The sequence below is a fragment of the Anser anser genome (genome assembly GCF_964211835.1).
Source record: "Anser anser genome assembly, chromosome: 3".
Lineage (NCBI taxonomy): Eukaryota > Metazoa > Chordata > Aves > Anseriformes > Anatidae > Anser > Anser anser.
In genome coordinates, this window is record NC_139722.1 from 25,714,495 (window position 1) to 25,858,673 (window position 144,179).

Below are 144,179 nucleotides of genomic sequence, written 5' to 3' on the forward strand. Positions count from 1 at the left end.
CGGAACAATTAATAAAGGCTGTTATGCATGTCTTTTGATATCTACTGTTTATCTTCATGGTTTTATTATTCCAGCCATTTACTTTTAAAATTGGAATGAGGACTCACTAGTTAGTATTTATTACCCTATTTACATAGATTTCCAAGTTCATTTTGAATCAAGAAATGTGAACTTAAAAAGAATATCTTTTGGGTAATATTTTATGTTGAATATCACCTGACTTTTAAAATGTGCCCACAGTAAAACAGTGCAAAATTAAGCATATAAAGGAAACCTAGATCACTGGAAACAAGATAGAAAAGGGGGGATGCAGGATATGTTTACTGCAGTGAAAGTCAATGATATATAGCCCTGCATATCAGATAGGAAAATGAAGGTGAAATGTAATCTAAGTATAATTTCCAGTCATCTGGAGAACGTATTAGTTACAGGTAAATGAAGCCAGGAGGAAAGGGACCCTCCTTTAACACCATGTGCTCATTCTTCACGTTTTGATTTTAGAAGCTTAAAGTATAGAACTAAGATATTGGACCGTGTATATTCTGCATAAGAAACCTTTACTACAAACTTTCTTACTCACAAAAGAATTTACCCAACATTTCATAATGATGGATACATAGCTGTGGCTTTATTTCCAGTATCTTTTTTTTTTTTTTTTTTATCTTGGGCAAATAAAACAGTTTATAACATGTCTGACTAATGATTAACAAATACAGAGCCTTCATAAAATATTGTAGTCTGCAGTTTTCTGTTCAGATTTGTTTCTGAATAGTAAGTGGAGGTATTGCATCTGCAGTAGATGGATATTTGCTGATAAAAGTCAAGCACAGAGAGACTTAAAAAAGGTGTCTAGAGGTGGAAGAATGTGGCTCAAAAGTCAGATCTTGCTCTTATATTGCATTGCAAGTGAAGTCTGGATGGCAAAGCAGCTTGACTCTAGAAGAAATTTGCCCCGGGGACTTTACTCTGTTGAAGATGGTGGTTCTTCAGGGTGGGACAGGCTGAAAAGGAGTCTGTATCAAGGAAAGTCCTGCAGGATACGAGGCTGCTGCACAGGAAGAAACGATGACTGCAGCTTTACCATTGCCTCCAGAGCAGCTATATGTTACTGTGACCAGTTCTGTGCCACAGGTCCTCCTGGCCCTGTGGACTGTTGTGCTGACTACTGGGATGTCTGTGACAATACTGTTGAGCCCACCAGGTCAGATGAGCCTTGGCCACCTCCAACATCAGGTAGGTATAGAGAAAAGACCCAGTTGGTATTACTGTACCACAAGAAAAATATAGTTGGAAGTAAAATTGCTGATTAATCTTTAAAGTGTGTACATCCTGAAAACGTTCCTACAGACATAGTGGACAAAGACATTGTTTATAAAGCTGAAATAAGAATTATGCTTCCTGTTATTTCTTTGCCTCTAGGGATACATTTCTAGAGTTGGCTCGATCGTATCTCTGTTGGCCAGAACCTCTGTTTCACCTGTAACTTTTCTAGAGATAACCTCATCAGTTTGAAATTAATGTGATCTCATCAATCTCAGCTTCACAGATTAACACAAGATGAACAGAAAGATCTAAATTTTGTACCCATCAGTACAAACAGATCATTCTGAAAACTGATGATTATCCTAAATGGTACTGCTCTGAGGTATTCTGTAATGGCTTAGATCTACCAGAGCTCTCCTCTGGGACACCACTTTTCTTGCAGCATCTCAGTGCAGGATTAGCTGAAGAGATGTAATTAGAACAAGGATTTCTGACTGGCATATTGTCCTTTTATAGTTTCTTGCTGCTTAGCTTGTAGTGGAAGTTCCTCCAAAACTAATCTTAGTCTATTGTCTTTAGAACTAAAGATTGCAAAAAAAAAAAAAAACACAAAAACAAACAAACAAAACCCACAAATATGTACAAGCAGCATTTACACATGGTTTCTGTGGAGGGCAAATCTCTGCTGGTGATACAGTTTTAGAATTGTAATTTTAAGACTATAGCTTCTTGCTAGGACAAATTTATCTGAAAACGTAAAGACTACCAAACTTGCAAAAGCCTAAAATCAACAAGAATACTACCATGGCTTTTAAAAATTAACTGCTCCTATGAGGTATCTCTGCTGTTTGTACTCTAGCACTCAGACCACAAGCTCTTCATGAGCCTGTGCTCTTAAGCCAGGCACACAGCCAAAATCTGATAGGTGGGAGTAACAAAAATGCCAAACGCTGCAAAACAAGCTTGATTCTCCAAAGTGTTTCTAATCCTCTGAAAGAATGTTTTATGATTTATGTAAATAAAGACATTTGTTCCATACTTATTTAGGATGCACTGTTGCATATTATTTCCAACAGATTGGGGGGTTGCTGTCATAAGCTCTGTGTAAGCCCTGAGCACTGTTTCTGCTCCAGAGCTGACAGCCTTGGGATAAGGTTTTGCAGACTGCTTAATGGAGGGGAATCACTACAAAACCTGCAGCATTTTGCCATATGGGTCCTGTGACAGGCCTACCTCTGAAAGGTAAAAATGTAACAGAAGTTTTAGGTAACGGAATAAGTGACGGGTAATATTTGTACTGTTTTTCTCAATCCAACTTTTGCATGTGTGTTCACTGTTTTGTAACTCCTGGGTTATACAAGCCTGACATAGGTGGCAATGCTATTTAATCTATTCAAGCACATTTATTCGTTCTGTATGTGAGCTGCTATCTTATTTAATTTATATCTCACATCAAAAGAAGCTGATGTTTTTCTGGTACAGAAAGTGTTTCATTGATGGAAAGTATGTATTTTTCTAAAAATCTGTTTATTGGATATTTGTTATAGAAGTAGTTTAAAGGGTTAAAGGAGAATAACAAAGCAGGCAAAATACAGCAGGTAAAAATATCAGTCAAGAAGGAACTTTCTAGAACTGAAATGACTGTGGGACAGGGAGCAAAGAATGAAATTGGAAGGAAAAAATGAAGAAACAAAAAAGACTGAGTGTCAGAAGATTAAGCAAACTATGAAGCATTTTTAGAAATGCCATAAGTATATTGGCTAACTTTTAATAACTGAGACTGCTTCTGCCTTTGGCTAAGAATTATTTAAGAACTACCAGACCACATACACCAAAGTACATTTCAGCTTGAAGATTTTGATCTTTTGGCTGCCTGTGGTTTTGCTTTCAGTGCTTTCTGAGTCATATTGCTTTAAATAAACCAATAAACTTCAGTACTTTACAAGGGATAGAACGAAATGCAATAAAACTGCACAGTGCTGTGTTCCTGCATCCCAGCGCAGTGACTTGGTGCACAACAGTAGTGAGCTATTTTGTACACCCTAAGTGTCTGTCTGCACCATGCTGAGGACTCCAGATGTAAATGTGTGGAACTGCTTTGACTTTGTCTTTATGAACCCAGCATTCAGTATGTTTCAATGGCTTTCTTGTGCCATTTCACAAGAAGCTGTATATACTCATTCCTCTTTCACCTGTCCTAGACACTGAATAGAAGTTCTGGATTTGTTGTTATTGTTCTTATGAGAATTTTTAGAGTTTTATTTATAGAATACATTTATTATTTATTCTTTTTGTTTCAATTACTCTGATGGTACAAAAAGCGTTATCTAACTCAGTACACTAAATCTCACACTGGTAGTGGTATAAAAGGGATGCCTACAGAGTTTGCTAATTGATTTTACACTACACAGTCAGGATCTGGCCTACAAGTGTGTACATCTGGACACATTTCACTTAGAAGACTACTTACAACAGAGGTGGGGCAAATGAGGTGAGAATTATAGGAACTGAGGAACATTGAACCAGGAAGGAAGTCCTGGTTTATCAAGTCCACTTCATTCCTACCATGATCTTCACACCATACAGTCCCATGAAGTCATCAGGCTGCATCTTAAAATGAATTAATTTCCCACATATTTCTCACTATATTTCCCACTATATATTTCCCACTATATTAATATTCCAGCCTAATATACTCATGGCCAGATAAACTACCTCTGTTCTTATGCAACCAGTGTCTTTTAGCTTAGACATCTCTACTCTGACACTGATATCTTAGACAAATTTACAGACAGCACTCCTGGCCTTTCAAGTCTTAATTTGGATAGGCTAATGAAACTGTTCTTAATCTTCTATTCCTTAAGCATGTATTTTTTGAAAGCTTCTTCTATACTTGTTCAGGCTTGCATTTTTTTCTCAGGCATGGGTTGTGAAGGCTGCTAGCAGAGCTCATATGAAGCTTCATCCTGTCTCTGAGACCACTGCTTTAATACTTCCTTCCCTTGCTATATTTTAAATAACTTGCTCTATGCCTCCTTCCAGCTACTGTCTGATGTTGGCACTGGGGCACACTATGATAAACTGTGACACTTAAGTAATTTGCCTTGGATATTCTCTGAAAAATGTCTCAATTCCTAGCAGAAATTGAATTAGAGCAGACACTTTGGGCCTCAGACTGCTTGGGCGAAATCACCTATGTCTGCACTAGTTAATGTAGTCTGCTGTATGGCTAACAGGGCAAAATAGGCATTTATAATTAACTAATTGGTTCTAGTCCACTTCTGCACTTTGGTATGAAGTTCTCTCCTGTCAGTAAAGGAGGTCTACGTTGCTGAGGAGTGAATGTGTATGGACACTACTCCTCGTTGTGAGATGGAGAATAACTTTCCTTATGCTTGAAAAGAAAAAAGCATGGTATAATGCTAATGCAAGTCAACACTTTATTCATATAAAATATGAATAAAGAGGCTAAAGGTTCTTGAAAATGGAGGAGAAAAAAAAAAAAAAGTTTGGAGTTCCTTGCTCCAATTCCTTCACTGGGGGAAGAAACATAATCCCTTTAGGATTATGACCTTTAGGATCACCAGTGTCTGTAGAGAAAGTATGACAAAAGGCTGGAAAACAGAGCCCCATATGATAACTATTCTATATTTATTATAGATTTGATTCAAAGCCCACTGCAGGCATTCTGGATCTTTCTTTTAGTCTTGGAAGTTAAGTACACTGAATAATATGTTTATGTGGAAGATCTTATAACACATGCAAGGTCTTTTCTCAGTGAATTATTATCAAAAAAAGATATATACATAGGAGGAGTGTTGTATTTAAAAATAATCGCTCTCTTTTTTTTTTTTTCAAAAATGAATTAAACTCTGCCAAGAAAAAATAACATAATACAATACCTGTTTTGAAACAGGTATTATTTTTAAAAAAATCGGTAACTCGAAAAACTGAATTCTATTTTAATTACTTATTCAAAATGATCTTTATTAAAATGTATTGTTTTATTACTAGAAAATAATTTGATTTGTGTTGTTGTTTATATGTAAGATAATCACTTTTCAGTGAGTGTTTTGAATCTGTTGTTGATTTTGTTTGGTATGAATAATAATGTAAATGGGAAAAAAATAAAATTCACCAAACTACCTTCATTACTGGGAAAAAAATGGAAATAGTTGTTTTCTTTCACCTAAATAAAGTATACTGCATACAACCTATTAATTCAATAGTAGCAAAATTTTTGAATTAATTCAGTTCAAGAAAATTATTTTTTTCACACATCTATATGTTATGTTGGCAGGTTGTTATAAAGATGGCCGATATTATGGAGAAGGAACAATAATTAAAGACAACTGCAATTCATGGTAATGTTTCAGAGAACAGCAAATTGAATTTAATTTAGTATATGTCATGAAACAGGAATTACGTTAGTGAGCATCCCTAAATTCATATTAAATGTAATCAAATCACAATGGTTGGAAGAGTAATTCTGTATTAAGATGTTATAGAATTAAACTACAGCCAACATAGAAGAATAGCAAGAGGTCAATGGGTTTTCTAATCAAGACATAAAACCAAGAGTATTAAAGTCTCCTCCCCACTGGCCTAGTTCTGTCCCTGTTCAATCTGCTGGCTCTGACATGAGTGGAAATGGTTTTGGCATAGACCTGGACATTGACATGAATACAGAGAAAACCAATATCATTAAAATTTTGGGGAATATTTTTATAACGTTTTGCTCTGGCACAAGAGATGAACACTTTTGTAAGGGGGAGGATATATAATTTATGTAGGAAATGGAAGAACTGTTTGAACATCCCATTCCCCACCTTGGGACATCTGCATGGAGCAGGCAGGATGCTCTGCTGCTGGCCCTGGCAGTCAGCTGCCCCAGCCCTACCTGCTTTTCCTCTCCAAAAGCTGGCTCCATACCTCCAAACCCAGGGCAGCCCAGTGGGCTCCGGTGGCACCCACCTGCCTTGAACTTGTCCCAGGGTCTTTGGAGCAAAGTATCTGCAGCCATGTAGCTCCTTTCTGGTTCTCCAGAGTTAAAGATAAACTCTTTCTCTCTCTCTCTCTCTCTTTTTCTTTTTTTTTTTTCTTTTTTCTTTTTTTCTAGTGAGGCTTGGCCTTACAAAGATGGAAGCAAATTTTTTCAAAGATGATGTTTTCCACAAGCTGTAAACCTTCCCACCTCATTCCAATTAGGATTCTTTAGGTACTGAAGTGACACTAAGTAAAATTGTGTTTTTGTAATTACTGTGACATTTATAGTTTAGGTTCCCCCCCTCCCTTCTGCTGTAAAAGTGCATATATTTCTTTTGACAATTTATTTTCTGCTCAATGATATTCTTGCCCTTTCAGCAAATGCTTCCAAAGTAACTGGAAATGTTCAAATGAAGTATGTCTTGTTCGCCCAGACTTGATTCAGAACATCAATTCTGGAAATTATGGGTGAGAATACTTTTATTTTAAGGTTTTGTTGTCATCTACTTTATTGCTTATAGTATGTAAGTGCAAATTACAAGTTATATGCTTCTCTCTGTCTTTTCCTTCCCCAGTTACATCCCATGAATATGAGAGTAAAAGTGCATCTGTAAAACTTTTCTAAATCTCTGGCAGATTATAGAATTTTAAGTGGAAAGATACTGGAAGTCTCATGCTAGTAAGAGCTAATATTGTACACACCTATCTAAGACACTCTCCAAAATTCATATGATTTTATTTATTTTTTTCCTCACAAAATGGTTTTTAGATCATCTTCCCTGATTCTTCACTTCAATGCTTAGGATAGATTTTTTTTTAATTATTTTTTTTTTTGGTGCCTACCCTCAAGAATATCATTCTACATACCAGGACTCTAAGTAGTGTTGGAAGAGGAGAGAATGGGCCAGATAAGGACCAAGACATCAGAACTTTGTGAGGTCCAATGTTTTTCTTGTTACCAGTTCTTGTTCCCTGTAGTGCAGAAGGACACCCTGGTATCAGAGCAGTGCCTTGGGAGCCTGCTGGTAATTTACAGACAGAGATATAGTGATTGCCTCCTTAGCAGCTGAGGTGCTAAATTCACCAATGAAACCTACACAGGTGCACAGATTTCAAGCTGTCACTCTGTACTAGAACATGTTGTACTTCATGGGAGAGATTCAAACCAATTGAGTTAGGACAGACAATTAAGTCAGGCATCTGGAGCCTGATAACCACAGAGTGCCTTAGTCCACCTGAGATATGACCCAGCTTCTTCAGGTGTCCATATTCTCCACTGATTACAGGCAGACCAAGAGTGATGAGGCTTCTCATTTAGGCAGCATGAATCTCACCTGTTTTCCTCATATACAAGCAAGAAAGAAATTAATGAAGAGAATGCTCTCTCCTGTGGCTCAGTCCTTCTCCGGTAATACATACAATTTCAGTTTGTTCAAAAAGTGTGTAAACGTAAGGTTTTTTTATGTTGTGCATATGGTTTTCAGGGTTAGTGCTAGATTCTGAGGCTAATCTACCTTCCTCAGGTAGAGTAGGGAGGGAATAATTAAAAAATGTTTCTTTTTCTGAATATTAATGTAAAACTGAGGCAGAACAGCTGGGCTTTCTGTGTGGTTCAGCAGTGTCTCACAAACACTGCTGGTGCGCCAGAGCTTGAAGTCAAAATAACCCACTATGTGAAGCTATTAGTTCTCTGTTGGCATCTGGTCTGAAGCATAATGTGAGCACAACTTCAAGACAACTGTAATTGCTTTTATTGAGCACCTTATTTTCTAGTGCTTCTCTGAAGCATTGCATGCTCATCTGCTGCAGGCTGACACAATGCTGACCTCAGATCATCACTTTTCATATCCTGCTGTGTTGCTCTAGTCTAAATTTATCTGTAGTGAAAACCCTGTACTAAAGATTGTCTCATGCACATCTAATAGAATGTCTCAAAACATAATTTGAAACATTTATTTCTGGATGTTATTTTTAGTCGTGCTCTTATAAAGAAGGAGCAAGGTATTACTATGAGCAATATCTCAAATGTGGCTTTGTTTGCTTGTTTTCTGTCTGTGAGGAAGATGGAAAGCTGACAACTATAGTCAATTCTGGGGAATGACACTGGAAGAAGGCTTCAAAAAGCGGCTGGGCACATTACCTCCATCTCATTCTTTGCTGAATATGCAAGAAACTCCAGTAAGTATCAGGTGATTTATTTATTTTTTTAATATATTCATTATTGGAATAAATATAAGATTATGATTGAGGTATTTAACGCTAAATGCTTCCATGTTGTATATGAAACTCCCAGAAACTTCCAGAAACTCTCCTAGCCACAGAGATAGTCTGCTAGCCATAGTCATACCTATTGACATTCAGCAAGGAGGAGCAAAATAAAATGGTATCAATTGGGAAGCTGTGCACCATTATTCACATATCAGTGTTAGAGTTATAGAATGGCTTGGGTTGGAAGGGACCTTAAAGACCACCTACTTCTAATGTCCCTGCCATGGGCAGGGACACCTCCCACCAGACCAGGTTGCCCAAAGGCCCATCCAGCCTGGCCTTGAGCACTTCCAGGGATGGGGCATCCACAGCTTCTCTGGGCAACCTGTGCCAGAGTCTCACCACCCTCTGAGTGAAGAACTTCCTCCTTATATCTCATCTAAACCTACCCTCTCTCAGTTTAAAGCTGTTACCCTTTGTCCTATCACTACACTCCCTAATAAAGTGTCCCTCTCCAGCTTCTGTGTACCTTTTTGGTACTGGAAGGCTGCTATAAGGTCTCCCTGGAGCCCTCTCTTCTCTTGGCTAAATAAGCCCAGCTTCTCAGCCCTTCTTCATAGGGAAGGTTCTTGAGCCCTTTGATCATCCTTGTGGCCCTCTTCTGGACTCAGTCCAACTGCTCCATGCCCTTGTGCTGGGGGCTCCAGAGCTGAATGCCGCACTCCAGGAGGGGTCTCACAAGAGCAGAGCGTAAGGGGAACAATCACCTCCCTCGATCTGGTAGCTATGCTTCTTTCAATGCAGCCCAGAATACAGTAGGCTTTCTTTTATGTCCAGCCTATTGCATCTTTGTTATTAAGCTTCCTGTAGCTTCTTTGACAGCTGCACTACTTATGGCCTTTGTTCTGCCTGAAACATTTCTCAGGCACGTGTTGTCTAACTGCTCTCTTTTTACAAAATCTGTGAGCCACAACCCAAATATCTTTGGCCATGCCAGAAACCCTAGGAGCCTGAATGCATTCTTCTCCAGAAATCCAGCTCCATGAATTTTTCCATGTAACCCTCAGAAAGTCATAGATGTTGCTAGAAGCACATGCTTTGCACAGGAGTCTAAGAAATCTTTCTATTTACTTACAAAAGCTAAAAACATAAAATAATAATCTCTGTATGTCTTTCCCAACTTCTGGAGAATTCTCTTTTTACAAAAAAATTATTCTGAATTGTACAGGAGCCCATCGTCTACCTATGGTTTCTCTTCAGAAGTATTAAAACTTCCTTGTTCCTACCCTAGTGGTTTCTGTCTTGGATTGTTTTGATTTAAAAATGTTTTTCTCTGAAACTTCCTGTGAAGCTCCAAAGCTCCCTGATCCTGTCCTCTTCTACAGTTTTCAAGAAGAACATCAGCTCTTAAGTGTCATTATTCTGCCTCAGGAAATTTTCAATCTGCCACATTTTAATACTTCCCAGAAATGTAAGAAAACATGCTTTTATTCCCTTAAGCCAAACTTTAATCACTGTATTAGGTGATTCCATGTGAATCAGCAGTTATCAGGACCTAAATGCCCACTGTGTAAAGATGTGATAAATCATCTCTTCATAGCTGGCCCAATATCTACTGTTATTGAATGATCCAGAAAGCTCGTAGCATGGATCAGGCTCACCAGAGGTAGAGACAAATTCTTCCAATTGGCAGACCAACAGTAGTCATGGAGATAACTCCCAGGCACTTTTTAAGATATGTGTCTTCCTAGATTTTCAGATAAACTTGCTTTGGCTTTCCCTTCCATGAATAATTTTCTGTAACTGATATTTTGTGAAGCATACAAACGCATTTACAAACACGTAAGTGATAAAAAAAAAAGTGAGTTTTTATTAAAGTGTTTCCATTAAGCTTCTGCATCCAGGTGACAGCTCAGAAATGTGTAAAAATCTATAAATGATGAGAAATTCAGAAATGATGATTTTTAAATATATTTTTTTTTTTCAGAGGTTTTCTTCAAACTTTAATGGCTTGGCCTTCAAGTGACTTTGTTGAGTACTAATTTACCTGCAGGCCAAGGTACTACTTACTGTGGATAAAATAGGCACTATGATTATTACTGTCTTTCCCATTTTGCTAGTGTGAAAACTGTGAGTCACTTGCCCAAAGTCACATAGTTAGTTGATAAAAATGGTACAATTAGTGTTTGGGAGCTTTTGGCTCTATCTAGTGTTGATCTGATTAAAAGCTGCTGGCTTTGCTAATGGAGAAAGAAAACCATAGTTACCTATTCATTAAATACAACATTTTCTGACTTGAAATGAAAGCCATTTCTTCAGCATGCTAATGGTCTACTATCTTGAATATAAATTACAGCATTTGGTAACTAAGGGGCTGCTGTTTCCTTTTGTGTTTTAGGGATTCTTGAGAAAACCATTTTCGCGTAGAAGGAGCTCTTTACTCAATTTTGTACGAGGAAAAAAAAAGATTCAAGAATGCAAAGCCCTTCTGTGTTAATCACTTTATCTACATCAGATTCTTAGTTCTTAGCAGTGTTTTGTCGTGGAGTAAAGGTTTTTTAGTTGTTTCATTGACTTGACATGTTCAGCTACAAATTTGGTTTCATAATATTACTCTGTGATAGAGCTACTTTCAATCTTAGGGAAAACACAGAATTCTTGAAGTTACTTACAAAGCTTTTAAAAATTCTGTTATTGTCTTTACAAAGCCCTGTGATGTCCACACCCCCTTCTTATTTTTTATATTAAAAATAATTAACATTAAAAAAAAATCCCTCAGGAAAACAAACAAAAAACCATTTTTACATTTGTAAATTCAGTAATCTTTTTTTGTCTGATGGGCCATCTAACATTTCTGAAGTCATAGATGAAATCTGAGTATTCTTCTATATCTCCTTACCTTTCCATTTTGGCCAGACTGCTAGCTTCACTGCATAGAATACATATGAAGGTTTAAAAATGGTTTGCCAGTCATTTTTCTGATTGCTTTGTACTGTCTAATGGTGGTTTATGGAGCATACTTTGAGAAACAATTGTCTAGACTTACCATTTATCACAGAACAGCAGTACTTCTCAATATCAGGGTAGCAATTTCTCAGACAAAAAGCTAATGTTTCTGGCTACAGGACAATCTTGCATTTTGAAATGACAAGGCTGAGGGTTAATAAGGGATTTGCTCTGGGATTTACAATTTGAGGCTATTAAATACTTTGGCAGTAGTTTAGGAATATATAAATTAACACATTGGCTTGGACCAAAGGTCTATTTATTTATTTATTTTTTTCAACTACCTCATTTGGACTGTAAATGGTCATTGCTCAGGCAGGCATGCTAAGCAACATTTGCCAACTTTTATTTGTCTACTTGTTGATAGTGAGCAGGTTTATCAAATAAATGAAACGCTCTTTATCTGCAATTTTGCCAGTACGATTCATCTTCAAAGTAAATCTTGTGCTTGTGCTTGTTCATTAATAATTAACTTAATGAAAATTTAGCAAGATCTTTAACTTAGCAGTTATTTTGTGCATGACGTTTGTGGTTGCAAGTCTCATATTTCCAACAAGCTTTTGAAGGAAGCAGGCTTTCGAAAGCAATTAATGAAAATATTGAGATTAAAATCTTAGCAAGATTAAGATTACTGGTTTGTTATGTGTGAAGGTAAAACTTTCGGAAGAACATAAGTGACATATGAGATTGCAATATACTTTTAAAATGACTAATGGTATTTAGGACTCACAGCCTACATCTAAAGTGGTAAACCTCAGGCACTTCAGAGTTACTGGATCTGGGTGTAGGTACAGACTGTATCATTCTGTCTGCAAGTGCTGTATACCAGTCTAATATCAGATAAAGACCTGATGTACAAGCTTCCTTTTTTTTTTTCTCACACATTTCTTCTCAACTATTGGTTTTATGTGGGAAGGAAATCCAGGTGTACAAGCTGGATGGAGATGTTGCTGTTTCCCAATACAAGCCACAAAATTATCTGTACGCAGCCAAAGTGGTAAAGTTCAGTTGCCAAAGAGTCCTGAGATAGCTTGAAAGAACTGGGCACAAATATGCAAATCATCTTAGAAAAAGGTACTTAGTCTTGTAAGTCACATAAGCAATTTAGAATAATAGTGCAGCAAGGACACACCGAATTAGAAGACTAAGGATAAGTAAACCAAAATAAAATAAAAGATTTTGATCAGGATAGAAGATTTTGTACTTCTGGGTGTGAGCCTGCAAAGAAACAACGGTAAATGTTATGTTTGGGAACAGATTATCATATTTCGTATGCTGTATATTCCTCTGGAACAGATGTTACAACCAATTGTTTGAGACAAACTGCTACTGGATGGACCAATCCTGTAGTTTTGTATAGCCATTCCTATTTCCCTGTGCAGCAGAAGCAATCAGTCCATAAAGTTAAACAATTTAAAAAAATAGGTCAGTGATTTTGATATGTCAAACATAGAGCAGATTATTAGCAGTTGTACCAGATGGTTCTTGCGTATGTGGATATTTGTTCAAAGCGTGGAGGACATAAATTAAAGCTGAGGGATGAAGATGCCAAAAATGGCTGTCCAAATGGCTTTACTGAGCAGGCCATGAATTCTCATCAGCTCAACATCAGATTGCAAACCAGAACGGAAATCACGGCTTTTCATTCTGGAATGAAAGTAAGTGCTGGAAATCGAAAAAGCTCTGTGTAAAAAGTGAATTAATGATACACTCTACTGATTCCCTACTAGTAACTGGAATTTTCTATTGCCAGCCATGTGGAAATATGTAAAGCATGTCAAGGAGAATAGGGTAGCAGGTACCTGACTTCACTACTGTTTGCAGCAGGCGGCTTTTTCTTCCAAAAATGCCAGCTGGGCCATAATTGACATGTTTCATAGGGAAGTGTTGCTTGAAATAAAAATCAGAGGAAAACTGGACAGGTTATTCAGGTTGGCAGCTGTGCAGCTCAGCTTTCCAGCTCAGACAGGGCAGTGCCAGAAGCCTCTGGCTCTCAAGGCAGCTTCAGCACACAGACAGGGTGGTTGCCACGTGGATGCTTGGCGAGCCACAGCTGCCGATGTTTTAGGTTTCCTCAAATCAAACATTAAGAATTTTTAAAACAAAATGAGGGAGATATTGAAGGCAAAAGTAGGAAATGAAGCATATACAGATCTCCTACATTTTGTTTTAGGGAAGTTCACCTCCGGAAGGAAAATTTCCTGAGTTTTTTGCAGCCACTTATGCATGGCCTGAGTGGATTCATGATCCTTTGGATCAACGAAATTGTGGAGCATCCTGGGCTTTTTCAACTGCAAGTAATATTCATGTTTTTACCTCCATATTAAAATATAATTCTAGGTTACATGTGTAATGAAAATGTACAGTGATTAGTAATGATGTAATTTCATTTAGCAATGAAAATTTCCACTTTCTGTTAACTTTTTATCAGCAAATAGTAATGTTTAAAATTGCTACGCCTCTCCCTCTAATATGTCCCAAAGACAAAGAAACCAATACAAGCGGTAGGGATTTTTCTTTGCTTTTCATAAGTTTCTGTATCGTATGAAAATTTTTGATGACAGAAAGTTGCAAATGAATTGACTAGTAAAGTTTATCATAAATGGTGGAGTAACTTTAAACAAATCTGCATTCTTTGCTTGCACAACTGCATGCTTGACTTGAATGCTTAAAACAGGAAGGCATCATTATATATATATTTTTTCATATCTGTGCATTTGCCATTGCCTAACCCTTGCTATTCAAGTACATTAGGTGCAATCTTTTTGATGATTTTATGAGAAGAAAACCCTGAAATTGGTCAGATATTTGTGGAAGAAATTATTTTCAAGGTTTATATATAAAAATATGTCAGTAATAAAATCATGTGTTACAACCTCTGGTTTTATGATAAATGGACATGAGTATTTGTGTCATTTTTCCCAAATAAAATATACTGATCAGTTACGTTCATTTATCTCATGCTGCAATAAATCTCAGTACCTATTAAGATATCTAAAGATGGAGAAAAAAATATTAAAATAAATCCGTATTACTTGATCTGGCCAGTGGGTCCTCATGGGTGAAGATTTCTTATTTAAATCACAACATTACAAAGAAGTCATTTGATTTCACTTATAATTTAGTTAATTAATCTGCCTTTAAACCTCTGAATAAATATGTAAATACTTAGAATCATGAATGCCTGATCTAGTTCAGACATCTAAGGTGACTATCTCAGAAGTAGTTTTGTGTGAATCCCATATTTATACATGAATATGAGCAATTCCAAATATTCTTTCCAAAAAAAACCAATACATATTTTCAGTCTTGAATAGTCCTAAAGGAAGAAAAGGTAAAAAAGAAAGAAAAGGGACTTGGAAATTCAGCTTAAGAGATGTGGGGAGTATTTGTATCTTCTGCTGAAGATAGATGAATATGAATGTAGATGAATGTTCATGTACAGACATAGAGATTATCAGACTATATTATCTAAAGGTCTCATCTGATGTTTATATTTAAGTTTTGATGATATTTGGTAAATCTATGGATTTATAAAATTACAGTGAAGTTGCTCACAGTGCTTTGCAGTTTCACAACTCTCTTAAGATTCTGACAGATAATATCCAAATTCTTTTGCAAAAATGTCTACAGACAGAAAATACTGATGTTATAATTTCAGTCACTCTTTCACAATAACTAGTAAAAAGCAGTGAGTAATTATTTGTTTCTAATAACACAAAATTTCTTTCAAAACAGGTGTTGCAGCAGATAGAATAGCAATTCATTCTGATGGTCAGATCACAGACAACCTTTCTGTTCAGAACTTGATTTCTTGTGATACCAAGAATCAGCATGGATGTAATGGTGGAAGTATTGATGGTGCTTGGAGATATCTGAAAACACATGGGTAAATATTTTATCTGTTTAGTTTATCTGAACTTGACCCAGTCACTTAATTTACATGTGTGATAATGATGATTTCTGACCTTTCAAGATAGAAACATTTAGCTCTGTCTTAGGTCAGATTACCTGTGTCACCTCATCAGGACAATCACTTTCTCTGGTTTACACCTTCTTTAAAACACCTTATTGAAGCCCAGGAGCTATGAATCATTCCCAAAGAGATAAATGAAGACTATTTTGAATCAGAAAGATAGGAGCTCTTGCTGAGAAAACTCTTAAACTACCCATCTCCTCTTCAAGGCTTATTATATCTGGATGTTGTCATTAGTTATAATACTATGGAGAAAAAAGGTAACTTCTCTAACAGCAAAAAAGCAAGAAAAGATTTTTTATGTCTAGGAAAATACCATAAATGCACTCAAAACTTCTATAGTTATAGAGATACAGGCTTTTCATGTTAAACGACCTTGAGAAAGCAACCAGTTGCAAAAGACAATATTTTGAATATTTAAAAGGTTCAGACGTTGTCTTTATATAAAACAAATTGTAATCATACTGTATCAAGATTGTTTCAGAATGTAACACCGTAGCAAGGACTGTACCTGAATTTTTCTATCTTCGAGTTGGACTCAGCAAAATTAATAACCCTCAAACTCTACATGAACAGTTAGAAGCTTTTTGAAGTGACATGTAACAATTTATAGAATTACAGAATGACTTAGGTTGAAATGAACTTTTGGAGGTCACCTAGTCCACTGTCCTGCTCATGACTAACTCTGAAATTAGATTAGGTTGCTCAGGGCCATGTCCCCTGTCATGTCGTGAGTATCTCCAAGGATGGGGGTTCCACAGCCTTTCCTGCAATGTGTCTCTGTGTTTGATCATTCTTGCAGTAAAGAACTTTCTTCTTTTATCTAATCTGCATCTTTTTAGTAAAACTTGTGATCGATGCCTTTCATCTTTTCACTGTACCTCTTGAGTCTTGTTCTGTCTCTTCTGTGGCCTCTCCTTACGTAGCTGAAGACAATACTTAGAATACCTTTTAACATTCTCTTCTCCAGGCTGAACAAATTCATCTCCCTCAGCCTCTCCTTGTATAACACACGCTTCAGCCCCTTAAGCACCTTTGTGGTCCTCCACTGGACTTGACCAGCTTGTTGATGTCTTTACTGGGGATGCCATAAAAGAGCACAGTACTCTAGATGTAACCTTGCAAGTAACAGTTTGAGGGGGATAACCACTTTTCACTATGTCTTGGCAATGCCCTTGCTTAGCAAGATCAAAATCAGTATTGTGGGACCACCTTTATCAGGAGTGCCCACTGCTAACCTAGGTTCAACTTACTGCCCATCAAGACCCCAGGTACTTTCCTGTAAAACTGCTTTCTCTAGAGGTGGTTCCCTGCCTGTACTGCTGCATGGACGGTTCTGGCTCAGTGGTAGGATGTGGCTTCAGTTTTTGCTGAACCTTATGAGGTTTCTGTCAGCTCATTTCTCCAAACTGTCAATGTCCCTGTGAATGGCAGCCCTGCCCTACTTTCCAGCATACCGACCACTCACCACTAATTTGGCATCCTCCACAAGCTTACTGAGCATTCACTATGTCCCACTGTTAAGGCTTTTAATATAGATGACACAATGTTGACTCCTGAGGAATGTCACTAGTAAAGAGCTACCAGTCACTTTAACAGTCAACCTTCTATCACGGCAGCCCAGTTCACTTATGGAAATTGTAAGCAACTCATCCAGTCCCTCTCCAGTTCAGCTAGAAAACACTGAAAAGGTTGCTAAAGTCAAGGTAAATTACATCATCTGTTTTTCTTATTCTCCGTGGAGCTAGCAATTTCATCTCACCATCTCATCATGATGAGGCATGATTTGCTCTGGTAAGTCTGTGCCGTCTGTTCCCAGTCAAATCCTTGACCTTCATGTGCCTGGAAATGGCTTCTAGGAGGATATGCAATAACCAGATGTTATATACTCTATAATTAAATTCAGCTGTTTCTCACATTGTAAAAGTTATTTTTTTGTGCTTCCTGTTCCATACCATAATCTACTTCCCCTTGCTTTCATACACTCTCACCTTTTATTCTGTCTTTGATGTAGCTCATACCTGTAGATAGAGAGATCTCAGGCCTGCTGTCTGTCAACTTTTAATTTTAGTTTAAAAACAAACAAACAAACCATGAAAAGATCAGGAAAATGTCAGATGTGCTGCATCAGACGTCATAGTTGTCATGGCAGCATGGGGATCTAGGTGAAGACCAAAGCGCTGTCATTCACACAGTCACTAAGAATACAAAGTGATCATTCTGCTTGTCTTCAAATGCATTAAACAGGTGAACTATTTTTGATCTGACAAAGATCTCAGGGCTTCAACATTAAACTAGTTTTGACTAGTTTTGAGTGGCAGGCCCTTTAGGTAAGTGATTACAGTGGGAAGTAATGGATTCCACCCTGGTAAAGGCCTCTCAGCACCTCATTTAGGCAAAGGTTTCATTCATGAAGAAATGAAAGTTATAGCTTTATATTTTAAGTAACTCTTTTCTATATCTAGAAGAGCAGGCTCCTTTTAATCTGTAGCTCATGCTCTTTACAGAGTAAATATAACTCTTTCTCAATGAACTGTTTGCTTACTTACCATGTTAAGGATGGGAGCAGAAGATTTGGTAGTGTAGATAAGATAAAAGATTCATTTTAATCAGTATTATCTCCACAACAGTTGGAGACAGCTATTTTTAGAGGGAAAGCCCTAAAGAATGAAGGAATCCTGCAGCCTCCTGGGTTTCTGCTCCCCCTGACTGTCATCCCTGTATGGGCATAACCACCATGAACCCGTAATAATAAGATTCTTCCTATACCAAGAAACTCTATCTTTTTTCACCTGAAGCAGTGTGATTAGTGACACAAAGCACTCTTCAGAGATAGTTTAGGCATACCAGAGTTAATATATTTCTATAAAGAAAGCAAGGCATGCTGAAGCTGTATGAGGCATTTTGCTATCTACCCAGCCATGTCTATACTCCAGATTTCAAAGTATGTGCACTATTGCTCATTCACTTGAGACATGACTTGCAGCTCATTCATCTGATTCACCAGTCTTGCAGCTGACTGAGCAAACAATTTGACAATTTGCAGAGCAGTTGTGGTGAGAACCATCAAGAACTTTTGAAGGCTATCTAGATCTCTAAGAAATTTCTGCAGTCCAAGATCATCTTCTTAGCCGACCTTAGCTTTCTCATCCCTGTGGAGCCAGCTCCTACACATACAGCTTTGTTGCTCTTACAGAAGTTTGCCTGCCTTCCATGCTTACCCCCAGATTTTGCTTCACCATCAAAGTACCAAACATGAAAATATCTCTACTTACCCATTTTTATACACAATATTTCTAAATCCTGATTTTTATTCCTCAAGTTCAGATGATATTTCAAATCCTCCTCCAACTATTCTAGCCACAAATAAACACCTTAGATAGAAAGATAGAAAGAGTGAGGACAGATGCTGGAAGAGCAATAGAATGGTTATGCTGGGTCTAAGCAAGGGTCCTTCTAGTCCAATCTTCTCTCTCTGACAGTGGCCAAGAGCAAATGTTATCACATTTACCTGGAAAAAAAAAGTAAAAAATTTAATCCACTAATGCTGATGATTGAATCATTTTTATAGCTAAAACCCTACAACACTTTACTTTTGACTATGAAAAATTGGAATTTTATGGGATAAATTCCAAAGTGTTTTTTGAATGAGCCCAGTTAAGTGGTGCTTGCTTCCTCACACTTTCAGGTAACTTTTATTTTATGAGCCAGTGTATTGCAATCTTTTTTTTTTTTTTTTTTTTTTCATTATCTCCATAGCTTGCAATAGGCAGAAAGCACATTGATTTTCTGTGTGGGCTTGTAAATTTTCACAGCAGGTGTTCAATGCTGTTTTAAAGCTTCTGGCTTTCTGATTTCTGAAGTGTGCTTATCTCAAGTTTTTGATAGATTTTCAGGAAAATATAGTGCTGGCCTAAACTATTGCCAGTGAAGTCAAAGGAAGACTTCCATAAAGTTCAGTGAGGAGAGCTTTCAGAAAGGCTGAGCACCCAGTTAACAGTGAAATCTGCTGTAAGAGGGGCTGAATCACTGTCTAACTCTCTCCCTCTCTCTCTGTCTTCCCCCATTAATTAAAGAATAAATCTAATTATTAATAATTTTAGGCATCTCAATTACAAGCCATATTTTCATAGGAATCAATTAGGTTTGGAAGCTTTTTTTTTTTTTTTAATCTGGTAATGGAAATTAAAGCTTACAGTCTTTATGAATGAGAAAGAAATATTTTACTTTCAGGAAGTAAATGGTTACACACTTGAATACAAATACTGCTTGTAATCAGGACCTGATCTGTTTCATAGCTTGGGCTCCTAGCGGTTGCAGGGTTTGATAGGGATGTTATTGTAATTAGGTTTGGCCAACTTGCTATTAACATAATCTAATATTTTAAACTATGTCCTCATTTCTCAATTCAGATATATATGCAATAAAAAAGGAAATATTTTGATAAAGCTAAACACATAAACATGACTAGATGAATTCACCAAGAATGTATGAGAACACCACAGGCTTATGATGCTTCTCCATGGATGTTGCTTGGTCCTAGTCCTAGTATTTATTTATATGCTTATATATATGTACACTTAAACCCATTAACATTTGTTTCTGTTTTTCTTCTATGACTCATGGCAAGGACTTCTCTGATCCACTTCCCTTAAAGGTTTTTAGTGTTTAATGTTGTACTGATGTTTCAGGATGTACAAACAGATGTTCTGGCAAGGAGTTAAAGGCAATCTTCATGTTAAATTATGTCAATCATGATGGCAAAAACTGTAGTTAGTGAAAGAATTCAAAAGTAACTGCTATTTCAGAATGAGTTGTCAAGTCTGTAATACTACACAGATCCAGAATGCCAGTTAATCATTTGCTTCACTTCTGTTACCATAAATGTAAGAGCCATCCATGCAGAATCTGTGACAACTCCAATGGGGTAATCAGACTGAAAGAAGGGGGAAAAAGATCCCCATCTCATGAATGCACTTGTCCTCTGTTCTTTTCCATGGTGTTTCTAAGCACACTTACACTGGGTTGCAGTCACTTACTTCTGCTCTGCTTATGAGGGATTGTGTTCTAAGGGCTGTATTTACCCACCTTACCTGCTTTGCAGGCCTGACTGCACTCATCAGCAATGCTGTATTTCTCTTGGAATGCTATGATCAGTGGTGACTAGAGTAATTACATATATAGATACATTATATAAACATTATAAAAATATATATATGAAAACATACACATATATATAAAACAAAGTATTATTTCTACCCAGTGGAAGAAATAAAGTATAATACATTTTAAAACAAACAACAACATCCTATGTACATGTAGCCTAAATACTTATCATTCCCCAGTTAAAATCTGGCGAATCAGACTATCTTCAGCCATTTCAGAAGGAATTAAAAGGACTTACCAGTAAGTAGGTTGAAGACCTAAGCAATAACAGCCTGATTGCCCTTAGATGGGCAGTCTTTTTTTTTTTTTTTGTAGGCAGAGTTACTGTTTTCTGCAACTCCTGAGTGTGTTGGTCTAGTTTGGGCAGAAACAATTTGCTAAGCAAAAAGACACTCCTCAGGGTCAATTGCTCTATAACCGAAGACTTAATGGGAAAATGCCAGAGTAGCTGAAGCATGAGTGTGCTCATCTTTTAAAATTCCTAATGACTAAGTAAACACAGGCAAATCTAATTATGCCTCAAACTGCATGGAAATGCAGTTTATTCTTTTTCAGATTCAGTAAGTTCAGTATAATTGTTGAGCTACTAAAATACATATCCTTTTCATAGGACTACACATTTCAAAATATTCTGTTTCAGTGAGCTACTTTATTCCATTCCTTAGAAGAGCCCTTCTGATATGCTTCCATGGCAACATCATAGAAGCGTGTATATTTTTTTAGAAACATATAGTGCTACAATGTAGAAAACCAAAAGGTCCCAAAATCTCATAAAAATATATAAAATAATGGTAGATTCTGGGTGCTTTTACTTAAATGTTTCATATTGTTAGTAAGTGTATTTTAAATATATGCTTTACTTGAATAAAGTGAAGCAAATAAAAAGGATGTTCAGTTAGTCAGACAGTCAAAATGGCTGAATATATCAGGATAAGCTACTGTATGAAGAAGCAGTTCATTATAATTAAGGTTTTGATGTATTGCCAAGGTAAAGAATTAAAACCTCTCCTTTCCTCTCCATGAAACTACCCCTTATTTTCATTACCAGTCTCCATTCTTGGATGCAATGGGGGTTCTTAACCCGTTCTTCAAAGCTCCTTTGATTTAGCACTTTGGAGATTTTCACATCCAAAATTAGCATGGGTTTAGACCTCAGGTGATTTATTGTAGCTCTTCCACAATCATTACTTTGACAGCATCAGCGTTAAATACCTTTGAGTCTTTGAAGCCTACAGCTAGAGGAGTGTCATCCAGAGGAATTTTTTCAGTTCAAAGATTTGTCTTTGATTGAGTTAGATCTATAAATTCATTTCACAGATTTTTCTATTGAACATTTCCTCCAAGATTCTTGCAGTAAATGGATATTTGTGATTTTGAAATCTTCATAACAATAGAAAGTGTCCAATCATTACTGGACTTAATATTTAAAAAACATAATCTTTCTAGAATATACAAGTTTATTTAAAACTGTTAAAAATGAGTCATTTTCTATAACTAAACTCTAAAACCTTGAAATCAAAACCATTAATGCAGATTTATAGTGAGCAATATGAAAAAAATTAACTGTTGTATGTGTGAGCAAAAACTCAGCATTTGGAAAATGTTTTGATATAGATACTTTTCTAAGAAGTAGATAGGATGTGTTCAAGAGCTGCAGAGAGCAGACACATACTGCTGTTATATCACGGCACGGTCTGTCATTTCAGTTTCCTCAAAAGGGTCCAGCTGTCAATAACCAGAAACCTACAGAAGAAGCCCTGTGGCCTGATCATCCCAGGATAGTCACTGACCTTTTCTGAACACCAGATGCCACATGCTTACCAGCCATTTAAGTTTACCTCAGCAACCTGATCTAGTGGGTAGCCTCCCGGCCCATGGAGAGGGGTCGAAGTTAGATGATCTTTAAAGTCCCTTCCATGCCAAGCCATTCTCTGATTCTACGGTTTATGATTCTATACTTCTGCTTGTCCTTTTGGTTCGTGTTCACTTCCAGGCACAAGCCTATACTTTTCTGCTTCCTTGAATTTCTCTATCTTGAATTATACTTTCTGACTTCATCCTGAGTTTAACCCCGTCAAGAACAATGTGATGGGAAAATGAAGATTACAGATAAAGCAACCTTATTTAATCATACTCACGTTGGCTTTATAAGCATAAAACATTATTGCAAAATAGTACAATTATAAAATCGCAATAAGTCCCACCACTTTAATCCCTACTGAGTTTCACACTTTCTCTGTCATTTTTCAGTGCTTCAAACTAGGCGAAGTCCCTTCTGTCAGCATCACTCCAGAGAATTTTATTTTTCCCATGAATCAAGATAAGGCAACCCAGTTACCAACCCATAATCAAATGCTTTTCCTAATACTTCTCTACTGTCAGATAGTTCGTTAACTTACTTAAGTTCAGTACTTAACACCTTCTCAGGTCGTGTTCTCACTTGTACTTATCTCTCATGTATTTCAGGTAGTAAAGTTCCCTTTTAAGGAGGTGCATTCACTCCAGAGGTTTGTTGGTTCTATTAATTAAGCATTACTTAGGTATTAACCACTAAGCATTGGACCTTTCTTTGGAAGAACCAAAAAATTTACTCATTTGCCAACAGACCAATTATTTTTACCCAAACCTTTAAAAAATTTAATATAGGATTTTTTACGTCAACAAAAGTTCACAAGAAAATATGAGCAAATATTCTCTTTATTTTGTGAGAAAAATGTAAGTTCTAAGACTTTTTAGCTGAAAGAAACAAAAGGACCTGTAGCTTCTCAGCAAAATTCCTGTAGAAAATGTAGATAAAACTAGAAAATGATTCATTTCTTTTAAAAGTTTTCTGCTGCAAATATGCACATTTCACAAGCCACTTTTGACAAATTGATACTGTTGAAAAAGTTGGTAATTTATTGATCTTATTCAGTGTGAGCATTCATGCATTCTTAATGAGGTGAATGTGCTAGGTGACAAAGGGCAGTGCTGACACATTTTCTACCCTACCTCTATTTAGAGAAGGGCGGGGAGAGAACTACTGCAACTGAAACTTGATCATAAGCATCATACATACAAAATGAAGCAAACACCTTCCTGTTGAAGCTGTCAGACACATTCATATGTTTGAAGAATGATTCTTTCTGTGAACTTACAGTAGCAAAATAATTAAAAACTTGAAATAAAACAAGTTTAAAAATACTCTTATCAACTTTTTTATTTTATATTATTTTTTAAACTGAACAGGGTTGTATCTTACGCTTGTTATCCATCATTTTGGAAGCATCACTTGGATCCACCAGGTGAAAATCACTGTTATGTGTCAAGTGAATATGGACAAAACTATACAAGTGGGCCATGCCCCAATGATTTAGAAGAATCCAATCGGCTATACCGCTGTGGCTCTCACTACAGGGTCTCTTCAAAAGTAAGTTCATGCTGTGCACTCATCCTGTCATTATGTTTTTTCCTTTGGGAAAAAATATCTGGCATGTGGAAATATGTCTGTTTTACTTGAAGAGTGATAGAGCGAGTCTTCATTTTTATTGCCTTTGTCTTTTCAGAATTGGTTTAAATTTCCTACTTTTTTTTTTTGTTTTATGTTATCTCTTCAAAGAGACGTTGCTTTGTGGTCCTATAGGAAATAGATAAGAAATTATGCAGCTGGAACCGTGTATTAGTGATTCTTAAACATGTTTCTGAAGGTTTTGCTCATTTGGTAAACCAAATATTCTGTAGCAGAAATACAAGTACAATGACATATTTTTTATGCATCTATATACATATGTATACAATGATAAATTAGTATGCGTTTTTTAAGTAATTTAACAGAATGTATTTTCTTCCCTTGCTGTCTCTGCTGCTGCTTCCCTCCCATCAGGAAACCGATATAATGGAAGAAATCATGGACAAAGGACCAGTGCAAGGTATGGTAAGTTTGAAAGATGTTAATATTGTTATTGAAATAATCAATGTACAATGATCTTGTATCAAAGTATTAGAAATCATAAGTTACATTCCACAGTGAATAAAAGAGGCATATGCACAGACTCCAGCATTTATGTAACTTTTGTTGTGTAAGGAGCCCTCCTGCAACAAAGGACTCAAGTCCTAGTGCAATAAAGAGACTTCAGCAGGGAGTGAGGGGAGGGAGAAGAGTTAGTTGTTTAGCTTAATTGGTTGCAGCCATGAATGATGCTGACATCATCTGGGGATTTGGAAAGGGCATTGTGCAAGATGTCCACCTCATGGATGGATGACCAGTGCAAAACCAGGGGACCTCTACATTTCTACTGACCTCAAGTATATAATGAATTATCACAGCCTCCAATTCATTATTAAAATCTTCATTATTAGATATAATTCATTTCAGTGCATCATGGTGTTGAAGTTACTTCTTACAGCTTGTTAGGTGGGCAGCTGCAATCTGAAGCTGAGCCTTAACAAAATCAATAATATTAGTCTATGTTCTGCCCAACTTTGTTTGCTAAAGGGAAATGTTCTTTCCCATGCTGCATTTGGTGAACATAGTATTTCCACTGATTTCAAGAACATGCTAAAAGTGGGATCCTGAAGATAAAATTTCAGATCACTCTCTAATATTGCATTCCTAAAATATGTACACACAGTTTGCTAAATTAATCTGCCCATACTAAATATTCCATATAAAGTAATCTAGATTCAGCCATTTGATACATTAAACCACTCAATAATTCATATGATTTTGGTATGTCAATGATTTTTCAGAGAAAGTGTCTGTATGAGGTAAAGCTAATGTTGTATGTGGAAAATTAGATCTAAAGGAGAGCATATATCTGAGAGTGTCTATTGCTGAGTGAAATTGCTTTCCATACTTTCCTTTTGCTGTAATGAGAATCTTAACTGAGTCACAGTTATGATCCAGGAATTTGTCACTTTTTTTCCTCAAAGCACCCTGCAAGTGTTCTTCAGCTTCTGAAAATTATTTTCCGTTTTTCCTTCACCTGTCATTCTTCAAGAACTTACAAAGTGCTAATGGCTAATCTTATCTAATGTAATAAGTAATAGTTAATAGCTTGAAAACATTTGAGAATCTTTCAAGATAATGACATAGAAAGTGATCTTTTTTGAAGATGAATATACTTGGATTTTTGTGCATATTTAGCATTAAGAATAATATGTATATTTTCAGCAATTATGAAACAGTAGACATAGAAAGGTAATTAAAAACTTTCTAATGCAGCTTTCAAGTTTGAATGACAATTTATCTCATCAAACATAATTGTTTTATTTGATGATGTGATCCAGGAACTGAGTGATTAGCAGTTTCAGGTACAAATGATGAAAAAGTTTTTTAAAAAAATCAGTATTCAAATAAACACAGTGAAGATTATTAATTCTTTGAAAACTTTCAAATGGGCATTTAAATACTACCCACAACATTCTTTAATGGAAATGCTCTGAATAGTTACTGTGCTGACATAGGATAACATTCTCTTCTGTCACATTAGTCAGTCTCAACCAAAAGAAAAGTGAACACATCGCTGGTAATACATAAAGTTTTCAACCCTAACAAGTATTGAAAACTTGTAATTTCAGCTATCGTGATTTTGGAAATAAAGGAGTATCTGATTTGCTGCCACAATAAAAAGATCTGGAGAAAGCACTAAGCTACGTTAATGTGCAGTGTTACCCCCTTTTTTTTCTTCTGGTAGCAACCAAATTTTTGGGTTTGTATCTTCACGTGTCTAAGACACATGGATTCTAATTTAAGAATTTTGTGCAGAGGTATCAATAGTAGAACAAATCTTATAATCTGTTGTATTTATACATGGACCTGACAGCTCAGCATGACAGGTAGTTCATGCATGACAGGTAGTTCATGCATAAGCTACAGTAAGATATTAAAAATTGCTGCCTCTTCTGATTCATTAATAATTAATCCATTCGTTTTGGAAAATGAAAAAGTATCTGTGATGTGGGATAGTACACTGCTGGTTGGTGTAGTGTGATCATCTCATCCCACCCAAGTCACAGTCCAGATCAGAACATTGTCACTGAGTAAATAAAAACATCTCAGTGTTTGATTTTGAGTTATCATCTCTGTTTACTCTACACTTCATGTACCTAGTTCCTGATTAATTTGCAGGGTATGTATATATGTACAGATAAGTATATATACGTATACACAAAAATGTATACAACTATACACATATCTGCACACACACACCATATGTGTAGATTTAATACACAATCAGCTGAAATTCTTTCATGTAGACTAAATCATTCTGGAAACACACTTCAGAAATTTCTATTTCATTTCAGTGAAAGTAATTTAGGTATGATGTTTCTTCAAAGAGCCAAGAACATGCTTTTGATTTAGAGGTACTCTACAGAGTAAGTTGTTTCCTGAAATTGAACATATAGATCTTGATATAGTGGTACAGGAACATCCAGAGGAGTTAAACTCCTAGGTCTATACACTAGTGAGCCTGGGGGCAGAGGGAAGGGGTAAACCTTTACAGAAAACTCTAGTGGAGTCCTGACCTTGCAACTAGAAAGCAAGAGTAAAGCTTGTGCTATTTTCCCCTTGGTCAGTTGCTGTCAGTATCTGTGAGCTCTGGTTCTGCAGACAGCTCTGGCAGAAGCTGTAGCATTAAGTCAATTTAATTTATTTATTTATTCTTACTTAACTGATATAATTCTCCCCAAGACTTGCCACTTAGCATCATGGTTTCTAATTCACTGTGTTGCTATCTGCATACATTTTGGATGTGAATTAACTAGCAATGAATATTTTCAGCCAAGTTTCATGGGTAGGTGGGTTTGTCGTGTTTTGAGCTGTTCTTTGCCTTCCCATCTTCTTCCCCCCTAAAATTTGTGGAAGTATTTTGTTTTCAGCCAACTTGATAGAGGCCAAGAGGTCATAACGACAGTTAATTTCCTTCAAGTTTATGACAATATGCAGGTAGGGGAAAGTAATTTGAAAACATTCCAGATGAAAAAACTGCAGCATGAGCTCGACTTACTGGGTGATTCAGATCTATACCAGACACATATGTTATAAATGCTCCAACCACATTAAAATTGTCAATGAAACTAGTACTTTATTGAAATCCCAAGGCGCAAGACTTTAGGATGGGGTTTCTTTAATTCTCATGTTCAAAGCTGTGTGGCAGTCTGTGTGTTAAAATCATAAGCTAAATGTAGGCTGAAGTTAAGCTTGTATTTATGCTTCTGATTAGGTAATGTAAGTCTGGAAAATATTTTCTTGTCTCTGGATCTTGTAACCCACCAAGTAACAAAGCAAATGGTACTATGGTGGCAGAACAAACTGGAAAAGAAGCCAAAATAATTTCCTTAAAAATCAAATAACTGATATTCCTCTGAAATAATGAATAGTTATAAATTCAAATTGTAATATTCATTCTCTTGCACAAAATTTCCATCAGCTCTTTGGCCTTATGTTGTTATTGACACACAGTTTTTTGCTCCACTTTTCTACAATACTTTCTACTGAAAGTCGGCATGAATATAGGTATAGAAAATCCATTTTTCCATAAGGATATTCCAGTGTACTTGATGAACTCTATATGAGGTTCAGAAAAAGCCATACAAATCAGCACTCTGCCATATTTCACAGGATGTTATATACATGGATAAACATCGACTGTTAAATAATTTTCTTGACTATGCAGATGCTTGTCAGAACTGAGGATTTTATGCATGAACCTTGAGGAGATTTGTCTTATTGGACTGGATTCGATTGGAATTGACAAAACTTGTGTAAGCCTTCAAGAGGAGATATCTCTTCTTACTATATTGGAATAAGTCCATGATAGGGAGTTCCCATGACAGGGAAAGCCAAGTAATTTGACAAGAGACCTTTGAGAGACAGGTGCTGCAATATTTTGCCTAATTTACTCGCAGTAGGGAACTTCTGAGCAATTAGTAATTACTCTAATTACAAAGTACATTTATACAGTACAACACACACACAAAAAAAATCTCATTGATAAAATCCAAGGAGCAAACTACAGTACAAGCAATATTTACTGACTGTGCTATTTTTCCTATTGTTTTTCTTTTAGCTATAATGAAAGTGTATGAAGATTTTTTCCTTTACAAAGAAGGGATCTACAGACACTCCTACAAAGCAGGTTCCAAATGGAAAACACATTCAGTCAAACTCCTTGGGTGAGTAAAACATATTCTTTTACCCTTTTCTCTGCTAGTTATGAACTTAGTAAAACGTTATTTCCCAGTTTGGAACCCAATGGCTTCATTGTCAGAGGTGTAACGCTGTTACCTTCCAATGTAAGATTATTGTTGCTTCATTTTTCAATATCTGAGAATTTAAGAAATCACTGGAAAGAGCTATAGACCTATGACTTTTTAATCCACTCCAACATTTACTCTAAGACTTCAAATACAGTGGTTTATAGAATAACATGTTTTGGTGCGTGCTCACATATCTTCCATGTACACAGCAAGTTAAGAACAAAACAGAAATGATTAAATTGAAGCACGTCACCAAGCAGAATGCAAAGTGAAATATAAAAATTGCCAGTGGCTTTCTAAGTAACAAGCACAGGTGTGCTTACACAGCAGTCTGGGCTCTCCATACCCATACAGAAATAAGCTGCTGCTAGGGTGCTGGTTATTTTATCTGGGATGCACAAGAAATACACACCTAGGTCTGAAACTGCTGCAGAAGAATATGAATAATACACCAGTGGATCTTCCCTCAAATGTAGAACAGTGCCACTATATTGAGATGACAAGTATCTAACAATGTGCATGCACTTGAATTACAGAATACACCTCAGGCCTCTTTTCTCTGGCATGGAGGGAATATACAAGGATGCACTTATTAAATCACTGAGTGAATAGTTACATAGACAAATGACTAGAGATAAGCCTCAAACAAATATTTTGTAGGCGATCTAGAATATCAAATAAATAATTATTCAGGCCTGTGCTAGGAAGATTGCTGAGACTATCTTCAACATGTAGTTCAAGAAAATAATGTAGTGAAATAAATTGCATTTTGTACCTGTGATCTTAGTGAAGATACCTTTGCAAAGGACAAGGAAATGCTTACGGTTGTGCAAAATGCTGGCTAGGAATTATGAATGTGCCTGCTAGTGACACAGCAGCAGAGAGAAGCAGCAGGCTTATACAGGATCAGCCTTGAGCCTATACAGTTGCAAAAAGTATTGACTCAGACTAATAGAGGAAAAGCTCCTGAAGTAAATGTTATGAAGCAAGGAAAGTGAGAAATTGGCATGGACTATGGAACAGAGGACTGCATTAGGAAAAGATGTTTAAAAATGAGAGCCTGTATATGTTGGTTTATGTATATATATTTAAGGTATATCTGAAAGATAAATTAATAAAATTAAACTATAAAATTTACACTACAGTTTGAATACCTCAGTTCAAGGATGAGCTGCTATGGAACTGTGGGTGCAGATTCTGGGAGACCTATGCTTGGTGAAAATGTAGGGTGGTAATAACTTTTCCCTCAGAGGAATATATGCTGAGCAATTTACAGAGGGGAGTGATTAGACAACACTGGCACAGGGGGGAAATGTGATGGCTGAGAAGGGAGAAAGAGGGCTGTTAATGTGTTGAAGTGGCTGTTGATTTAAATGGGAACTGATAGACTGTGCATGGGAAAGTTAACCCTTAGGTAAGGAGCCATTTATGAGCAAAACAATGAAAGCCTTGACTTAGACCAGCAGCTTCCTAGAGGTGATCATGTTGACTGGTTGGTGCAAAACACTGAGTAGGAGGAAAGGCAAGTGGTCTAATATGCCAAAGGACACAAGCAAGAAAGTGAAGGAAAAAGAAGAAAAGTGAAGGTAAAGAAACCTCAGGCTGTTAGGAGGTCAATATGGTGGAAATGCATTTACTTACTTATTTTCACTGAAAATTGCTGAAGTATCCAATGGATCCAACAATATAAAGAATTACTCATCCTTCCGTTTTCTAACGTATAAGTGTTCTGACTGCTGAGATTATGCCACATAAATATCTGCAGAAGTGTTTAACTGTAAAATTGGATCCAGGTTTGACAAGTTGGAGGGTGTTAGATCCCAAGACCAGGTGTGCTTAAATTTCTAGCAATGATAAATCCAGTGATAAAATGTGACTCTGCACTATGAAGTCTAAAACAGTTTTGAAAAGACTTACATGTCTTCAGGATAAAACTGTCATTTTTTCATATCATTCAATAGTTTGAACTAATTTGAATGTAAAATATATGGCCCGGATATAAGCTATTTGCCATTCTTTGCTTGGTTTTTGTTGTTGTTTTGTTGTCGATTTTTTTTTCAAAGGACAATGCAAACTCCTTGACCTAAATAAAAACTCATGAGAATCTAATTAAAGTTGAACATGAAACAAAAATATTGATGATGGTTTTCATTCTGATTCACAGAAATGGTTTCTAGAGAGAGAAAAAGGGGTAGACATGATGATGTATGGTAAAAAAAAAAATGCAGCTTTGTACAGGCTGATATTTATTGTAATCTGATTTTTCATTTATGACTCCTTCTGTACAAAAGAGTCAATATTTGTAAAAGGCAGCTATAATAATGATTGACCATATTGAACTGATATTTGCAAAATCTAAAACATTTTTGAAAGTGCCATAAGCTGCTCATGCATTCAACTACATATAAGGTAAAGGAGTGTTATAAAATGGAAAGAAATTTTAGTGAAGTTTTCCAGAGCTATTTTTAACAAAAACAGATTTGCACATAGAAACTGTCTAACTGATCACTGAATCATAAGAATTGTGAATTAATTGACTGAATTCCATTGACTGAATTCCATTGTTGTGCAATTTAAAATTGTTAGCTATTTTCTATCATTTTAAGGCTTCTATTTCATAAAACCAGCTCTGATAGAACGATGAATCTTTCTCCAGTGAGGCAGTGTGTAACCTCAGGCTCAAGGAGAGAATGGGAAAACAACTGCATGGAAGCATGAAAGCAAAATATGGAGCAGCCAGGTGGAGGCAGTTGAAGGTAGCAGATGGTTTGGGTTAGAACGTGGTCTCTGTGGACAGTAAAACAGGGCTTTCAGGAGGCAGGACTGGCCTGCTGACATTTCGAGAGAGTAGGATCTCTCAAGCAGTTTCTGTGTCTTGTCTGCAGAGGCAGGGAGGTAAGCAGAAAAAGTGAATAATGGAGACTGGGATTCATAAGAGCTAAGTTTTGATGTGTAAAATTTAGATGTCATATCTCTGCTAGGCAGTCATGATTCTCTTTATCATCCATGGCTGTTGATCTGCTCTTTCCTACCTATCTGTCTTTAAGTGAATCGAATTGCTTTGTTGGATCCTATTTCTTTTTGTTGACTATAAAAGAACCCCTGAGGATAATGTCAGACTTGCAGAGCTAACATTAAAATGTCTACGCTAGATTAGATGAATCCCACTTGTAAAGGCATTATAAAGTAACTTAAACAACAAACTGACTGGTGCATTATATTTATAGTAAGATAGTATCTTCAAGATGTCTTGCATATATATGTTTGTATATATGTACACACACACAAGGATTTACGTGTATATACACATATATTTACAACTCAAATCACACCATAATGAGAACAAGCTAAAGAAGCACAAAAAACCTACGGAGAACAAAAGAGAAAAAGGAAGACAAAATTGGCTGAATTTAGCAATTTTCACATTTTCAGCTGCACTCATTTTAAGAATACTAATGACTGAAAAATGATGTGAAACTGTACTCTTTATCCCAAGTATCATAAAAACAGACTAAATTCCTATCAAAGAGGAACTTGGTTGCTGACTTACCTACCAGATCTAGACTTTTAAGTTGGAGTTGCCAAACGAACATGTCAAGTCTATTCTATAGCAGATTCTTTAGAAAACTAGTCTACCTTTTCTTCCACTTTTTTTTTTTTTTCCTAGTTTTCTACTCCTCTGACCTTCTTAATTCCACTCAGGAAAATATGACAGAAGAGAAAAAGAATGTTTATAGGGATAAAAAAGAGTGAGAGTGAGGCAGGTTTGGATATTGTGTAAAGATGTCAAAGTCTATAACTATAGAGGAAGTACGTTGGTTTAAGTAGCTACGCCTCTAGATCAAATATTTCTTTTTTTTTTTTTAAAAAGATAGGCATAACATAGTAAAGAATCTATCACTAATTTCTGAAACCTGCTCAGACAAATTCTCCCTCAGCCTTATTCCTCTGCATCAGTTTAGCATCAGGGCCAGGCTATAATATCTGATCTGTCCACACAAAGAACTGCATCTGCTGCTCCCCTGACACTGAAAAATTCAGAAAGGCCTTAAAAAAGGCCAAGTCTTTGGCTACAATCAAATCTATGAACTGTCACCTTAAAGATCGGAGCAAGAATAATTGTATTAAAAGCCTTAGATACTGATTCATGAACAAGATAGATTTTCAGATATGTAGAAGATGCTCAGAATGACAAAGGACTTTCATAAGAGGACACCAAGAGATGTACATTAATAGGAAACAAATTTCCCTTCTATTTTTATCAGTGATTCACTGTAAGCTTTAAATTCAATAATGCACCAGACTAAATGGCATTGGAACAACTATGCCCTGAAAAAGCATGGGCTGAATTCATTGCTTCTTTACACAAAGAGGCACACTAATGGAGATAAAATTGACACGTGAGGCAAAAACCTGTATTTTAGCATTGAGGGGCTAGTCAGACAGAGCAACAGCACTTTAACATTTAATACAAAATTAAATGACTCATCTGTGTGAAGTCCAAAGGCTTAAAAAAGATGCCCATGACTACTGTTATTGACGCTCCAATTTTTGGCTTTACAGATATTGTTTTACTCTTAATTTTCCTATTCATTCGTCCTTATTCCACCTCAGACTCTTAATAACCAAGAGGCATCATCTTAAACCACCAAAAGTCATAACCCAAATTATTTTCTTCCCAGCTAAAGAAACTTTGGGATGAGTACCCTTTTTCTTTCATGAGAAATAAGTTCATTTTCTCTAATTTCTTTCTCTTTATTTCAGGCAATCAATATCAGATACTACAGTTTAAAAAACTGAACAGCAACACAAAAATATTTTACAGCAAAGATAAATACAAGATCACAGGGAAAAGATACACAATGTTTAGCAATTCTTGCTGTTAAATTCATGAGACTGTTTCCTATACAATTTGTTATGACAGATTTGTGGGAATGATTTAACTACTGACTCACTGATGATTTCACTCATCTCTCATGCTAAAATGTCCAGGCAAAACCATAGGTTCAAATTCCAGTAGCCGTTTTCTGAAAAATTTTGTCTGGCAGAGAACACTAGTCAGTGACTCTGACCTTAAAAATCAAAGATTAAGAACACAATTGTTCTCTAATTTAGTAGATTAAAATCCTAGTCTTTAAGAAGGTACTGTGTTTTTGTGTACCTGCAGGTATTCAAGAATAGGACATGCCCTACCATAGTTATGTTTGTTTGTTTGTTTGTTTGTTTGTTTGTTTTGGCCTGGTATTATCATGACAGTTATACAACCAGGTCCAGGGAAGAAGTGAGATGAAAAGTTTCAGAATGCAAGTGCTTGTGGCCTGCTCTCTTTTTATTTGTAGAAGAAGGTACTGTGACCCTCATATGAAAGCAGAACTTTTCTATTAAAATAAACCAGGTCAAGATGAGAGGACTGAGTAATCTTTGTATCGTCTTCCTCAGTATATGTAGTCTGTGGGAAGACAGTCATTTTGCAAAGAAATTTCTTTCTTTTTTTTTCTTTTGGCTAGTGTGGTGACACTAAAATAACATTGCCTACATAGAAAACACAGTATTAGGTGGACAAATGAGTCCATTTTATTAGCATTGGCTGGGGTCAGCACTTAGGAGAGATGTGTCTTCAGGAGTTATTCTTCTCGATTGCAGAATGGTTCTTTTCCTAATTCAAAGTCTCAGTTAACATAAATTGAATGGGATGAATTTGGACTACACCAAGTCATATTTGATCACCAGCTACTTTGGGGGGATGGAAAGAGTCAGAAATATCTCATTAAACATATAACCATATAAATAATGTGATTTATATTGTATTGGAAATTATAAAAGGTTTTTTAGTTTACCATTTGACCTGAAGATCTCTGTGAATGTAGAAATAACTATTTGAATTAAAAAAAAAAAAGAGAATTAAGAAAAAGTAACAATATGAGTCTTATATTTTGTATGTAACTTTAAAAACAGAATGCATGCAATGTTTCCTTCATAATTCTTTTGAGTATGCTGTTTTTAAAGACTTATATCTGTGCTTCATCTTATTCAAAGAAATGTGACATGATCTTCAATGTGCACACTCTTAGGAAAGCCAGGGAGAAGCCATGGCAAAAAAGTGAAACAAACAAACAGCAACAGAGATAAATCTTGACATTATTCCTGCAAACTGGGAGTTTTGTCATTGACTTCAGTGAATCCAGAATTCAACCTAACTTGGAAACTGCAACTGTGAATTAAAGCTGATAGAAAAAGAACTACATAGTGATATAAAATAGCATTTTACTGTTTGTGTATTTTTGATCGTAAGATGGGGATGGTAAGTATGTAAGAAGAATCTGTTCTAGATATAAGTTGTTGGATGGAAGAAATTATAAAGATGATGCAGAATGCTGATTCCTAGAGCATCTGTGTTCAGTAAACAGTTTAACTCCTAAGTTAATGCAAAACATTGACCTCCAAATCCACTGCATGAATCTTGAGCTTGAGATTTTAGCTCACATTTGTCTCATTTTCCTTCACTCTTATGGCCTTATTTCTTTTTAGTTGACATCTTCACTCTTAAGGAGTCAGTTAGTATATATTTCAGAATGCTCTCCAGATCTCTTCCCTCTATTTGCTGTTAACAGCATTTTACTTGCCAAGCTGAATGTAAGCACATTAGGATCTAGTCTCTGTCCTCCTACAAAACTGACTACACCTCCATTTTAAAGCAAATGCTGATAGCTCTTCTTGTTTTTTAGGTTATACTTCTAGTTTTGTTCTGTATTCAATGATATTTAACTATGAGCTGCTTCATTTTCCCTGAAACTTGTTTTATTCCTCCTGTGCCTCATGAGGTCCATCTACATTGTACTAATGCAGACTCTTGAAAAAGAAACTAAAGAATGTTCAAACAAAACCAATTTCCGTGCTTTGAAAAACTCTACATATTCTAGTTTTTTTTGTTTTTTTTTTTTTTAATGTCACACATTGTTGTGCATTCAGAGCCTACTTCTACTGTATTAATATCAAGGGAAAATTACTACTGAAAAAGACAACCTCAGAATTGGACAAAAAAATTATGAAAATCCTTTTATGGAAGAATGCACGTGCTTATGCTTTTATCTAAGGAGTGCAAGAATTGTGTTTTCAAAGCAAGTTGGAATTGATTTCCCTTGAGGAGTATTTTGCTTATTTTTTTTCTCCCAAAGGGGACTGAATACAGGTTGGTGAAATTATTTCTTTTTATTCGAGGTTATTTTCAGTTGAAGATCATGAATGTTTTGTTTGGCAAAACTAAGTACTACATTTTTAACAGAATAGATTTGCCACAGAAAATAAAACTCCATTTTTATGTAATTTTCTATAACTAATAAGCAGACCTTCTCCTTAATGATTCCTTAAAATTGTTTCTTGTTCTTAATAAAAATGGAAATTATGTAGAGGGTAATGTTGAAAGCTTTTCCAAAAAATACCAAAGGTTGGGACATCAGCGGTCTAAAGCTTTGTTAAAAATAAGCCTAATAGATTCCTTGTCTCTGTGAGTAATGAGGTCCAGCATTTGTTTGCATTTGAAATGTCATTCATTTAAAGTAAATATCAAGATGGAATAATCACAAGAGCAAGAGACAAAAAGTGCTTTTAGATTATTTTGGTCATTTTCCAGAAAATGTAATATTGTTCTCTGTAGGATGTTGTCCAAGAATCTGTCAAGTCACTTTTAAAAGTCTCTGTCATTTCCCCTTGGGAACAATTCCCCTGGGATTTAAATTACTTCATTATCAGGAGATTTTTCCTTGATGTTTTCTTTCCTTGATTTCTTCCCACTCTTCTATCTACAGACTAATATATGACATTGAATTCTCTCTTTCTCCTTGGGCTTTGAACCCTACACATATCTAGGTTGCTAATTATTGTATATATATTTTTCTCAGTTCCTCATACAAATAGAATCATAGAAACATATAATATCTTGAGTTAGAAGGGACCCACAAACATCATCTAGTCCAACCCTGTCTCCACATAAAGGAATGCCCAAAAATCTGACCATGTGCCTGAGATCATTGTCCAAACACTCCTTGAACTCTGACAGTCTCAGTGCCCTGCCCACTTTCCTGGGGAGTAGTTCCAGTGCCCGACCACCCTCTGGGTGCAAAACCTTTCCCTAACCCCCAGCCTGACCCTCCCCTGTCCCAGCTCCATGCCGTCCCCTCGGGTCCTGTCGCTGTCCCCAGAGAGCAGAGCTCAGCGCCTGCCCCTCCGCTCCCCTCGTGAGGGAGCTGCAGGCCGCCATGAGGCCTCCCCTCAGCCTGCTCTGGGCTGAACAAACCCAGGGACCTCAGCCGCTCCTCATACATCCTCCACTCTGGACCCTTCACCATCTTTGTTGCCCTCCTTTGGACACTCTAATAATTTTAGGTCCTTCTTACGCTGTGATGCCCAAAACTGCATGCAGTACTCAAGTTGAGGCTGAACTAGTGCAGAGTAGTGGGGGATACCTGTTACATTTACTCTTAATTATTTCCAGTTGTGTCTTCTCAGATTTAGTGTAGTGCTCCAGTCATACACTGTACAGTTCTTCACTGAAAACATGCATGATCTTGCTTACATTTAATCCCAGCTTCTTACATTTCCTTTCTAATGTTATTAACATACCTAAAGCAGATTCCGTGTCTAATTTGCTGCTCTCTATCACATCATTAGCATTTTCCCTCCAGCTTCCAAGGCCTTGGCTTTCCTGGAGATATTGGAAATCTCTGATTATTCAGCTAGGTCAGAATGTCATTAGCAAGGAACATGTAGTTTGGATAGGTGTACTTTAGGAAAAATTGGTAGTGAATATATTGGCAGATCTACAGGATCTCAGGAATAAGCTGTCAGAAAAAAGAACTGTAGAAGGAGATATAATACTGACTGTATTAGACAAATTATATCAACTAACAACTCTGACAAATGTCAATTTTTTTATAAAGTAATGACAATCATTCATTAATTCCAACTGATTTTAACTTCTTGTCAAATATCAATATCCCTCAGACTCATGAATAGATTACTGTCTTTTTCTTTCTATAAAGATTACTTTCTGAAAGCAGATAATAGCAACAGGATTTACTCTTGTACTGAATCATTTTCAAATACAATGCCCATCACAAAGGGATTCTCTTCCATGATTAAGACTGCAATGCACAGATGTTATACAGTAAAAATTAAATAGTGTAATTTTCCCTCCCAATCTGTTGTTGATCCCTCAACCAGCTCTTGTTCTGAGCTATAAAGGAACATAAAATGCAGTCCAAATTAGTTTAACAACGTTTTTAGCACAATAAATTCCTGGTGTAATTTTGTTCAACCAAACTGTATCATCTATGATTTTGTGCTGTGTTGTGAGAAACTGATAAAATATTTTACGCCTTGTTGTTTATTATGATAACTTCACCCCCTCTCTAAATTCTTTGATTTTATCCCTAGTGATTTAAGAGCTACAGAATCCAAGTCCTTCAGTGTGTAGTGTCTTAATTCTCATAATTTATTCTGAAATTATGCACTACAGCTGTGTATATTTGGAAGCTGATATAGTCAATTTCTCCAACAAGTGGATGAAAATCTTTATTTAAAAAGCAAATCAGCTTTGATGACTTTTGGAATTCCAGGGTGAAATCCGACTGTAGAGTTTAAAAAATTAATTTTGCACGAGACTGAGAATGACTATTATTGTCTGTAGTTGTTTACAATTCATGTAAAATAGCACTCTACTTCCCTTTCATTTTTTTAGTACATGATTTATAATCCTTTACAATTTCATATTTAATTTATTGTGTTTGCAGTCTTCTATACCTACACCCCAACAGTCTTCTGAAGGCAATATTTTTTCTTCCTCATAACTGCTGTTTTTGTTTGTTGTTGTTGTTGTTCTTTTAGATGATATTTAATTCATACGAAGATTTTAAATTATTACTACTTTTATTAAAATATCACAGCACATTAGTAGCCTTGCTGATTCCCATTCCAATGCTTTATTCAGCATATATTTCCAAATAATTTCCAGTCTTCTCCTTCACTCTACTCACACTTCACTAGGCACTTATCTCAGGACTCAGTTTAAGATTCAGTTGCCTACTTGTATGGTTCAGCAGGTAAGTGTGATGTGCTACATATCCAAATTTTCATCTCAGAGATGGCGATCTAGACAACATAAGCAATGGAGTCTGGAGAGCAACTCAGTGACACCTGCTTGTGAATCCATCTGTTCCCTTTCCCCCAGGTAGTCAGTGCTGCCAGAAGTGGGAAGTTCCCACCTGGCTGTGTCTCCAAAAAGACATGGTTCTCTCATAGGTCCTGTGTCATGTCTGACAGAAACATGTAGATATTTCAGGCATCCTGAGGCATCTCAACACCCGGCCCTAGACACCTGCACTTAGTCAAGTGATTGGATCCCAATGTTTGCTACTGTGGGACACATACAGTTTCATTTCTTAATCTTGAGATGTATCTCACAGTGTTCCTGTCAGGAAAAAGACAAATTCCATTTCCAGTTCTGACATTAACATTTACACTAAAGATATTAACACCAATGTACTGCTTAAATCTCAGAAAACCCCAGTGCAACTCTAGTACAAAATACATTTTACATTGTAAAGCAACTTTTATCTATTCTATTTTTCCTCAGTATACCCATAACAACAATTTGCATTTTGTAATAATATCATTGTACTACTAGTGCCTTTCCAAGCTATATAGATTTTTCACTTTTCTGGGATAGAAGTGAGACGTTTGAGTGAGATTCACTTTTAGACCCCAGTGGTTTACTTGTCTCCGTCAGCATAATACTTAGCATAATTTTACTTAATAATAATAAGTAAGATTACATGTATAATAAGTAATTATTATTAACTTAATAATTATGTAATTATTACTATGTATTATTATTATGTAATTGTTATTACGCAATAATACTTCTAGATGCTCTTTATTTTTTTTTATTTTACATTTTGATTTCAAAGATTTTGCAGGACCACTGAATGTTTTCTCTGAGCTAGTACTCTCCAGTGAAAATGATTGGGAATGTTATCATTTTTCACTACTGCTATCAATAACATAACAGGTCATTTTTTACATGTAGTATATCTTCCATGAGGACTTTTTAGTTTATTAGTAGATAGATCTTTGCAACTAATGTCTGTTTTAAAATGTAAAAGAGATAAAGAAGTCAAATCTCAAAGATGACCCAGATTCAGTAAAAGATATTTACACAGACTCCTATCTTATTATGAAAACATATATGATGTAAACACCATTGAAACAAGACTGATTTCTGAATTTTTGAAATAACACGCTATCCAGTTCCTATTAAACCTAGTGGATGGCTAAGAGTTTTAGAATGTTCACATTTCCCCTGACTTTTTTTTTTTTTTTTTTAGGTTACTGAATATTTTCTGCTCATTTTAACAAATTTTTCTCAGTCAGTCTTCGTACTTCAGGTAGCAGTACTTACAGCAGCAAGTAAAACAGCAGCTAAAATTCAAGCTGACTTTATTATTATTCATTGCTATAATATATTTCTTTTTGACTCAGAAAATTCACCCTCAGATGCCTGACTTAGCAGCAGAAAGGATATTTAGGGATTTTTTTTTCCCTGAGGAATCTGAACTTAAATTAAGCTTTAAGTGGAAGCTGTGCCTGGGTACTGTAACGTGTTATAGGTACAACCAAGGGATACAATGTGGAATTAATTCATTTCATCAGTAAGACTGAAATCATGAAAGCTACTGAAGTACAACTTTATAGGCAAGAAAAGGAAAAAAAAAAACAACAAATTGCAAAGATTAAATGAAATATTTCTCCTGAGAAGTCTCATTTGGAAAATTGAGAAATCTATTTTAGAAAGTACTTTCTCCTTTTCTAAAGGTACTACTGCAGAAACACTCTTCACTTAGGAGTTTTTTGCAAGAACTGCTTCCAATATTCTTTTGGGAATATTGCTTTAGAAGCTATATATTGCTTTAGAAGCTATGTTAGGATGAACAAGCCAAGAAGTCTCCAGAAATGCTCTTAGCTGGAGCTGACATTCATTCCCAGAGGCAGGATGTCAAATCAAACTGGCAGGGGGCCAAAACCACTGTATCATTGAACAATATATATCTTTTTGTTTCACAAAACAACAGCTGTTTTCATTACAGCTGATTGCTTTTCAGACAGAGAGAAGCACTATAGCCTGGGAGAAACGAGAACAAATGAATCTCAGCCAGCCTATAGAACAAGCCTGAACCAACCATGCCAAGTTTTAGGAAAGGCTTTGGCAAATGGGCCTGGCAATTCATGTCACATTTACTGCCAGTAAAGGTCAGCATCTATGGAAATGTCAGTCTGTTCCACCTTTCCTGCTAAAATCCTGCTCCTGATTCACCCAATAACCTCAAGACTGGCTTTGACCAGTAAACAATAAACCAACTTTATTATCTGCTCTTTAGACTACAGCCATTAAAAAACTGGCAAAATCCTTTGCCTCATCAAAATGTATAATCTATTACTTAGTTATACAACTGTTACACAAAATCTATATGTTGAATACAAAATAAGTTAATAATTCATGGAACCACAGATTAGTAGGGGCAGCATAGATCAAGTTGCTTAGATCATTAAGTAGCTTATGCTAGAAAGGATTTCTGAGGTCATCTAGTTCAATCCCCCAACTGAGAGAGACAGCTTCAAACTAAGTTCAGGTTCCTGGGGCTTCTAAGGTTGCCGTTTGGGTATATCTGAGGACAGATATTGCACGACCTCTTACTTTGAATCACACATTTACAACATTCATGTTGTAAAATACTTTTTCTTCTTTATGTTCAATCGCAACTTCCCTTGCTGAAAACCGTGACTGTCATCTTCTGTCTATTGGCTGTGCATATACCTCAGGAGAGTCTGGTTGTCTTCAATATACCATCGTTTTATAAAAATAAAAATAAAAAAAAAAAGAAAAGAAAAGAAAAAGAGAGAGAGAGAGAGACAGCTAATGATTCTAATTATCAATCCTAATCAATCTAGCAATTCTATGATTATAATAGATCTCCACTGAACCACCTCTCCTGAGCCAGCTGCCTTGTACGTCGTGAGCTACAGACACAAACATGTCAGTGGATTCCTTCTGGTTTTGTTCCAGCCTGTATTTTGTATACAGGGGAGCCCAACACAGTGCTCCAAGTACAGAATGGCAGGTCATGAATAAAGGAGAATAGTTGTTTTTCTTGACCTGCTGACTGTGCTCTTGTATACTTTAATGTAATGTATTTTAGTTTAGAATATTTGAATTAATGACCTTAGGGATGGATTACTGAGTAAGCAGCTCTTCTTTCTAAACTGTAAGATAAAATGCATATATCAAGTCTTTCTGTTTGTATATGACTAGAATGGAACAAAACCTGGGAAATTAAATTCATGGCTATATATAGTCAAAGGTAAAAAAAAAAAAAAAAAGGATTCTCTTCCATTTTGTTCTGCAGGTTTTTTTCCATTTAGAAACATTTCTGAGAATCAATATACTCCTATCAATGAACGAAACTAAAAGTTGAGATTTTTTTTTTTTTAAATAACAAGCATTAGAAAACAGTTTAATGGTAGAAATGTGAGTCTGAAGAACTGCTCATCATCCTGTTCAGACAAATGGGAGAGAGAATGTATAGCACTGAATGCAGGAATACAAGAACATAAATTTGATGTAATTTTCATCTATCCTTAACACTGATGTAAGTATTGGATTTTCATACTGCAGCTGATGTAATTTTTTAACAAAATGGCCACCAGAAAAGAAGTAGATCTCAACTTGATATGAAATGAGATAGCCTATGTATATAATGTATATCTATTTTTAAATTTATGATCATGACTAACTGTATCTGAAACACATTTGGCAAAGAAATGACAAAGATTATTAATAATCCCTAAACATTCACATGGTAGTGCAAACAAAATGTACAATGAGGCATTTTTTTAAAAGACAACAATTAGATTAAATGCTCATTATCACCAACATAGTTTTTATGATTTCTTGCATTGAGTGAGCAGTAGCTACAATATGCTCTTGCATCTGTAATCTAAACTTCACCTCTATGCTTGTCGCAAAGCTTTTACTTCCAACGTGGACATTTCTATCTATTGTTCTGCACTTCTTCTTCTCAGACAGTATTAAGCCCATGATTGACAGTGTCTGGAAAACAAGCAGCAGCACAATGGGCCAGGTAGGGATTTTACCTCTAACCTGCAGTCATACTATCCAATTGAATTTGTAGGAAATTGAAACAGGAAATCATCATCAGGCAGAACTTGTGGCTAGATGAAGAGTTAGATACACATTGCAGTACTCTGTTTGTTTTCTATATGGTCTTTGTTAAAAAGAGGAACAGTGTGGTCCCAGAGCCTGCAGTGAGATGCCTATTAATCTGAAAGGCTGGAAAGATCTTTAATTTCTCAGTTTAGATGCAGCCATGGTACTACAGCAAAAAACTGTGAGCTTATTCTGCTCAGTGTGCCTTCATATCAAAATTATACGGAAAGATTTGGTACCTGGGGTTTTAAATATGTCTTTTTTTGCCTTTTTTTTTTTTTTTTCCCCCTTTGGCTATTAATGCAGGTGTTCTACACAGATCATAGTTTACTGTTAATCTAGGATAATTTATTTCACTGCAGCTGTTTTTTTACAAAGATGACACGAAACTCCAGATTTCCCCATCCACACCATAGGATTTCTCATTGTATTTTTCCTGCTTGCCTTTCAAAGTGAATGAAGCACCACAAATACAGCCAAATCATGTGGCACTGGTGGGATACTGGTGCGATAAACATCCTGTCAATTTTATACATTCTAGGATTAGTTTACACTGTAGCAAAACTGCAATAAACGTTCACATCTTTTCACATCTTTACTTTTCTCTTTATCTGTCCCCCTTGGTAGGTACCCAGCATCGTGGTCAATGAACAGTAACTAGACAAGTATTCACCGTATAAATGCAAAACAAGATGGGGCTCTTTAAGCAATTGGTAGACATACAAACATACCCATCTACCTAAGGTATGCAGTACAGCATCACCCAGGCTACATCAGACTACACCCAGCTGATGGCCTTGGACCTTCTGCTGCAGTGTATATACACACAAAACAAGGTTTAACAACTCGTAGTACTGAGCAATTCAGCTACAACTACACAATTATGAAAGGCTTATTACTCAGAGGAGGGGACAAGATTCTGCATGGCTTCATGGATATTGCCACAACACTTAGCATGTCCTGAAAGACATCAAAGAAAACCTCAGGTTTACAGGTCATTCACTTCGCTGTGCAGTAAATCAAATTAAGATATCAGCAATTCAATTTTTGCTGAGAGCAGCTGGGAACACTTTTAGTCCCAGCTCACAAGTGATATTCATAAAGGTATTGGATGAAATCTTTAACAAAAATGTTCCTAGGGATCTTCAGCTGAACTGAAGAATTGTGTTCACATTAGTTTAAATACTCCTACACAGTTCAGTTAGTTCAGCTGGCAAGCTCTCCAGAGGAGGGATTCTGTCAGTGAAAACATTAGGTAGTTGCAATGAGAAACTAAAGATACACTTGTACTCAGAAGTTTTTCTAGTCCCTGATGGCAATTTGGCTTGTGGCTAGCAGGACAATTTTCATCATCATCAGAGTTTGTTGTTTAAACACGGAGACATCTATTAGTCATGCTGTTTTCTGTTCCTGGTATTAGGACAACTAACTAACATAAGCATTACCCTTGTGTTTGATTGTTTGAAGTCACAAAATGTGAACAAATGCATTAAAGGTTTCAATTGGATATCTCTTGTAACAGGTGGGGTTCATTACCTGACAAAAATGGACAGAAACAGAAATTCTGGGTAAGTGACTCCTTAGCACTCTGTTTTGAGGGAGAAGACAAAATTTCTACAGTATAGATTATCAAAAAACAACTTTTCTTTCATTCCCTCTCTCAGTATCTGCTTTTCCCTTCACCTGTAAGTCTCCTGTATAATTCTGTTGCTCTTCTGGCAAACTTTTATCCTGCTGGCCCTTGAACTATAGCATCACTTGTCTCAGTTTCAAAGCCTGTTTTATCTGATTTCCCTACACCTACATCTGTGGTTTTTCCCACACCATCTTTTCTGTCTCAAATCTTATTCAGGTTTCCCATGAAGACTTTCTTCATTTTTATTCCTGAAAATGAGAGTCAATAATATATATATCAGCATTAATCATTAAACCATTTTGAAAAGAAAAGCTATCTATTTAAACAGCACTGACAATGCCTTCCAGCTATGAGTAAAAAATTAAACATTGGCTTTCAATGATTTAGAGTAAGTCAGATTTTATCACTTTGGTTATGATTAATAGCTCATTCCTGTGTTGAGAAGGTAATTTGGAGTTTACTTAGCTGATGGCAGGGTTTATGGTAGTTGGTTTTACTGACATCTAGGGCAAAGCTCCTACTGACTTCATTAGAAACTAAATTTCTCAAAATGTCAATAGCTACCTGAATGAAACTTAATTTATTAAAAGTCAGCTTTTTCATATCTAGGTTCTCTCTTTAACATATTATTTGCAATTGGAATTTTGACCACTGTTGTTTAAATGACCGTTTCCTTCAGGCAGTGGTTGGATTATCTAATGATATCTGCTTCAATATATCAAACTGCCTAGTAGAAATAATAGTCCATTATTATTAACCTTGACTTTGGAGCTAAAACTTTTATCAAGATAAACAATTAAAAATCAGGAAAAATGCATTCTGATTCTCGCTGAATCAGAGAAATTGTTTCTTTAAAGAAAACTACCACAAAAGATTAATTTTACATTTTACACCTTGCATTCTTAAATACCACTTTATAATAATGAAAAATGTATATTTTTCCTCTTTCTTTTTCTTTAGATTGCTGCAAATTCCTGGGGAAAATCTTGGGGAGAAAATGGCTATTTTAGGATTCTACGTGGACAAAATGAGTGTGATATTGAGAAGCTGATTTTAACTACTTTGGGATAGCCATAGTCTTCTACCCTAAGGCGTTATACTATATGCTGCTCTATGTATCTATTCTTTTCATTGTTGCATATAGAGTCTTTCTAGAGAAATAAAAAATTCTTCTCTGTAAATTATCTTTCTTTCTATTATGGGTTGTTAGGGTTTCCTGACTTGAACACACTGCAGCTATCATAACACTGTTACAATCTCACCTTGCACAAAGACTCCTCTATACAAATAACAAACTGTTTCCAAGACTACTGAAAACCTTGGTGTCTCACAGAGCAGGAAGTTCCCTCGCCTGTTATTTACATCTCACCACTATATTGTTATATTAATAATGACTGATTCAACAGTGCTTGAAAAATGGGGCTACATTGTTAGTATTAATCTCTTTATGTTGCATACTGTGGTCACAAATCCTTTTAGAAATATGATATGCTCTTCCACACAGAGTTGCCTCAGATAGCTCATGGTCATGGTAGATTAAATAAAATAAAATAAAATAAATATGTAAATAAATATCACTAGAATTCTCACCCTGTTAGAGGACAAATGTTTCTTATCCTAGATTACATTAATTGCATGTATGTATTATTTTCTCTTCCTGGAAAGTAATGTTTTACTAGCAGATTCCATAAAGTTGATGTATTTAGAGTAATATAAAAATAGCTTGTGATGAAACAATATATTCCCATTACCACAAACACAATTAAAGATGTACATTGTAGTAGTTTAATTGAATGAAAAAGAAGAAGAAGAAGAAGAAAACATAATTTTCCCTCAACAAAATCTAGTCAAGTTTCATTCCTGAGCTGCTTGCTTTCCAACCTGGGAACATGCATGTGACTGGTTTCTTATCATTCCCCAAAACCTATTTCTGTTGTCCAACAGAGAGTGTCAGAAAAGACATTCTGTTGTTTGTCTGTCATCTCTGTAGTCTAGACACAGCTCCCAGTGTTGGCCAACAGGATGTCTACCAGTAGTTCCTTAGAGCTGATGAGAGACCCAGGGGCCCTTTCATTCCTAATGCTCCCTTAGCTGCTTCTGTCTGAAGAAGCAGCCTACTGGAATGCATCCCCTCCCATCAGCATTGCTATAGTTCTTCACAGGCTTGAGGACCATTTGGCTTATTTATTTATTAAAATATAGATATTACCACTACCAGTATAAGAAGAAGTGAGCTACTCTCCCTTTTAGTTTCAGTTAATCCAAAGGCCAATTGCCAATTCTAATCATTGGTTATAAAATTATCTGCAAAAGAATCAATGTTGGCATGTTAAATATAAGGGAGAAAAAGCTGCCATGAAATTACAGTAAACGAATTTTCAGTGACACTTTCAGTGTCTTTAGTAGACTATTCCTTCCTCATTCTTTCACTTCTAGAAAATGAAGAACTTGACTTCCAGTATCATCAGCAAAGGAGTAATAGTTTTTCCTTCAAGAACAGTTCATATTCAAGAGATGTCCTTGCCACTAAAATAATGTTTCTTAAGCTAAACTCAGGCACAATTTATATTGGATCATTACTGGAAGACCTATTATTAAAATGTATCATATTGCTGCAGATCAAGCTCCTCTGTGGCCTCTAGTGTCATACAATGAATTTAGACACAAAAACCTTCATCACTTGAAATTTATAGTAAAATATAACAAAAGCAATTTTAAAAGAGCTAAGCACTCTGAGAGAAGAAGTAACCTTTCTAGGTTTGGTGAGCTAATCAAGTACTTCTGAGGAAAATGCTCTGAGCCATCTACAAGGCCACTTCCTACACACTTAATGCATATTGATTCTATAAGCTTCAAGATTTCAAAAGAGTAGGACTTAGCTGTGAAGTGAACAATATTACAAAAACACAGACAGTCCTTTGCAGGTTTTATTTTATTCAAGTCCGAGCTGTTTTGTACTCCTATAGCTCTTACAGTGACTGTTGCTACTCTTGATTTGCTTGCAAGACCTGTCCAGGATCTGAGCAGTCATGTTAAGCATCTTCAGTGGTAAGAAGGCTCAGAATTAGTCTTCTAGACCTTTATCTGCTCAAATGGTCATATTAACTTGAACAAAACACTATAAGCAAGTGAAAAGAATCTCACCATGTCAAAGCAATTTAATTTTTAGCAGTGATATCATTTTACCCATCTTCTGTGGTTTACCTTTGGTACTCTGAGGAGTTTGTGCAGCACCTTCTTCATGCTTTCTCAGTATCATAAATCTGTTTTCAGTTTGCTACAGTATCTGGAATTTAACAGGCATCCACAAGTTTCTGTGGAAAAACCACTTTACACTTTGAAAACTACCTTGATGTTGCAGCAACTCCTCTGCTGTTGTTCAAAGTATGAGCAAAGGGTCTCCTGTCTGTGCAGGTCTTCTCACTCACACTGATCAAGAGACACTGGGACCAGAGCCTCTCATGAAAACTATCTGGAGACATATTTTAAATGTCAGACAGGCTTTGAGCTCTAGTTCACTATCTGGTGGGAGTATGAAGAAACTTGCTCTTCATTAAGATGCCACCTTTCTGATTTCTCTCCTTTTTTTTTACCTCTCCCTCACTAATGTTCTGCTGTGCTTGCTGTCTTGGACTAAAAGTGCCACCTAGTTTGGAGCTTTTTTCTATATGAATAGAAAGAGACAATATGTGGTTCAGGTTAACTCAACAAAGAACGCGTTGGCTTTAAATCACTAGCATTATTAATGCTTTGCAGGAATCACAGAAAAGGGTGGTAGCAGGAAGGGAAGGCAATGCAGGAATAGCCTTTTGTGACATGGTGTTAACTTTCCTTTTCCATAAATACTGGAAGATAACATTGTTATGGCAAGATAAAAAAAATCCCCACTCAGACATCTAGATTATGCATTACAGAATTTCTTGTTAACAAAATGTTATATGAAGTTTTGATTTGCTGTTAGTCTGTGTAAGTTTTAAAACTGAGTATATATCTGAGAATATATATATATATATATATATATATATATAACTGAGAAATATCTAGAAAAGCGTATGTCTTGGGACCTGGGACCTGACAGTATGCATAACTAATGTAAAGTTCCTTGTCTAAATTCCTGTATATTTAGAAAATATTTCAAATAAAACTCTGAACAGAAATACCTGTAGGCTTCATGAGAGTTTGAATCTTTCCAGTACTAACTGAGCAGAACAGGCTTCTTTTTCAGTTTATATTAGTATTCCTTTTGGTCTTTCCAGCAATCAGATCCTAAATGTTACTGACAGTATCTAATAGTTGAACAAGGCTATTACCCTTTCAAATGGTTTTAAATGAAAATTTACTTAAAAATTAAAATGGCTAACAAGTCAACAAAGGAACCCTGTTATTCTTATGTTACTGTTACCCTTTTTTCTATCCTACTGTGATGGAAAAAATGACCATCTGATAAATGATAACAAATCACACCCTGAAGATTGGCTTACTGTGCTATGGAAGCACTATCAAGCCTGGCTATATTCTGTGGGTTTGTATCCTTTTGTTTGCATATGGGTGCCCTGTGTGTCTTCTGTATCATTTTGTTTGCATATACGAGTGCCTGGCAAGCACTGAATTCCTGAAGGCAATTGCTCTGTTGAGGAATCTGAGTCACACACAGGCACCTGAGTCTCAGGGAGCTACTTCTACATGTGGCTCCAGGCGGAGATTTTGGTGGGCCTGTGAGACATAAAAACATCCTTTCCTACCTCACTAACAATCACTGCACACAACTTGGCAAGACCGGGTTTCCCGAGCTCTGGAGTTTGCTCATTATCATTAGGAAATCTACAAATTGATGGCACCTGCCACAATATTCAATACAATTTTGTGTAACTGTTTCAGAATCCTGAGTGTGATGAAAATGCTTTTACTAAGCCATACAATATCATTAAACTAGACAATGTACATACTCCTGATGAAATTAAGAAAGTTGAAGCACTTGAACATCACACCTAATGAGCACCCTTGCTTGAGAACAAATAGTAAAGGCAGCAAGGCTGCAAAATGTGGTTGGAGCAGAGGGAAAGGTTTTGCCAGTGTGGCATTTAAACACTTCAAATTATCATGGGAGAAGGAGAGGACATGGACAACCTCCTGAATTCCTCCTGAACGCCTGTGCCAGTGCACCTGTAGTTGCTACCCTGCCTCTAGCTGGGGGATGCAATTCATAGTTTGGGTTTTACTAACGGCTTCTCTATCTGCTGTTTAGTGTGTGTTATTGCCTGTAATTTTCCCTTAGGAGGCTGTGGTTAGGTAGCAAAGAAGGGTTTTAAAGTGGTTGCTTTGTTCTGGATGTCTGGGATGACGGCCCTCTAGCAGAGCTTTCCTTGAGTATCTGGGCTTCAGTCTGGCAGCCAGCACTGAGACTCAAACCTGCACAGCTTTATGTATAGCTTAGTACAACAAAGACTTTGTTATTTGGGAATGCAACCTAAAGCAAGCAGACAGGCAAAGCTATGAGACATAAGGCACTTGCAGCTGGAGCAGTTATTAGACAAGCCCTAAAAGAAATGAAAAGGGAACCATTTCCCCATAGTTGCAGGATCAAGACAAGTTGCTAGATGGAGAGAAACACTGAAGAGAATGAGCTACCCTCCCAGGATCCAGAGGTAGAAGGAGATTTGCTTGCAATTGTCTTTAGCTTAATGTTTGACTAGTGGTGTGACAGGACTTCAAGGCAAAAAGGATGGAAGGAATGGAAAGGGGAGGAGGGGTTTAATATTTCTTTCTGCTTTTAGCCAGGACTGGAAGAAAAAACTAAACATATTTTTGCCTCAGAAACAAAACTAGTTTTGCTGGGTTTCAGCTCTCTGAAACAAATATTTTGGTTATGTTTGCAGACTTTTCAGCAAGTCTGGGCCAAGCTTTGAGAAAGTCCAAACCAAGAGTACGTCTCTATGAGAAGCTGGGTTTTTCTCCACCCAACCTGTTTTGGAACTCACTCCCATTTCACTTTGACTTCTTCATTGATTGTAGTCCAAAAACAAAGTGGACCCTGACATGAGATTAACACAGTCACAGTGAAGCCAGGCAGCAGTTTTTTTTTGTTTTTTTTTTTTTTTAAATCCACTTTTGATGTCCAGTCAGTGGATCCTGCCAAGATGCATACAACAGTGTTACATACAGAAATGTTAATGTTAGAGCACCAAGGGAGAGGCTGCCCTCATGGCATTCTCAAGTAAATAATTGTGTAATGATTCACACAGAAAAAAAAATAAAAAAATTATAACAAATCACTCATTTGTCTAAACTCTGAAGAATTAACTGTTCCATTACACTGGAAAACTTCCTCGTTTTGAGTGAAGTTTGGATGAACAGATGGCAATTCACTAATTGGCTATTTTTAATGTGGATTTTTCATTCACTCTTCTGATGCTTCTCTGCTTCCTCATGGGGTGTTGCCTCTTAATATGTTTGCATTTGTGTATTACCCTTGTTATTACTGATATGCTTATGTTTTTGACAGTAAAGGTGATATTTAAGTATGGTTGAAGGCAAGCCATCTGTGTATGCTTGGAATATTGTGCTCCTAAACGTTTCCACAGTATTTCTGAGAGGCTACAAGAATTTACTTTAGCAGAGCAGGAGAACAAGAAAACTAACCTAGTTCCTGCATACTGAATTTTCTCAATGGGCGGACCACCCAAGTGACAATTGCAGAGAGGGGAAGAATATAAATGGGCATAACAGAAGTTTTGATATCACCTATAATTTCTGATGCTATTGTGCTCTCCTTTCAGCCGGCTTCCTTCTGTGCATGGTAGTTCATGAGCGCTCCTTGCTGGGGTAATCTGCTGACTCCATATAACTTTAAAAAACAGGGGGGGAATTATTTATTTATTTATTTATTTATTTATTTATTTATTTATTTATTCCCAGCAGGGACTTACCCTAAGGGAGTGGTTAATGATTAGTCATCAGAAGATAAAATCCTGAGAAACTGGTTATACTTCATTAAAGATGCTAAGCAACCCTGTGGTTCAAGTCTGAAAGTCCTGGCCCATTGTCGTGCTGATTTTGGGTGAATAAGATGCTGGGATAGTTCAGACTGATACCCCAAGATAGGCTACTGTATGTGCAGTTCTTAAGGCTACTGAGAACTCACTCTGCATGAGATACCCTGAATCTTCACATACCTACACACACCTCCCGGGAGAGCTAAAGGCTATTGGGATGTGTGTGCTGCAGAGGACAAACAGGGATCATGCTCAACAGCATAACAGGAGCTGCAGTACCTGTTTGCATCTGTGGATACATGGATCGATGTGTCGGGGTAAATACAGAGAGAACATTTTGTCCAAAGCACTGACATGGGGCTAGAATTGTCCTAAAGCGGAGCTAAATCCAATTGGCAGGAAATTCAGGTAGCAAGGATGTTCAGAGCTGGATAAATCTTAGGAAAGAGACCATTTTACAGCATTGGTGGATAGAGGAAGAGCAACTGACATGACCTACCTGGACTTGTGCAAAGCATTTGACACTGTCTCCCATAATATCCTTGCCTCTAAATTGAAGAGACAGATTTGACAGATGGACCACTTGGTGGGTAAGGAATTGGCTGGATGGCTGCAATCAAAGAGTCAGTATCTCAACGTCCAGGTGGAAATCAGTAACAAGTGGTGTTCCTCAGGGGTCAGTATTGGGACCAGCCCTGTTTAACATCTTTGTCAGTGACATGAACAGTGAAATTGAGTGCACCCTGAGCAAGTTTGCCGATGACACTAAGCTGTGTGGTGCAGTTGACACACTAGAGGGAAGGGATGCCATCCTGAGGGACCTGGACAGGCTGGAGACATGGGGCTCCGTGAACTTCAAGAGGTTCAACAAGGCCAAGTGCAAGGTCCTGCATCTGGGTGGGAGCAATCCCAAGCACAAATACAGGCTGGGTGAAGAATGGATTGAGAGCAGCCCTGAGGAGCAGGACCAGTGGGTGCTGGTGGATGAGAAGCTCAACATGAGCTGGCAAGGTGTGCTTACAGCCCAGAAAGCCAACCGTACCCTGGACTGCATCAAAACAAGTGTGACCAGCAGGGCGAGGGAGGCAGTTCTCTCTATTCTGCTCTTGTGAGACCCCACCTGGAATACTGCATTCAGCTCTGGGGCTGGAGCACCTCTACTATGAAGATAGGCTGAGGGAGTTGGGGTTGTTCAGCCTGGAGAAGAGAAGGCTCCAGGGAGACCTTATAGCAGCCTTCCAGTCACAGTCACAGGGGGTCACAGGAAAGCTGGAACAGGACTTTTTGTCAGGGAGTAGAGTGATAGCACTGGGTGCAATGGCTTTAAACTAAAACATAGTAGATTTAGATTAGACATTAGGAAGAAATTCTTTACTCAGAGGGTGGTGAGGCACTGGAACAGGTTGCCCAGAGCAGCTGTGGATGCTCCATCCCTGCAAATGCTCAAGGCCAGGCTGAATGGGGCTTTGGGCAACCTGGTCTAGTGGGAGGTGTCCCTGCCCATTGCAGGGGGTTGAAATTAGATGACCAGTAATGTCCCTTTCAAAACAAATCATTCTGTGATACTAAAGGCAGGTTGTAAAGGTATCAATAGAAAGGAGATGAATTTGCTTTGCTGAGAACACTGACTAAACAAGCTAGGACTGTATGATTATTTTCTTCCTGAAATAATTTCAAAAAATAAAAAATAAATATCATTATACGTGAACTAATGGGTAACCAGAGGCCAAGGACTTACCATCGGTACAACACAGCAAAAATATCACATCCTTCAATTTCAGTGGTGATGCACTCTCATACAGGAGGAGAATAGGCAGGAAAGGGGAAAGAAAGAAAATGTATACACTTTCATAATGTATATTCTAGAAAATAAAGATTTGAACTTCTGTAGCATCTTCATGAGAGAGATTTACACTGGTTTGTTTTATTCACCAGCTTCCTTTCAACAAGAAAAACCCAGAAGAACAGTTTAGCATGCTGAGTGTACACAAAGGTTAATCTCTGCCCAGGTTTCAGTGAGACTGATGTCCTGCTTGTAGACCTAGTTGAACTGGGGAAAAAGAGAAATCACTGTTTTTTCCTTTTATTTATTTTGAAAGTATCCCTCTTTCTTCAAACCCTTGAAAAAAAACAAAACAAGGCAACATACTTGCTCAGTGCTCATATCAGTCTGAAGGGATTCAGTTACATTGCATGTAAAAGCACTCAGGATGCTGTCAAGACATGGCCTCAGTGCAGTGCCGGTCTGGGCAATGGTAGTTGTCTTTATTGGGGTCAAACCCAGGACCCAGTGTAACAATCTGTGGGATTGCCTGCATCTACATACATGAAAACTAACTCCAGAAGAATTCTGTTAATATGTGCTTCAGTGTTTGTAGAGACAGAAATTTTTATGCCTTTGTTATGACTTTATTTGGAGGGGTGGCATGGTGTGGGTGAAAATTTCTTTGACTTCATATTTTCTTTTCAGAAGAGCAGAATATAGCAGAGTTCCACATGCATTTAGTAATTTTTGACTATGATGGATCTCCTAAGGAAACATAGTACCACTATAACTGTATGGCATGCATAATGCCAAATTGTAACTACTGAAAAATAAGACTGTTCCTGACTCTTCACTGAAGAAATCTTCTTTTGTGGCTGCTTAACCTTTCAGTTTTGCTTATCAGTGGTTATTTGTATGCAGGAAATCTATGATCTTTGCATATGGCCGTTATCAAACCTATTTGTCACTGGCAGTAGGAAAAAAAGTATTGTAAAAGAGTACTTTTGCCCATGGAAAAAGCCTGAAAACTGGGATAGATTGGATGTTAAATTATTTTACAACAAATCCTCCCATTCCAAATAAATTCTGTCCCACTGCAGCCCGTGTGTGTTTTTATCCTTCTTTAAGCAGACGGGCTTCAATTATTATTTTTAATAACAGTTTAGCTGTCAAATACATATAGAGTGTTACTTACCTGGCTTTGGGTATCAGTATGCCTCCCTTGGCCTGAACTGCCTACTTTCCCCTCCCAGGATTGGGCAATTGGAGAGAATAGCCAGAGCTGTAGGAAACCTTTGGACCATACGAAGAGAAAGGTAGCAAGGAATCAGCAGTTTCTTTCCATTAATTTGTTTTCCAGGGCTGACGTTCACCCAAACAAAATAGGATGAAGCACTTGGTGTGCTCAGGACCGAGGACAGCATGACATGGCCCTTGATGACATGCCCCTTCAAGATATACGTGCTGGCTCCCCACTTTTTTCTTGCACCAATCTAAGTTTAAGGTCTGTTGTGTTAAAACACCTTTTGGAGTTTGAGGGTGCATCCGTAGACAGAGCTAGCACATCCAGAGGCAAGGCATCCCAAACCATTTGTCACGTTGTCCAGAAGTTTTGTTTATTCAAACCAACTACTTGCAATGCACACAGAAAGCATCTGTGAGGTATTGATTGCCTTTTTTTTTTTTCCTCCCACAAAGTTATTTCTATTGTTGCCGTATTCAGAAACAAACTGGTTGTCTCTAGTATAACTTTTTCCTCACTGATACATTCAATAGCAGGCATGCAGGTAAGGTCTTCTGAAAGTGCTTAAGAAAGCAGCTAGTCACGCTCTATCGATGCACAGGGAAGCTGGGTGAATTATTTCTGGGTGCTTATGAAAAGCCCACTTATGGCCATTAGAAAACTAGTTTATGTTCATAAAACTCCACTCTATGCAGACACAATGTGACTTAAGAGAACATCTTAATGGAGTCTAGCTAGAACCTAAAATCAATATTTCATTTCTCTTAAAGAGACTCTTTGCTTTCTAAAAGGCACACAGTAGTCCCTGGAATAAAGATGTGAGAGATTCTGACTGATAAGGTCATACAATCCCTCATCTACCAGCACTACCACGATCCGTACTCTTTGTTCACTTTGTACTTTACACGACAATTTGTCTTTTGGTATGAACCATTTTATATATGATTTCCAGTGATTTTTACATTTATAATTAAGAGCCTGCTTTAAAGGTACAGGTACACAATTTTGTGCATGAATTTACATACAGTTTCTTGTACCAATGCCAGAAGCTTTTATAGATGAGTTCTCCTCTCGGATCTCCTGTGATCCACCAGAACAGAGGTCTGGTTACAACGGTAACAGTACATGGGGTTTAACCTTCTCTTCTCACAAAGATAAAGCTCCTTATCACATAGGGCCGTCCTTATCACACAGGGAGTCCTTCAACATTGCTAGTATTTGCTTACTGAATATCAGCAAATATTGTAATGCAGGGAAGCCTTTCAAAAATTACTTATAGCTACATTTCCATTCTCTTCAGACTCTAGAGAGGCACAGGCTCTTTTTCTATCTGGGATTTCTATTTTTAGAAGAGCAGTAAATTTCATTAGTAGTTTCTCCAGGCTGGCTGTAACTCTCTGAGCTGAATGGAACTGAAAGAATGAAGTAATCCCATTCATTAGTTTCTTTAGATGTGCATCATTTGAAATGGCACTATTTTGCTGGGCCTTATTTAGCTTGACTGTAGGTTGCACTTGATCTAGCTTTAATGAAGACAATCAATTTCATGTTTCAAAGTAAAAGCAGCCCATTGCATTCTTTAATAGAAAAATCTTGCTAAATCCTACAGTTAAATAATTGTAAGTCAGACTTCAAGGAATCAAGAGTTTAAGTAAATCACAAATATATATCGTTCTGTATCTAATAGTGATGTGCGCATTTTTATAAGTATTTATTCCTTAGCCAGATGCAGTAAAGACTCTGAATGTTAGAGAATTTGGCATGTTTGTTAGGAAATACCGTAGTGTGCTGTGTCAATTTGAAGCTAGCTGCTAACAATAGTTATTGACATTTCCTCTTGTTCTAGTGCTATAAAACTGATTTTTATTATTATTATTATTTTTTAAATGTGCTTCCCAGTGTTAAGTGGTGTCACATCACCCCTTCCCCAAGACCAATTACAGGTGACATATGCATATTAGAAGACCTTGTAAGTACTTAGTAGAAGACTTCTTACTGGAATAGAAAAGGTCTTTTTTAATCACCATGATCATATCTAGTTCACACATTCCTATAAAAAAAATGTAACAGTCACTTAGAGCTGGAAATTTCATTCCATTTTCACTGTAATAAAATTATCCTTGACTGGTGGCTTTAGATGGCAAGCTGAGTTACACTTCAGCTTAAAAGCTAAATATATAGTCTTGTTATCAACCTGAAAAGCTCAGAGTTAACCTCTGTCTGTGCCACCCAGAAGTTTCTGCATTTTTCTGTGCTTTGGTTTCTCATGTATAGAAGTAAATAGTCATTTTCCTACCTCATAGTGCACAAATACACCCCAGGTTCTAACTGTTGCTCACAACAGCACTTCTGGTTTATCTGATGAGTACAACATAAGTCTGAATGATTTTGATGCCAGACAAGGAACATGATGTCTCATTATTCTTACTTTGAACAGAGTAGAAAAAATATGGTAGCCTGTATAAGTCCAAGAGCTCTGACATTTAGTAAAGAGAAGCTTTCCTTGTTTAATAAGTATTTCAATATTAGACATTTGAACCTTGATTTTTATCCTACACCAAGCTCTAACAACTCATACTTTTGAAACATTCAACGTAGTGAAGTGAGGGATTGCCAAGAGCCACCAAGTGACTAATTAAGATATCTATCCTTTAACTTCCAAAATGTTTGGTTAGGAACATAAATTGGAAGTCCAGAAACATGAGAACATAAGGACAGCAGCTAGGCTGGGTCAGACAAAAGCTCTATTGTATTTTGTCTCTGATAACAGCAATGTTATGTGTCTAGGAGATATGTATAGCAATAATTATTTTTTGAGGAATATACACTTTTGAGAATTCCACGTCTGGTATTTTTGGATGTAAAGTTGACTAAGTATTCAATAATTCCTAGTGGATTTCCTCATTCTGACTAATAAGGTAAACCAAACAACCAAATATTAATTATTTAACTTTCAGAATGTCTTGAAATTATTTAAAATTCTTAATAAATTAATCTTCATGAGGTATGGAAACATATCTGTTATTTTAAAAATTGAGGAAAGAATAAAGCACTCACGTCCCATCACACAGAATTTCAGTAAAAAAAAGATTATTCTGTTGCATTGATAAAGGAGAGCACCCTGTCAGTATAAAATCCCCTAAAGTGATCTAGTAATTAGGAGAGAAATATTTAGGTCTCATAATGAATTTTTGAGCTTTATTGTTATTAGTCTTTTTTTTTTAATAGCTTTTACTTCTTTAAAATGCTGTTCTCCCATTGTTGGCTTTTACTCTAGTTTCCTAATGTGAGCTCCTCTCTTCCCTTAATAACCTATTGCCAGCTAGAGCCTAACTCAAGGGTAGAAGACTCCTAAGATAACCCATACATCCTTGGCTGCTGTGGAGAGTACTCCTATGCAATGGGACATCCTTCTACTTTTAATTGGATCAAAATCATTGTCCTGTAAACCAGTTTACAGGAAGTGCAGCAAAAAGGACATAGCTGCAAGAATTAAATACTAGCAATTATAATATTCATAGAAAAACTAAGCAGGAAGGAAAACTTTCTTATGTCTACCTGGCAGTTAGCCCTGGTGACCGCTCTGACTTGTGCAGACTCCTGCTCCAGTGGGATCCAGTATCTTTAAGCCTTGTCTTGGTACTTTAGGACTTTCAGCTTCCTTTTATAACAGAACTCACACCTGGGATTAATCCTGCTGAAATCATCCAATCTTCTCTGCCTGCCCTTTTCCCTGCCCACTTTGACTTGATAAAAGTGAAGCCAAATTGTCTTAATCTCAACATTTCATATTTCCAGGCAGTATGACTGTGGAAATACAATTTCTGTGACCTTTTGTCAGGTGCCTGCAGTGCTTCCAATATAAATTCCCTGCTCTGAGGAAGGTAAGTATGTGCATGATGGGGAAAAATCTATCAGAGTGGGCATGTCTGTTGGGGCACCACAGAAAGTCTGTGCCACCTGCTGGCTGCGAGCATCCAGGAGATGTCAGTATTTCTGTCCTCTGCCCAGGGAGCCGCTCCTGTTCCTGGGGCAGGGTGAAGGTGGGCTGCTGCATGCTGTGAAGGCTGCAGTGGGATACAGCTCAAGCTAACAGGAGGAGGAGGGATATGAGAACATAGATGGGGCAAAAGGTCCAGACAGGAGCTAACATGAGTAGGCTTAAGAAGCAGGAATGGTGGAGGCTCACGCCTTTTTCAGAACAGTCCTTTTCTTTGCCTTTGCCTGCACAGACCTTCCTCGCCTGTTCTCCCATCTTTCCAAGGCAGCCCCCCTGGCAGCCCCGCTCCCAGCCCCACAGTAACCCATGCAGGCTGGAACGGTGCTGGGGTGCTGCCCTAGCCCTTCTGAACCTCCTTGCTCTGTCCTCCTCTAGAAAGGGCAGATGGCTGTCCTCTGAGAGGTGCTTAGCTAGCCAGCAGCACGATTAAATACTTTGCTCCTCGGGATTCAGCCAGAGGGCTAGGTTTTGGACACTCCTGCTTCTACTAAAGAACAAAAAGAAACTTTTGCTTCGTCTATTCTCATATTGGAGGGTACGGCTTTGATGTAGGTGGTATTTCTCTCCATTCCAGTAATGAGTAATGTAAAAGATAAGTGTTTTCATGGGGGAAATTTATTTATTTATTTATTCCTGCTCCACATTAACAATTACAGTATTTTCCTTTAAGGGATGTATTTGACAACCAATTTTAAAAATATGCCTTTCTAAATATAACAATAACTCATAAAATTAATAACAGAAGAGAGTACGCTAGGGAGGGATGATTCTGTGTGTACTGTTTCTTATGCGTCTTCCCAATTCACCTGTACTAATTCCTGACGGAGACAAGATGCAGCACTAGGCAATTTGCTAGGGCCATTAAGAACATAAAAATCCTAGTATATAGGATAGTTAAGCAATCTTCCATTATGCACTTCCTGTAGCTAAGAGCAATACAGGCATTTTTATTTTTATTTTTTAAATTTTATTATTATTATTTTTTAAACTACTAAAGCTGCATCGTTCTTTTGAATAAAACGCGAGTAGGAAAACTTCATTGGCTTGGATTATGCCATTTCCTGCAGAATGAAACACAAGTACACAAGTCAAGTTATGTCAGTGAATAATAGTCTAAAGGTTTTGAACAAATGTGGAACATTATTCTTCTTAATTTGAAAGAAAAGCAAAGAAAAAGCACAAAGCTCTTTGTTTCTGTAATGAAATTGCCATCAGAACAAATACATTACAGGTACAAAAAGCAGAATTCAAAAGCAGTAGTTGTCTGTGTGCTATTAAGACAGGGAAACAGTATGTTTCCAGCTGAGTGACCATACTTCTTTATGATCCATTAGGCAAGCAGAACTTAAAGTTCATTCCAGCCTACATGTAATTCCAGTAAATAAAACAAAACATGATGTCAAAGCTGAGGAATCACTGATGGCCTTAGCCCAGCACAGGAACAAACTAGAATGGGACTGACAGGAACAGAGCAATATTGCTTTAGACCTCAAAGATATTTAATTTGAGTAAAAGTCTTTTTTTTTTTTTTTTGAGAACATTTTGAATGGCAGTATGATTCATTGGTTACCCTGTACAAGCACTATGCTGTACTGCAAGAGAAATGCTATCAGGTTTTCAGTACCACAAGCTGGTCTGAGTAGACTCAGAACTGAGCTGCAGGGAACGTGTGCTTGAGATCCAGGAATAAGTGCTGGATTTGAAACTATAAATAGCATACTTGTAAAGTGACCAAATCTTAGTGGAAGAGCAATGTCGGAAATGAGTATCTCCTATAATGACACTAGTTATACAAAGTACCCTACTGGTATTAACCTGTGCACTCTTTTCTTTATAGTTTTGCTCAGAATCACAGAAAATAAGTTAGGGATCAGAAAGTCCACCTCATTTTTTCCTCCCTTGTTTAAAGCTGTAAAACCATTCCTGACAGATCCCCAGTGAGTTCTGAAAAACCTGCAGAGGAAGAAGTTCCACATAATCCCTGAGCAATTTCCTCAGCTACTTAACTGCCCTTCTCATTAGAAGCTCTTCTGGCTGCCTAATGTAAACCCGCATTGCTGCAAGTCTAGCCAATACTACTTGACTCATTCACAGTAGAGATGAGAAAAGTTTATTCCTTTTTTTTTTTTTTTCTTCCCCCACCAGCTTTTTAAGCTTTTCATCATGTTCCCGCATAGGTTTCTTTTCTCTTGACTAATCAAATCACATTTTTATGTTTCCTCATAGACCAAACTTACTGCATCTCTGCTAATTCCTATGGGCTCGTCTTTCTGAAGTGTAATGTTCACCACTGGAAACATACGACCTCCCGGGGAGGCCATAGCAGTGCTGAGTAGAGCAGAATGCTTACTTCCTGTGATTCACTTCAAACAACTCAACTTTTTATCTTTCAGTATGAGGGCTTTTGGTAGAACTATTTAATTATGACTAGTCTGTAAACAACCATTACCCACATTCTGTTTTACATTCATATTACTCGAGGTTGATTGCTGTTTAACTGATTTTGTGCATATGATTGTCTCTGTTTCTTATGGACACAGAGACATAAGACTTCATCATTTGTTTTTCTGATGGTTTCTCCCATTACTCAAGATAATGTTTCATTCTCATCTTCATCCTCCAGTAACCTTACAGCCCCTTCCCAGATGGTATCTCTTGCACATTTAATAAATAATCTTTTGTTCAGGTCCCTAATTAAAATATTTAAGATTATGGAACCCATAAAAATTTCCTATACCATTTAACTCATCCTTTAATTTTTAACCTCTTGAAAATTTTCTCCAATTGTCTATCCATTTTGTGGTGTACTTCTGGAGGAAGTCAAGTGAATGTCCTGTTACACAAGGTCAATAGTCCTATTAAACTGAAGATATATGCTTTCACCAAACCACAAGATTTTTTGTCATGTCATAGAAATTGAATTGGGGTTCAACATGATTTCTTTTTTACAAACCCATACTGACTATTGTTTATCTTTTTGGTATCTTCTAGGTGGTAAATAGAGTTCTTTTTTTTTTTTTTCTTTTCTTTGATATTTCTTTGAGAATTGAAGTTAGGTTGATTTCAGTAGCTTTTAGACTTAATCTATTTGGGATGTTTTTATTTTCCCCTGGGAATGAAACACTTCCTGATGTTATGATTACTGTCTCCCAAACTGCCTTCTTCCTCCATGTTCACAATGAGTTTTTGAAAGGTGTTCAGAATTGAAGTCGCTGTCCTTCAGATGCTGTCTTAAATTCCTGGATGTAAAGCTGTCCAGCCTTGTCCTGCTCTCTCATTCTCTTTCTTCAGTGGGTCTGCAGCCATGTATTTATGGCTCTGACCAGGTGTGGCTGTTGTGCTGGGCTATAGACTGAAGATCATTGTCTCACCCCGTTTCTTGTCTCCCTTTTCCTCAAACCCAGAGCCTGTTTTCACCTCTGCTCAGGTGTCATCTGCAACACAACATTTTTTTTTAATTATTATTTTTTTGGACAGAAAAGTGGAAGACACATTCTGTGGAAACCTAGACCAAGATATAGTCTGAGAATTTTTGCTCCGCAAGATAGAAAACATTTTGATGAAACAGAACTCCCCCGTTTGCTTCTTCCTGTCGGGGTCTTTCAAACTTGAATTTTTGCTTCAAATGTTGTTTCAGGTTCAGGTCATGAAAGAGTTTAAATGCATGTTCTCAAAACTATCTGAAAAGACATTGAAGACAGACTAGATTAGCATTCAGAAGGAAATGTGTAACATCATAAATCAAGTTGTAACGTTTTTTTTTTTCAAAGATTATATAGACCCTATGGGGGGGAATTTATTTATTTATTTATTTATAATCAGGAAACTATAAATTCAGATCCATTAACATGGTTATTTCTTTAGACCTAATAGTGTGGGAAACATGGATCTAGTAGTAAAAAGCCCAAATCCCACCTCTCACCCACAAAAAATAAAATAAAAAAAAAATCTGGAAATATGTCATTTTAAAATGCTGGAAAACAATGAACAAACATGTAATAATAGTAAGAGATAGCCATGACTGACTACTGACTATCAGATAGAAAATTTACCTTCTTTGTCTGTTATAATGTCATAGTATGAGAGAGCATCTCTTTACAGAGAATATCATTATTCTGTTTTGTTTTCAGACTTCAAAAAGCCTTACTAAGTTGATTTGTACTAAAACTCCCCCAAAGAGAATACATATAAACAGATACAATTTATTTTAATTGTGTTTTCTGAAGGGTGGCTTAGTCTATAAACTTATGGGAAATACCTTTAGGAATTCTCTGTAATTTTAAGTATTACAAACAGTAAAATTTCCTATTGGAAGGATGATAAATGCTTCTTTGTTACAACATTATAGATTACTGTGTTAAAGCAAAGAAAGTAAAATATGGTTTTAAGAACAAAACAATGAAAACAAAATTTAACAGAACCTGTGGTCTAGACATATTCAACTCCTCATTGTAAAACATGAGCATAATATACACAGGAGGTCTGATTATTATTTTTATGTAGTAACTGATTTAACTCAGAATATAGCCAAGAAAAATACATTTTCTGTGCAAGGTATCTGCTTTCTGCAGAATATAGGCAAATATATTACAAATAGATTTACATATTATATATACATATAAATATATGTACATACATGCACATACGTATATATTACACACTTATATACAGTTTTCAAATAGCAGAATCTTCCTGACATTAAAAAAATCAGTTTTCAAGTAGTCAGCAAAAACTTTATCAGTTGCAAAAATTGTAGCATTCTATATAATGCTTTAAGAAAGAGAAATAAAAGTGTATCATCTCCCATTTCAGATCCTGCAGCAGTGCTGTGTCCCATGCAAGTTACAACCATTCAACTACTGGTGCACTACTTACATGGGAGAAGAAGGCAGCTGGGACCATGATCTAGAGTGCGTAATAGAAACTTGAGCTATGACTCTTGTGATGACATTGTTGAACACAAATTTTTGTGGTCTCTAGAAAAAAAAAAAACAAAAAACAAAAAACAAATGGTTCTAATGTACAGTAGAATTAACAAGAGCTGGTTGTAACTGATGAAGAATACAATGTAAAATATCCACTGACATTATGGCATGAAGCAAATATACTTCATTACTGAAAAAAAGAGGTCATTGCAGTGGTAATTTAAAACAAGCTAACATGCAGGAAAACCTCTGGGAGCTGTTGAGCCCTCATTGATGCCAAGGTCAAAGATAAGGGCTATACTTAGTAGGTATACATCAAAAGAACAAATTGCTGCAGCCACTTACAGTGGTTTCTGAATAACTATTAACACCACTGGGATATGGGTCAAAACAACTAACATTTTGAGCACTTCAGATATCTATTATGTTACTAAGCATGTCTTAGACTTCTAAGAGCCTAACTCAAAGCATACTTGGGATTTAGAGGAAGATCAAGCAGGAATATGAATCAGTGACCTAGTGGTTAGAGCTCTTTAATAAGTAAGGGTGAGCCTTTGGACACCTAGAGCCTTTAATAAGTAAGGGTGAGCCTTGCACACAGGTCAAGCTTCTGTGGTTGTTACTATTTCTTGTTTTTCATTCACTGCTAATATGAAATGTATCCTAGGGAAAGGACTGAGGCTCCTTTTTTCCTGCTCCATCTCCCTAGTATCATTACCACCTACTTTTGACAGAAAGCTCTCCAGGACAGGATCTGCAGTTAGGAGTGAAGACGTCCAGCTGCCATCCTGAGCAAAGAATGTGGCACTCAGCAACTCCTCAAGGCTCACCATAAACCACCTCTTTTCATCCAAGGACCCCAACAAGAAGCTTAAAGCGTGCATGTCTCCTTCCAAGCCAAACATGCCAACATACTTGCACTCCAGGAGGGTCAGGTAGCTAAAAGTTAGGTGCTGAAAAGTGTTAATGCCTGAATCCTGAGTTTAACAGGGAGGGAAACATATCATTTACAGAATTTGCTCAAGTGCTGTAGGTAGTGGAAAAGCATTGGTTTGTTGCATGCTGTAAAGGCAGCATCTCAATTTTACAAGCAATGTTAATTGGGAAACCTTTAGGGAAAAAGGCTGAATTGTGATTAAAAAAAATCACTGAAGGATAAGTAATTGAATTTATTTTACTGAAATCAATAAAAAGACCTTTAACTAATTGCAGGGCTTTGATACAAGCCCTTACAGTGATTACAAGCTGTGACTAATACTGTGTCTTCCCAAAATGCAGAGGCACAGCAAGGATTTTTCTGAGAAATCATGGAGGTAAATAAAGGGAGAAAGCAGTAATATACACAAGGGACCAAAACAGAATTTCAGTTGGATTGGTTTGGAGTTAGACTCCAAAACTGATGCTGAAAATATTTTTTTTTAAGTTGCTATTGGACACTGAAGGCACCTACAAAAATAAATACTTCTACTTCAATGGTCAAACCAAACTGCTAAACACTAATTAGCCACCTGAAGGTCTGTTTCTGGTCACTTGCAGTATCAGCTTTGCTGGCAGGACTCAGGGGCCAAGTACCTAGATCCTGCATCTCTCCCTGCTCCATACCAGTAGAGAAGGGGCTCTCCACCACAGCCCATCAGGTCATCAATCTCTGAGCTGCCACCAGACCCCCTCCCCCCGGCCATTGCACACATGCATAGACAGAACTGTGATTCATGTCCAAGTGAGGCATTAAGTTGGTCTTGCTTTAAGAGTAAATTATGACTTTCTGTCCAAACAGTTTGGACAGCATATGAGAAACAAGCAATCCCAAAACCCAGTCCTTATTTCTACTATTTTACTATCTTATATGGTGTCTTTTTAAGTCAGTGGCCAGTGAAATAGTTTCAAGAGAAGCAACCAGCATCTGCTAAAGCCTGATGATAAAAGAGATGGGAAATTGTGGTGTTTCATTTTTAGTATGTAAAAGATTATCAGTTTCCAACATCCTTCAAAATTTGTAAGCATGTACAGTCTAAGTAACTGTGTTAGAGCTGATCCCTCTTTTTTACTTCTTTTTTATTATTGTGATTTTTTATTTTTTAAAAAGAATTTGTAGGCATGAGAGGCTTATTTTAGCATGAGCTTACACTTGAATGCAGGAAAATAACTTTGTTATTAGACTTATCTAAAACTTCAGTAATCCTTTCTGGCTAGTGGTTGTTCTTTTTCATTCAGACCATCTTCTGTCTCGAGGTAACTTTCTTTTCCCATTCACTGAATAGAGAGCTTATATCACAGTTTAGGATCCTATACTAAACATTTAAAGAGTAATTCAAAATTTGATTTTTTTTTTTCCTTTAGCTTCTGGCAGCAAATATTTAATTTATAAATTGTTAAGAGAAAACTAGTTAATCAGTTTGATATTCTAGTTGTCCAAAAAAGAACCCTAACAGATCTTTCTGATAAACAGTTTTCTATTTTTATTGCATCCTTAATGGCATTTTACTGTCAAAGAAATCTGGGAGATTACATTGCACTGAAAAATAATCGCTTGATTTTCTGTCCTAAAATATGTCTCTCATATTGGCATCTGAGCAGTTACTAATAGCATGAAAGGATTCATTATCTGACAGCCCATTGCCAAAAGTGGATGAGTGTAGAAACCTGGATGGTATTCATTAGTTTGCTGCGTGACCTTCAAAAGACACTGGAAATCTTGTGTGTATGACTTCTCTTCTGTAAAACAGGATCATTTATATTTTTACATGATTGCAGAAAGCTTGAAGAGGGACATTTTCAGGAGTCATTTTTTCCTTGTTGTCACTTCTTGAAGGCAGAGCAGAAAGTCTTGCTGGTACCAGGTCTGAGCAAGGAGGAGAGACCCTGTTGACTCTTTAAGGCTTTCTGGACTTTCCAAGGCACAATGGGAGGATGATTTGTGAAAAAATTTTTGGGAAGAATTTTTTGTGATGCTTTGTGAAGATATTTTTTAACCTCGTCTTTTTTTTTTTTTTTTTAAATCTGTGAACTTCCATTGCTTTATATAACATAGGGGAAACTTCATATTTCATAGGGATTGTACGAAGACAAGTTTAATAATGTTGGTGAGGTGCTTTTATATACCTATGTCTGTGGTTTAAAATTTGATTATAACTGTCAAAAGTAACATGAGTGGAATGGAGCAGAGCAGGGTGAGAGTGTAGAAAGAATGGCAGAGCTACAGAGAAATGTTATTTAATACAATAGATGAAGGAATATTATCTGACCTGCTCAGCTCAGGGAGATGTGGGCATCTTGCTTACCTCATGCTGAATGCTTCTCATGGCTTAATCTAGTTCAGTCAAGATGTAACACCCCAGACTGTGTTTGGGGAATTGAGGGAAGAAATGCTTTTAGAAATTTCTCTGTACTCATTCTGAGTGTCAGTTCTGATGCCTTTTTTCCTACCACCATATGCATCTTCTGTTTGTCAAATCAACAACAGAGCACTGTTATCCAAGCTAAGGAACATTTCAGGTGTTCCAGGGCAGGCTTACAAAGTGAAGGTGGAAATTGCAAAAGAGAGTGGAAAAAGGTGATCAGTCATAGGACTGGCCAAGCAGCAACTCTTCATCAGCAAAAGGGCAATGCAGTAATGGTCCTCCTGTTAGCATGGTTCAGCAAGACTTTTTAGAATATGGCACCAGAACGTGGTTGCACCGGCAAAGGCTCAGATGCTGAGCATGCAGCTGACACTGCTGACTCCCATTAGACTTGCGCAAAGGATACTGAAAAGGATATTAGAATGATCTCTAACAGCAATCCAGCATCAAAGAGGCTCCCATTCTTTGTGTCCACACTCACTGGAAGGGAAGAAAGTGAGCCATTAGTAATGGGACAAAAAAGAATGGATAGGGAGTGGAAATGTCATTCATTTCAAGCTAAAATTGAATTTCTGGATCATTTTGTTTCATCTCTGTTTCATTTAAAACTTTGATTAACCAGGCCTGGCTTTTGTTTAATAGAGACCAGAATAACATTGGCTTTGTAACTAATTTATGCTTATCACTGGCAAGGCAAATGATTTGATATGGTCTCTTAAGTCCAGGTCTTTACATGCACTGATAAAATAAATGCTTATGCAGATTTCATCCTACATGTTCCCACACTGTCAAATTCTGATTACTTCATCTGGATATCCACTCTGACCCTATTGACTGATACATCTTACAAATGGAAGAGATACATCCAAAGAAAATGTAAACATCATCACCCCATGTCTCTGTATTCTCCACCCCACCACCCAAACAAAACAAAATGAAACAAAACAAACAAACAAAACAACAGCAACAACAACATCAAAAATTCAATTTATTCAAAGGCTGCAAAGATTTTAGGTGAAATTATAGTTCTGTTGAAGGCAATGTCAAATATCCCACCAAGTTCAATCAGGTCAGGATTTCACTGTCTGGTTTTATAAAATTGAATAATAAAAGAATGTGGGATATGGATATATAAAGCGATCAAATCACAGAAGGTGAACTATGCACTGTGTGAGTTGGGCTTTTATAATACAAGAAATAGGGTCTGAGAAACTGAGAGTTGCAAATCTAAAGCTGATGAAAGGGGAGTGTTTTTATCCTGTGCATAGTCACTTCAGGAACAATGCATCACAATCTTCACATCTCTGAATGAAGGGCTGAGAGTCAGCATTAGCGGTTGCATAAAATCAGGCTTGAATTACAAAATGAGAACATGGAGGTATAATCCTCCACAGACAGGGAACAGTCCACAAATAGGAAACCACAGAGAATAATCATTACAAATATCCATCATCAATAAAAAAAGATGAAAAAAAAATAGATGAGCTTTGGAAAATTGCTTTGATGTAATCATACATTTCTGAAATCCAGGGAAGTGAGAGTAATCACAACATATTCTCATAAACCACTCTTGGTTGCCATCTTGCCTCAAGGAACAGAGTTGCACTATACAGAAGAGATTCCATAGTTTTTGTTGAAAATAAATATTAACAAAGAGATGATACTGTGAATATAGGGTGCATATTGTCTGCACCAGCAGTAGATAAAAGGGTATATAACATTGGGTAAGATGGCGTTTCCCAACATGGGCAGAAACTGCACTCTGTGCCCTAAACATAACTAAACCATAACTAATGTGTTTTCTCAAGGCTGGGTTGAGTTGTGGATTCCAGAGGCCTTTGCCTGAAGTCTTATTTGGATTTACTCAAGGCTGCATTAAGCTGTGGATTCCAGGAGCCTTCTCCTGAAGTCTTGGATTTACTCAAGGCTGGATTGAGCTGTGGATTGCAGACACCTTTGCCAGAAGTCTTATTTGAAGAACTGGTAAGCCTTCTACTTTCTGGAAATAGCTGAGATCCCTTGTATAGTACAGCCGCTTAAAGAAAAACAAAACAAAAAAGACAAATGAACAAACAAAACCCCCACAAAATTTGAGGCAAGCAAAAAGTTAAGTCCTTAATTAAAAACTTAGAACAGGATAGGAGTGAGGGAATGGGGGCTGGAGTAGATGACCTGATATCCCTTCCAACATGAAGGGATGATCCTATGAAAACACAAGAGGATAAAAGCTCAGAAAAGCATCAGATCTCAGCCTCCTGTCCTCATTGTAGTATGGGATTTCTCTGATCACTTTCCTGGCTTCAAGGGGCAAGCTCAATAGTACTGCTCCTTATTGAATATCTCCAGAATGTCCTTATTAATCTGCTAACTAGGGGTTATCTGTACTTTTGCCTTGGCTTAGATATCTGACACCTGTGAATATTTTAATGTATCACTCTTGATTTTATCTGAAAATCAGTAAGATTCTCCTCTTCCTAATGCTGATTTCTCTACACATCTGTGCCTAGTAAATCAACTGAGTTACAAACCCAGATTTCCAATATTTTGCTAATTACGTATTGCTAAGGTATGTTTTTTTCTTCACAGCTGTCTGCCAGTTTTTACAGAGACCATTAATGGCATATGAATTCATATCTTCCCTTTTAAAGGGCATCCTGTCACAATATGTTATTGGTCTCCAGATCAGTAATATGTTAATAAATTCACGATATTAAAAGCCAGAGCAGTCTGGGAAAAAATGATTAGAAAAAAAAAAATCAGAACTTTTTCATGAAAAATTCCACATCTTTTTACTAACAGCTTGAAAATAGCATCATTTTTCAAGCATTCTAGTGCAGAAAAGACTGAGGACACATAGTAATGTGTCAGTCACCCTAATCAGTGATCACCACTACTGAATAACAACTCACACACAGTTTTCTCTTTCCATTCTTGCTGGATTTATTTCATTCAGTCAGAAGAATAAAAAAGGTGATGACTTTACCTTTGTTTCACTTGGATTTAGCAACTGAGATATTTGTCCAAATTGAGTACTCTAATGTTTTTTTCCTGCTATATGTCATTCTGCAAACAAGATACGAGTTTATTTAAAGACCATGGACCAGATCCTAGAGCCCACTGAGTCTGTAATAGCAGGTTTATTATGTAGCTGATTCAGCTTTGATTTAAGTTCAGAATGTTTGGCTTTTAATTGCACAGAAATCTATAAGGTGGGAGATGAGGGAAAAGAATCATTGTGATTCACCTAGGGATTTTGTTAGAGAGTCATTTGGGGATCTTTCCTACACAAAATTAACCTTGCAAACATGAATTGATTTAATCTACTGGCTGAAGGAAAAAGAGTAGCACCTGAGCTATATTTGTGCCATAATTGATTTTGCATCTCTTTCTATATCTCCCTTCAACATCTTGCATCACATCTACAGAACTACTTGTTAGCTTTTCATAAAATGTCTGATGCTTATTTTAACAAAATCTACGAAAAATAACTGAATTGAATTACTTTCCTTAGTGAAACTAAGACTTAAAATCTAAATATTATTCTTTTTGCATTTTGAATAAAATTGGTCCTAGGAAGAGAAGTTACTCTTGTGCCGGCAGATTCTAAAGTACTCTTTATCACACCAGAAAATCAAGCTCCTTGAAACTGCACGTTTTTTTTTTTTGTCAGTGACATAAAGAAAAATCAAATTGATGAGCAGTGAGTAGTTCTATGAGAAAAAATAGCTTGGGCAAGTAAGAAAAGGCTGGTCAAATCTTAATAGGTGTATATCTGACAATTCAGGTCTATGGAGCCACTATTTTTAATCTGAGAATCGCCTTATCAAATTACAGAGAACACTGAAGAGAAATTCAGTAATCAAAGTTTCCAACCATGGTCTCTTTGCTGTTTAAAAAAAGAAAATGCTAATGAAGAGCCAAATCAAGAGTAGATGATAAAAGTGGCTTATTTGGCTACAGTCTCATTTGGGTACTTCTGCTTTAAGTGCTTTGATGGGGGATATTCCTTCAGGATGGTTCCCTCCTGAAATAGGATTAAAATTACTTATTTAATAAATTAATGGTGAGTGTTATCTTACTGTATTACAGATAGTAAAATTTGGGCCATATAATTTTATTTAAGGGTTGGAAATATCTGCTTAGAATATTTATGGAAGACTTCAGTGAATTTGTAAAGTGGATAAGTGTACTGATCTTATCTGAATTTATGATATTGAAATAAGTATGAAAAAGCTTACAAAAACTCCATAATTGAGATTGTTAAAGATAGGCTAACCATTTATATAAAGAAATTAAAATCTGGATGAAATTCCTCTCTTTAAGAATAGCATGAATCAGTTCATGCACCCCTTCCTAAAACAAGTAGTAGAAAAAAAAAAAAAAAAAAAGATTTAGTACCTTAAAACCATAACAGATAAGGCTATTTTTAGTCCAGAATATTCTGGAGCTGTACAATAAAGCCAGATGAGACAGACACATATTTTTTTTTTATAAATCTAACTTTGTATGACTTAAGTCGTGACCCAAATGTATCGTTTTGTCTTTTAATACTCTCACAATAAATAAATTAATTTAATTAAAATTGAATAAGTCATTAACATCTCTATAAGAAAAAAATGTAAGTTTCATATCTTGTCAGAGATTCAAAACTTTATCTTATCCCCTTTGCCTGAAATAGATATCTGATGTAGGTCCTGTTTCAGTCAGTTTGGCATTACCCTGGTGGCTCAGGAGATGTCATTGCTGGTTGGTTGACAGCTGACAAAATATTGCTAATTCTTAGAGTAACCATTTGCAATGCATTATAATGTGTAGTGACAAAAAATAAAATTCTTTTGTGCAAGCCATGCTTTTGAATAACCAGTGCTGACATACATCTTTTTGTAAATATAGAATGATGTAAAACAGTAGAGAAAGATTAAGGCAAAACAGTAACTACAAAAGCTACTTTCTGTGTCTTTATAAATATATTTGGGAGTATTTATGGCCAAGAATGTTAACTCTTTTTAGACCTTAATTTTGAGTAAGATAAATCAAAAGGTGGACAAAATACTTGTCCCATGTCATTTCATAACATAAATAAATCAAATACCATTAATATAAGTACCAAGTATTATCTCCCAGAATGTTTAGCATCATGGGTACAAACAGCAATAGAATCACAGAATGATTTGGGTTGGAAGGGGCCTTACAGGTCATCTAATTTCATCCCCTCTGCCATGGGCAGGGACACCTCCCACCAGACCAGGTTGCCCAAAGCCCCATCCAGCCTGGCCTTAAACACTTCCAGGGATGGGGCATCCACAGCTTCTCTGGGCAACCTGTTCCAGTGCCTCACCACCCTCATAGTTAAGAATTTCTTCCTAATATCTAATCTAAATCTCCCCTCTTTTAGCTTAAAACCATTACCCGTTTTCCTATCACTACACCCCCTGACAAAGAGTCCCTCCCCAGCTTTACTGTAGGCACTCATTAAGTATGGGAAGGCTACTATAAGGTCTCCCTGGACCCTTCTCTTCTCCATGCTGAATGATCCCAACTCCCTCAGCCTCTCTTCATAGGAGAGGAAGTCCTCTTTTTAGGACTCTTGTATGGCTGCTGGTAACTGCCTCAGTTCATTAGGCAGTGTCTCTATCCATGACATATATGACAGGCACACAACAGTAGCTTTCCAGAAACTCAATATCAATTGCAGATTGAAGTCCCGTATAAGAGTTCATTTTGAAACTATTTTAATGGAGATATCAAAACTATAACTTCGCTGAAGTGAGAAAACTGTTAAGACAAATAGAACAAAACTAAACTTTCTCTTCACCATTTGCACTAGGCCTTTATCTAGCTTCCCATGCAGAATGTCTTTTGCATTCACAAGTTACATATATGCATTTTAATGGCACAGCCTCTTCCATTTCAGTTTAAGGTACATAAGGCATGTTTCTTTGGAGAGAGAAAAGACACCTTGTAATTTTTTTCTCAATTGAGTGTCTTCTAGATAATTTATCATTATTATCTGAAGATATCTATATTATTATCAAGAAGACAGCAGTTTTTAAAGGAGATATTAAAATGTCTTTGACATTCATGCAGCAGTGGGTTTTGCAACAGTGAGAAGCTGGTCTGTTCCAAATTGTACAGCAATTCTGTAGGGAGCCAGTGTGGCCCCCTCCTTGCTCCAAGTCTCATGCTCAGTGCTTGTTCCTGTGTTGCCTGAAGTTGACAGTGAAAGAAGCTAAGTATATATGAAGACCTGCTAATTTCTCTCAGTTTAAATGCTTTGTTACATATGATATGAAATATAAAACATAGAAAATTAGACTATTAAAATTAAAAAAAAATAATAAAATAAAATAAATAATAAATAACAAATAATAAAATAAACAATATAAAATTAGAAAACAGACTCACATCTTTCAGTCAGTGTTCGTTTTGCCTTTTCTTCCTTATATCGTAACCACCTTTTCTCCACCCATGCTTTCTAATGGTTACCTGAAGACTCCCTGATAAAGCAGTAAGTATGATTCTAAATGGTGGTGGTGGATGTACTCTGTTTTACTCAGTATACACTTTTTGAAGTTTAATGAATTTTCAGTTATATATGCCAAAATTATAGGATTTTACTTACATACAGATATTTTTTAATTGTCTTTCTCTATTGATGTTTTCAAGCTTTTGATAATGATTATTGCATCACTTCTTAAGAGTCAGGTCTTCTGTGTTCTTCTCAAAGTTAATATTCTCTGCTTTCTTGTTTATAATTATAATTTTTTGCTTTTAATCCTTTTTCTGTATATTAGTTCCACTGAAACCTGACCAATTCTGTCCTGCTTTGATGATTTTTATAGCTCTTCATTTCCTTTTAATTTTGCCACACTATATGATGTGAGATACTGTCTTCTAAACTACATAATAAAAGCACAGCTATTTAACAGTTTTCTGATATTAATAATAACTGCATTCATTCAATATATGTTTTGAAGCATATCTATGAAGTTATTAATTATATAACGAAGTATAAAGCTAAAATTTGTTTCAGATGAGATTGCATCATCATGGGGCTTAAAATTAATGGAAACCTGTGTAGATTTCATGGGTCTCAATGAAACAAACCATTAATCTTAATTTAATCTAAGCACTTAATCCTTACTTTTTTTTTTTTCCTTTTAAATGACTATTTTTCTATTCTCTTCTGCAAAGAGTGGAACTTTATTCTCTGAGTTGCTGTCTCCGCTGATCTGACACAAAACCTTTTCCATGTTGTTCTGTTTTTGCTTTTTGTTTGATTGTTTGGTTGGTTTGTTTATTTCTTTAGCCATTTTCACAGGAAAAAAAGGTGAATTTGGGCAAATACAAGGGAGTTAGTTGCTTTTTTGTAGTTTTCTCCACAAAAAAAATGTGGAGACAACTCACTGAGAGGGCACAATTATCCCTGAAGCATGGACAGAGAACTTGTTACTTTTTCTTTTCTTTTTTTTTTTTTTTTACTTCTACTGTAACTGATGTCATGATAAAAGAGCTTCATTTTTTTTTTCTTTGATATAACCATTAGATGACTATTTTCATGTAAGTCACTTTTTACATTTGAGGTGAAAAGTTATTAATATCAAAACCTTTGTAAGCTGTCTGGATGTGTCTAAAATTATAAATACTATCTTCAACTTGTATCCATGTTGAAGAGCAGAACTGAATCAAGAATTGTTTCAGGCTATGGAAATAGCTGGAAGCTTCATTTTCAGACTCATATTCTCCTGTATCTTTCTACCTGTTAGAATCTAGAGCCTCTTAGGGATTTAATCGTTCAACCTTTTGGAGCGAGTTCATGCAAGAGTTGAAGCTAGCTCTCTGTATAATCTACATCAGATATTTGTGAAGTATATCGCATGTGAAATCTGAGCATGATGTTCTGCAGACTTCACAGGCTCACACAAAGTGTTCTAGGTCTGTATAAGTATCCAAACTCTAAATATTTACTTCATCTGATATCTGAATTTTTGGGGTGGGCTACTACTAATTCTACCTCCCTGTTTTCTTTTTTATGTGCCCTTTTTTCAAGACTCTTCCTTATTGTGGCTCTTCTGTTTAATTATATGTGGAAAGAAAGATCAGTCTTACAAAAATCCCTTTCTTACCTGGACTTCCCAGGCTCCACATCCTTCTTAGTCAGTTCATTCAAGTATTTTCTGGTAGCAATTTATACAATGCAGTGAGCATAGGTGAATTACTTGTTTCTAAGGATCTGCCAGTCATTACTGCCTTAAAGTGAATCTGCTCTCTCTTTCCCTTACAGTTGCCCTTTTTCTCATGTACATTGCATTTCAGGTGTTTATACATTTAAAGGCCAAACTGTGCCTTGACACAACAGTTTATACAACCCTGGGCAGTGAGATCATATACTCTGACACATTTACAACTGCTTGCCTGACGCACAAGAGAATGACGGCAAAAACAGTAACTAATTTAAGGAAAATCCTGCATTAAAAAAAAAATAAAAAAAATCATTACAAAGTGCAGACAATTTGCCACTGGTATTTAGCTCACTCACAGGGAGCATTTAGCTGAAAGGCAGCAGTGCTGACTGTTGATTGACACCATGTCTTTGCTACAGACAGCAGGACCCCATGAAGCACAGGTGACCTATCCTGAAAGAAGATTATACCGCAGCATAAAAATTTACCCTTCCACCTGCAGAAGCAGAGGGGATGTCAAAGTAATCTACATTTTTAACTTCTGTTTATGTTCAGTGCTGTGCAGGCTGCAAGATGAGATATTACCTGAAATTCCTGTGGCAGACGGCAAAGCATAATGAAAAATCAAAACACTGAACAAGGGATTGAGCAGAAAAAAAGGCTGTGAGTGCCAGCTTTCCACTTGGAACAAAGCTAAGCACAGCTGGGGAGCTGACGGGAATTATTCACACCTTCCAGACCCATCCAATAGGTGTGCACAGCACACGAAGTGGAGATAGGAGGATGTATGTGACAGCATGAAAATGCTACTGAATAGCACAATGAGCAGTGGTTGCAGCCTGTATTGCCTATCCACACTCAGGAGACCAATACCCATTCTTTGCAAATAAGATGCATTTTCAACTCAGAGAGTTTTAAGGATTGAAATGTCTTTGTGTTCTTATGTATAACACCAAGGGCTATCAAAACAATATAATTGAGAAATTTGTGTGGTTTTCACTTAAATAACTCACTAATTTTTAAAAGCCTTTCTTAATTTCTAGGCGAAGTAAAGCAGTGACCATGTACTGAAAGTCATTCTTACATGTGGTTTGCTGCTTAGCTAAGTGTCGTGTCTCATTAACTGTTAAGATTTTAACATTTTAGTTAATGTGCAACTGAGGGTGCAATGACAACTTTTCTCAATTCTGTTCTCAATACTGTTCTCAATAGTATCCCTTCTATATTTTTACGTAATGTATTTTTTCCTAATCCAACCTTTTTTTTTTTTTTTAATTTTTATTTTTTGATTAAATGGATTAAACAGATTAAAGTTAAAACTGATTAGTCTACATTTTTGTACTCTATGTCTGTAGACACATTTCAGGCATTGCATTGATGAACTTCTAGTCTACCTGATTTCCTCCAAACGTTTCTGCCATCAAGTGTCTTGATATTGGAACCAAAAGCTGTGTACTTTCTTTGGGTAACCCTGGAGAAGTGAAGAGGTCTGTCTCAAAAAAGTAAACTAATAATGAATATATGAGAGATGAAGATATTTCTATCTTTCAAGGAGACTGATGCCATTTTCTAAGTTTCCAAACTTTGAATGCTTTTCTTCAGAATTCTTGAAGAACGCTTTTCTTCAAAAGAGTAATAATAATTTGTGACTTTCTAAGATGTTCTTGGTAAGTACTTGAGCAGGATCAATGAAGAACATGATTCAGAATCTAAATGCGTTACGTTTTACTAATCATTTGGGTGCACATTCTTGGGACTTATATTTGCCTTTGTATATCTATTTTCCTTTATATATCAGCAAAAGACAAGAATGGAAGAGGACAAAAGTAGACAAAGAGAAGAAGAGAAAAATCAATACAGAAAGAAGATGCTATAATGTCCAGAGAAACAGAGCAACTTAGAGTTCATTGTTATAAGGAAAGTGAGAATATTATTATTTTTATGACCTGTTCCACACACCATATTTTCTAAAAATTAAGGAACAATCTGGAAGAAGAAAAAAAAAAAAAAAGAAAAAAAAAAGATGAGTTGAAGATTTGGGGAAAAAAATTAAACAACAAAAAAACCACCACCACAACAACAAAATACAAACAACAGAAGGTTTACAGAATGGTTTCTTACACATTAAGCACTTTCTGTTGCAGATAGATGACAATAATAAATGAGTGAGATTACAAGCAGAAAAAACAGTTTTTGAGATTCATAAATAGCCCAGGACCTAATGAATATTCTTTCATGTTTGGTGGCCTGGTGGCCTACATCAATAACAGCTCCATTGCTTCAGTCACGCTGTACTGAAAAACAGAAATTTGTTTTGTGTGCAACTTCTGTATGTTGCTCTGATTTGTGCTCTTGCATCTCCAAGAAGCCACTGCATTTTAGATCCTTAAGTGCATCTGGTTGTTTTACAGAAAGACATATGTAAAACAAAGGCAGGCCTGTAGGTTGGTTTTTTTCCCAGTTAGTTTATTATCAAACCTGACAAGCATGGAAAGATAAACAGCATTTTTTTAGAGGGTGAAAGGATATGCAAAAACAAATTTGTACAGAATTAACATTCTGACAATCAACAAATGAAAAGAAAAATAAATTGAGAGCAAGCATAAAAAGCTTGATGTTCTTTTAACATCAGGATACTAAGGAAAATAAAATAAAATAAAATAAAATAAAATAAAATAAATAAAATAAAATAAAATAAAATAAAATAAAATAAAATAAAATAAAATAAAATATTGGTCATTCCAAATATTAGTATCCAGGAAAAAAATATTGTATTTCTAAATATAACTGAATTATTTCTCTGAGGTATCAACCTGACTGATGATCCGTACAAAACCTCATGGTGACATTTTCATTAAACCTTTTATCATCAATTCAATCATACTTCAGAAAGTTATATGGATTTCATTTTTCTTTTTCTTTCTTTTTTTTTTTTTTAATGAAATTGTACTTATTTCATTTTTAAGAATGCCTATTTGAAGTGGAATTATCCTTTCAAAACCACACTTTTAATGCTATGTTATTTTATTTGTCTGTTTTCTCATGGCGCTAATAAATGGTACATCAATAAGCAGTAATTCACAATAATATCAAAATCTTGATAGATTTTATTTTAAACTTAAAAGGGAAGATGTTACTAGTGATTGAAAACACTTATTTTCTAGAACTGAATGTCTACTTTATTTACTTTAACAAAACACTATGGCTCTTCAAACAAAAGAACATGAGCTCAAAATATACTGATTATAAGAACAATAAGTTTAGGTACCTTTTTTTTTTTTTTTAATAGTGAAAACAATTCAGCATCTATCTTACCTCCTTCAGCATAAATGGAGTACTCATGCTGTGTAGCACTAAATACCTGTTTTATCAGTCTGGTCTCTCTTTCTGTCAATACAGTTTATGTAAAAAAAATAAAATAAAATCAGTTATTGAGTAAGAGCAGAAGTTTTATATTCTCTAAAATGCTCCTACTCTGCTATTCACTGAAAAGTGATGGATAATCAGGCTGTCAGTTTAGGGATCTAAACTGAAGTGCTTAATGTAGGCACTGCAAATGCTTCCTATCTTCGTCCAGTATTTACCCAAAATCATCAAGAAAATTAGAAATAAAGTTATGTATAATTATATTATGCCATAGTATAGTCTAGGATATAGAATGATGTATTGAGTTAGATTGTTGCTGGTACAACGTGTCACTATTTGATGAAATTTCATGCGGTAGTAGATGTCTCGTACAGCAGCAATGTTTATATGCAATAAAACATTGCAATAGTAATTAATAGACCATAAATACTTTTCAAGGATTCTATACTCTTGTGATGTTGAATTTCTCTTTTCCCCTGAAATGAAATATCTTCAGAAACTCTTTGTGAAAAGCTTTTTTGTTGTGGGCTAGCCAGCTGCCCACCCAGCTGCTCTCTCAATCCCCTTCCTCAATGGGACAGGGGGAGAAAATGGGGTGAGAAATCTTGTGGGTTGAGACAAAGACAAGGAGATTGCTCACCAGTTACTGTCACGAGCAAAACAGAATCAACTTGGGGAAAAATAATTTAACTTACTGCCAATTAAAATGAATTAGAGTACTAAGAAATGAGAAACCAAACATTAAAATGCCTTTCCCCCATCCTTTCCCAGTCTCAACTTCCATCCTTCACACTTGACTCCTCTATCTCCCCTCTCCCCAAGCCGCACAGGAAGATGGCGAATTGGGGTTGTGATCAGTTTGTTGTTTCATCACCGCCACTCCTTCCTCTTCACTCTTTTTCCCTACTCCATCTGGGGTTCTTCACATAGGCTGAAGTCCTTCAGGATAAACCTGCTCCAGCGTGGGCTCCTTCACAGGTACCTGCTCCTGGAACACCTCCTCCCCTTCTCTCACCTTGTTGCTCACAGGGCTGTTTCTCACATTTCCTTTCCTCACTCATTCTGTGCAGTGTTCTACCCTTTCTTTAATACATTCCCCAGAGTTGCCACCATCTTGGCAGCCGGGCCCAGCCATGCCCTGCAGTGGGGCCATTGGAGCCATTTGGAACCAGTCGTCTCCAGCATGGGGCAGCCCCAGCCTTTCCTCAGAGAGGCCATCCCACAGCCACCTGCTGCCAGCACCTGGACACCTGCACCAGATACAATTTTATAGGAATAAAACCAGATTTTGCGTGGTTAATAGTGTCAGAAAAGTGAAAAAAAAAATAGCAGGATTTCAGCAGTTTTTATATCACAGAATATCCTGAGTTGGAAAGGACCCTCAAGGATCATTGAGTCTAACTCCTGCCTCCACAAAAAAACCACCCCAAAATCAGACCATGTTTCTGAGAGCATTGTCCAAATGCTTCTTGAGCTCCGGCAGGCTCAGTGCTGTGATCACTGCCCTGGGGAGCCTGTCCCAGTGCCCGACCACCCTCTGGGTGCAGAACCTTTCCCTAACCCCCAGCCTGACCCTCCCCTGTCCCAGCTCCATGCCGTCCCCTCGGGTCCTGTCGCTGTCCCCAGAGAGCAGAGCTCAGCGCCTGCCCCTCCGCTCCCCTCGTGAGGGAGCTGCAGGCCGCCATGAGGCCTCCCCTCAGCCTGCTCTGCTCTGGGCTGAACAAACCAAGGGACCTCAGCTGCTCCTCATACATCTTGCCCTCTAGACACTTCACCATCTTTGTTGCCCTCCATTGGACACTCTCTTTAATAATTTTATGTCCTTCTTATACTGTGGTGCCCAAACCTGCACACAGTACTTGAGATGAGGCCATAGCGGCGCAGTAACAATATATAGCAAAGATAAGAAGGCCATGATGTTAAGTCATGTCAACCACAGGTAGCCCTAGCACAACAAAGACTGAAGTATTCTTTTCCATAACATCTGAGAGGCGCTAGGGAAAAAAAAAAAAAAAATCTAAAGACAGTGCAGGGAAGTCCTGCAGTAGATTCATTTTGTTGTTTAAAACACAATAAAACCTCTGGTACTGCCAGTCAGAAAATAGATGCTCCCCATTCAAAAAAACTGGTGCAGCTATTTAAAATCCTATTAGCACCACAAATGTCTGATTTATAAACTGTTTTATGGCTTTTGATGCTTTACAGGCATGATAAACTTTCAGATGCATTGCTACACATAGTCAATAGTTAATGATGCTTTACCAGGCAAAGGCTACACATTTTTTTTTAAGAGCAGAAATAGTATCTGATGTATCTGGTTCAATACATATATATATATATATATATATATATTTAATACCTGTGAATGGGTGGTTCTGCTATTCCATATCTTGTTTTAGGCTCCTGATTAGATATGCCAACACAAGTGTTGGTGTGAGGAGCTGGAGAGATGATGTCAAGCCATCTCACACCTTGACTTATTATGCTTTGGTACCATAAATGTAATCTTTACACTGCATTTTCATTTCTGCCTGGATGCAGGACGTTTCTCTGTTAGCTGTTACTCAGTACATGTGCCTGACATCATGGCAGCTTATGTGAAAACATAGAGCATTTCATAAAAGACACGGAACCTTTTTGTTTGTTTGTTTGTTTGTTCCTAATGTGGCACAAGCTTTGGAGACTTTTTGACAGTAGTCTGTTGTTTTGTCAGGAAATAATAAAACCTTTCCAATTTTTTTTGGCATAGCTATCAGTGGCTCAGCAGGTGTGCTCTTTTCATTTTCTGCATAATCAAAGTTAGTCTATTACCTTTGCTACATACTGTTCTTTATACCACAAGGCTGATCTTTATTGACTCATAATTTAGGGAAAAAGAAAATCATTGCTTGTCAAGCATCTCAAATCCATGCTTTGTAACGTGTAATATAAAAGGGTATTGCAGGTATTTCTTTTCAACATGTTTGAAAAATAGAAACCTAACATTAGGGTATTATTAGATTAAATGGCTGTTATTGTTCAAGAAAGCAGTGTTGGCCAATAACTAGCAGGATCTTAGATGTTTCCAGCTGTTTCCTGCCATCATAGCCTCACAGGTTGAACTTGGCCTTGTGTGTTAATGGGTTGTCCACTTGTAAAACTGCTTTTTGTAAGCCTTTATAATCCTGAATGTGATCCCCAGGTAAGTTTTGAGTGCATCTAAGGGTAAACTGGAAAATCCATTGTCATAAATGTTTCTCAGGAGTCATACTCACTAATATTTTCTTGCATATCTAGTGTCATATTAAGGATGCAATGATCTTTAATGATCATTTTCTGCAATGATTGCTGGTTAATATACATTTTAAATCATACTTGTACCTTTCCTGAACAGCAAAAGTGATGGCTAAAGTCAGGCTATCAATATTATTTCTCAATCCCAATTTGAGCAAGTAGCGGCGTTTTGTAGGAGAGGTGTGAAGTCAATTCACAGAATTCATCTCACAAAGCAAATAATTGCTACAAGCATCCAAAACACTGGAAAAATGCTGTAGACATAACTGTCAGATTGCAGAGGAATGGAAATTGTGGATAAGGTGGTTTATCCAAGTTCAGGAATAAACTCAATACTGGACCAATACTTGTTCAATATTTTCATTAATAGCCTAGATGAATGTAAGGGTTGTACTCGTGGCAAGCTTGTGGACAACCCCCAGCTGGAGGAAGCAGTTGATATGTGGGAGGGCCAAGCTGCTCCTGGGCAGCCCTTGGGACCTGGGCAGACTGAAGAAATGGTCCAACAGAAACCTCATGAAGGTCAACAAGGACTAATGACAAGTCCTACAGGTGGAGAAGAACAACTCACCACACCACAACAGGCTGGGAAGCAGCTCTATGGGGAAGGACTGGGGGTCTCAGTAGGCAACAAGAAGAGCCTGAGCTAGCAGTGAACCATGAAAGCAGGGACAGCCAACAGCATCCAGGGCTGCATTGGCAGCCACGCAATGATCTTTTCCTTCTGCTCAGCACTCTCTTCGGAACTAACACCTTATTACGATTCTCATCACAATGTCTCTGTAACCTTTAGTGCTTCAGATCTGTGGTATGGACAACAAAGTCACTTTCTGTAGTAGATTTTCCTCCATTTATCTAAATGTTACTTGTTTTGCTGTCTTCATAAATCGTTTCATGAATTCTAATATATTAGCTGAATTTTTATTTTATTTTTTTTGCCCCTGTATTATTGCAAAAGCAACCTTGTCACTCTACGTTTAGTCCTGAATTGGGTTATCCCACCTTATATTCAATTTCCTCTTTTCTGCAGTCTGACAGCTATGTCAAGAGACTTTTTTTTCCAGTGTTTCAGCTGCTTGTAGCAATTACTTGCTTTGTGTTTTCTAAAATTACCTTACAACTCCTCTCCTATTATCACCACCTATCATCATCACCTATCATCATCCTAAGCATCACCACCTGCTCAGATTGGAGGTGATCTCCCATGAACTACTATGTGTAGGCTCAGTCTGGTTGTGGCTCAAGCAACAGGTTCAGGATGAAGTTTGACATATACATATGTAGATAAACTTCACTAACATGTATTCATTGAAAAAGTAACAGTTAACGCTGGTTAAAATGAAAATAAAAAGCTAGGAATTCAGATGAGGTTTAAATATCCTCAGCTGTCTTTCCTTCTAATTATTAACAACGGCTGTTTAGGTGCACCTCTGTTGTACTTCAGTTCACCCCTTTACAGCACAAAACAAATAGTGCCCCATCCCTGTTGGGAAAAGGGAAGAAGAGGCTGGCAGCAGTCCCAGAGCTTCCAGCCATTGGTGGCTTTCTAGAAATTTAGCTGTTACAAGAGTAGGCCATTTAGATGTCATTCAGGTTAGGTTTGAATGATTTTGAGCAGAAATTACTCCCACCAGAACTTCTCAGGATTAAAGGTACAATATAAATATGCTGGCATCTAACTATATAGCATTGCTATACCTAAAGGGACAATCTAGGCCTAAATACTTTTCTGTTGTTGTTCTGAAAGGCATATGCACTGTAGAAATTAAATTTAACAGCATAGTTAAATTTAACAGCATAGTTGTACAAGTAACTGTACAGCAAAGATGACTACAACTATGGTAATAATTCAAATAAAAAATAAATCTTTTTGAGATTTCTGTTTTCCAGGATACATGACATTTCTTCAGATAGTCACCCAGAGCAATAAAATTTCTCATGTTCAAGTCTTGCTTGATACTGGCTCTACAGTTCAGTGGAAGCTGCACTCTACCTTTATTTTTGTCATGTATCTCATCATTTTTGTCTTGCAGAACAGTGATTCACTCAGCTATAGCTGAGCATGTGAAAAGCTTACTACCTAAAACATGCTTTTTAATATTCTATAATTGACACATATTTCAAAAGCACTAGAGATAGTTTTCAAATATTGGAAACAATTACATATTTAGAACACTACAATATTCATTGTACCTTAGAAAAGGTTGCCCCAGGAAAGAACATTTTGGATGCATCAGCCTGTTTTTGATCAGTCCCAAGACAGGAAAAGGGTGAATTCACCAAAGTGGATAAGTGAGAAGAATATAGATACTGACAATACAGATGCAAAGATGAAGAAACCTAGACTACAAAGCCCATCAATGGAAGATGTTATTTACCACGCACTCAAAACATATTGTCATAATGATTCATACAGATGACAAGTAGTATTGCCTGTTATTTTGCTGACCTTGCTCAGCTGTTCAGCAAGTTTAGAAGCAGTGACCTTGCAGGGAAAAGCTTCAGTTACTCCTGCAACAGGTAGAGCTGTAGAAAGTGCTTCAGAGGCTGCAGGGCCAGAGGGGACCACAGTGATAAGTGAAGCTGAGCACTGGGGAACTCAACACATAGTCCATGAACTCCATCCGCATACCTGAAAACCAGCCCAAAGACTAGTTGACCTCTCCTTGTTCAACAATAAGAGCAGCGGCTTTGGGCTAGATAAGCCCTGATACTGAGTTTAATCTGAGCTTGTTTTGTTGCAGTAGTAAAGAAAGTTAATTTCCTGATCTGGAGACTTTTGAACTGTATCTTCAAGACTGAAGCTGCAGAATAAAATGATGAATAGATAGCCAGAAGTGCAAGTGGATTGTTACAGGGTGGTCAATGTATTGTAAGTATCAGAAAGTTCTCTGCCTGTTGGGAGAGAAGAGGATGGAAGGTGTGTTGTCTGAGGCATGCTAAGGGAGATGCCGAGGCTCACCTAGGGCTGGGCAGCCCTGTGATTCCAAGTTTAGATTCCTGGTGAATGATCTCTGTACAACACGTGATGGTGTTTAGTACCTGGAGGAGATGCTAATGGACGAGGATAAAGGGATTTAAACCAAAAGAGTGTAGATTTAGTTAAGATATAAGGAAGAAATTCTTTATGTGTGCCCCATCCCTGTGTGAGTGTTCATGCTCAGGTTGGATGGGACTTAAGGCAACCTGATCTCATGGGTGGCATCCCTGCCCATGGCAGGGGGTTGGGAACTAGGTGATCTTTAAGGTTGCTTCCCACCCAAACCATTCTATGATCAGGTTTTTTTGTTGTTGTTTTTTGGTTTTGGTTTTTTTTTTTGGTTAGACACTAAGCAGTGATGATATGAATATAATTTTATTCATAAGAAGGAAACCCTGCATACATAAAAAGAACTTCTTTTGAAAGCAGAGTAGACTCCACAAGAGCCAAGACTGATATTGCTAAAGGTCCATATTTCTGAAGAATACAACACAGCTAAATTCATATGTGAAAGAACAGGCATGCTAATGGACATGATCATTGCAGAAATGGATTCTAGGTAGGGAAACGCTTCAGAACTAAACCCAGGACAACCACATTTTGAATACCAAAGGCTACTGCAAAAAGCCTATTTTTTTATTTTTTTATTTTTAAAGCAAATGAGTGGTGTGGATGCAAGCTTAACATTTTGGTATTTATCATCACATTTTCCAAGCTATCTACTGTTACTGCTTGCATCGTATTGTCTTCCTCTCAGCTCTGCCACACTACCTTTCCTCATCTCAGCTGTCTGCCAGGTCAGCTGTTAGATAATTTTCAGGTTCTCTGGGGGAGGGAAAGGAAAGATTTCTTACTGCAAGACCACGTCATGTAGCTCAACAGACCTGACATGAGATTGGAGTCTCTAATCACTAATGAAACATTACTCACTGGGTAAACAATTTGGCACAAAATCATTGATTCCATTCTTACTGGAAGAGGGCTTCATTTTCGAGTGTTCAGGATTACATTTTTTCCACAGAGTTTCATAAAGCCAGAAAAGTCTTCTTGTCTGTCAAGTGTCCTCCTCTTTATATCTGCAAATGCTTTATTTTAAAAAGCTGCAGAAGGCAGAGGTCCCCAGTGTTTCATTCCATTTTATCTTGTATTTTCCCCCTTCATTGATAGCTGTTTTTACATTTCTGTGCATACCTTTCATTTTAGATCCTACATAAATGACCCCTCGACACCTGAGGGGGAGCAGCTCTGTGCAGAGTCCTTGGTAAGCAGAGTACTCTTGCAGGACTGAAGGCTACAATGCAAAACCCTTAGGAAAAGGGTTGCAGCTTCTTGGACTGCAAGACAGACAAGGTGCAGCAAAGACTTTGAAGATGATAAGCCGCAGCAGTCGTAATAAAAATTTTTGGCAGGGATGACAAGTGTGTACATTAGAGGGATATTGAGGAGTCCACTGACGAAGATAAGAAGACAACAGTTAGGCTTTTCCCTTTACACGGAAGCATATGACTAACAGCTATCTATATGCAGCGGAGTGAAATACAATGCAATTATAATACCTCTGTTGTTCTTCCATGCCAATATTGCGAGTTGTGTGGAGAAAAATTGCACTGAACTCTAGAATTGCTTTCACATTGTAGCATATTGCAAAAAAGAAATCCATGGAATATTATGTTCTTATGTGAAGCATGTTCAAAACCTCAGATTTTAAATACAAAACTTAATACAGTTGTAAAAATACCACTATTCAAAAACACATGATTTAAAGAGAGGTTTTACAATTTTTGCTTTAACCAGAGTCCACTCTATAAAGCTCAGACTAGACTTCTATATGTCTATGAATAAGCTGTAATGCCTAGATATGTTGTGTTTAATTTATATTAACACAGTTTTGAAACTTCATTTATAACATTACAAAACATTAATGAATGGAGCAATCACAACTAAGCTCACAACACACAATTTAATTTATCCCATAGAAGAGTCTAGCAATCTCTTCTCAAGACAAAGTAACTGGCAAGTGATCAAAGAGAAACATATAACCCCTTTATGATCCTTCTAAATCACTGATGCCTGTAAAATGTATGTTTTCAGAGATCATAAAGGGTTTAAAATAAGAATGCCAGGAAAATGTTGTTTTTGTAAATCCCCATGGGGCTTGATTGTTTTTTTGGCATTGGAACAACTTCTGCAAGAATGGCTAGTTTTACATGGACTGCATTTTATCTACAGAAAATTTGTTGGGGAATTTTAAGTGCAGCAAGAGTGAAATGTGCTCTAGTGCATATATGTCATTGATACCCCAAAGCTTGGATAAAATAACTAAGAATATATGTGCTCAGATCAACATCCTGCTCCAAACATTGCGTGAACTCAAGTGACCTATATTGGCACTGACTATTGGTATTTGTTCTTAAACCTTTTCCTGTTTCTTTTTTGTGAGAACTTATTTTCATTTGCCTTCTGTGTGTGTCTTTCTACTCAGCTCCCTGCCATACACATTAAAATAACATGGAGAAAGGAAAAAATTGCAGAAGCAGGAGGAACAATCTCAGGAATGTAAAGACATACTCTGGTCAATAAAGGATGACAGAGTGGATCGGACTGAAATTAGACTTTTCCATTTGCAAGTATTAAGTAATCACATTATTACAACAGAGAATTCCTGACTGATTGTCAAGAGGAGGAGAAAAGGAGGCAGAGGTATGCTGGAAAGCTGCAGAAGTTGGGATCACTGGGCATAATTAGGACAAGGGGATTAAAGACCAGCAAAAGGTGGGGCTTCGTATGTATTGGTCTTCCTTTTTAAAGTGTCTGTAGTCAACAATGCAGTGAGAGGGACTAGAGAAGTCCTAGCAGAGATGGAAGTCAGTTGCCTAGCCTTAGATGCAAGAGTCAGGTTTATAAGGGAATGGATTATGATTTTAATCCATGGAAAAGGACAACACATCATATATCACACACTGTCTACTGTGTTTTCTTGACAAAAAATGTCGGTTGCTTACGTTGTAAAATCAACCACAGCAGGCAATTTCCTTCATTCTGCAAGTGGACAACATACATATAAACAGCACAGAGACAGTTCAAATCTAACTGAATGCTCACTCATTATAGTTTCCTATATTAACCATGTAATCATTTGTTTTAATGTCCCTCCAAAGCTACAAACATCTCTATGAGATACAGACCAGTTGAATATTGCTTTGTATTTCTGCAGGATGGAGTTTACTGTCCTATTTTTAGCTCAGTCACAAGCAACAGCTAGTTAATCTTTGCTCTGTGCTTTTGTGCTTTATTTTTGTACAACTACTTGATAGCTATCTATCAAGATTCATGCTTAATCTTGTCACTCATCTACAGCATCCTAGTCATCAAGAAAAATGAAAATCTAGGGTTAAAAATAAATAGCAGATTTTTTTTTTTTGGGGGGGGGAGCAGCATGAGACAATTAAAATGGACAGTGTCCCAATGAATCAAATTCCTGAGGTTTGTGGGTTTCTTCTGTAGTTTTTGCATTTCTTTACATTCATTTGAACTCCTACGCTAAAAAGAGCTATGCTTTTAAGTTCTTCATTTAGAAATAAAGTTAGTATATAAAACGTCAGTGATTAAAAATCTCAGAATATAAAAACTCATAAGTGTCCACATTTCACCTGTGTTTTGGGAATGCTACTGAGATAATTTGGTTTTGAGGATACAGAACAATAAATATAAGAGACTGCTTTCAAAATCTCATTAATCAGAACATTGTCTGTCTCTTGTCTTCAAAACAATCAATTAGGAACCAGACTTCTCAGTGAATAATTGAAATATATTAAACATAATGGTCAGAATACAGATCAGAATATTTTTCCAGAGCTTATTTGTAGTATTACATTAAAAGCAGTCCCTTTCTTGTGATAAAGAGTTTCAGTCAATATATAAATGTAAAATAAACATGAGTCTTGAATACAGATGATCAGAATATCAATTAAAATCTTTTTGCAATGAGATGCTACCTTTAGCAGCAATGCTACCTTAATATGTCATAAGCCTTGCTGCAAACATTAATAGTTCTATTGGAAACATCTTTTAAACAAATTAATCTAGCCATTTAGATACAGCCACTGCCACATCACTACAATGGCTGATCATTTCATCATGGTTGTGTGTGTCCCTACCATATTGCATTGAGGTAGGGAAACCCCACCACCCTTTACAATAAACACATAAATAAATAAATAAAATAAAATATATTTTAAAAACCTGAGTTTTTCAAGGATCAAAGGGCCAAATCCAAACAAATACTTTCAGTGATTAAAATAGAGCTTAAAACATGATAGAAATCCATGCCCAAAATTGTACTTCACAATAACAGTTCATAGGCTGTTCCACACAGAAGGTTTTTGTTGTTTTTGTTTAAAAAACAAACAAACAAACAAAAAACCAAAAACATTTCATGGAAGTGAAAGAAATCCTCTTGTTCTTAGCTGTATACACACCTAGACCGTGTCTAGCTTAAGAAAACACTCTTACTAGTCTCTACAGACTTAATGGCATTGTGCCTAAATTCCCAATGGACCATATTAATCTAATATACTCACAGAATTTCCACTCTTCCTTCCCAGTACGAGTCTTGCTCTCTGCACAGTGTAATGGTGCACCTTTGGAAAAAGGGTTGCAAAGCGCCCAGCCAGAGTGGCTGCCTTTTGCACCTCTGTGGCATTTGCTGAAGAAGGGAAAGGCAGGATCTACCAAAGGCAAGACAGACTGGGGCCCTGTACTTCCCCTTCCATCCAGCTAATTACACAGACTAATCTGAAAATGATCACAGAATCATTAAGGTTGGAAAAGACCTCCAAGATCATCTGGTCTAACCGTCCCCCTACCACCACTATCACCCACTAAACCATGTCCCTAAGAACCACATCCAACCTTTCCTTAAACACCCCCAGGGACGGTGACTCCACCACTACCCTGGACAACCCGTTCCAATGCCTGACTGCTCTTTCTGAGAAGAAATGTCTCCTCATTTCCAAACTAAACCTCCCCTGGAGCAATTTGAGGCCATTCCCTCTAGTCCTATCACTAGTTAACCGTGAGAAGAGGCCAACCCCCAGCTCCCCACAAATTCCTTTCAGGTAGTGGTAGAGAGCAATAAGGTCTCCCCTGAGTCTCCTCTTCTCCAGACTAAACAACCCCAGTTCCCTCAGCTGCTCCTCATAAGAGGAGCTTTCAAAGCTGTTCTTTCAAAGGATCACTGTTGACTTTTATAGTTTTGAATAGATTAGGATATTAACACCCAGATTAATGTAGGGTTTGTGCAGGGAACATGGCAGTCCTTGACCAAGGCAACAGCTCGTACATCACCAATGAGCATTTCCTAAGGCTAACTACAGTACTATCAGTATGATCAAGGAAGACAATTGGACATTGCCTTCCATACTACCAACAGGTGATCTCACAGATGACTAAATTTGAACAATAGTTGTTGGGTTTTTTTGAAGCTTTCCCTGTAAAAATGCCAGTGCAGTACTTTTAAAAAAGTAAGTATTTTCCTAGAGCTTAACACATATTGGGAAAAATGAGTTCCCAGAGGACTTCCAGACAGAGCATTTCAAACCACAGCAGCAGTACAGCATCATCTTTGTCTGAGAGAAATTAGGTCACATGGCCATACAGACAAGTTTGGGTGAATTTCATGCTTCACGTCTTTGTCATGGACTTATGTCTATATCATTGAAAGAGCTATCAATTGACATTGACTTTAAGTATGTATAATGAGGCTACATACTACAATGTGATATATGCTGCAGCCAGTAATATGAACAGTCCTGAAGAAGATAATGCTGAAACTCCACATCCACCTCACTAGTGTCACTTATGACCAAAACTGCAATGTCCATTTTTATTTATTTTTTAATCCTTTTAACTGATGGAACCTTTCTTTGTGCATGATTTAACTTAACAACATAACAGAGTGGTTTTGGACTCAGCTGGCAGTGACAGACCCACTTGGGGAGACTAGGACCAATAGCACAACCTCATGAATTGCAAATCCTATCTCTCAGGATGGGAAGCAGCTGGTTTACTGTTCAGTCCCCACCATAAAATTGCAACTGCGATGGGTCAGATTAAATAAGCAAGCACACACACAAAAAAAAAATTGTACATGAATTTATTGTGCTAATAGGTCATTGAAAGCCCCAATGAAAGTTCAATTATTTAGGTACCAAATAAGCAAGTCAAGTCAATTAACATGAAATGCCACTGATTTTCTTGATTTCATAATTTCAAAAACAAACAAACAAACAAAAAACTTTAGATTTCTTAACTCTCTCACTGCTCTCAGTATTGCTCCAGGAACATACTGCTTTGCATAAAATTACCTTAAAGGTGGCCTTATAAAAATATTAAATCAAAAGCTATAATCCATTTGACATAATCTGGAAGACTTTGTAAGGATGCAGAGTAATATTCTCTTGTTTCTCTCTTCAAGGTGGAAGATGACCTTGAAACTTACAAGCTACAGAAAACACTTTTGAAATTGAGAGCAGCCGGAAGCAATGCAGCACAAAAGTATGAAATGTAGAAAGACGTGCCTTTCTCCAGACAATGTTGTTTGCATCATGCCTTTCTTCAAACCACACATAGCATGCAATTCAGTAAAAAGATATAAACATTGACATACTGTCTCTTCATCTCATTATCAATGCCCGTGAAAAGGAAATCCAATCTAAGAAAAGGATATGGAAGGGGATACAGAGGCAGGTTTGTGAAGTTCTTTGAGCTGAAAGCTGGATGATTGTAGCTGATTAATTAACCATTTTAAAAGGGATTTGGGGAATTAAAAAAGACCTTCTTAAAAAAATGAGATAAACTAGTCTATTGCATTTCTGTATTTAGACTTTTTAAAATTGTTCTGTCCTTTTAAGTTGATGGCTATTTGTACCTTTAAAAGCAGCAATGAATTTTAAAATGTCTACCTGTACCAACATGTACTGCATTGCTATGATTTTGTTCACATTCCTCTATGGCTGTGAGCTGAAAAGCAGTGATGGTTGTACTGCAAGACACATGAGCTTTCTGAGAAATGCACTAAGCTTTTACTGACTCATTAATTCTCACTGCAATATCATAGGAAACTACTGGAATAAAGCCTTTCTGGAGGTTATGATTCAAAAAGAGTACAGCCAGCTTTCCTCAAGTACAGAATGACTTCACAGTCTTTTCAGATCACTTGTTTTGTTTTGTTTTTGCTTTTACATGCCTATGATAGCTAATCCTTGGGGTGAAGTGGGTGGGCAGGTAGAACAGAATGTCCTCAAAGAGGCATAACAGAAGTGATCCTGTCATATGCCTTTGAAGCATCTCATATCTGATTTATGTTCTAGGTTGAGCAGCTCAGCATTTAAGGAAATGGTATTTTAGTAAAAATCATAACAAAGTCAATATCTGTATCAGTTCTTATGGTCATAGCTATCATCTCATAAGCAGCTGCCAAGAGTTTTCTGTTAGCGGGGAGCCTGTCAGTCTTATGTTCAAATGAAAGCAATTCGCTCTTTGTATACATTCTGTCTGCAAGCTGTCATATAACAATTCATATCACTGTTGTTAACAAAACCCATCTTGTAAAAACAATTTTGATAGCAGAAGCCCAGCTGTCATCCCACCCATCCCATAATGCAGATGCAGTTTGCGTCATGCCAAGAACATGATGGCCTCAAGTACTAAGAAGTTAATTGAATAAGGGGAACAAAATAGATAGTAAGCAGAGATGTTACAGCTTCAGTTCCTTAACCACGTGGAATTTCCACAAGCTCAACTGCAGGGCTCAGACATCAAATCAGGGCTTAATGTTGTTTTCGCTGGATTAGCAACCATATGAAATATCTCAATCTCCATCCAATTGTTTCTGTTTCACTGACTTCCGGCAATTTTCTTTAATAATAAAGCTGGAGATAGGTGTTTCTTAGTGTGTGTTTTACAGTATTGTGTTTGTGGTCAGTTAAGTCTAGAGCTGAGGGACAAGAGGGGGAATAAAACATACTCATCCTTTTTAGAACCAAAACTACAGTTCAGAATGTCCTCCCTGAGTGGCTGCTTGAGTCTGTGGATGTTTCATCTTCTCTTGATGTCCCAAAGTTGTTTTGCTCTGACCTACCAGTGAACAAACACAGACTGGCTATTTCTTTAAAGTGTGAGAATAAACTTCCAGTGCATTGAATACAAGTGGTCTCAATAGCCCACAAACAATCTTAGATTTTAGGGACTGAGTCAACCTTTCAGATTAAAAAGCAGCAAAATCATGCTCACCCTTCAGTTGTGTATAAATGAACAATGTTAAACTTCATTCCTTTTTAGTAAAATAAAATGTAATTCTTCACAGAAAATACATTAATAAAAAAGGATGTTTCATGCCAAAAAAGAGATAAAGGGGGTCAAAAAATTTGTGTATGTTACCTCAAACTTCAGCAACTTTTTTTTTTTTTATGCAAAAAGCAAAGAAAACAAAACTTTAGGAGTTAAATTAATTCTTATATTGGCCTTTACAGTAGGGGATTAGAAGGAAACTTCTGTTTCACATTCTGATAAGTAATACTTCAAAGCAAAACATGAAAAGTAATGGCAGGTAATCATTATGCTCTGAGAGAAAATCTGGGGAATATAAGGGACAGGCTCATTAAGAACCAGTTCTACCTAGTAGAGTAAGAGTTGCACTGAGGAGTACAGGAAAGAAGACCAGCAATGAAAGCTGCAGCTTCACAAAGGCATGTGCTGCTCAAGTTCAAAACATATGCAAAATTTGCACATATGCTGCAGGGGAGGAAGGAGGCGAACAACACTACCTACCATTCAGACTGTCTTTTTAATGAAAAAGATTTAGTTTTAAAAATCAGTAGCTGGAGACTAGTCTAATAAAATCAGAAAGTCCTGTATGAGGAAAAAATAGGGTAACTAGGTTTACAAGTGAATGATGAGGGAAGAATGGTAGGTTGCAATAAAGGGAGGGTGAAGAAAATGGCCAAGACACTAACCTCATTTGAACCTCTTCCACAGGAGAAAGATGTGATTTTACAGGATAACAAGGTTTTCCTTGCTGTATGTGAAAGAGCAGCTGATGTCTACAGTCAGGAAGTCAAGGTCGTCGGGAAAGGGGAACAGAAGTGTCAGTGTCACTAGTGTTTTGTACATCTTGCTACATAATGTAAAGATGAGGAAAGTGCTTGTGGAAAACACTTTTGGTAAATCACTAGGAAGCTTAAAGATGACAACCATCCTGAGAAAAGATGCATGTGCAACACAAGCAGGTGGCCCTCTTGGCTGACCTCCTAGAAGACTGAGGCAATTGGATCATAAATTTTGTGACAGTAATACCTGAGAATTTGAAACGTCCAGGGGGGCAAAAACATAATCTTATACAAAAGCATAGTAAATGTCTCCAAATGTAACAGAAGCAAGGGGTTATAATTTATCAAAAGCAAGCAAGCAAGAAATCTGTGAATTTATGACAAAACTGCCTTTTATTTAGGAGAAAAGCATTATTGTGTCTATTCCTGCCTGCATGACCCAAAATGACAATTGCTGGCTATAGCATGGACTTGGGCAGTAGATTGTAGCAAATGGCAAGCTTTCCCAAAAAATGCAGTTTTAGTCATTCTGAAATTGCTGTGTGATATCAGAGTAGTATACATTTCGTTTTGTTATGCGGGAACTTGAAATATTATTGGTCTAGGTTCATTTCACTTTTATAAGCATGGGTTATGTATATTCAGTTTTGTGTAAAATATAATGCTGTTTAGAATATTTTCACCCATCGTTCTGCCAACTACACTTTGTTTTACCAGATTTCCTTGTCTGTATGTTTTTTAAGGATCATTGCTCTTGACTACAGCAGCTCAGTAATTTAGCTTAATAAGTATTTTATAACGTGAATTATAATCTAGATCTAAAATATCTTTTCTTTTTCTTTCTCTTTCATTTATTGTGTTTCTCTTTTATTGCTTTCAGAAGAATCTTAAAATGACAATGAAAGAATCAGTTACTTGATTTCAAAGCTATGCAACATTTTTTTTGATGTAAAAGTGAGCTACAACCAAAGTTAAATGTTATGTAAAAATATATTAGTTGAATTCACAGAGGATTGCAGATGCAAAGGGAATGAATATTGTATACCGCATTAGGCTGTGTTGAGATGTAAGCAAGAACTCTTGCTTAAAAAACTTCAGATATGTGTACCAATACACCACTACATTCTTTTATAAACCTTACTGAGTTAGGGTTTTGAAAATCCCAAACCGCTTGACTGTTGCAGGGTTTGGGGCTAGGTGCAGATGCTCTGGGCTGTGCCACCTTCTGTTCCATCACCCCAGCAGGCATGCTGCAGGCACATTGCTGTTCACTGCACATATTACTGCTCATGGCAGTAGTCTGCAGGATCACACCCTGTCTCAGTGCAGTCTTGTTCCACCAGCAGGGCTCTTTCTCAGGAAGCATGGGGAAGGACACAGATTTGCTGTCATTACACAGAAGTAAACATGCTTGCAGAAGGAGAAGCCAGTCAAGTGAAGATGAGTTTAGAAACTCAGTGTAGTTGAAGGTGTTCAGGGACTGGATGCATTCTCATTGATTCCCAACTTTAGACCCTATTGCATGTATTTGCTATGGAATTGAAGTGATAACTTGCTGTGTGAATTCTGTGGTGTAGAAATATCCTTTTAGGAGGATACAAGGGTGAAGATTTTATATGGCTTTAACTAAATTGACAGTAGCTTATTAGTTATGGCAAAGGGACATAGGACCAGACAGTCTCTATAGTAATCTTTTGTCAGAAATGGAGATTATAATATTAACCAAACATGTATAGATTTAATAAAACACATGAAGAGTAGTCATGCCCAGTAAGATTGTGGAATTAGTAATATAGTTCAGACTGGGTGGGGATAACTGGCAAGTGGACTTAAACAGAAGCATATGGGGAAGTCCTTTAGGTATCTGCAGTTCACTGTTCCAAGAAGAACTATCCAATGGTACTTAAATAATTTACATATTGCTTGCTAGTCAGTTTAAAAAAAAACAAAAAACAAAAAACAAATAAACAAACATAAAAACACAGTTAAGCATCTCTGTAGACTGCTTCTGGTCAAAGAAGCTTCTATTTGTCTTCAAAATCTAACCTTAAAGGCAAGCAGATAAGGAGTAAGCAGAAATGTGGAGTCACTGGGGAAGCAGAATGTCTCCAGGAGTTTTACACCTTCAGTAGATGCTTGGACACCTTGAAGGATTTCTAGGAGGTGCCAAAGCAGCTCAGAAGGATTCCTGTGGGGTAGAATTGCATTTTACACTTCTTACTTTTAATATTTTCCTTGCACGTGTTGGAGTTAAGAGTTACCTAAAGAAAATGAGTCTCTGTTTTGCTGTCAAGCATGTTAAATGCCAGGAGAGATGAAAGATCACTGTCAAAACAAAAAAACTGGTTGTGAAAGCTGGTGCCATCGGATCCCAGCTTTCATGTGGGTATAAATTAACAGCCATCTGCAGAAGCTAAGGGTGCCAGAGGAGATTATAACAGAAAGCAATTATGAGATTAGAAACTTTTTAATTTTCAGCTTAATCTTATTCTTGTTCTAACATTGTCATTTGGCTTAAATTCTTCTCGTTACTGTTACTTATTCTCCATTGCTCTTTCTAGCTTTCAAGTCTTCATTTTATGCTTAATAAATTGGCTGCTACTGTATGTGTATGATGTAAACTGTTAGAAATGGAGAAGGGTACTCAAAAAGAATGACCTGATATTTTAAACCTGTTAAGTAGCAATTAAAATTGTTCATCTGCCCAAACAGCAAATAAATGTCAATAGAAAGACAAGAAAATAATAATAATAAAACAATTATCTAGTCCTCCAAAATTCCTAATCTATGAAGCACTGATCCATACTACACAGCCAAAGACTTGCAATGAATCTAAGTAAATTATCCTAGTGATGAGCAAGAAAGCTCTAGGGCATAATTAATCAATATCAAATTGCCTTGGACATCTCATGTAATTATTGAAGAAAAACACTAATATTACTGCAGAGTTAGTTGATTTCCTTTACATGAATATATAAAGAGAGGGGGGAAAAGTATGTTAGATCATTCAAGAGCAGCAGGTTAGAAGCTAACTTAAACATGATAAACCAACTAAGTCTCATTAGAAAACATGCATCTTAAAAACTTTTTATCACTCTGCATCTTATCTATTATCAGCTGTTAGTATCAACCCATGTATGACAATATTGTACAAACTTATCAGGTAGATATGTAACTAGGGAATCTCGCTGTAGAATAATTCCACGTTATCAAATATTATCAACTGACTGTAGTCCTGAGAACAGATTTGTGGGTATTACTGTTCACAAAACAGTATCTAAAGGAAGGCATCTTAAAAGGCTGTGCAGCTAAAAATAACAATTCAAGCATTCATGCCAGAGTTCAAACAGAAGTGGGTAAGAAAATTCTGAGCTTCAGGCATCCCTGGTGTGGACTGTATTTTTCACCATGAAAGAAGACTGATGGAAGAGAACAGAGCATCAATGCAAAGAAATTGTGTTATTAGTTCAGTTTTTATGCGGAGATTCATAATGCCATGGAGCAAGGAAGTCTCACCTATTGAGCTCTCCAAGACACATGCCTGGCTTGAGGTTTTATAGGTCACAGCAGGTATGGTATCAGCAGAGACCTTCTGAAGTTCCTTCCACCTTTACTTACTGTGCAAATTAAAAAGTACATGAGGAGCTTTTAATCGTTTGATGCAGGAGGATGAAAATCATAGGGTCGTTCATGTCAAGCACAGAGCTGCAGATAGGAAGATTTTGTTCCAAATCTTAGCTGAAAGATTCATTCAAACACCTCCATATGCAATAGCTTGGAAGTATCATTAAAGTAGTGACATGGTTTGTAGTAATGTAATGACTGAATCTTCTATGTTTCTGTGAATCTTTAGTCACCATGCTTCCAAAATGGTCTATGCCAATGCAGAAGACAGCAGTTAATTTCAGTGAGGGACAGATAATTTGGCTATAATATTAGTTTTGCCTTTGCTTGGTAGAGATGAAAGGCAGGAAATGCCTAGGAAAACAGGAGTATTCTTGTCTTGTCTTTGACTATAGTCTGTTGTCAATAGTGTGGATCACACAAATGGATCAGTTGGCAAGAGAATTTGTGAAATGAACTCAGGTGACTTTTTTGTAGTCCATGAGATGGGGCCACAATTTTTCTTGAGCATCTTTGCTTTAGGCTTTTAGTGAGAGAGCAATGAAAATATGTTAAGCATTGATACTGGCTTACACAACTGAAACAGAAATACCTTGAAGAAATTTTGTCTTAGCTTCTGTTAGGAAAAAAAAAAAAGAGTACAGAATCTGAGGATTTGAACTGAATTATGTAGCATTAAAGCTTCTCCTTGTTTACTTTCAGTTTATTAGGCAAACTATAACTTTATAACTATAACAACTGTAACTGCCCACTTTTGCTGGTGTTGTTCTTTCCCACTATGGCACTGACCAGCTCACGCTCTGCCAGGGGCCAGTGGTCAGAGCCATTATGTCTGCAGCACCTCGTCTCCCTGTGCTGGCCTCTGGAAATTACAAAGCTTTCATCTTTGTCTGGACTGTCTCCATGCTCAGCCCCATGCTGCATTGCTCCACCTGGGTGGCAAATTGATGTCTGTCCACTCTTGTCTGCTCCCTGCCCCAAGGATGGTTCTCCTCCTGCTGCTCCTCCCCACCAGCCCTGGGACCTCCCTGTCTCTTGTGGTGGCTCTAGCCACCCTATGAGCTCCTGGCACCAGGGTTGGGAGCTCTACCAAACCTTCCTCTTTCAGCCACCTTTCCCTGCCCTCTGTACTTCCCCTGGGACTATCTGTATAGCTGTCCAGCATGCAGACATACGTATGCATATTAATGATTACAGTGCTTTATGACAGAGGCACTGGGAGCAGCTTTTGCTTAGGAAAATATTATAAATCTAGGTTTGATCTCTTGCTATGCCCACCACCACTCCATGCCATGGTTTCCCATCAGACCAAATTGGGATATGAGGCCACATATCAACACTCATGAAATATAAACAAGGAAGCCAGAGGGGAGAGACAGCTCAACTCTCTCACCTGATTTTTAATGAGTGTAGGAAGCAGCACAAAGCAAAGTTGCCTTCCTTGTTTCAAAGTTATTTTCACTTGGGAGGCAGTGGGGAAAAGCCATGGGGAATAAACATATCTGTCCTTAAGCTTCTCAAAACAAACAAAGTCATCTTCTGCTTTGCCAGAAACAAGTGTGGTAGTTTCTTTACTGAACTCCTTATTTTCACATTTCATTTTCCAAACTCCCTGTGCACGTGTGATTGAAGCAGAAAGAAGGTGATGTGCACACACGTGCAGCCAGTTTCCAACATCAGTCTTTCTTGGGTGACATTTAAGAAGGTTTTGAAATTGAGTTGTACTGGCTTGACTCATTTCTCCTTGATGCCTACTTTGTTCCAGCAGCATGAGTATATGTATAAATAACAGCTTGTATCCCTTGACAACTTCCTGAATTAGAGCAGCACTTGTGGTCAATCACAGCAGAGAGAGCATCAGGGAAATACTTTAGCCCAGCAGGCACAATCATGTCATTTGTTGACTAGTAGAGTGGGTGCTTGTGTTGCAACTGATGGTTTTCAGTGATGTCCCTTTGCTTTCTATAATCAACATCAGGTTTTCTGCTGTGCTTTAGAAAGATGGTTCATCTGCTGCATTATCTCTTGACAGCTCTAATCTCTTGAGAGGAAATGCAGGTAAGAAAAACAGAGTTAGGTGACTTAGCTTCAGAGATGGGATTCAGATAAGCCTTTAAAAGAGGGGTTCTCCTTTTCCTTCTTCTTTTCTTCCACTAACTTTAACTTCTTGGGGCTTTAGGATGAGGATAGATCTGTAGCTATTGCTGCTTTTTTGTCTCTAAGTGGTCAACTCTCCACAAACAGTACTTGGAAACTCGTCTGCTTATTCCTTCAGGAATCACAGAGGAGATCCTTCTGCAAAACTGTAGCCAATAAGCCTGAAATTCCTGTTCTTATGTAGGTAGAACTTAATAGATATCAAATATGAATAGAATTGATAAAACATATGTGACATTCATCTAAAAAGAGTTCAGAGTTTCCACATTTTGCTATCTGTCTCTTCTGCTCTATCACACGTGGTATTTATCAGATAAATATATGCTGTAGATTTGGACTCAAGAGCAATCTTAAAATGTGCTATAGACATAGAAAAAGTGAATTAGTGGGAAAACACCGGTTTTATTGATAAATCTAATAGTGGGCATCTGTAATAAATTAGCAAATAATGTTATCTGCCAGATTTCAAAATTAATATATTTTTATTGCTTTTATTTTATTTTATTTTATTTTATTTTATTTTATTTTATTTTATTTTATTTTATTTTATTTTATTTTATTTTATTTTATTTTGTTTTATTTTATTTTGTTTTATTTTGTTTTATTTTATTTTATTTTATTTTATTTTGTTTTATTTTTTATTTTCCCAGCAAGTGTGTGGAGAGCCTTAGAAGTTCCAACTTAACTTTTCCTGAAAAGTTTTTCTATTGAAGGGAATGGTATGGGTGAGGAGTGGGGTGGACTTCATACACTGTACAAAATTCTGGAAATTCCAAATTAATGCTTGGTTTTAAAAGTGAAAGAAACTTTTAACATTTCAGCAGTGAATGTACTTAGAATGAACTCATACTTAGAAAGGTTGCCATTTGCATTTCATTAGCTTTGTGGACTAGCACTATGATAAACTTCCTTGCTTCCTATGCCTCTATTTTATTTAAGTAAACTGCTCTCCATTTTTCATACCTACAGGTTGATTTTAATGCAGCAAGTCAGCTCACTCAAAGTTGTTTTTTAAAACTTGTCAATAAATATCTAAATTTGCTTCCTTTCATTGCTTTGACCCTGTCATGTAGAGATTTGCCGAAAGATAAGATCTATACTCCACTTTAGGATACCGTCATGGTATCCTGAAACCTGCTTTGGATCTTACTATAAGATAAATAACCAGCTAAATATTAATTATGGAGGCTGTCATCCTAATTTGTAATAGTGGTTACCTTAAAGCAATAAATAAATAGGTAACTTATGAACATAGTTTATATATGAAGATATATTAACATAATATTCATTTAGCATTTATATATATATATATATATGTATATATTTGTAAGTTGCCTTTCAGGAAACTGATGTTTATGCCTTTTATCCTCATTAACAGAAGCCTTGACACAATGAAGTGCAGTATTCTAAATAGTGAATACACTTCAAACATGCACAGGAAGAACTTTAAGTGAAAAGACCATTTTTCTTTAATTTCTATTTTATACAGGGTTTCTTTTTTATTCTGGAGACAAAGACTGAGCCCAATATGCTAAATCAACTCACCCTAGGTGGATACTACGGGCTTGTTAGAACAGCACTGAGAGTGACAAAACACTGTTTAATGCCCTCCCCCAGAGCAGTTCAGACCCCTTTGTTTCTTAAAGCTGACATACAGCATATAATAAATAAATAAATAAATAAAATAACCTTTTGTTTTGTTTTGTTGTGTTTTGTTTTGTTTCTCTCAAAATGTCAGGGTCTTGTTTGACAGAAAATACCTTTAAGTATACCAGTAATATCTGCCTTCAAGGCAATTGAAAAAACAGATTTGAAAAACCTCATTCCTAACACTTGTTATTGTCAATAATGAGAACCCAGTTTGGTCCCATTTTGAAGAAAATGTCATTTAGGCATGCTTTAACAAATCTTATTAAAGAAGACAATGCTTCAAAAATTGAAAAGATTTATCATAACCGAGAAGGAAAAACAAAACCATAAAACCTTTAATCAAATACACTGCCATTTTAACAGATTGAATTAATATATCAAATCATGACTCATTCTGAAATGAACTGATGACTTTTAGTTACTAGCCTCAAATGGGTAAGGATGTGTCTGCTGTTGCCAGGTGGTGAGACTCTAGACAGTATGGTTCATCTTCTCTTTGGTAAAGATCTGTTAGGGGTCTGGAAAGGAGCATGAAGAAATTGAATGGAGAAAGAGAATAGGAAGAGAAAGAAAGAGGGGAAAAATCAGTCTGCAGAACAGATGAAGACCGAGCATTTCCTCATGCCTGCTATGCTCTCTGTTTTTCTATATCAAATAGAGTACAACCCTGTTACAAGAATGCCCTTCTGGAGTCACCCTAAGAAAAAAATAAATAATAAAAAAAAAATCAGTAGCTGGAATAAAAGAGGTGAGTATTGACAAAACTTCAGTTTAGTGAATAAAAGGTACGGGTTATGACAGTAGCAAAAAGAATGATCTTAACCAAAAACATAAAATTGCTGTACATGTTCCAGCTTTTATACATTTTAAATGACACAGAAATATATGAGTAATACCCTTGTGATGCTTAAGTTCTCTGGTATTTCTGTACTTCCACTGAATGGTCTTTATGATACAGTAACTACTACTCCTCGGTCTTGTTTTAAGGAAAATGTTATATGTATGCACGTATACCTGTATAGGAAAGGAAAGTAGTGCATTTTTGTTCAGATAGCATAATTCTTATTTAATAAGCAAGTGTCTAATTCTTATCGCATCATGGTATCCGCTTTTTGAACAAAATGTTTTGTTACAATTTCTTTGTGCTCTGCAACCTTTTGTTTTCATTTCCCGGAAGCTACGAATGTTCAAACCCACCATTCAAGTTAGGCAGTCTTGGATTTTTGTTTGTTTGATCGTTTTTTACTTTCAATACTATTTGAATAGGAATTACATCAAGTAGAATATAGACAAGCAGCAAAGAAGTGCAAAATTGCCTCTATCATCTTTCAGACTTGAAAGGGAACCATCCTCAGTCACAGGGATGATGGCTGTAAACACGCAACAGAATGAAACATTATTTAAAATCTTGTAGAACTGAAGTCTGCAAAGGACTTAGGGGTTGCCTGCATGCAAGGCACTATGTAGTACTGCTCATATGAGTCACTTAACACTTCCATCTGTAAAACTCCACTCAATCTTACAAACATGTAGCTTCATCACCCTTATCTATATGGATTTGAACATCCACTCTGACTTCATGGCACAGCAAGGATTAGATTGTAAGGTTTTGTTGTACTGTGTTGCTGGAAAGTTTCCAGCTAAGTGTTAAAAAAGGTGCTGGGTTATTTACCAGGAGGGAAACTGTGAACACCCTGTGTGTGTGACATTCTGCTACTGTTGGTGTTGATGATAAGACCCTAACTGACTGAAATAAGGCTAGATTTCACCTATCCTGCACTTCATTTTCAATGAGAATCAGTACAGAAAACTTTTAACAAGAGTAACAACTAAGACCTTGAGGGTCCTATGGAGACCTTCAAAGCCACTTTTTCTGTTGGCTTCTCTACAGTTTCTAGGACTATACTTCTTCATCTAGAGACCCTTCTGAACCTTGCCTGCAAAGAGGGGAAGAAAGGTAGGGGGGTGAGGAGAGCCATTACACTTGGGTTTGATCAGTTTGTTTTATTTTTTTTGTTTGTTTTATTTTGTTTTCTTTAAATTTTTTCTCTTAAGCTACTTAGGTGGTGGTGAGTCATGGTTCTGTGTATTGCTTTTTTGAAAAAGCTGTTTTTTAAAGGATGAACCTCCTGCAGTTTTTAGGTCTCATGTAGGAAAATTTGATTTCTTTTGGTATCCTTGGAGCGTGTACAACATTAGTAACCATACAGCCCTTCTGAACCATCTAAGACTTTTTTTTTTTTTTTTTGGTTATCTAAGAATAGTGACATCTTGAATTAAACAATTTTTCTTGAAATTCTCTTTAGAGGCTTAGTTTTATTTCCTATTCTTCTCTAAACAGCAGGACAATGTGCCTTGTAGTGCCAGTCCACGTGGCCTGTCCTCAGGAAGCAGCAGCAGGAGAGGAGAGTGAAGCTTTGCATTAGGTTTGTCCTCACCTGAGAAAACTCAGTCTCTGGTCCTTCCTCATAATGTAATAGTGATATGCTGCATAAAGTAGCTTTGGTAAATTAAGGTATATATTGTCCTATACCTTATTGTATATAAGGTATATCTGTAATGCAGGAAGACTGACTGAGATCAGTTCCTCACTGCAATGGTTTGTTAAGGTCAAAAGTAAGCAGACACCTAAACCATCTGTTCTCTTTATTTCTCTCAACTTTCATGCAACCTTGATTCCTTTTTTTTCTTTTTTTTTAACCCACCCCCCCCCCACCTCCCACCCCCCATTTTCAATACTTCACGCTAAGTTTTCAGGTCACTCAGATTTTCTTCCCACTTGTTCACTTGGTCTGCCATGCATCTGCAAATTCCTCCTCCTCCCTTTTCTTCTAATGCAATTTTTCTTGTCTCTGCAGGGCTCTCAGAATGAACCTGAGAGGCTGATTAATGGGAGGGAAGGTTGTCTTCTCTGAGAGCAAAGCCTTTTGCTGGCTAGGCTCCAGAGAATTCTCCTAAACGAATGAGGAAAAGCTCATTTGTAGGTGACCTGAAACCTGTACAGGAAATAGAGGTTAGATTTCTTGCCTCAATAGCTAAATAACTTATAATAACTTAGTGGGTTTTAGGTTAGTCCTTAGTCTGCATTTAGCACATTTAATAGAACCAGAAAGGTCTCATAAACCAAATCAGAAATAAATTCTGATAAGATTTTTTTATTATTATTTTATTTTATTTATTATAATTTTTATTATTTTTTTTTTATTCTGCAATAACTGTGATTGCCCATTTCAAATAGTGTGCAACCATCTTTTTTTTTTTCATTGTTCATTTAGTTTTGTGAAATCTCTCTGCCACAATGCCCTGCACCAAGTGAATGCAGTGATGGTCTCCCAAGAAAGACCATTAATCAAACAGTTTCCATCTCTCGTTTTTGGTTAAATACTTAGTCATAAAAATGTCATGGTATTAGATGAAATGCTTGTTCTTCATCTGAATATCTAATCTACACAATTAGTTTATGATGAGCAGTATACTTTATTATTATTATTATTATTATTTGAGTAAGAATCAGGATGTCATATTGCTGTAATTCTCAAACTTCTTTTGCTGATAAATATTAAATTGTTCCTCTTTTCCTGCATTTTTTTGGAAAATCTGTCAGATTAAACAGATATACAGGAGATGGCAGAAGCAGTACACAAAATTTGGATGGTGTGCTTGGCATACTTTAAAACACTTGGTGGAGCAGCAGAGAGTTTAAAAACAACTTAATTAGTATTAGTCAGGGACAGAGGCAGGTTTGTTGCCACTTAAAACATGAGTTTTTCTGTAAAAATGCTACATATCATCAAAACTTTTACCTGGCTAACTTATGTCTCTTTCTAGGCTTTTGGGCAGTGGAGTTTGACACTGTATAAGGAAAACTCACTTCTAGAATACTGGAGTCAACACAACTTTGTTCAAAAAGAACATTTGCTTCCTTTCTTTCATTGCAACAGAAAGTATGAAACTTCTCTGACTTTTCTATTATTTTGTTGGCATTTATGTTCCAGTTTCATAAAGAAACCAAATTGTCTGTTGTTGGATTTGTTGTGTACTTTGCTTCTATGTCATCAGTCAGTGATTCAGTAAGCAGTAAATACGTTTGGACTGAAAAGTCTTAGTTTCTTTCAAGAAGAATTCCACTAATATCTCCTGTGAAACTAGTCAGGTGAGTATATTATTATTTCACAGGGCTGTGGGTCATCACTGTAATCAGCCTTTAAGCCTTTGCTGAGTTCTGTTCACTCAAATTGGTTTCAGAGTTCATACTATTGTGCAAAACTTATTTTCCTCCTTCCAGTTTGCTTTTTTTGCCTGCAAACCTACCAGAAAAGTGGTTTCTCCTCTACTACCCTCTGACTTTCTCTATTATCTTCTCTTCCCTTTTGCGCAGTTAGTTGGTTTGGAATTTAAGAAACAACAACAACAAAACTGATGTCTTAATGGGTGTAACTGGGAAGTTTAGTGGATCACAGAATACCTGAGGCTGGAATGGACCTCTAGAGGTCATTGAGTACAAGGATGGTTAACAAAAAGAAATTACACAGTTTTCACACAGTTTATCTACAATCGGAATATCCTGAGTTCCTGAGGATCCTTGTGTCCAAAAAATCTATTTTATATTGACAGCTTTAACTTGGTGTGTTTGGTTTCTTGAGCTGAAGTCTGTTTAAAAGGTAGTTTAGGTATTTTTACAGGATAGTTGGGATGCCTTGATGCCAAGTATTTTGACCACATACTTTGTGATGCCTAGATAATTTTTATAAGGAACACAGAACTCTCACTGTTGTTTCAATATATGACACATGTTAAGACAATTAATGAATGCTAGAGTACCTCAAATATATTGGAGAAATACCTCTAGGAAAGTAAAATGTATATATGTTAAAATAACAGCATGCTTAAGAGGCAGTTTTGTGCTTATTCAAACAGTGCATTTCACTCTCTGTCTACTATAATGTTACTTATGAAATATCATTATTTGATTAAACCCTGTAATCAGAACTGCAGGCCTGGGATAAAACTAATGGAGTGATGATTGACTTAATATTTTTAGCAGAAAGGATTTAGTGGGAAAGAATTTTCTCGAAGTGAATCACATAAAACAGGACATTAGTTCATGCTAAATAAAAGTAAGAAAGCAGTATCTGCAGGATAGTTAATAAAGAATTTGTTACATGTCACTGGTGTAAACTCAGTGCTGACTCAGGCCTGAAGGGGTGGGGGGGGGGGCTCTGAATGCCCACTTGGACATAGGCAGTTCTAACATCGTTGCTAGGAAACTGTGGTTATACAGAATAAAATAATATCTCAAATGCCCTTAGAAATGCCTGAAAGCAGATCAAGAACTTCAGAAAGAAAAATGATCTATTGATTAATCCTTATCATATTTTTTTCTGATAATACATTTCTGACATCTCAAACTTCCTTTGAAACATTGTGTGATATTCCATATTCTCTCCTGAAACCTATGCCTGTGAACTTTTGGTACAAAGCCTTCTGTTACCATAGGAGCTGAAGATTGTGGAAATCCTTTCTTCTTTATGATACCTTTTTCCTTCCTTTTCTCATGCAATTTCAGATGTCTTGACCATGACGACCATTGGTTCTATGCTTAAAATTACCAGTCGTCTAACACCAGCTAGGCTTACTAAGTTTTACTAGTTATAAAATGTAAGGTGCAGAAAATCGGATACGTTGCTAGTACAGATCTATCAACTTCCATTGTGATGGCAGACTGCATTGAATGCAAATAATCATTGTATTAGTATATACATAATTCTTCTAGAAAATCTCTTGTCTCTGTCAGCTGCTAGCATCCTAAACCCTTCTGTCTGAAATGTGGCACCACATAAAAGACTTGGAGGGAGAACATGGGTGTATTCTGTTAACTGTGAGCCACTAATAACCAGTACACTTTCTGACTGCAGAGGCAAAGAGGATTTCTCTCAAGTATTTTCTTTAAGGATAAAATCCAGCTTGTTATGGGCAGAAATTATTCTGGCTTCCAAAATATCCCCCACAGAGCATGTTATTTGAGCCCTCTCAGAAGATATTGGGAAGCTCAGGAGTGATTTCTCCTGATTTATCTGGTGTTGTGGTTAACCCAGCAAGCAGCTAAGCACCACACAGCTGTTTGCTCACCTCCCAGGACAACTGCACAGAAGTAGACCTCTGGTACTAAGTGTGTGTAAACCATGACCACCAAACTAGTGGCTGTTAGTACTAGCTTTATTTCTACTGAATGTAGTCTGGTGTAATACTTGACACAGAACTGGATCTGGCTGCCTGTGAATCCTCACTGCTGTTTGCCACCACAGTCAGGATTGACATTAGGCTGTCGCTCAAAAGAAAATATCTTGAACCACAGTTTGTGAGGCAGTGAAGTACAACCCTCACTGATGCTAGATACTAGGTGTAAAATAAGGATAAAGCATGAGGTTTTCTTCTGCATTTTGGATTTGGAGCAGGAAAACCAAAAATAACCAACCTGCGATTTTTTTTTTCCTTTTATTTTTCCCAATGGAGAGAGAAGGGTGGGTTTATTTTTAAATGTTTGGATATGATGCATAAGCAGGCCATATAATTACCAAAATAGCATGCAGATTTAAGTTCTCACCTGCATGCACAAAGTTGGATTGTATTGGGTAAGATTTAAACATTGTTTTCTACTGAATTTAAATCAATCCAGGAAATAGTTTAAAGACATAAATAGCAGTTGGGTATCAAATTTATTAAAAGTAAAGGAAAATCAGGCTTCTTCTTTCTACTTGCACATTTCAAATTTTCTCTTTTTTGTGTCCATAACAATATGTTAAATCTTTACTCTGAAGAACAGCATAAAACAAGAAAGAAGAAATAGAAAAAAAAATAGTATTGAAGTGCCTCTGCAAATCTGAATTAAACTCAAACTTTAGTTACATGACATATGCAATATTTCTTTAGTAAATATAATGTACTAAAAACATTTTTCACTGTATCCATATTAGCAAATACAGAATTAATTACTGACAAGATAAAGCTCTGTTAACTAATTTTTAATTACTCTATGTGACCATTGCCTAATAAGAAAGGTTCTGTGCTAATTTGTGTATGTGCTCAGATATTCAAGGGAAATCAAAAGCTAATTCAACACATTTAAATTTTAGTATGTAGCTTAAATGCTTACATGAAAAATAATTTGCCTATGGGAAAAATAACAGACTTGTATTTTTTGATTAACTAACATAAACACAATAGAACTTTAGCTACAGAAAGGATAATGCAAGTCACTTGAGCTTGAAAGAATAAAATTATCATCAACATAAAGTTGCATCCTTCCCACTCACAGAGCTTTCTCTCATGTGGTTTGACCTGCTGCTTTCCTCTGCTCTTTTTCTAAAATTGTACTTTAAAATAGTCTACCTCTAGCCAGCTGTACTACTCAAAACCAGCACCAATATCACATGCATTACAGGTTTAAACTTCCATATGTGAAGGTGCTTTTCTTAGTATTGAGATTATGACAGCATATTACTTGTTCATTTATATTAATCATCAGTGGTATCAAAACAACCAACACATCCCATACAGAACATAATTTACACAAGGAGCATAATAAATTACAAGAAACTAAAGTGTAGGATCAAATAGGTCTAAGATTAACTTTATTTATTTATACATTTATTTATTTATTTACTTGATTGTAGCCTAAGACAGGCACCTTAGCATCCTGTGTGATCAATGGAGAGAAAAGGGCACCTGAGAGAGGTGTTTACAGCACGTGAAATGAACCTTCTTCTGGATGTGTCTTTCAGTTGGTGTAGTGGTTTAACATGGTTGCAATGAGTTGCGATGAATCCCATGCTCACTAAACAGGGCATGTACAGCAAATCCCAAAGGCATTCAGTGAAGAGATTCTGCCTTTCTCCTTATGCTTGAATCAACATCAACTTGAAGCCTGTAGTTTTCCATAAAGCTTGTGATTTTTCTTGAAATGGATAATGGCTCCCAGCAGCTTTACTTAGTTACTCTAATCTTGTGTTTGTGGACTTCTAATAGGAATGATTTCTAAAAGTAGAGTAGTGTAATATAGAAGTATTAATGGTGCTAAAGAGCTCCTCACAAGGGAGGCTAGTATTGAGTGCACTCAAGTAGCTACTGCAAAATGGCAGCAGAGACTTGTATAATGCCATTTATGCAAAAACTCATTTTTGCACAGTCAGAAACTCACATATGGACTAAACCTGAGGCTGTTATGTCACAACTAGCATCAAAGATGTTCAAAGGCTGGACTGAGGTCTCAAAGAGACTTGAGCACGGAGTGCCTCACCTGAAACCCAAACAGGATAGAGTAGAGTAAGCCTTTACCTGTGGCAAAGTGCAGCCACCAGGAAAGCACACTGAGTGTTCCCACTAGCAGTGTCAATGTATGAAAGTACATTACCACGTGGATCATAGGCACCTGCAAAAGCTGTGGTGATGAAGTGGCATTACAGTTCTATGGCTATTTTAATAACTTTAGTTCCGATAAGAGAGAACAAATTGACTTTTTTTACTGCTTTATCTTTGCCCCTGTATTTACAGACGAAACGGGTTTGAACATGAAGCATAGGAAAGCTCTTCTGTTATTTTTGTGTTTGTTTGTTTGTTTTAATAAAAGGAAAAATATTGTTCACTGTCACCTCAGTATAAATAACTGGACATGTATGAATCAGGAAGTACTGCACCATTTGAATTTGAATGCTATACTTATTAGTTCTTGGCAGCTCAGTTTCCATGAGGTCTGTAATTAACACCTCCTCTCCTTCAATAAAATGGGACTCTGCTGACTTCTTTCATCAGCAGGTTTGTAGGTTGTTATTTGGTGCTTGCTATTTTGTTTCACCACGGGGAAAAAAAAAAAAAGTACTCAGGAGATGGGTTCTCCCTTACCTATAGGTAGAAATGAACATCATTAAGTATATTGTTGAAAAGTAGATTCCTTTCCATTCCTTTCCTTATTTTATTTTTTTTAACTGTCCAAAGCAGTCGAATGATGCAATCAGAGTTAGTTGCATCACTCATTTCTCAGGATGGCAGGTCCTTTTACAGTGAGAAAATCTACCAAAATTAGTGGTCCTATGAGAAAGAGGTCCTTTGGCTTTCATGTGCGCAATCTGAGGCTCTGCATGCCTCTAACATCCCTAACGAATTCAGTAACTTTCAAGTCTCTTTCTCCCTTTATGTGGATCTTGGAACTAAGAAAACTGAATGAGTAGACCAAAGGAGCTCTCAAAAAAAATTTAGATTACTCTCTCTAACAATATTGCCAAGATGTGACCAGGTTAGCAATTTAAACTCTTCCTGTCCATTTCTACCATCATACTCACAGGGAGGGTAATAAGCATCTTAGTTAAAAAGCCATCTCAGTTGTGTACACAAATGGGATCTTTTCTTATTTTGATCATCTCTGCTGGCTGGTTGATGCCTGCTGGCCCTACATGTATGTAGCTTTCTGATGTTGCTTCCTGATTTTCAACAACCTCAGATTTAATTCTGCCATATTCATCTGTAGCCATTCTGACAGCAACAAAACTCTGCTCTGAAGTGAGTGTTGGGATGAAAACAAAACTCTGGTGTGCACACTGGGCAACAGGTGCTTCACATCATCCCATTCCCGTTGGTGAGTGGTGATGATTATTTAAACATTGCCAGCAGTTACATATTTTTCCACTTGGAACTTGGAAGGAGAAATCATGTTACAGATTTACATAATTTATTTAGTTACCTTATTCTGATGTCTAAATTAGAATATGTTTGAGAAATACCATAACTTTTCTCTTTCTCTTCAGAAAGAAATTAAATGAAAGGCAGAGCCTAGTAGACCCTCTTTGCAGTGGCCTGATTGTCAAGTGTATAGTTTGGGCCAATCTGTGAAGATAAAGAAAGCAAAGACAAGCCTGGGTGTTGTCAGGCTGTGTAGAAATATTTGATCCTTCACACCAAGATCTGTGTCAAACTTGCTGCACCACTTTTATACGTTCATTATAAACAGGATTTTCTTCTGTTGATCTGTATACAGCCATCAATTTGTGGGTACAGGCCTGAAGAGAAACGTCCTATTTACCCTGCTTGTTTCTGTGAATTTTAAATAGGAACACAACACTGATGCAGAAATGATCGTTTGTATGAAACTTTTTCATGCATATAGAAATGTATATATTCTCTGAATGATCTTCGCTACACCTTGAATTTAAAAAATACTTATAGATACTATGGCTGGAGATGGGGCAACTGCTTGATATTCAATCAGCTTAAAGGGGATGCTGAGATAAATGGGATAAAGAGACACATGCTCTGTAAAATATCTAGGAAGATGTACATCTTTGCAAGGTCTGAAAGGGGAAGGGAAAAAGAGTGGAAGCAAGCCAGGCCTTTTTCTTCCTCTCCTAGTGGGATGTTTAGGACACCTGCAGGACCCAATGCAGCCTAAGATAGCAACAAAAACCTTGAAGGGATTAAAAAAAAAACAAATAACACCAACCAACCTTTGAATGTTTTTGAAGAGACTTGCTGATCACTTACTGATGTGAAAATGTATTTTTCTATTCATGCGCATCCTCCTTGCTCCTGCCCCAAATACAGCAATGTAGATTTTATTTCCACCAAGACTCAAACAATGCTGATGAAGCTCTCTATCCTTTAGTTTCATTTTCTGTGGTGACAGGAAGACACCTGCACAAAATTACAAGGAAGCACGTCCTCTTTTTCAGTCCCAGTATAACATTATACTGAGATCTTGGCTATATTCAAAGGAGGGCTACAAAGATGGTGAAGGGTCTAGAGGGGAAGATGTATGAGGGACAGCTGATGTTTGTTCAGCCCCGAGCAGAGCAGGCTGAGGGGAGGCCTCATGGCGGCCTGCAGCTCCCTCACGAGGGGAGCAGAGGGGCAGGCGCTGAGCTCTGCTCTCTGGGGACAGCGACAGGACCCGAGGGAATGGCATGGAGCTGGGACAGGGGAGGGTCAGGCTGGGTGTTAGGGAAAGGTTCTGCACCCAGAGGGTGGTCGGGCACTGGAACTACTCCCCAGGGCAGTGGTCATAGCACCGAGCTTGCTGTGGAGAGCATTTGGACAATGCTCTCAGACACATGATCTGATTTTTGAGTGTTCCTGAGTGGAGCCATTATTTGGACTTGATGATCCTTGTGGGTCCCTTCCAACTAAGGATATTCTATCATTCTGTGATTCTATGATACTCTCCTCAGCTTCTTGTCCTGTACCTGTAATGATTTTGTAGTCAAAGGAATTTCTTGTCCAGCCTCTTCCAAGGGCAAGCAGCTCATCCACTATACCAAAAATCTTAATGGAAGTCCTTGTGATTGTATCCATACCAGAAAATAGGGCCAGTTCTCTGGCTCTGAGGGCAAGTGGTGTAGTACAGTTTGCCACAACTCTGTTCCTTTCCCTGATTCAAACAGCCCAGCTTTGTCCAAATTGCATACTGGAAATGTTCCCTGGCTCATGCTGTTCCTCAGACCTCTCCTGACCATTATCTACAGACCTAAAACATGCCTAGAAGCCAGCTAGGAATGAAACACTATGGATGGTAGGAATGATGCCAAGTTGGTGTCCTGGTCCTGTTATTTTACCAAGTTGCACATAAATGCCTTTGGGCCTCCTGCACGTCCTTTGCTCTGTTTTGCCTCCAGGCTAGCCCATAATATTAACTGCTTTGGTAACTTTGCAAAAGGGTATGTGAAGAGCAGGTACATCTCTGATTTGACAGTTTCAAACCTCAGAATTTCTTCCTTTTTTTTTTTTCTTCTTTTTTTATTTTTTATTTTTTTATTTTTCCCCCATAAGTCATTTGGTGTAGCCCTGCAGTTCTTCCCAAACCAAGAGATTTCTATTTCCTAATGGTCTTTGATACATTGGTCAGAAATACATTAAAAAAAAAAAAAAAGAGTATTAAAATATGAAGCATGGGTAAAGTGAACTTCATTAACTTCATTTTTTAAGAAAATCCATCCAGTTTCTGTTTACTTAGGAATATTTAATGTTGGAAGTAGCACTGATTTTAATGGTCAGCAATGGACCTATCTTCCATTTATTTCCTTGCTTGAATTTCATTATAATCTGTCCTCTCTAACATTTTCATCCAATGAGTTTTGTTTTATTACACATTATGTAGAATAAAGCAATTCTTTTTAGCTATAAATCTTCTAACTCTGGATTTCATTAGTTGTTCCCAAGATATTATAAATTGTGAATTATCTATCCCTACTCACTTCCTCCACATTTGCTGGTTGTGATTTCTAGATCTTTCTCATAAACTTCACGTACATTTTAGCCAATTTTCCTTTCTTCTTTTTTTTTTTTTTTTAGTAATTCATCAAACTCTTTCACATCTTCAGACATCATTGTTACACTTTTGATTTATTTTATTGATATAGATGGTCAGGATGGTATTGAATATTTAAGATCTGTGTGAAATATTACATACTGGCAGAAAATCATGAGATTTCTGTTTTGTCTGCAGTTCTTAATACATCTAGCAATCAATTTGCCTGTTTTGATTCTTGCTGAGGACTTGATCTTCCTCCACTCAACCTCTGGAATAAAATCACTTTCTGCTTATTTCTATTCTGTGCTTTTGTACATAGGCGTTATGAAGCATTGTTCTACTTTGTTTACTTTTTTTTTCAGTTCCACTGGGATCTACAATCATCACTTCCTCAGATGCTTCTCCCAGATGAAAAACAGGATGATTTTTTTTTTTATTTTGGCACTTCAGAATGAAGTTGTGTTTATTGTAGTGTTTTGAGAAATTGTGAAAGCATGTGTTGAAGGACTCTCCTTATTTAATGACAAAATTCAGGTTTCACTCCCTAGATTTCACTGTTCTGGAGAATGGCACTTAAGCATGGCTTGAGACAGTTCAATTATTTGACTACTCTGCTATCTTGTTTCCACAAGTTTGTTTCCTGTCTTGTTTCCTCAAGTGAAATACTCAAGTAATTCTCAAAGGGAACTGCACCTATTTTCTTGTAACATCAGTCCATCACATATAACAGAACAAACCTATGCTAAATTTCTTTTTTTTTCCCTAAACTCTCATCTCTTTCTTTCTTCTTTTAATATATAAAATTGTAACTATTTTTGTTGCTTTTGTATGCAAATGTCAACCTTCGTGGCAAGAGCTGAAAGGATTTCACAACAAATGCAAAAGAAAGAAATGCCTGAAGCAAGACTCTTTTTTTTTCTTTTCTTTTTTTTTTCTTTTCTGCCATGTTTACAAATCATGTAATTGTAATCACGTAATGATTCTTTACAATATCCAATGTAAAGAAACTGTCTTTCCCATTGTATTTAGTAGTATATATTTTAGTGCTAAAGCCTACCTGCATATTTTCTTTATTTCAATAAACTGTTGAGGTGTATATGGTATGTGGCACAACTGGTAATGAATTTTTAATGAATTTTAATGGATACAGTTCAATTCCTGTTAACACTGCCATGGGCAGAATGCTGTACTTACAATCTACTGTAGGTACAGTGTACCAGTATAGCTTAATTTTCATGCTGTAATAGTTCAGATGAGAGCAGGCATGAAACAACAAAATTATGAAGACAGACATTGCAGGCAAATCCAAATCTTCTGATGTTCAATCAAAGCTGATCTGACTATATTAAAACTTTATTTTTATATTCAAAACTTACTTCCTGTATTGCCAGAAAGACAGAGATCTTGATTTGGAGAAACTGCAAGGATATGCCAAAGTTGTCATGCCAAAGTTGTCAGAAACATCATTTGTGTCTATATCATCATAATAATGGAGATTTACTTTTTCCACCCAATAAGTCTGAGTCAGGCAAGTAGGGAGTTTTCAAAGGGTCTACCTTAGACCTTCTCTGTTCACAGAGCAGAGCCTGTTAGAGATACAAACTTTTATAATGCCAGTCATTTCAAAACTCAGATAAAGTAACCATTCAGTTGAGTTATGAATTAATAGAGGTCACTCTACCTTTCCTAGTACAAACAGGTCCTGCTGCAAAAATGGAGAGTGAGCAAAGCATTATTGTCCTGCCCAGGCCTCTTAAGAATCACAGAATCACAGAATCACAGAATTGAAGGGGTTGGAAGGGACCTCAAAAGATCATCAGGTCCAACCCCCTCCCAAAGCAGGTTCCTTTGAGCAGGCTGCCCAGGTAGGAGTCCAGACGGGCCTTGAATATCTCCAGAGAAGGAGACTCCACGACCTCCCTGGGCAGCCTGTTCCAGTGCTCCGTCACCCTCACCGTGAAGAAGTTCTTTCTCATGTTGGTGCAGAACTTCCTGTGCTCTATCTTGTGGCCATTACCCCTTGTCCTATCCCCACAAACCACTGAAAAGAGGTTGGCCAAATCCTTCTGTCTCCTACACTTCAGGTATTTATACACATTGATGAGATCCCCTCTCAGTCTTCTTTTCTCCAGGCTGAACAGACCCAGGTCTCTCAGCCTTTCTTCATAGGGAAGATGCTCCAGGCCCCGTATCATCTTTGTGGCCCTCCGCTGGACTCTTTCCAGGAGATCCCTGTCGTTTTTGTACCGGGGAGCCCAGAACTGGACACAGCACTCCAGTTGAGGCCTGACCAGGGCAGAGTAGAGGGGGAGGATCACCTCCCTTGACCTGCTGACCATGCTTCTTTTAATGCACGCCAGGATCCCATTGGCCCTCTTGGCCATGAGAGCACACTGCTGGCTCATGGTCAACCTGTTGTCCACCAGGATCCCCAGGTCCTTCTCCTCAGAGCTCCTCTCCAGCAGGTCGTCCCTCAGCCTGTACTGATACGTGCGGTTGTTCCTTCCCAGGTGCAGGACTCTACACTTGCTCTTATTAAACCTCATTTGATTTCTTCCTGCCCATCTCTCCAGCTGGTCCAGGTCTCGCTGAACGGCAGCACAGCCTTCTGGCGTGTCAGCCACTCCTCCCAGCTTCATGTCATCGGCGTACTTGCTGAGGGCAGACTATTCCCTCATCAAGGTCATCAGTGAAGATGTTGAACAAGACCGGACCCAGCACCGACCCCTGGGGAATGCCGCTAGCCACAGATCTCCAGCTGGACTCTGCGCCGCTGATCACCACCCTCTGAGCTCAGCCAGTCAGCCAGTTCTCAACCCACCTTACTGTCCACTCCTCTATCCCACACTTTCTCAGCTTTGCTATCAAGATGTCATGGGAGACAGTATCGAACGCCTTGCTAAAGTCAATGTAGATGACATCTACTGCTCTCCCCCCATCTACCCAGCTGGTGATGCCATCATAGAAGGCAACGAGGTTGGTCGAGCATGACTTCCCCTTGGTGAATCCATGCTGACTACTCCTCATAACATTCTTCTCTTCCAATTGCTTAGAGATGACATCCAGAACAAGCTGTTCCAACACCTTTCCAGGGACAGAGGTGAGACTGACTGGCCTGTAGTTTCCCAGATCCTCCTTCTTGCCCTTCTTGAAGACCAGAGTGCCATTGGCTATCCTCCAATCTTCAGGCACCTCTCCTGTTCTCCAGGACCTTTCAAAGATGATAGAGAGTGGTTCGGCGATCACCTCTGCCAACTCCCTTAGCACACGTGGATGCATCTCATCGGGACCCACGGATTCGTGTGTGTTGAGCCCACTCAGACACTTCCGAACCACTCTCTCATCAACCAGGGGGGAGTATTCCATTTCCCAGCCCCTTTCTCCTCCCGCCAGGGTTGAGGAGTCCCGGGGGGGAGTCCTTGAAGCAAAGACTGAAGCAAAGAAAGCATTCAGTATCTCAGCCTTCTCGGCGTCTCCCATTACCAGGACACCCCCCTCGTTCAGTAAGGGACCCACGTTATCCCTAGTCTTCCTTTTACTGTTTACATACTTAAAAAAAACCTTCTTATTATCTTTTATCTCTTTTGCAAGCCTCATCTCTAGGTGGGCTTTAGCCTTCCTCCTCGCATCCCTGCAGGCCCTGACAACACTTCTATACTCCTCCCAAGAGGACAGGCCCTTTTTCCACATTTCATAGACCTTCCTCTTCCTTTTGATCTTATCGATGAGCTCCTTGCTCATCCACGCAGGTTTCCTGCCCCCCTTCCCCGATTTCCTACTCTTAGGGATGCATCGATCCTGAGCTTGGAAGAAGTGCTGTTTAAATGTAGCCCAGCTCTCACAAGCACTCTTGCCTTCTAGCAACCTAGCCCACGAGATACTCCCAAGCAGGTCCCAGAAGAGGTCGAAGCTGGCTCTTCGAAAGTCCAGGGTAGCAATCCTGCTACTAGCGTTACTTCTTCCACCAAGTTCCATCTTGAACTCCACCATCTCATGGTCGCTGCATCCCAAGCTGCCCCCAACCTTCACAACCCTAACAGGCCCATCCCTGTTGGTAAGGACAAGGCCCAGAAGCACCCCCTGCCTCATCGGCTCCTCCACCACCTGCAACAGAAAATTGTCTTCAATGCATTGTAGGAACTGTTTGGACTGCGTGTGCCTGGCCGAGTTGCTTACCCAACAGATGTCTGGATAATTTAAGTCCCCCATGAGAACCAGCGTCCGTGATCGTGAGGCTACTACCAGCTGCTTGTAGAAGGCCTCATCGACCTCCTCCTCCTGATCTGGTGACCTGTAGTACACCCCCACAACAGTGTCCCCCATACCAGCCCACCCCTTAATTCTCACCCACAAGCTCTCCACTTGTCCTTCACCCTCCCCCAGGTGGAGCTGGGTACACTCTAATTGCTCCCTCACATAAAGGGCAACCCCACCCCCTCATTTCCCCAGCCTGTCTTTCCTAAAAAGGACATAGCCCTCCATGACAGTGTTCCAGTCATGGGAGCTGTCCCACCACGTCTCTGTGGTCGCAATGAGATCGTGGCCCTGCAACTGAACACAGATCTCGAGCTCATCCTGTGTATTTCCCATGCTCTGCGCATTGGTATACAGGCACTTTAGGGAAGCAGCAGGCGCAGTTACCCCTGGAGGGATGCAAGAAGAAGATTCTGGACGGGGTATCAGAATCATTACCTTCTCTGAGGAGCCCTCAGACAACCCTGTGGGACAACTCAGAGGTTTTTCCCTACTATCTTCAACAGTGACAGCAATGACAACTTCCACCAGCCCTTCTCTGTCACTTTTAGCTCCCCTCTCTTCCCCCGTCAAACCTAGTTTAAAGCCCTGGTAATCAGCCCAGAGAGCTTGCTCCCCAACACACTTGTGCCCCACTTGCTGAGTTGGAGTCAGTCAGCAGCCCACATACCCAGCTTCTCAAAGGACTGCCCAAGATCGAAATACCCAAATCCTTGGTCCAGACACCACTCCCTCAGCCAGTTGTTCACCTGTCCCGTCCTTCTCCTTCTTTCTGCGTCTCGGTCACCCAGCAGGAGGAGAGAGGAGAACACTACCTGCACCCTCGATCCCTTCAACAACCTTCCCATGGATGCAAAGTCCTTTTTAATATTCCTCATTTTTCTAGTTGCAGCTTCCCGGGATCCAACCTGAATGACAACAAGAGGATAGTAGTCCTCCGGTTTAATGAGCTGTGGCAGAGCCTTCCTAACGTCTCCGACACGTGCCCCAGGAAGACAGCACACCTCTCTGGATAGATTATCTGGGCGACAAATGGGAGCCTCAGTGCCCCTCAGCAAGGAGTCTCCGATCACTAAGACTCTCCGTTCTTTTTTTGTGGCACTGGTTGTGATGCAGTGCCCTGTCCGGCCCCGATCCCTATGCTCAGTACTTCCCCCAGTCTTGACAAGCTTCTCAGGGTTGCTTCCCAGGTTCGGACTACTGTCCAGACCCTCAACCTCTTCCTTTTCCTGCCTGAGAGCCTCAAATCTATTACCCAGGGACACCATGGGAGTTGGTGGCACCGTGGGTGTTGAGGGCAAACGTCTCTTTCTGCTTTGAGCTGAGACGAGCGTCCAGCCCCTTTGCTCTTGTGGGTGGTCAAGCCCTCTGTACTGCATGTGATCAGCTGGATCAGCTTCTACCCCTTGCAGGGACTTAGGAAGGGGCTGCTGGGCATCAGCAGGGGCAGGTTGACACCTCCTATCTGTCACCCTCAGAGACTCCCAGGAGCCCCTCAGGCTGCCGATTTCTCGCTGCAGCCCAGCCACCTGCTCGAGGAGTTCCTTAAGCAGGGCACACCTGCACCCATGACAGCCCTCTCTTCCATCAGGACCCAGGTGGGTCTCCAGATTCTGGAGCTCCCCGCAGTCACCTGTCTGGACTGCCACTTCCCCCCTCAGGGGATCCACCTGAGTGCCCTCAGAAGGAAGGCAGGAAGGCAGAAGGAAGAGGAACACAGAGAAAATGAGGAGCTCTGAGCAGCAGTAGGTCTAAGAGTCATAGTTATGTGGAGTCCCTTCTGCTCGGCTACCTCTTCAAATCAAAAGTGTTTCCACTTAATGTTCCTCAACAATAATTATCTACTGGAAACTGGCCTTAGCTTGCATGGAAACATTTGTGACTGTGAGATTGGAACAACTTGGGATTCAGGTGTGTTTTTTTTGTTGTTGTTTGTTTGTTTGTTTTAATTTATTTATTTATTTTGTCTGTTTGTTTGCTTAGTTGGTTTTTGTTTTGCTAGGCAGGGTCCCTATTGCTCTTACTCTTTTAGAAAGCAATGTCTGCATTGGTAACAGCTTCCATTGGATGAAGTTCACAATATGAAGATGATTTTTCAGTACCTAAATGATATTGAGGCCAGTACATTGTATTTCCTTTAAAACAAAATTAATTTTCATATATGTTGAACCAATGTAGACAAAATGAAATATCCTGCTTGTTTCTGGTCCCGTTCAGAGTCTCTGTCCCCATTAGCTGGAATGTGACTGGAATTCCTAATGTACAGGAATCATAGTCCTAGCCGTTTTAAATATACATCCCAATGGAAAGATTATACTTTATAAATTATACTAATTTCTAAATATAAATTATACTAATTTCTACTTTTCCTCTGACCAAGTTCCCCAAAGAGACTTATTTATCTGACTGCTGTAATAGGATCAAAAGCCTGCCCTGTGTGCCTCCAGCACAGTGGAGGAGTGCTGTTCAGAAGCTGGCATATAGAGAAGACTGGAATTAGCCAAGATGGGAAATTTCAAGGACAATCTCTCTGGGACTTTTGTTGCCTCATAACCTTCTGGCAGAAGATGCCTTCTGCACAAAAGATCTATAGTGTCAAGAATCTTTTCTCTTTCATAGAAATATATATATTTTTTTCCAAAATATTTCAGAAAGCATTGTCTTCTTCCCTACTAAAATGTAAATGGCCTTGTATTTAAAACCATTTCCCAGAACTGAGAGGATTTCTTTCCTTGTCCTGAAATGACCCAAGCCCAGATTTTCTACTTTCTACTACTACTGAAACCCTGCAACTTCTCCCAACAGAGTCTCAGGATCATCACCTTGGGGCAATGGCTAGCCCTACAAGGGAGAGTTTGGGAGCCATGGAACCAGCTTTGCATGCACTCGAGGAGAGGTGAGGCCAGCAGTGTCTTGGGGCTCAGGGCTCTGCCATCTGCCTGCTCAGCTCCCAGTCCATCCCACCACCCCCAGGCATCCTGCTGCTTTCCTCCAAAAGGAAGCTACCCTGACCTCACCAAGAGGTCTCAAAGGCTCAAGAAGATGGTTTGAGTTTGGTTTTTTGGTGGAAAAGGACTGCTAGGAGAAGAGGAAGGGGAAGCATTGCTCTTACATCATGGAAGAGGAGAAAGGAGGAAGCTGATGAATAAAAGAAGGAAGAAAGAGCATCCCCTGCTTTTCCTTCTACCCCAAGCACATCTGCTACAGAAATCATTCAGTGAAATTCTCTGGACTCCATTCTCCCACCCTGACCTCTGGAGGTGCTCGGACCCTTCTGACTCCTGCCTCTTGCTTAGCATCCCACATAGCTCTCCTCTGCCATCCCACATCTAAAAGAGCCAACTCTGCTGCTAATTCTACCCCTCTTCTCCCAGTGCTGCTCAAAACATCCTCTGCCTCTCACCTATAAATATGCTCCTGCCAGTGCCCCCCTGCCCCCAACCTGATCAATCCCTGTTATTTTCTCAAAACAAATTAATTTAAACTGTAGATTTAGGCATTTTAAAACTAGGAAGTGACTTTTTAGGTTATATAAGCAGCACTTATGTTTAATCATTCCCCATAGAAATTAGAAATATTTTTTAAATAGTATTTATGTTTTAGTTTTGCTTTACAAATCCTGGTACAGGCATGTTATTTTTGTACTCCAGTCAGAAAAAGCTTTATAAAAAATTTAAGGTATATGTCAAAAAATAAGACAAAAGTATAATACTAATTGAGAAATGCTACAAAGAAACACTCTTATGGGTGAAAAACAGCATTTGATCATCTTTGATCAATTTCAAGTTAGTTTAATTCTAACTGAATTTCCCATGTGATGCAATTGTCTACAGAATAAGAGCATGCATCCCTGGGCAATAGTTATTTTTTTCTTTATTTCTTCTATACTTCCTTTTCTTTGGCATTTTACAAAACAAGCATTTTGCCCTCCTAAAAGACACAGAACCCATTGATTTTTAAAGTTATCTATGGAATTCTGCCCTCTAAGGTGCAAAGTGAAAGGAGAAAATTACAAAATGTGGTAAAAGCCCCTGTGGAGCCCTCTCTAATTAACTGTGCACTCCTGCAGGATCCCCAGAGAGGAGAGAGAAAGGTGCTTGTTAATTGAGGCAACAGTTTCTATGGAAATGGAAAACAACTACTGTCTGAAACTTTCTGCATGAAAACAATTGGGATCATTTTTTTGAATTATCCCATGTTTGTTGCATCTTTCCAAACAGAAAACTTGGCTATTTTAATCTCTAATAATGACATGGGGTCCTGTTACTCAAATTAATACAAACAATTTGTGTAGCTTTATTAGTTTAACTTGTAAGAGCCAAGTGGAACATGCTATTCTGTTCATGCATGTGAACATGTTCAGCTAATTGTCTTTAGACATATTGCTGTCTTTTTGAATATAGTTCAGTTAGCATTGCAGTTATTTGCTATTTTACTTGTCTATCGATCAAAGAAATCCTGACTTTAACAACAGGCTGCTGTGCAAACTGCTGTTATACAAGCTGTTCTGTAACAGCTGTGAAAACCCTCAGGAGCCACCTTGCCAATGAGTTCTGCAGATGCCACAGCGTCCAATCTTACAGTCCTCAGCCCTCTGAAATGGGGGAAATTCAGGTCACCAAGCACTTAAAGCAAGACCCAGATGCAAAATGATCTGAAATCACCGTATGGATTTCACAATTTAATCTTTGCAATAGAAGCAGAATATTGTGTTTGAAGCCCTGCAAGGTCTGTTACAATGAACAGAAACTAATGAGTTTTTAAGCAACAAAATCATAGTGAATATAAATATTTCATATTCAATTTAAACAGTCCCTTTTCTGTTGAAATAATAATAATAAATTTAATTTATTTCTAAAATTAATTTAATGATCTTTGCCTCTCTGAAAAAAAGTAACAAATCATAAACACTTCAAGTGGGGTCTCACCCTGATGATGTTTTTGCAGCTTAAGATGCATTTCTAGCCTCAATGAAGTTGATGACATATCTCCTGCTCCTTTCAGTGGGATGGGACTTTGGTCTGTGAGAGAGAAGAAGTCTTCTGGTTCTGACAGACCAACAAAGCACTCTGTTTTTTTTACTATGAAAGCAGGCAATAAGTTAGACATACCCTATTTCCACCTTCAGAAAGAGATCGGATTAGCATCTAGCATCCTTGAGAGCAGTAAGCTAGCTGCAGAAATGCCACAAAATTACCAGGCAGCTTGAATTCACCATAACTTGTAGAGAATAGTTCTCTGAAACACCTTCAAATAGTTCTGGTCGTATGGAAATATCAGAAAAAATGGATGGAAATAACAAAAACAAACCTAAAAAAAAAAATGCTCTATTTATTATTGTGTCCTTACTGGATGATTTTCTGGTATTTGAGCAGTTCATGTTTAGGCTCCTGCTTCTTACACACTTCCAAATATTTCCCAAATATATAACACAAGTCTTATTTCTGCAATATTTATTTTAATCAGAATTTGAGAGATGAAATCACACCCAAAAAAGAAATGCTGGGTGATTGTTCATCTTTGAGCATAATATCTTTTGCCGAAAATAAATAAATAAATAAAAATCTTTGTGCAAATAGTCTGATTTATAATTAAATTCTTATACCCTGTTAAGAGGAAAAGAAAGATAAACTAAGATGTCATTAGCATATCTCCACTAGTATTGCTCATCGCTGTTTTGATAGAAAAAATGGTAATATTTTTTCATGATTAATAATCACACAAGTGAAAATAAATGTTTTTTGAGAAGCTATTTAGAGAATTAAACTTTTCTTTTATGTCATAATCTTCTGTAGAAGGCAATGTGACAAGGAGCAAGGGATTTTATTGACTGCTTTTGTATATCAAACTAAATCTTTAGCTGTTGTTCAAAGGACCAGAGAAATCAAAGAAAAATAATGTTCTGAAGTGTATGAAAGGCTAAAACTTATCACTAGAGAATGACAGATCTGAAAATTGTTTATGAATTGAGATTAAAATGATAGAAAAGCTGCTCTGAAACTTTGTGAATAAAAAGCTAGAGGATGATAATATAATTAATACTAATCACCTAATACAAAAGACCTACTGAAATCATAACCTGTCAAACTGACTTAACATTAGTGCAATAGTGCCAGTTTAGTTTACTTGGAGTTCCATAAAAACCTTAATTTCATTTCATTAAATTTTGATGAAAAGGCTATAAAAATTTGAAGTGGATAGGCTATGTATTGACTAGATAATCTGTACATAAAACTTGTAATTTTAAGGGAAAACTTCCTGTTATATTTCTGCTGAGTATAGCAAGCATCATTTCTTAGCTAAAGATTTATTAATATTTTTACCAGCAAGGTGATGAACACTGTCTATTTACTGTCTCTGTATCAAACTCATTGTCTTCGGTCATTGTCTTTTATTCATTAGCAGATGTAGTCTATTAGTATTGCTTGACTATTAAAATGTGATAACCGGTGTATGACTTATTTTGTAACTAATAAAACAAATGTGTCACTCATGAGCCAGTAAGTGCAAGCTGCAAGGAGCTGAGGGACAGGACTTGGTCCTGGCTGAAGCTCCCCTGAGATCCTCTGGGTTAGCCTTCAACCTCCTCTGAGCTCCCTGGCACTTTTACCACTTTTGTGGATAAAAAGAAAAACAAACACTTTCAATTTTAAGGGAATAGGCAATGTATATTGGGACCTGAACTGCTATAGTCAGTCACACAAGTTGGAACCAGCTGCCTTCTTCAATGGCTTATTACTGCATAATTAAACTTAATTACTGAACAAAGTAGACTCCTGTCAGACTCTGGATATGTATGTACCACTAAACATAATATGTTGGGAGGTGTTTTCTGGTCTTGAGACCAAGTGGTGCAGTATGGCTCATGTCCTTAAAGGTAAGTGCTCTTCTTCAAGCACAGCCACTTTGTCCATGCAGCAGGGCATACACTAGCAATTGAGCAGTGGGGACAATCACACACCTGTGCTTGAGCTCATGTTCAGATTTATCTAATACTCTTGTTTCTGGATGTTGACTAACGAAAGCACATTCATGCAATTAAAGGGAGTTAAAAATCACCTTTAGCTGGCCAGTTAAAAGCATCATTGACACTCCTTAGAAACATGTAGTACTGGAGGACACTTAAACAGCAATCTGTGTCATAGCTGTAAATGATGACTGCTAGCTAATTCAAGGTGGTCTTATTTCTGGCAACAAATGGCCTTGCTCTTAATAATGCATAGTCCATCACCCAAGTTAATGATGAAACTGCATATTAGAAATGCTCAGGGAGTACAACATTCTGTGTAAAACACAGACTTATTTTTTTCTGAAAAAATAAATGCATATGTGACCGAAACAAAACAAACCAACAGCAACAACAACAACAACAAAAATTCAAAAAACTAAAAAAACACCCAGAAAGCAGCTCATCTCTACTCTAGGGCAGAAAATCCAGTTCTACAAGTTTTTGAGGTTAATGGAGTCTGTGATAACAGGCTAAATCATGACTGGGATATGGGCCAAATCTCACAGATATGTTGAGGAAACCCAGCATTACCACTTAGGTAAGGAGCTGGAATGTGCTGAGCAAGGAAAATCATTCAGTCTTAACTAGAGCTTGTCCTCTAAACACAAGACCAACACTGAAATCCAAAACGACAGCAGTCAGAAGAGTGTTGAAAATTGGGAGTAATTCAAGATTTGAGTCCCCTTCAAATTGCTACAAAGCATCATATTCTGTGCAAAACTTCATCCACTATTACAACGTTCATCAGTCTGACAGAGATCTGAAGCTACCTTGCAGCATATGCCTCATGTTCAAAGAGGATACCAGCACTGTCAGCTCCCAGGAGTTCTTCATGGGAGAGAGAGTTGCAAAAGAAGAATAAAGCAGTTGCCATGAATTCAGGTGGTATTTTGGTTTTAAACTGGGCATGTGTACATGCTTCTGTTACATCAGAAATAGAAGAACTAGTAATAAAGGAAGAAATGCAGGGACTAGAGGTTTCAGGTAACTGAATTATTCAGAACGTTTTATCTGAAGTGTATATCAACCACACCTTCCACCATTCCCTCCTCTTTGGTGTTCATATCACACAGAACTGCCCATAAAATACATAATAAAGAGGGCTTGATCCTAACAGGCCCAACTCTGTCTGTTGTTTTGTAAAAGTACTCCTCTCTTGAGAAAAAATCTTGATAAACAGGACTCTTTAAGCTTTCAGAAGAGAATGCACTAAATGTACTCTCACAGGGTAATTCATGTGCTTGCTATTATCCATATTTTTATTTCATCTAGCTTTTCCCCATCTTGCATTACACCAATGACGATGAAACTGTCCACACTGTGCACACTTGGAACTCATGTCTTAATAGGAAAAGTTTTGTTTGTTTGTTTGTTTTATTTCCAGAAGGTGTAAAGACTTAAATGCATGCCTTTGTGCAACATTTGAAATCTATAATTATGATACTATTGGAAAAAGAGAGACAGCAGTACTGGATTAAATGGGTGTCAAGGTATTGTCAAGCCAGAACTCTCATGAAAAGGTAGTGAATCAAATAAAGAATTTCAGGAACTGTCAAGGGGATGGAGAGTCTCTCAATGGAGACTAGATGGGAATTGGAGATTTACATACAGGAATATATATATGTAGTTTTGGATACTGTTACTGAAGTTGTATTTTTGTTTATAGGTGTTGGGCTTTAATCAGAAGAGGCTTGTATCACACAGGCAAAATTAGCTCATGGTAGTAATCCCTTCCAGTCTTCAACTCTGTATCATAGTGGTACTGAAGGAATCCACAGCACACGTTTTTTTCTCTCAGCATCCCTAAAGAGCATAATTATTGTGAACCTTCTGGGAAATTAATCCAACACTGTTAACTGACTTAGAGGGAGAATTTAGGATCATAGTTCACCTCTGAGTTGGGCTCAGATCATCATCACTGCATTTGTGTACTTCTCTATCATGATGCTGTGTTGGCCAGAATATGAAAGAGAACACAGAGCTAATCATAACTTTCCTGAGAAATTAATGAGATGAAAGTTTCACTGAGCAGAAGATGATTCTTAGAGTCCATGTTTTCTTCCATTTCTTTAAAGATTTGGAAGGGTGCAATATCAAATTTCAATTGTGAAAGGCAAACTGAACTTTCTATATATATATGTTCCTATACTGAGAGACTGCACAGGTGTCCTTCTAAAATCAAAGTATACAGAGAAGCTGGGACTGTCACTTCTGAGAATTAACATGTTTATATGATGGCCTTCACTTGGATAAAATATGTATCTATATCTGTAATTGTGCTTGCTTATTTGCAGATATAGTGAGAACTGGTTGAGCACCTTGTAGCATATCAATGAAAACTCTTTGCTTCTGCAAGCTAGGACTAGCAAGACACACCTTGAATGGCATGAGAGACTAGTAGGCGAGCGACTTGCCTTTCACATGTTAATATGCATGGCATAACTTTACAATGTGTTGAGGACAATACTGATATTTTTTGAAGGTCAAAGGCCTGCTCAAGAGGAAATTGTTATAATTTGGAAAGACAGTTTTAGGTAAGGCACTGTAACACTGCCTACTCTTTGTTTAATTGTCCTGAACGTGCTAGTTAATCATGTGTGGGATGAACTTCCAAGTAATTTGAAAAGTATCATTAAGGAAAAGAAGACAGAATAAGGCATCCTGTGCCAACACTGCCAGAGCTGGCTCTTTCTTAAACACCTCCCACATACTTGATTCTGGGAGAGCCATTACAGCTTGCACATTCCACCCCACTGGCAAGCTTCATCTTGGATTAACAGTTGTTGAGAGTAAGCTATATCATTTGAGGGGTGTGAATTAGCTCTCATTTATCATTTCTACTTTAACAAAGGATAGAAATTATTTCATATATTCAGAAAAATCATACCAGTATTTCAACTCTTCTTGAGGTCTACCATAATATTTATCATTTCTGAATCCATAAAAATGGAATGGAGGGCTAATGAAAAAAGGAACCATCATTCCTTGTTTAAATCTCATCTTCATCTTCTGATTTTGACCTAGAATGAAAGGCATGTTTCTGAAATAAATAACTTAATACAAAAAGATAACTTTTATAAAACTTTGTATCCTATAATTCTTTCACTACATTTAAGAGATAACCTAAAATGTAAATTAAGTATCCAATAGTGTTTCAACTTCTATAATATTTTCAAAATAACATGCAAATGATATATATATATATATTTGTCTTTGTTAGAGGTTTATGTAGCAGGCATTTTTTCAAATATTGCATTTTCTAGAATTTCTGATAAGCCAGTTTTTAAATTGGCTGACTTTCAGATCTAAAATATTATCTACTGTATTATCAAATTTTTAATATTTCGTAGTTGCTTGGATTTCCACCCCACACACACCTTTAAATCCTCAGGCTATTCTTTTGTATTATTGAATTAAATTCTTTAAATAAGTTTTCCAAATGTGGAATAATTATTTCTGGGAGTTTTGAAAAGCAAGTAAATTGAAATAGAAGGTTTTAAGAAAAGATTAGGCAAGAACTTGTCAGGAATGGTCTAGGCAGCTCTAGTCCTAGTATCAGAACAAAGCTATGTACCAGATAACCTCTTGAGGGCTTATGCAATTCTACCTTTTAATGTTTTTTGTTTGTTGGTTTGTTTTTAAGTAGAAGAAACCATGAGCTAATGGTATCAGAAACTTACCTTGAGCTACAAGTTGAAATATAATATGTGAGAATTGTAAGTTAAAATTAGGCTGTTCAGTTCTCTATAGGTCAAAGAAATATTTTAAATCATTTATTCTGCTAGTGTTGTTCTTTCATTGATTTTTAAGAGGACAACTCTGCTACTCGAAGAATTTACAAAACGTCATCCTAAGAACTGAAATCACACAAAAAAATCCCATCATCTTAAAATTCATCAGAAGTGTAATTTAAAAAGAAAAACCTGCAACAGCACAAGAAACTTGGCATATGACAAGTGTATGCTAGATATATAATTCTGGGATTTTTTGGTGCTTTATAAGCACTTATTTATTATCTTTAGAATACTGTCTTGTAGCCAGTATTACCACAGCTGTAAACATGGGGAAATTGGTGTACAGACCAACTAGAATGCCAAAATTATGGAGAAAGTCGTGGTTGAGTTGTTAATAGAGCCCTTGTGCCACTGAAGCAGAATAAATTTTCTGCACCCTCTTAGGGTGCAAGGAGAGTTTCAAAATACATATCTGTGAAAGAGTTTCTATTTGTCTCTTCCTACAGCCTTTAGTGTATGGGGCTGCAAGGTGTTGAATGCAAAATTCATGATGTTTGAAAGCACATGGATTTTCTACATTGTATCACATGTAGTCTTCCACAGGTATTGAAAGTATGTTGTGATTTTGTGTTACTCAACCTGTTGTGCCTTTTGCTTATGAACACAACTCTAATGAAATGGCATAAACAACTAATTTCAGATCAGGAAAGCTGTAGGCAAGTTACAGGATATGGATGCTTGTTTAAACTTGTATATTATTTTTTTCATTTTGCCCAATTCAGTATTTTGCATATTTTTCCTATTTTGCCTTTACAGTTCTGGTGTTATAAATGGCTATGGGAAGTAGATGTTAAAATAATTCTCTAGTTTATATTAATTAGACACTGAATGAGGGCCATAAAATAACAGAGATATAAAATCATTAGATTTTATAAAATACATTTATAAAGTACAAAATAAAACAGGAAATTACTTTCACATAATCAGGAATGGAGGTGAATGCTTAGAGTTTCTAATACTTTTTAGACTTAATCTGGGAGACATATTTTCCTGTGTATGCAGTGAATATTTTTAGTTTCTATCCACCCTGAGTATACAAATACCCCCTTGAAACCATCCCATTTCTTTTATTCCTCTTATTAATATGAGTTGATATTTATTTAAAACTTCTTGATTGTCCTTTTCTGGTTTAAAATGAGCACCAGAATTGTTGCTTTTGTTTCACAAATGCATAGATATTAAACAAAGTTAGTTAATCTGAATTACACTCTGGTGGAATAGTTTTGATTTATGCATGGTTGGTTACCTTATCCTCCAAAAAATAGGAAGAAACAGTCATTGCAGTGGTGATGAAAATCTTGAAACAAGTGAGTAAGTGAATAGACATCAATTCTTTGTCAGAACTGTCTTCCAAATGTGGGAAGAACAGCCTTCCCACCAAAGTATCTTCAGCAGTTGCTCATTTATTTAATCTGAGCAAGAAAGCATTTATTAAAGGCTTCCCTGTTTTTGTAATTGTCAGTAAGAGGTTTGGTGGGGGAGGGTTCCTTTAAATACAATGCCATTTTTTTGGCATCTCTGATGTAACTCCAATGAAACTCGAGCAAAGCAAGCCTAGTATTATCCATAGGTACCTCAGGAATATTAAGACAGCAGCAAAACTTGCTTAACCTGTTTGCTTTCCCATACTCCTAGGCTTTACCTAGCTGCCTTATGCCAACCTCCTGCTTAATTGCTTGATTTAATTGTTTCTCATAGAATAATAGTTTTTCTTAACCACATCAACAGCTGTTATACAGTTTTGTTGTTTTTCTTGCTTTCATTTATCGTTGCAATATTTTGTTTGTTTGCTTTTGACATTGAGGAGTTTTTAACTCATCCAGTACTTAATTTATGGCCCTAATGTTTCTCCATTCCCTGTGTCATAGAAAGAGATTAGGAAAGGCAGAGAGTGTCATGAGATGAAATTAGCTGAGATTCTTTCAAATATATCTTCCCATGGTGTCGAAAGAAGGCAGGGCCAGCAACCTGTAAGTTCTGCTTGTCCTTGGGATCCTAAAACAAGAAAAGTGGCAGAGACAATGGGAAGGGCCAAATTGTTCCTTTGAAAGGATAGGCACTACAATAACAATATAGCTGCTGGAAAGCATTGCAGGCAAATACTCAACCCTCCCTCTGTTCTGAGAAGTGAGAAGTGAATAAGCATGAAAAACTCAACATTTGTGTAACCTCTGTGATTCACTGTTTCATGGTTATCTACAGCCATACAAATGATTACATATAATCAAAAAAAAAAAAAAAGAAAAAAAGAAAAAAAAAAAGAAAACCAACACAATGTGGTTGCAAGAGATTACTTTTAAGATGCCTCTATAAAAGATTTCTTCAGCTGAGTAACATTTTCTCTCATGCCACATTCCATTACACAGATTTAGTTCCACTGGCCTTTATTCAAAAACAGGAGCAGCCAACATATTCCTATCATGCATCCCAGTGGGTATTACAGCAGTGCTGTTTGAAGGACATCTTTTAACTTGTTGGAACTTGACTGTGCAAAGGCATATGGTATTTCATGTACTTGCCTGTTTATTGCTAAATAAAGGTCTTAATTGCTTTATTTTCAGCTTTTCTCTCACTTCACAGGAGTCATTGCCTGTTTTTTAGATGCTCGGCAGAGAGTTGTTATTCTGATCACATTTTATCATTTAGTGATACTTTCTCACTTTCTGCCTCAGTTTGCAAACAGTTCAATTACTGATGTCAACTTTTGGCAGCCTTTACTGATACCCAGTGAAAACTCCGTTATTCTCACCCTGCCTGGCTGACACAGCATGACGGCAAAAGCCTTCATCATAAATGCCTTGTTTAGAGAGGAACATGCAGAGGAGATGGGTAGTGTCCAAGCCATCCCATCTGCTGAAACCCACAGCCCCGTGTCCTCCTTTCTAAACAAAGCTTCTTCCAATGTCAACACAAAAGAGCTTTGACATTTCAGCTCAAACCCAATCCTACTGGCAGTTTAAGCCAGAAAGACGGGCTACAAAATTGCTGGAGTAAGGTAGCATATGTGCTTTCTGTCACTCCAATACTAACCTTACTAGACGCCTGGGTCCGTCCTGGAAATTTTCAATTTTAGAGTGTTTGCCAGACGTCTTGATTGCAGAGCAAACAAGCTTGTTAAAAGCCTGTGTATGCTAAGTTTCTGTGGCTTCAGTTTGGCTAATGTGGGGCTGACACTGCTTTGCTGCTAGGCTGGTGGTGTTGGGCCAGCTCCAGCCTCCAGCCCACAGCCAGAAGAACAGTGAGGGACAGTGCCAGTGCACAATGACACTAGATAAACAGAGATTTGGGACGGATGTGTGCCGGCTACCTGAAATGGAGGAATAATTTTTGAAGACAACAAGGGAGAGAAGAGAATCTGCAACTGGAGGATTATCAACACTCATAATCAGAAAAAATGTGCCCAGTCTGGAGATCCCCAGACTTTTCTCATGGAAAATTAAACAGATAACCAAGTAACACTTACTTTCCTCAGAGGCCTACATACCTGATCACCAGTTACAGAAAGGCACTTTGCTACAATCAGGACATGGTGCCCTTTGCCCTCTTGCAGCTGGTTTCCTGTACTTCTCCACAGAGCAGCTCCTTGCTGGGTGCCAGGCAGCTGAGATGTTCAACGAACAGCACCCTGAGTCCTGGCCTCACGCCTCTCCTCTACATGAAGGAGTCTGAACACACATCTTCTGCCTGCAACATCCATTCAGCAGTATCTGAACAGGGCTTGGACAGAAGTAAAAGTACACTAAAGATGTGGCATGAAGGCAGAGGAGGCCCAAGAGAGCTCCTGGGGCTCCTGGGGAAGGCAGACTAGCTAGCAAAGATGAGTCAGGTAGGATGTGAGAAAGAAGTGGGGTGCAGCCTTTCTGGGAGATGAACTGGGCCAGAGGAAACTGAGTGCAGGGTATGTTCATGCCCCTCTTCTGTTACGAAAAAAATAAGAAAGCCCTGAAAGTAAAATCACCAGAGTATTTTCTCTCCATTTTTCCCTTTTGAATTAGTAAAATCATACACCCTAGCTCCGTACTCACTCACAGCTATACTTGTCAGCCATCTCCAACACAGGTACTTGGGTTCTTCAGACCTCATTTTAATTGGCTGTTGTGTCCTATGTTGTTGTGTTTTCTTATTGAGTCGCAATAAGTTGCTGTGCTTTTAAATGAGGCAAGGAAGAAGAATTACTTTTTATTAAACCATCTGAGATACTTGTGAGTTAAGGTAAAGGTAGCCACAAATTAGTGTGGTGTGGACTCCTCCCTGTATAGATCTTACCTACAATGCATTGTGAAATTTCCTGTTTCGTGCTATTTAGATTTTTCATATTTAAAGGGGGAGGAGGAAAGATTGTCATGATAATAGTGGTAATAGCTTTTGCCACAAGCATTTTGTGAATATAACAGTGATTATAATGTTTCTGGAGCAATCAGATTCAGGATTGTGCTACCAGCTCTGAAGATGCTTTCAGGAAGAATGTTCTTCATGCTCTGAGAAAACTTCAGTCAGTTTATTAACAGTCATCTGAGTCATCTTCTTGAGAATTCAGGTCCCAGAGATGACCTTCAAGGAAGCACAGCATCTTCTTTCATTTTGGTGCCACTGATTCTGATCTGGGCTTCACCAATCTGTCAAGTATCAACTGTTAAGATTAGAATTGTTGAATCCTGTCTTGTTCTGTCCTTCATCCAAACATATGCTTTACTTAACTTGCATTACCACAGTGTGACTCTTCCAAACCCCTAATCCAGTGCTCTGTATATTTTGGTCTGCTCTTCTTCATACAGAGACATACTGCATGTTTTGTCACCAGACCTCAACCTGTCCTAGTACATTTAATGATATACTCAAAGAAATATAAAGGACATAACTCTTAGCTTTAGGCTATTGTTTAACTTGTGATAACTAGATAATTCTGCAACTAGATGTTTCAGGAAAGAAAAAGATGAAGAGATCTGGATTTGCCTACTCATAATACTGTAGCTAGGAAAATAAATGAATGAGAACAGTGTTGCAACTTTTGAGGCTAGTGAATTTTAATGAATTTTAAAAGTGCTGAAAAATGCATTTTACTTAATTTCTGTTGGGAATAAATTTAATCAAAAGTTAAGAGTTATATTTAAAGCACATCCAAAGATCATAGAATCAGAGAATCACAGAATATCCTGAGTTGGAAGGGACCCATAAGGATCATCAAGTCCAACTCCTGGCACTACACAGGTCTACCCAAAAATTCAGACCATATGACTAAGTGCACAGTCCAAACACCTCTTAAACTCCGACAGGCTTGTTGCCATGACATGTCCCTGGGGAGCCTGTTCCAGTACGTGACAACCCTCTCAGTGAAGAACCTCTTCCTGATCTGCAGCCTGAACCTCCCCTGAAACATATTCGCATATGTTTTTCATCCAAAGGTCTTCAAGTATTTTATGTTCCTCTTTTTAGATCATGGAATCCAGAAAGTGGATAATGGGATAAATGAAATCTTTGTGTACATATAAATTAGGATTTTTTTAACAGAATAAATGTACTTTCTTATTGTTGGTCAGAAAATAAAATCTGTTTTCAAAACAAAGGTAGTCTCTGTTTCAACCAGAAGTTAGAGAGCTGATGCATGGATTGGCTGAATTTCTTCAATTTCTCGTCTTCCTATGGCAATAGAACCTCTGTTATCAAAATATTCATCTTTAATCAGGCATTTGAGTTATATCTCTGACAGCTGATCATCAGCAGAGACAGGAACAGAGCCTGTATCCAGTGGTTTCCAGGCCAGTGCTCTCTCTGATAGGCCATGAGAAGTAGAAGAACATTAAAATTTATTACATATATTACATATGTTAGAAATTGATTTATTATCATCCATGTTCATAATGTTGCATGTCAGAGACGTATAGTGTATATGAATAACATATAGTCAATAAATAGAAACATTCTTTCACCAATAGAGTTAATGATGGGCCATCTATTGATGGAAAAAAAATGTCTTAACTAAATGTAAGTGACTTTGGGACACTCTTGAATACTTTTATGCTTCCACTTTGTTTTGTCTTCTTGTTTGCTGCAGGGACCAGTCAAATGACCATTTTACACAACATATCTGTATTAGTTCACTCCCAAGCTACAATTTATAGCAATCCAATTAGTTCTTTTGATGAAAAAAAAATTGTTAAAAAGAGAAAACTTTTCTGACATCTGAGTCAGTTCTTTTATATTATCCCAAGAGGCCACATTCCAATTTCCCTTTGACATAGTCTTATAGGTATGATATAAATATGCAAATATGGTGGTCTGTGAACCAACCATTTCATTATTCATGCTTTTTTTTTTTTTTTCAACATCTTCTGTTGAGGAAAGTACATGCAGCTTCTCACAGCCTCCTTTCACAGCCCACTAAAGAGAATTTGCTGGGTTATTTGTGAGAAAATTTTCAAGCCTGCTGTGTGTACTCAAGCACCCTGGGAATTTCACTAGTCATAGTTGAAAAGTGCAAAACCTGTCAATCAGAGTGTATTTATCAGTTTCACTTCTTTGTCCAAGGTTGATTCTGTTAGAGGAAGATAAAGATTTTATGATGAGACAAAAAAAATCCAAAATTTATGGAAAATTTTGCACTCTGTCTCAAAGTTTCCATGCTACTGACATGCAACATAAAATAAATTTATGCATAGCCCACAACAAAAAAGGCATATATGACCCATTATCTTTATATTTCCAGAAAACATATCTCTACCAATTTTCCCTTCTTTACACAATTTTTTCAAGATAGGTTTGAGAGTATTTATGTTTAAATATGATATCCCATCTGCCTAATGGAAATTTCCATTTAAAAGGCCACCACTTCATTCTGCTGTTGTAGCACTTCTTACTGAGTGATTTGGCTTCCTCCCCAAGTCTGAACTTTACGTCTTCTTAATAGAGGTAATAAGTCTTTCATTAAACTATACAGCTGGTCCTATCCCAATTCTTACTTTACTCATTTATTTCTGTCTTTTTACTCTATCATATTATTATCTGCCCATCTCTCTCACTGAATGCTTGCATTTGTAACTACAAAGAGCTTGTATTTTTTCTTCCAGCCATAACAGAGTGATTTGTTGCCCTGACATTCTCATCCTTCCAATTTTTCTTCTACATTTATTAGAAATAAAACTCAGTTCTGCTCTATTAGAAAGAAAAAAAAAAAAAAACCTTATTCGGGAAGGACATTAGTGTTTGCACCTGCTGACAGTAGGTTTTATTGGGATGTATAATACTATTTCTTCCCCAAATTTTTCAACAATCTGAAAGGAAAAAAAGCTTTTCTCAAACATCCTTCAGCAACATATACTCTACCTTATTTTAATTAAAACATTTCACATCTAGACAGAAAAGATATTAGCATTCTCTTCCAGTATGCTTTTTCCAACTGCCTAGCAGAGAAGGTAAATTGAAAACCACTAACCTACTTCTTCAAGCGAAAGACACTCAGCAATAATGTTTTCAAGAGCAGTCAGACAGATAGTGGTTGCGGATACAATGCTTTCCTCCCCCTCATGAACCACATGGTCTTTTGAAGTTGTCTTGAAAATGACTGGCTCCTACAACTCCACCACATCTACAACAAAATCAAAACCTGGTGAATTTATCCACACTAAGAAGCAACGGAGATCTTCAGAAGATCCAATTTTCCTGAAAAAAAAAAAAAAAAGCATTTTTTAAGTACTTTTTGGAAACTTATTTGAGGGGTGGAGTTTTGGAAACAATCCTTAACGAACTAAGTAAGGTTAGTGTATTTAAATCTGTGTAAATCAGTCGATTATTGGGACTTTAAAGAACATTGCAAAATTTAGCTACTTTGTGGAAAAAAAGTTTTTTGGTTGTTGTTGTTGTTGTTGTTGTTTGTGTGTGTGTGTGTGTGTGTGTGTGCCCTTGTATTAGACAGTAAAATGTGTCCTAAGTCGTCATTTTAGAACCGACAACTATGAGGACTTCTTAGATGTTCCTTTCTGTAGCAATATTTTCTCATGGCTGAAACACGTCAAAAGCCAAGAGTCTAAACTCTTACATTATAAATCTATAAATTCAATTCAATATAAATCTATAAATTCAACTAAGTTCCTTTCAGTACCATACCTGTAAGTTATACAACTCAGACAAATAAACATTGATATTCAAAAATAACTTTAAAGGATAGGATCATAGAGATTACAAAGAATGTGGGAGAAGAGAACAAAAGCTGTATAGTCAAAAGGAAAAAATATTCAGCATCTTTTGGGGAAAAAAAAAAACAAAACACAATGTAAAATGGTGGTCGATTCAAAAGAATCACACATTGAAGATAGGAAGTGAGAATGAACTACTCTTGTCCTAAGCAATGAAATATTACAAGTTATATTAAAGATATTTCTGTCTAGGCATAAATAATTAGTACAGGGTAACATAATACTTATTTTTCAACTATCATAATATTATTTGGAATTAAATCTCAGAACTACAAAAATATTAATTCATCTTCAATTTCCTTTCAGACTTCTTTAGCTAGGGCCTCCTTGACTGACATTTCAGTTAATTGTTTCTGTTAAGTACAGTACAACAAGAACAATTGCATATTTTTTCAGCAAACATATGTGACATAGTTTTGGAGAATACATCAGTGTATTCTACCAAACTGCCGTATTTTACTCTGAAGCTCCAGGATGAAAATATTTATTTCTGTAATCATGTCAATTCATTATTTTTCATTAACTATCTCTTCTCTTCCCACCTCCTCTGTCTCTCCCTTTTCCCACATCCACATTACCTGCATGGTATTGAATCTGTAGTCCAGGAGAACAGGGAACAAGTGTCTTTAAATGACATTCACAGTTTTCTGACTGAATGCAAGTGCTGTAGATACTATGGGAGTAATTTGCACTTCCAGTTTAGCTAAATGATCGCTCTCTGTTTCGTTATCAAAATCCCTGCAAAGTTAAGAAAGATACAATCTTTCAGATTTAAATAAGCAGATTTAAAGAGCAAATAAACTCAGAACACCAGATGCTTTTCTGCTAGGATATTTTCTGCTGCTTTAGATCTCTTACCTGATGAACAGAAATGATACCAAAAGTGAAGATGTTGCTGTTTGAGGACCATTGGGATCACCATTGGGATCATAAAGAATTTGGGCCACCCTCTCACATCCCAGTAAAAAAATAATATTCCAGACTTCACAGCAAATAAATATTATTTAATCTCCTGCTGATGAGTTTGATACCACAGCAGTGACATCAATACAGAGGTGACTAGGGAGGTCCTGCTATGTTGTTCTCATAGTGGAAATGAAACCAATTTCATTATATGTGTTAGTTGTTGGCCAAAGTTTTGAAGCTTCCAAGGGGCAGAACCTCTTCCATATGCATGAAAACATTGATCATTTACTTAGATTCTTGAAGGTTGTATCAGACAAAGCATGATTACATGGTTTGCCTAGAAAAGTTGCAGAAAATGAATTCAGAATAATACAATACATCTGAAATGAACCAACTAAAATCTGGAAGTTCTGAAAAAGCTGTTGTCACTGATAAAAATGATTAGAATAGCATTTCAGAAAGCTTGGCCATAGTCAACAAGTTGATGATATCAGGCAGTTTTTAATCTAACCGTGTACATCATAATGGGTGTATTCAAACTCATATTTCATAATTGAGCAACAAAACAAGATAAAGTTTTTACTGATACTCAGCAAAATGAAGGGCTATGCAAGTTTATATATCACTGCTGGAATAATTGACTGTCTGATCCAATTTCCATTAAATAAAAAAGGTAGTCAAATCAGGGTTCTATATTTCAGTAAAAAATGTTTTCAATTGTCATGGCCAATATGCAAACCAGAAAGAACTAAGCTGTATTTTTATGTTCCAGTTTGACTCTGAGGGCTAAAATTATGTTTTCTTTTCTTTTTAAAGAAGCAAGTTCAACCTGGAGACAATTCCACACAGTTATCTCAACAGGTCATTCACTGTGAAACAAAAAACAAAACAAAACAAAACAAACAAAAAAACAATACCACATATAATAAATCCCTGTAAGAGTCCTTTTTCAACTGTCCAGTTCTTAGTTTAGTGTTTGATTCAAATAAAGCTTTATTATTAGCAAGAGTACTTCAGAACTCTTCATTGCAAAATACCTTTGTTTTTAAACAAAAAAGTTGTGGCCTGTCACAAATACAGTTAGACTGTTGTATTTTTCCGGCAAACATCTAAAGACTCTTTCACCAGGTCTTGCAAAGTCAAATATGCATTTTATGGCAGGATATTGTGACCTGTGCAGTTATCTAAGTGTGACTTTGCACTCTCCTCTTTTGTTTTCTTAAAATTGTCTGATGTAGGCACAAACACACTGGAACATATTATGGAAAAAGCAGAGCCCAAACTTCCTCTAATATGAGATTTTTCAGGGAAACAGATATATTTCACTATATATTAGATTGGATTTTATAACTGCCAGGAAACTCCTCTTACCCTGAAAGTGAAAGCAGAACTTCATACGTAGAATAGACGATTTTATATTGTAAAACACATTATATTCTAATGGTGTAGACAGGGATATAATTTTCTTAAAATACAGAGAACATAAAAATATTTTTCTATAGAAACAATTCATATGCTCTACATGTATTTAATGAACATTGAAATGGAGGTTCAGAAAAGGTGAAACCCTTTTGGATTTGGATAATGAACAATTCTTGGATAATTCTTTGGATAATGAACAAAGTCTTGGTGAATGTATTTAACAAGTGGTAAAAACACCATGATTTTCAAAGAATCTTAAAAGGGTACAGACCTCTTCTGGTAGGGAAGCCACTTCCACTGGGTCCTTTGCTCATCCTGTATTTAATAAATGTGCAACTGTCAGGCTTGTCTACTCATGACAATCTGATGAATGTATCCTTTAGACAAGGAGGCTAGCAATTAAAAAATCTGTTGTCCTTTAGACCTTCATTTTTAAAATATTAAATAAAACAACAAACAAAATTAAACTTAGTATCCAAAGGTAATATCTTGTAAGAAATCCCTATGCTAAATCCTCTCCTATGGCATCATAAACAGTCTTCAAGGCATTTTAAAGGCATACTTGACATCTAAGACACCAGTTTATGGTCTCTGATGACAAATGTACATGGTGACCACCGACTCAGAAAGCTGGAGTTCAAAATATCTTTCAGAACACAATAAACAATACATATATTATTATAATCTCAAGAATCAGGTTTTCTATATGTGTATGTGCAAACTGTATGTATAGAAACAAAGATGTGTTACATATCATGTTAGGAAAAATTGCACTGGTAGTAAACAAGTAAACAAAGACTGTTTCTGAATACAAGTGTGATGTCTTCTGAAAGCTGCTGGTTTAGATATCCCAGACTGACACCCCAAACTGCCATAAACCTTTAACCTTAAACAAATTCTATACAGGTTCTCTTACTGGGAAAAAAAAAAAAAAAAAAAAGTTAATTTGAGCTTTGTGAGACTGAATTAATTGTTTGTGAAGCACTCCAACATTCTAACACTCTAGAGGAAATGAATAATTCTACCTTACAGCAGTGTTTGAATAATGTGAAGCAAATAAGGCCATGGGGTATACAGTGAACAGCGAAGAGGCAAATATAATATACAACTGCTCACTGTTGGAGTGCCATCTATTCTCTGTGCTTAATGAGGCAGGGTCCCTATGTAATCACAGTGTCACAGTGTACTCAGCAAAAAAGGGCTGAATTAAGGTTTCCTGGGCAATCTTAATTCTGAAATTTCATATCTTTTGGGTACTTGACACTGCAACCTTAATAATGTTCTTTTGTGTGCAAGATTATTTGTGTTTTAAAGACATCAATCATTATAGCACCTAGGCAACACCTCATGAAGTACAAAGAGCAAATCCTTCATTACAGAGGAATTTGCTTGCTTTCATCTCTTCTTCCTCTAGAGGAAATAATCCACAGCACAGTGTTTCCCTCAGCATGTTTCCAGGAGCAACTCTGTCACTAGCAAGGCACCTGTAGAAAGCAGTCTGTTGCTGAAAGCTCCCTTAGATTTGAAGACAAGCTTATCTTTGGCAGCAATGTGCTCCAAAGGGAGAAACCCTTCACTGAAAATACTCTGCTTTCATTCCCAAGGCTGAAGCTTTTCTGAACTCCCGTGTCACAATCAAATGCAATAGCCATGCAAAGAAACCAGTGTAAGGGAGCAAGCTGGAGAAGCTGAATAGGAAAAGTGCATAGGCATATCGCGATTTTAGGGTACTGCAATGAATCCAGCATTACATAAATAGTCGCTTTACAGCAAATTATGATATAGCGTGTTTTCTTCCATCCATGGTAGCAGCTGGATCACCAAACAACAAGAAGCTGTAGCCTTTGAAGAGCATTTAGCTTTTATTGGAATACATTATAATCCATTTCTGTGTTAGTTAACCGTATGCCTTGCTTCCACGGATACCTGTAGCAAAAATCTGACTGGTATGAACCAGGTAGGAAAAGTCATACACAGTTTCCTATGCTTTGGGAAGCCCCTTAGTACATCCCAAAATGTGTCTTCATAAATGCTAATCAGAATAGGCACTGAGAAAGATAGCTCTCCAGGCAGACCTGAGTCTATCTCAAATAAAGGACTTGGTCAAGAGGGCTTTGCAGTCAAGTTCAAAGCTGGGCTATGTGACAACTCTGGTTGAGGCTGGCTGGAAGGAGGAAAAGTTAAAGCCTTTTTGCTTTCAGTAGACCTGTGCTTGACACATAGCCACACATACACTAAACACACTGTGGGCAGATTAGAAAACAACACTCTTGCCCAGATGATCCTATAGGCTGATTATAACCTGTAATAGAGGAAGATTACTGAGAAGACTCATCTTTCTTTTTTCTTTTTTTTTTTTTTTAGAAAGGCAGTGAGCAATACAGAAGAGTTCAGCTTAGTGCATTCAGTTTCATTTGATTTCTTACAGAAAAGGCATTATGACATGGAGATCACCGGGTTACTTCCTATTACTGCTCCACCAGGACCTGAAGACTATGAAGTCCCCCATACCCTCATTTTGAAATAGTGTTTTCTCCCTGAAAGAAATTATTGTCTATCTGCAAAACTGTCTTTCTCTTATCAGCCTCCAGTATAACTGTTTCAGGATGTATAGAACTGGGGTTTTGAGGAAGGTATTTTAGAAGTGTGAACATATCCTCTTTTATAATTTGCTTTTTGCTCTTCAATTTCTATGAAGTGTTTAGAACCAGTCAGTGACTTCCTCCCCATATATAATAATATAGGCTATTTGGAAGGATTATTGGCAAAGCAAGAACAATTTTTTATATACTGTTATTTACTACTTCATAGTGAATTATAAATAATAATAATAAAAAAAAATAGAATTTATTTTCCTTTTTACTACTTCACTTTTACATTTGGGATACCAAAATGGAAGTGTAAGAATTAATATTATTTCACCTTCTACTTCCTTTTTTCTCCATCTCTTTAAGGGATGACTGCTGCAACTTGATATCTCAGGAGAATTGTATGGTGGTCTCTTTATCAAAGACTGACTGTGATGTGTCTACTGAAAACCAAAGAGAAAGATATTAGTCTTTTCCCTTATTTAGGGCTAACGGAGCAATGGATTGGTCGTATTAATACAAGAAGCATTACAATGTAAGACCAGGTTTATTTTGTTATGCTGCTGTCTAGCTTTTTGCTCCAAGTGGTGAATGTTTAAAACAGAAATGCAAGAAATATAAAGTATATTTTGTTGTTTGCTTAGATATGCTTCAGGGAAAGCAAAACAAGACAAAATAGTCCCACCGCTGACAAAATATTTAATTCTATCATTGGCAATTAATTAAATCTTTCTCCGGGTAAGGCAAAAGATTCAAATTAGAGCCCATCTGGAATCAAGAGAGGTGCTCCTGGAGAGTGAGAAGAAATTACTCAGAATCCACGTTGCCAATGTAGATTGAGGCTGAAGCTGAAATGAGGTTGATGATGAAAGGAAAGGGCTGCATAGTAAAGTAACCTCCCACACCTATAATGGGAAGTTCCCTATATCAGGTAGTGCTAGTGGGTGGGTGGGCAGAACAATGCCCACTCTTTTCTCTCACTGCCCTCTATGTCAATCTGTGCTGGATCTTCACAATACAGACTGCTGAGCTACTCCTGGAACAATTCCAAGCATGCTTGTTGTGCATGTCTAGGAAGAGATTCACTTTATACACCTTGACTGAAGCTCTTAGATGGTACCATAAAATGCAGAGAGAAGAAAAAAAGATGGCATGTATTCTTGTCAACATGCATTACACAAAAAATGTCTGTCCATTTGATCCAACAGGATTTCCCGACAATGCTAATGAGGCTAGCTACTGCACAGATGTCTTCTGAGAAAACTGGCATGAGTAGTCTATACAGGCTGATTGGGAAATAATTATTTACCTTTTCTTGTAACACAATGCAATACAATACAGTACAAAACATTTAAGAGTTACTCATCTAAATGAAAGACAGTCACCCTTGTTTCACCTTATGGTCAGTGGGAGCTCCTACAAAACAGTACATTTTGTCTGTCCTAAACAATTACATTAGGATAAGCTGTTTAGCCCTTGGGGAGTGTAAATTTTTTTACATTAACTATATAAAAGAGAATTAGTGATGATTGTCTTAGACAATTAAAATAACTTTTAGGAGTATAAAAGAGGTCCATTCTTGTTTTCCTTATGAATAATCATGAAATCTGAAGCTACCAGGGTCCTAATGAGAGTCAATGGGATTTACCTTAGGTTTTACGTCTGCCACATTAGGACTAATCCATATGTAAATTGAAAATAATGACAGAGTATTAAACCTTGTTGAACATTCAGGGTGCTACAACTCTGGCTGAATAAAAAATGCTCTTGTAAATGTTTTCTGATGTAATTCTAATGTGAAATCTCATTCATGTGCAAAATAAGACTGCAACATTAAATGCAAAATATTAATTCCTATTCTGCTGGCACACACACACACACACACACACATACACAAAAGTTTAAATTAAGAGAAAATATAACTCAAGAAAAACCCTGTGTTTATTTATATATTTATTTATTTTCCTGGATGCTACTATTTCCTATTTCTGTCCTAACAGTACTAAAAATTTCCATTATTATTACAGTCCTATGGAGCTAGGTACTGTATAAATTTAAGAAAACAAATTCTCTCATTTGCCAAAGTATAACCCTAAGAAAGAAATCAGAAGTATTACTGATTTTTTTTCCTCACAGCCTCATCACAATAACTTTTTTTTTAATTCAATCAGATAGATGTGAAAGACTAGATATAATAAATATTACATAGTCAACACTCTGATCCTTTTAAGTAACAATTTGTAAAGTTCTGAGCATATTCCATAGCTGACTTTGAAGAAATTTTTCTTTCTGATTATGTCAAGGCAAATACTGGGAGGTGACAGCATATCTTTCACTTTTTTCCCTATCTTGCTAGAAA

At 37.2% G+C, this 144,179-nt stretch overlaps 1 protein-coding gene and 4 long non-coding RNA genes across 6 annotated transcripts in view; 2 read left to right on the forward strand and 3 right to left on the reverse strand.

Moving 5' to 3' along the window:
* Positions 1-361: 361 nt before the first annotated feature.
* Positions 362-46,561, forward strand: TINAG (tubulointerstitial nephritis antigen). Of its 2 annotated transcripts, XM_083829227.1 has the most exons (11): positions 363-1,233; positions 5,564-5,627; positions 6,628-6,717; positions 8,313-8,427; positions 13,637-13,760; positions 15,202-15,352; positions 23,834-24,014; positions 24,468-24,513; positions 28,657-28,762; positions 44,647-44,692; positions 45,721-46,561. In XM_083829227.1, the coding sequence occupies exons 1-11, from the start codon at positions 864-866 to the stop codon at positions 45,829-45,831; spliced, it is 1,404 nt and encodes a 467-aa protein (XP_083685353.1). In that variant the 5' UTR covers positions 363-863; the 3' UTR covers positions 45,832-46,561. The 2 variants fall into 2 exon arrangements, with proteins under 2 accessions (XP_083685354.1, XP_083685353.1); XM_083829228.1 differs by lacking the exons at positions 44,647-44,692; positions 45,721-46,561 and adding an exon at positions 34,918-35,783 and having other exon boundaries at positions 362-1,233.
* Positions 46,562-53,058: 6,497 nt separating this feature from the next.
* Positions 53,059-58,386, reverse strand: LOC310895971. Its single transcript, XR_014581083.1, has 3 exons — positions 58,319-58,386; positions 54,713-54,810; positions 53,059-53,802 (listed from the first exon to the last, which is right to left on the reverse strand). It is a non-coding gene; the product is annotated as an uncharacterized lncRNA (long non-coding RNA).
* Positions 58,387-58,516: 130 nt separating this feature from the next.
* Positions 58,517-80,735, forward strand: LOC310895969. Its single transcript, XR_014581081.1, has 5 exons — positions 58,517-58,644; positions 63,573-63,670; positions 64,395-69,009; positions 77,008-77,980; positions 80,065-80,735. It is a non-coding gene; the product is annotated as an uncharacterized lncRNA (long non-coding RNA).
* On the reverse strand, positions 68,068-69,597 carry LOC310895970. Its single transcript, XR_014581082.1, has 2 exons — positions 69,199-69,597; positions 68,068-69,061 (listed from the first exon to the last, which is right to left on the reverse strand). It is a non-coding gene; the product is annotated as an uncharacterized lncRNA (long non-coding RNA).
* Positions 80,736-138,039: 57,304 nt separating the features above from the next.
* LOC310897505 overlaps positions 138,040-144,179 on the reverse strand; it is a 9,551-nt gene continuing 3,411 nt past the window's right edge. Inside the window, exons 2-4 of the long non-coding RNA XR_014582353.1 lie at positions 142,155-142,263; positions 139,504-139,547; positions 138,040-138,147 (exon numbers count right to left, since the gene is read on the reverse strand). This is a non-coding gene — a long non-coding RNA (uncharacterized lncRNA). The remainder of the gene's footprint in view (positions 138,148-139,503; positions 139,548-142,154; positions 142,264-144,179) is intronic.

Excerpts from the sequence above, each read along its gene's own strand:
- TINAG (XM_083829227.1), top strand. The coding sequence starts at position 864 with ATGTGGCTCAAAAGTCAGATCTTGCTCTTATATTGCATTGCAAGTGAA. Across the intron at positions 1,234-5,563 it reads TTGGCCACCTCCAACATCAG|GTTGTTATAAAGATGGCCGA; the intron begins GTAGGTATAGAG and ends TTATGTTGGCAG. Across the intron at positions 5,628-6,627 it reads AAAGACAACTGCAATTCATG|CAAATGCTTCCAAAGTAACT; the intron begins GTAATGTTTCAG and ends TTGCCCTTTCAG.